Source organism: Pantherophis guttatus, chromosome 3 (genome assembly GCF_059756535.1).
Source record: "Pantherophis guttatus breed Tessera chromosome 3, ASM5975653v1, whole genome shotgun sequence".
NCBI lineage: Eukaryota > Metazoa > Chordata > Lepidosauria > Squamata > Colubridae > Pantherophis > Pantherophis guttatus.
In genome coordinates this window covers 965,610-1,106,846 of record NC_142065.1, presented here as the reverse complement: position 1 = coordinate 1,106,846, position 141,237 = coordinate 965,610, and the positions used below count along the sequence as shown (strand labels likewise).

At 47.3% G+C, this 141,237-nt stretch overlaps 6 protein-coding genes, 1 long non-coding RNA gene and 2 pseudogenes across 7 annotated transcripts in view; 3 read left to right on the top strand and 6 right to left on the bottom strand.

Moving 5' to 3' along the window:
- Positions 1 to 4,187: 4,187 nt before the first annotated feature.
- LOC148114457 (uncharacterized) lies at positions 4,188 to 4,787 on the top strand (annotated as a pseudogene).
- A 6,670-nt stretch (positions 4,788 to 11,457) lies between these two features.
- Positions 11,458 to 30,507, top strand: LOC148114456 (uncharacterized). The gene is made up of 3 exons (XR_015732938.1): positions 11,458 to 11,612; positions 17,873 to 17,996; positions 30,395 to 30,507. It is a non-coding gene; the product is annotated as an uncharacterized LOC148114456 (long non-coding RNA).
- On the bottom strand, positions 15,636 to 18,704 carry LOC132712160 (kunitz/BPTI-like toxin). Its single transcript, XM_060692717.2, has 4 exons — positions 18,584 to 18,704; positions 17,929 to 18,090; positions 16,573 to 16,716; positions 15,636 to 15,789 (listed from the first exon to the last, which is right to left on the bottom strand). Exons 1-4 carry the CDS (start codon positions 18,666 to 18,668, stop codon positions 15,740 to 15,742), a joined length of 441 nt encoding a protein of 146 aa, XP_060548700.2. The 5' UTR covers positions 18,669 to 18,704; the 3' UTR covers positions 15,636 to 15,739.
- A 10,579-nt stretch (positions 30,508 to 41,086) lies between the features above and the next one.
- Positions 41,087 to 43,085, bottom strand: LOC132712164 (kunitz-type serine protease inhibitor bitisilin-2 pseudogene; annotated as a pseudogene).
- Positions 43,086 to 76,491: 33,406 nt separating this feature from the next.
- Positions 76,492 to 81,528, bottom strand: LOC117669620 (kunitz/BPTI-like toxin). The gene is made up of 4 exons (XM_034424191.2): positions 81,444 to 81,528; positions 80,591 to 80,752; positions 77,526 to 77,663; positions 76,492 to 76,624 (listed from the first exon to the last, which is right to left on the bottom strand). Exons 1-3 carry the CDS (start codon positions 81,526 to 81,528, stop codon positions 77,527 to 77,529), a joined length of 384 nt encoding a protein of 127 aa, XP_034280082.2. The 3' UTR covers positions 76,492 to 76,624; position 77,526.
- Positions 81,529 to 89,029: 7,501 nt separating this feature from the next.
- Positions 89,030 to 92,431, bottom strand: LOC117669619 (kunitz/BPTI-like toxin). The gene is made up of 4 exons (XM_034424188.2): positions 92,196 to 92,431; positions 91,148 to 91,309; positions 90,142 to 90,282; positions 89,030 to 89,185 (listed from the first exon to the last, which is right to left on the bottom strand). The coding sequence occupies exons 1-3, from the start codon at positions 92,278 to 92,280 to the stop codon at positions 90,143 to 90,145; spliced, it is 387 nt and encodes a 128-aa protein (XP_034280079.2). The 5' UTR covers positions 92,281 to 92,431; the 3' UTR covers positions 89,030 to 89,185; position 90,142.
- A 5,705-nt stretch (positions 92,432 to 98,136) lies between these two features.
- LOC117669616 (matrix metalloproteinase-9-like) lies at positions 98,137 to 117,237 on the bottom strand. Its single transcript, XM_087888859.1, has 9 exons — positions 116,876 to 117,237; positions 114,004 to 114,311; positions 104,697 to 104,870; positions 103,815 to 103,988; positions 102,935 to 103,108; positions 100,665 to 100,838; positions 99,643 to 99,909; positions 98,785 to 99,051; positions 98,137 to 98,533 (listed from the first exon to the last, which is right to left on the bottom strand). Exons 1-9 carry the CDS (start codon positions 117,235 to 117,237, stop codon positions 98,484 to 98,486), a joined length of 1,950 nt encoding a protein of 649 aa, XP_087744985.1. The 3' UTR covers positions 98,137 to 98,483.
- Positions 117,238 to 124,787: 7,550 nt separating this feature from the next.
- LOC117669618 (kunitz-type serine protease inhibitor bitisilin-1) lies at positions 124,788 to 134,872 on the bottom strand. The gene is made up of 4 exons (XM_034424187.3): positions 132,986 to 134,872; positions 129,994 to 130,155; positions 127,127 to 127,267; positions 124,788 to 124,944 (listed from the first exon to the last, which is right to left on the bottom strand). Exons 1-3 carry the CDS (start codon positions 133,068 to 133,070, stop codon positions 127,128 to 127,130), a joined length of 387 nt encoding a protein of 128 aa, XP_034280078.2. The 5' UTR covers positions 133,071 to 134,872; the 3' UTR covers positions 124,788 to 124,944; position 127,127.
- Positions 134,873 to 139,247: 4,375 nt separating this feature from the next.
- LOC132712515 (waprin-Phi3) overlaps positions 139,248 to 141,237 on the top strand; it is a 5,230-nt gene continuing 3,240 nt past the window's right edge. The window contains exon 1 of the mRNA XM_060694222.2: positions 139,248 to 139,402. Coding sequence (XP_060550205.2) covers positions 139,306 to 139,402 — 97 coding nt within the window. The 5' untranslated portion in view covers positions 139,248 to 139,305. The remainder of the gene's footprint in view (positions 139,403 to 141,237) is intronic.

The window sequence follows — 141,237 nt, the reverse complement described above, 5'->3', positions numbered from 1 at the left end:
GCAGAGGTCAAAGCAGATACCCACCACCACACTTCACCAAGACCTGAGACCTGTTTTGAATGGTCTTTCCAATGCTGGCCAGGTGGGGAGCAGGTGTCAGGGGGTGCTGTACCAGAGGGCAAGTGCTTTCGTGAGGTGTGCTAGATGCCACTGCTTTATCAACGGGAGCCAGAGAGAATCAACTCTGTCGATGACCACAGGATGAACAGAAACTAGAGGCAGAACTTGACTCAAATAATCTGCCATGTAGGGCTTCAAAGGTGACAAGTGGCATCCAGAAGCCCATGTTAGTGAGTGTAACATGAAATCTGGATGTTATGTAGGTGTGGCATGGTCTGTACAGCACTGCTTGGGCTACCACATTCTAACCAGTTGCAGATTCGGAATGGCCTCCAAAAGCAGCTCCATGTAGAACACTTGCAGTAGTCCATCCATGAGTTGGCTTGTCTTGAATGATAGTTACAATGCATCCTATTCTCCAGACCAGGAAAGGATGCAATGGCTTACAAGATGAATCTGTGTGAAAACCCAGCTGGTCACAGCTGCCACCTACTCTTCAAGCAAGAGCTGCACCTCCAGGTGGATCCTCAGATTGAGGATTTAGGGGCTGCCCCAAAGAAGAGGGGGTCCACCTATTCTCCAAAGCACTTGAAGGCAGGACAAGAAGCAATGGATGGAAACTAATCAAAGAGAGAAGCAACCTGGGATTAAGAAGAGATTTCCTAACAGTGAGGACAATTCATCAGTGGAACAGCTTGCCACCAGAAGTTGTGGGTGCTCCAACTCTGGAGGCTTTTAAGAAGAGAATGAACAACTATTTGTCCGGAATGGTATAGGGTAGAGGTCTTCAAACTTGGCAGCTTTAAGACTTGTAGACTTCAACTCCCAGAATTCTCCAGCCAGCTATGCTGGAATTCTGGGAGCTGAAGTCCACAAATCTTAAAGTTGCCAAGTTTGAAGACCTCTGGTCTAGGGTCTCCTGCTTGAGCAGGCAGTTGGATTAGAAGAGCTCCAAGGTCCCTTCCTGTTGTTCTGTTATTATTCTGTTATTCTGATTATGCACCAGTCCCAAAGGGAATATGGAAAATGGAAGTCTTTTCAGGATGAAATATGAAAGAGCCCCAGCCCCAAGGGCCCAGTCACGGCCACTCAGTCCTGCTAGGGTTGGATTTGAGCTGGTTCCATCTCATTGAAACCTTCTCAACCTCCAGGCATTGGGACAAGAGTTGACCGCATTGCTTGGCTGGTCAAGGGTCATGATGTATAGCTGAGCATCCCTCTGCATACTGATGATACTTGATCCTGAACCAATAGATGACCTGACCCAGGAGCCACATGCAGGTGATAAATAGAAGGGGTGAGAGCTTCAAGCCCTGAGGCATCCCAAAGATTTCAAGGTTGACCTCTCTCCTCCTATCAATACTGACTGGAACCAGTCATGGAGAAAGGAGGATGACCATCAAATCCTGTTCCTTCCACTCCCTCATCCAGATCAATATAATGATAGGTGTCATGGAGAACCATCAAGAGATCAAGAAGAACCAGGATGGCTTCACTGTCCCTATCCCAGCCCCCCACAGGCCACAGTGGGACTATTGCATTCAGAGAAGCTCAGAGAAAAAGAGACAGCACTGAGAAGAAAAGTTAACAATTGTTGGGTTTCAGTTTTATTAAAAAGAAGATCCAGATCGGAAAGACAAAGATTTTTATAATCGGTCAGTCAGAATAGAGCTGGAAGTCACCATGGAGGTCTTCTACTCCAACCCCCTGCACAAGCAGGAGATCTTATACCATTCAAGACAAGTGACTGTCCAGTCTCTTCTTAAAATCCTCCAGTGATGGAGCACACACAACTTCTAGAAGAAATTCATTCCACTGATTAATTGTCCTCACTGTTAGGAAGTTTCTCCTTAATTCCAGGTTGCTTCTCTCCTTCATGAGTTTCCATCTGTTGCTTCTTCTCCTGCCTTCAGGTGCTTTGGAGAACAGGTGGACCCCTTCTTCATCAGGGCACCCCTCAAATACTGGAAGACTTCTATCCTGTCCCCCCTAGTCCTTCTTTTCTCTAGCCCGGCCAAACCCAAATCCTGCAACTGTTCTTCATGTGTTTTAGTCCCCAGGCCTTTAATCCTCTTAGTTGCTCTTCTCTGCAACTTTTTCTGAAGTCTCAACATCTTTTTTGTAATGTGGTGATCAAAACTGGATGCAGGATTCCAGGTGAGGCCTTACTAAGGCTTTATAAAGCTGTACTGCTAATAGCGCTAATACTAATTATCAATTGGTTAATTAGTACTAATATTAAAAGTGGGGAGCTGTGAGGTGAGGAATCTGGAGAGTTGGATTGTCTGGCCAGTTTTGGGGGAAAGCTAGACAGGTCCATATCGTTTCCATGGATCATTTCTGTGGTCAAGTAAAACTCCCGAGTGGCAGCAGAGCCAGGAAAGTCACAATTGAAGGATGTTTGGAATCCATATTGAAGTTTCCTGGGTGGGTGATTGTTCAGCCGCTGCTTGAACCCCCAGTGAAAGGAAGCCCACTGTACAGTAGTGGCCAAAATTGTGCAAACCTTTTGGGAAAAGTGTATTTCCTAAAACTAGCTAATAGTAATAACACCACTTTTTTTTGGAGTGGTACCATAAAGTTATATATCAATGGAAAGATAATTTAGTCAAGAATGTAATGCAATAACTTTTATGAAGGATTTACTATTAGAATAGCAGTTACAGTATAAAGAAGGAAAGTGAAACACAGAAAAAACAAGATGTACAAAAATGATCCCCATGTCAGTTAATCCTAAATTGGGTAACCTTTAGCATGAATGACGGCCTTACAACGTCTTCCTATGGAGTGAACCAAGTCTTTGAGTTCTGCAGCTGTTCTAATGGGAAACCAAGATTGAAGGATGGCTTCTGTTAACTGGGTTTTATGGCTGGGTCACTTCTGACTAACAAGTTTCTTTAGTCGACTCCATAGATTTTCCATTGGGTGAAGGTCTGGGCTATTCCCAGGCCATTCCAGCAGTGGAATAGGATGATCTTGAAACTCCCAAAAAAGAAAGTGATGTTATTGGCCATCAAACCTCAAAAATACACTTTTCCCAAAAGGTTTCCACAATTTTAGCCACTCCTGTATCTCTGACTTCCCTGTCCAATTCTTCTAGCAATGAGGATTTTTTCCTCTCAGTCCACTGATTCTGTAACTTACACCCTTTTTTCTCTCTGGAATGAGAGAGAACAGGTCTTCATAGATTCTAGAGGTTTGAGGAAGGAAGAAAGACAACTCTGGGGAATTTTAGCTGAGATCAATCATAATCTTTAAAGCTATCTGAACTCTGACAGGAAACCTGCAAAAGAAAAGAAAATTACCACTGTGTGGAAAGCAGAACAAGTGTCAAAGAAACTGAGAAAAACCAGAGCAGTAACCGAAGGGTCAGGTAAGAATGGAAGGTTTAAACTTCTGGAGGAGAATTTGCAACAAGGTGGTTAGATGCTTGAGCTCTAAATCAAATGAAACAGAATAACAGAATTGGAAGGGACCTTCTAAAAAAGCCAACACAGTTCTGGGCTGCATAAACAGAGAGATAGAATCAAGATCACATGAAGTGTTAATATCGCTTTATAAGGCCTTGGAAAGGCCACACTTGGAATATTGAACTCCATTTTGGTCGCCACGATGTAAAAAAGATGTTGAGACTCTAGAAAGAGTGCAGAGAAGAGCAACAAAGATGATTAGGGGACTGGAGGCTAAAACATAGGAAGAACGGTGGTAGAATAGAATAGAATAACAGAGTTGGAAGGGACCTTGGAGGTCTTCTAGTCCAACCCCCTGCCCAGGCAGGAAACCCTACACCACTTCAGACAAATGGCTGTACAACATCTTCTTAAAAATTTCCAGTGTTGGGGCATTCACAACTTCTGCAGGCAAGTTGTTCCCCTGGTTAATTGTTCTCACTGTCAGGAAATTTCTCCTTAATTCTAAATTGCTTCTCTCCTTGATTAGTTTCCACCCATTGCTTCTTCTCCTGCCCTCAGGTGCTTTGGAGAATAGCTTGACTCCCTCTTCTTTGGGGCAGCCCCTGAGATATTGTAAGACTGCTACCATGTCTCCCCTCGTCCTTCTCTTCATTAAACTAGACATACCCAGTTCCTGCAACCGTTCTTCATATGTTTTAGCCTCCAGTCCCCTAATCATCTTTGTTGCTCTTCTCTGCACTCTTTCCAGAGTCTCCACATCCTTTTTACATCGTGGCGACCAAAACTGGATGCAGGATTCCAAGTGTGGCCTTACCAAGGCCTTATAAAGTGGTACTAACACTTCACGTGATCTTGATTCTATCCCTCTGTTGATGCAGCCCAGAACTTTGTTAGCTTTTTTGGCATCTGCAGCACACTGCTGGCTCATAACTAAATGGTTGTCCACTAGGACTCCAAGATCCCTCTCACATACTACTATTGAGTAAGGTGCCACCTATCCTGTACCTGTGCGTTTTGTTTTTCTTCCCTAAATGTAGAATTTTGCTTTTTTCACCCTTGAATTTCATTTTGTTAGATAGCGCCCAATGTTCAAGTCTGTCCAGATCCTTCTGTATCTTGAGCCTATCTTCCGGAGCGTTGGCTATTCCTGCCAGCTTGGTGTCATCTGAAAATTTGATGAGTTCCCCATCTATCCCCTCGTCCAAGTCATTGATGAAGATGTTGAAGAGCACTGGGCCTAAAACAGAGCCCTGGGGTACTCCACTGCATACTTCCCTCTATGGAGATGCAGTTCTATTGAGGACTATATGTTGAATGTGGTTGGTCAACCAATTACGAATCCATCTGGTGGTAATGCTGTCTAACCCACATTTTTCTACTTTATCTAGTAGTAGCTTATGGTCTACTTTATCAAATGCTTTACTGAAGTCCAAGTAAATTATATCGACAGCATTCCTCTGGTCTACTAGTTTTGTCACTTTGTCAAAGAATGCAATAAGATTAGTCTGGCATGATCTGTTTTTGACAAACCCATGTTGGCTTTTGGTTATTACTTGGTTTGCTTCTAGGTGTTCGGTGATTCATTGTTTGATTATCTTCTTAGAAACAGCCTTCCGGGTAGCAGACCAATATGGCGATTCTTTATTGAATGCCAAGGACGAAGGGGCGATGTCCGGCATTTTCGAGGGTGTTGGGGGGACAGCTGACCATCTTACAACCCCCGCCCAGCAAGCTGAAGCATAGCCGGCTCGATTGAGCCGTAGATGGAGCCGGAAGAACACCCGGCCGCCGTGGAGATAGTTAGGGATGGCGTGGCGGGCGGTAAACGGCGGCGAACGTTGAAACCGAGGCCCAGCTGACTATCATAATTCAAACGGCTGCGGGGCTGGAGCGGTTGAAGCAATGGTCAGCGATGTTGCTGTGGCGGTGGCGGTGCAGGCAGCGCCGGTGGCGGTCCCTGGGCTGCTGTAAACTTGATTTACAGCGTACTGGGCGCTGCGGGCGGCGACACAGGGCGGCAGCCATGGATACGGAGGCGGAGCCGACTAAAATGACACTTGCAACTACGATGTTGACAGCAACAGCAGCAGCAACACCGGGAGGCTAGGCTATGAGGATGCCCTCTCTAGACAATGGAGAGGGCTTTGCTGCAAGCAGTTACCCCCCCTCGATGTAATGGGGAGGGGGCCTGGACATTCACTTGATCACCTGAATTCAACTTAATCACCTGAATGGCCCTATCTGAAAGAGCATGGTAGTGGTGGGGGCTGAGAACTGAAGACATTTTTTGATCTTCCCCTGTCTGCTTCTTCCCCCCCCCCTTACTAGACCTAGGCCTAGTTTGGCCATTCAGCGAAAAAAAAAACAAAAAAACAACAACAAACAAACAAACAAACTTGCAGCTGTTTCGATCAACTTATAGCCTTTTTAAAATATCTTTTCCTCCTTGACTATCCTAATTATCCTGATTATTTGATTTCATCTCTTCCACCTGGATGCTCCACTTTTGCTTTTTTCGACCTTATCTTCGGATTTTTGCTGGTATCAGAAAGGGAGGAAGCATAGACATCGAGAGTCTTGAACAATTTATTTGTAATATTTATACAAGTGGATGGGACGGACCATCTTCTCCTTTGTTTCTGTAACTCTGGACTGGTCGCCGTGAGAGGGCGGTCATTGTGACTCTCATCCCCCTTTTTATGACTAACTTATTTTAATCACAAGACTTTCCCATCATTGTAAGAGGGAGATGGTATTCCGATGTTCTATTATATTAGCTTCCTTGTACAATTATCTACTTTACCCTTTTTGTCTTAACCATCTGTTTTAAACCATCTTTAACACCTTAAGAAGAAAATGGCCTTTCATCGCCTCCAATTCTATCTCACCTCCGATGTATTCAATAACAGAACTCCTAGCACTGCGAGATTCCCCCCTCTCACAAGTTTGGCCCTCCCAGTTATCTAGGGCCGCCCTCAAGGACGGGTTTTGGAACCCCGAGAGGTGGTATGCTAAGAACCGGAAGCTTTGGGGTTTTTTAGATAGTTTTTCAAATTCTATTTTAAGGGGATCTGGGAGGAGGGTGGTTTCCAATGTAAATAATGAGGCTGGGGAGCCTCCCGAAGGGAGGTGGGTTGTATGGGTTCAGGGATTAACCCGCGAGGGACGGGGTCTAGTCCATCTGAAGAGCACGGCGGAGGAGATGCAGAATCTGGGGCCAAGGAGAGGGTTAGAACTTGTGCTGTTGATAGACATTACATCAGTACTGTAGGTGGGAGGGGCAGATATGGCAGGAGTAGAGGGCCACATCAAGTTGCGGGAGTGCGCGTTCGCTGTCTTCAAGCGGTGGCACGCTCCGGCCCCCAATGCTCTTCTCATTCCCCAGGTGGCACAGACCCTCAGGCCCTGGGCCTTCGGCTGATGCTATGCAATGCCAGGTCCATGGTAAATAAAGCCCCCCTCATTTGTGATCTTGTTCAGGAGGGGGGAGCGGACCTGGTGGGTATTACGGAGACCTGGTTGGGCCAGGAGGGGGGAGTCCCTCTCATAGAGATGTGCCCACCCGGTTTCCGGGCATTTCATCAGCCAAGGTCACAGGGAAGGGGCGGGGGGGTGGCAGTTATCATTAAAGAGGGTCTTAGTCCGAGGGAGGCCACTGTTCCTCAGACGGCCGGATGTGAATCCCTCCTTGTGAAGTGGGGTCATGGGGTGCAGATGGGCCTGCTGGTTACGTACCTGGCTCCCTGCCACGTGGCAGCGGCCTTGCCTGAACTACTCAACGTTATAGCCGCGGTGGCGATTGATACCCCTAGACTTATGGTCATGGGGGACTTCAACCTGCCATCCGTCGGTGAGGCGTCTGAGGTGGCTCAGGAGTTCATGGCTTCCATGACGGCCATGGACCTGACCCAGTTAGTTCATGGCCCTACTCACACGGGGGGAAACACGCTGGACCTGGTTTTTGTCTCTGGTCAGTGGCTGAGTGGTCTCGAGATAGGGGATATAGCGATCGAGCCCTTGTCATGGTCAGATCACTCCCTCCTTCGCTTTGACCTTCGAACCGCCACACCCCGCTGCAGGGAGGCGGAACCGATGAGGTGGTTCCGCCCCAGGAGCCTGATGGACCCGGATAGGTTCCAGACGGAGCTTGGGCCATTTCCTGAGGCTCTGGCACACGGCTCGACTGAAGACCTAGTGGCTGCCTGGGATAGGGCGGCCGCTGGAGCTTTGGACCGGGTCGTGCCTTTGCGGCCTCTGACCCGGCGTCGATCTCACCTGGCTCCCTGGTTCACCGAGGAGCTGAGGGAGATGAAACGCTGGAAAAGACGCCTGGAGAGCAGTTGGAGGGCCAGCCGTTCTGAATCTGACCGAACACTGGTAAGGTCTCATATTAAGACCTACCTGGTGGCAATAAAAGCGGCAAAATGTAACTATTTTTCCGCTCTTATTGCGTCATCAGATAATCACCCGGCCGCCCTGTTTAGGGTGACCCACTCCCTGCTCCACCAGGAAGCGCGGAAGGACCCCTTGGAGGGTAGAGCCGAGGACTTTGTACAATATTTGTATGACAAAATCGCTCAGATTCGGGAAAATTTGGACTCTGACTGGGTAGATTTGGGAGGGAGGATGGAGGCAAGTCTTGAGAATATTATCTGGGAAGAGTTTGATTCTGTGACTCTGGAAAACATGGACAAGATACTGGGCAGACTAAGCGTGGCCACATGTTTATTGGACCCGTGTCCCTCCTGGCTGGTGCTGGCCTCTCGGGAGGTTACACGAGGCTGACTCCAGGGGATTATAAATGCTTCCTTGAGAGAGGGTGTCTTCCCTGCTGCCTTGAAGGAGGCGGTGGTGAGGCCTCTCCTCAAGAAGCCTTCTCTGGACCCAGCAGTGTTGGCTAATTACCGTCCAGTCTCCAACCTTCGCTTCATTGCGAAGGTTGTTGAGTGTGTGGTAGCGCGACAGCTTCCTCAGTACTTGGATGAATCGGCTTATCTAGATCCGTTCCAGTCGGGCTTCAGGCCTGGATACAGCACGGAAACGGCATTGGTCACATTGGTAGATGATCTCTGGAGGGCCCGGGACAGGGGTTGCTCCTCTATCCTGGTCCTATTAGACCTCTCAGCAGCTTTTGATACCATCGACCATGGTATCATGCTGCACCGGTTGGAAGAGTTAGGGGTGGGAGGCACCGTGTTGCGGTGGTTCTCCTCCTTTCTATCTGATCGGTCGCAGTCTGTGTTGACAGGGGGGCAGAGGTCGACCCCGAGGCCCCTTGTATGTGGGGTGCCACAGGGGTCGGTTCTCTCACCCCTTCTGTTCAACATTTATGTGAAGCCGCTGGGTGAGATCATCCGTGGTTTTGGGGTGAAGTATCATCAGTATGCTGATGATACTCAGCTATACATCTCCACCCCGGACCACCCCAATGATGCCCTTAAAGTGATGTCCCAGTGCCTGGAGGCTGTACGGATCTGGATGGGGAGGAACAAACTCAGGCTCAACCCATCCAAGACCGAGTGGCTGTGGTTTCCGACGTCCCGATATAGTCAATTGGTGCCATCACTGACTATTGGGGATGAGTCATTGCCCCCCACGGAGAGGGTTCGCAACTTAGGCGTCCTCTTGGACTCACGGCTGTCTTTAGAAGAACACTTGACGGCTGTGGCCGGGAGGTCTTTTTATCAGGTTCGCCTGATTCGCCAGTTGCGTCCCTTTCTGGATCGGGACTCGTTAAAAACGGTCACTCATGCCCTCGTTACTTCACGCCTGGACTACTGTAATGCTCTCTACATGGGGCTCCCCTTGAGGAGCACCCGGAGGCTCCAGCTGGTCCAGAATGCGGCCGCGCGGGTAGTTATGGGAGCAGCATGGCGCTCCCATGTGGCTCCCCTCCTGCGCGAGCTGCACTGGCTCCCTGTGGTCTTCCGGGTGCGCTTCAAGGTCTTAGTTACCACCTTTAGAGCGCTCCATGGCTTAGGACCGGGGTACTTACGAGACCGCCTTCTGCCACCAATAGCCTCTCACCGCCCAGTACGCTCCCATAGAGAGGGGCTTCTCAGGGTGCCGTCAGCCAAACAATGTCGACTGGCGGCCCCCAGGGGGAGAGCATTTTCTGTGAGGGCACCCACCATCTGGAACGAGCTCCCCCCAGAGATACAGAAGATTCCGGATCTGCGCACTTTCCGCCGTGCCCTCAAAACATTCCTGTTTCAGCAGGCCGGCCTGGCCTAACTTTCCCTTTATATTGCTTTTTGATTTTATTTTAAACTGGGATGTCTTGAATTATCTAGGACCAGAATGTTTAGTATATTTTAATTGGTTTTTTATTATTAACGTTTGTATTACATGTATTTTTATCGTTCGCTGTTCACCGCCCTAAGTCCCTTAGGAATAGGGCGGTATATAAATTTAATAAATAATAATAATAATAATAATAATCTTTTCCAGAATCTTCCCTGGTATTAAGGCCAGGCTGATAAGTCTGTGGTTTCCTGGATCTATTTTTTTTTCCTTTTTTGAAGATGGGAACTACATCAGCTCTTTTCCATCCCTTTGGCAGTTCCCCTGTGATCCAGGATCTTTGAAAGATATAGTTCAGTGGTCCTGAGATCTTGTCTGCCAGTTCCTTCAGAACCTTGGGGTGTGATCCATCCGGTCCTGGTGATTTGAACTCGTTTAGTGTAGACAGGTGTTTACTTACTATTTTCTTCCCTATTTTAACTTGTGTTCCTAATCTGTTTTTTGTGGTGCTGTTTTTGATAGGTTGGACTGTTTTTTCCTTTTGTGTAAAGACAGATGCAAAAAAGCGAGTTAAGTAATTCTGCTTTCTCCCTGTTGCTTGTCACTTTCTTGCCACTTTCTCCCAGCAATGGGCCAATTGTTTCCTTGTCTTTTTTCTTGTTTTTAATATGTTGGAAGAAGCTTTTTTTGTTATTTTTTACTTTAGTCGCAAGCCTTTTTTCATTGTGAGCCTTAGCTTTCCTCACTTTGCAATGTGAGGAATGATGAAAATTATCTTGAATGCATTTGGGTCAATATTAAAGGGGGGGAAAATGACATTGCCATAGGTCTATACTATAGGCCACCCAACCAAACAGAGGAAGTAGAAGAACTTTTTGCTAGTCAGCTAACTAAGGTATGTAGGAAGCACATCACAATAGTAATGGGGGATTTTAACTACCCTGACATCAACTGGGAGACAAACTCTGCACCAGGTGGAAGATCCAACAGGTTCCTAACAAACCTAGCAGACAACTTTGTTTCCCAAAAAGTAGATTAGGGAACAAGGGGATCAGCCATATTGGACTTAATTCTCACTAACAGAGATGAAATGATAAAAGGTGTTGAAGCTACAAGAACCTTGGGGACAAGTGATCACGCAATATTGGAATTCAACATTATGCAAACACAAGTAGTAGAACAAAGTCAAACTAGAGTCTTGGACTTTAAGAGAGCTAATTTCAATAAACTTAGAGAGAACTTGAGAAGGATTCCATGGATGAGAATCCTCAAGGGGAAAACAACTCAAGAAGCTTGGGAAATTTTGAAAAGTGAGATTATAAAAGCCCAGTCTAGCACAATACCAATGAAGAATAATAGATCTCAAAAGAAACCAGCATGGCTGCATAAAGAACTCTCTAACAAATTGAAAGACAAAAGGACAAGTATAAAAAGTGGAAAGAGGGGCAAATAACTAAGGCAGAATATCAGCAAATAGCCTGAGCCTGTAAAAATGAAGTGTTGACATGTATTGGCTGGATCAAGGACGATGGACAATGCGAAGATCATGTAATTAACCGTTTATTAACAACAGCTGGGCTAACTGCCACAGCTATAACTGAAACTGCTTGGAACTCTGCCTGACAGCTCTTATAAAGCCAGCTGTCAGGTGGCTTAACCAATCACGAACAGATGTTACTTTAACCAATCAACGAACAGAATGTTACTTCCTACTTTAGCAGACTTAATACATTTAAAAAAAACAACACATTGCAAAGTGAGGCTCACAATGAACAAAGGCTCGCGACTAAAGATTCTTTGGTTGGGTCATGAAATGTCTGCAAGGAAAGGACCCAGTTCAGAGAGCATCAGGGCCCCCACAATGCACTACGAATATTCTCTTCTATTGGTAACTTGGTAAGTATAGAAAATTGTAAAAACACGAGTTTTAGAGAAGCATTATCTTTATTTATTTTTTTTATTTATTTTTTTTATTTATTTGTCAAGCATATATAAGATAAGAGGTAAAAGTATAAACATAATTATAAATACATGAAAAGAGTAAGTAAAAAGGAATATTAGGACAGGGACGGAAGGCACGCTGGTGCTCTTATGCACAAACCCCTTACAGACCTCTTAGGAATGGGGTGAAGTTTACAGTAGACAGTCTAAGGTGAAAGTTTTGGGGGTTTGGGGATGAGACCACAGAGTCAGGGAGTGCATTCCAGGCATTGACCACTCTGTTACGGAAGTCGTATTTTCTGCAATCAAGTTTGGAGCGGTTTACCTTGAGTTTGTATCTATTATATTATTATTATTATTATTATTATTATTATTATTATTATTATTATTATTATTATTATTATTATTATTATTATTATTATTATTGTTGTTGTTGTTGTTGTTGTTGTTATTGTTATTGTTGTTGTTGTTGTTGTTGTTGTTGTTATTAATAATATTTATTATCTTTATTACATCTCCCTGAAAATGGTCTTTTTGACATTCCTTTTCTATACGAATGAAACAGGATCTGTTGGAAATAACCTGCAGGTCATTTCTGTAAGTTCGAATTGTTGCCTCTTGGGCGAGTTTACTTGATATCATCAACTTGGCTCCGTCCCCACAACTGACCTGCAACTGAGCATCCCCACCACACCAACCGCAATCTTGTAAAATCCCAGCAATTATTATTTGGATGCTGTTTTTAATGTTTGGTATCGATGAGGCTTATTGATATGCAATAGACTTCTTAGACTTCTCCTGCATTCTCAGATCTTGCCTAATCCAAATCCACCTTTCACTGCAGTTGCAGCTCTCTCTGTGTTGTGAAATTTAGAAGTTTCCGTTGGTTCTTCTGACTGCCAGTTGGCAATGCCAATCAGCCCAGAGAGCCCCTCCCTCGCTGCCCATCTATTAAGCAACCCTGGTTGAGGAGGAACAAAGTCAGATAAATAAACAAGGAACAAGCAATACTGCAGACAGGGAGCAGAAGCTGCCATGTGCCAAACTTTCCTATTCATGGACCAATCTGACTGCAACTGATGACATTACCGAGAATGGCAGTGAAACGTGAGCAATATGCAAACCAGGTTCCACCAGGAGTTATCGAGGGTGGGGCCACAAGGGTTTCTCCTGGGTCCTCTGCTCTTCGATGAAGCTCTGAATCTTTGGATGAAGAGGGGGAGGAAATGCAAATGGATTGCATGGGATGGGGAATCCTCTGGAAGAAAGGCAGAAAATCCACAATTACCTCATCACAAGAAATAATGGGTGGAAGATCGTTAGAGATCCAACTTAGAACTAAGGAGTTATTTCCTGACATTTAGAAGAATTAATCAGTGGAATGAGTTGCCTCCAGAAGTTGTGGGTGCTCCATCACTGAAGGTTTTAAAGAAAAGATTGGACAACCATTTGTCCTGAATGGTATAGGGCCGTGATGGCAAACATATGGCATGTGTGCCACAGGTGGCACACGGAGCCATATCGGTGGGCACACGAGATTGCCCTAGCTCAGCTCCAGTGCACGCATCTGATTTTTGAGCCTTCCGGGCCCACCGGAAGTCAGCAAGCAGGCCGTTTCCCGCCTCTGGAGGACCTCCAGGGTGGGGGTGGGGGTGGGGAAGGCTGTTTTCACCCTCCCCAGGCTCCAAGAAACAGATTTACTGGGCCCACTGTATATGCCAAAAGTGGAGGGTTTGTGGAGGGGTACATTGAATTATGGTTATGGGCAGACATGCACACGACCCCCCGCACTCCCTCTGCTTTTGGCACGTGACGGCAAAAAGGTTAGCCATCACTGGTATAGGGTATCCTGCTTGAGAAGGGAGTTGGACCAGAAAAGTTTGACCTAGCAGTGAGAACAATTGACCAGTGGAACAGCTTGCCACCAGGAGTTGGGGTGTTTCCTCACTGATGGCTTTCAAGAAGAATCTGGACAGCTACTTCTGAAATGGTACATGGTCTCCTGTTGAAGCAGGGGGTTGGACTACAAGACCTCCAAGGTCCCTTCCAGCTCTATTCTGATTGATTGTTAGAAAACGTCCTGTTTTCTCACTCTTTTTTTCATTGAAAAGTTTTATAAGAAATACAAGCAATTTTCTCCCCCCCCGCCCTTTCCCCCTCCCCTCCTTGCCCCCCACCCCGCCTCCCTGTTTTCTCACTCTTGCTAGCTGTAAAGAGAACAACCCATGGGACAGAAGTTGCCTTCGGAAGTTGTGGGAGCTCCATCCCTGGAAGCTTTCAAGAAGAGGCTGGGCTGCCCTCTGTCAGAAATGGTGCAGGGTCTCCTGCTTGGGCGGGGGGCTGGAATAGATGACCTGGAAGGTCCCTTCCAACTCTGTTACTCTGTTAAAAAAAGTCTCTTTGTCGCAACTGTAAACACAGCTGCAACAGCCCTTTAAGGAGGATCCGTGTAACCAGAGCCTTGAACGAGGCGGTTTGTTCAGGGTGTTGCACGAGGATTTGTGTAAAGAGGAACACTCGGAGCAGAGCAAGGATGGCCTCAAATCAGGAGTGACCCGTTGCCTTGGCCAAGTGGGGAAGGGCTTGCTGGGAGAGACCATGGGGTGGGGGGTGGGGGGGAAGGGAATTTCCTGACAAACACCTGAGCACAAACACCTGGGCAGGTGGTGCCACCTGCTGGAAGAATGAAGGCCCTACATGGGTTTCCATTTGGGACTCAAAATAAGTAAAGATAAGATTTATATCACCAGGATTTTATAGATTTATTATATCTCCATCTTCAGGTACTGGAATAGCTCTTCTCTTCACAACAGCCCCATGGGGGAGGCTGGGCTGAGAAAAAAGGCTTATCTGCGGTCAGTCCAGATGGCTGGCCAGGTTTCATCCCAACGGTTGGCCTCACAATTACACCTGGCTTTGTTCACACAACACCCTTCCTTCCTTCCTTCCTTCCTTCCTTCCTTCCTTCCTTCCTTCCTTCCTTCCTTCCTTCCTTCCTTCCTTCCTTCCCTCCCTCCCTCCCTCCCTCCCTCCCTCCTTCCTTCCTTCCTTCCTTCCTTCCTTCCTCTCTCCCTCCCCCCCTCCATTCATTCCTTCTGTACTACTCCTACCTTCCTTCCTTCCTTCCTTCCTTCCCTCCCTCCCTCCCTCCCTCCCTCCCTCCTTCCTTCCTTCCTTCCCTCCTCTCTCCCTCCCCCCCTCCATTCATTCCTTCTGTACTACTCCTACCTTCCCTCTTGTACTCTTCCCTCCCTCCCTCTCCATGTTCAGGAGACGAAGTTACTGGTGACTTAGGAACATATAACATATGTTTGAAACAGACAAATATCTGCATGCATGAGTAGCCTTCATATATCTAAAATTCTGCTTTCTTTTCCTGTTTTTCCCACCTGCAGCTTCTCTTTTATTTCTGCTCTGCTTAACAAAGGACAGAAAATCTGTCTGCTTTGCCTCATTGTCTCTCATTGTCTACACTATCCATGTGGAGCCATCAGGGCTCAAGTCTCCTTGAGCATCCCAGGCCTTCTCTGGAGTAAACCCAGAGGTGAATTTCAGCAGGTTCTGACCAGTTCTGCAGAACTGGTAGCAGAAATTTTGAGTAGTTCAGAGAACCGGTAAATGCTATCTCTGGCTGGCCCCGACCCCATCTATTCTCTCCTCCTGAGTCCCAGCTGATCAGGAGGAAATGGGGATTTTGCAGTAACCTTCCCCTGCCACGCCCACCAAGCCACACCCACAGAACCGGTAGTAAAAATTTTTTGAATCCCACCACTGAGTAAACCCTTTGTAGGGACTGAGTGTCAGGGATTTCAGCCTCTGAGACGTGCTTCCCTGGGCATTCTCTCTGGAAAGCCACATTGGGGAAGGATGTGCTGCCTCTCAGCCCCTCTTCCTCTGACAAGTGGGGTGGGGGACACAGGTCAACGCAGGGAGGGGAAACCCCCAAAGGAGCCAAAGAAGACACCTGAGACCAAGAGGGCAGCTGGAACCAAACTTTTATTGCAGAGAAGAAGGAATGAGCCCAGGGTGGGTTTTGCGGGGAGGGTCTCCAGGTGGTCCAGGACAGAAGAAGGCTCTTTGGGTCAAGTTCGAACAGTAGTTCCAATTCTGGTGGGTCTCCTTGTTGGTGATGCTGTAAAAACAAACATTCAGATGTGAGGTTTCTGCCCGTGATTGTATCCAGCGCTTCACCATATCTAATCTTACGACCATGGAGGGCCAAAGCTGAAATCAGGAGGAATGTCCTGACTGGGAGAGCGAGGAATCCTGGAGTTATGGGGCTCCATCACTGACGGTTTCAGGCAGAATAAAGACTAACAAAGTTGGACCGGGAACTTGGAGGCCTTCCAGGCCAACTCCTTGCTCAAGCAGGAGACCTTGTTCCATTCTGGAAAAAGGGTTGGCCCATCTCTTCTTAAAAGCCTCCAGTGATGGAGCACCTACAACTCCAGGAGCAAAGACATTCCATTGGAAAGTTTCTCCTTAGTTCTAGGTTGCTTTTTTTCTTTGTTCAGTTTCCATCTTCTCCAACTCAGTGCCCAGCAGGTGTGTGTGTGTGTGTGTGTGTGTGTGTGTGTGTGTGTGTGACCAATGGTGATTCAGGAGGAGAAGAGAAGAGGAGGAGGAGGAGAAGTCAGGAGACAGTGGGAGGACGACATAGAGGGTGAGAATCATCCCTTCCACTGATGTGTGTGGATATCTATCAGGAAGAAGACCCCACCCCACCAAGTTCTGCTTTGGCATCATGGCACCTTCCTCTTTCTTACGTCAGCTCCACCTTTGATGGACACGAGGAGAGCCGGAAAGACCCCAGAGAGACCTGCCTGTGCCCAGACCATGTGTAGGCCTAGGAGACCCCACACAGCCGTTCCTTTGGTCTAAGCGAAGTACACAAGGGACAACATATGGGACCTACCATGCGTCTCATAGAGAATATCCTTGCACTCAGTCAGGCAACCGTAACGGCAACACTTCTGATTCCCAGGACAATTCCAGTCATTTTGACACTTCGCAAGACAAGGACGTTTTTGAGGGCCCTGGGGACACACCCCAGGTTTTTCTGCAAAAAAGAAGATCAAAATATTTATATATAAATAAAAGACTTGACTTATAAAAAAAATAAGAAGATCCCAAGGCTTAGAACAGTGTTTCTCAACCTTGGAAGCTTGAAGATGGGTGGACTTTAACTCCCAGAATCCCCCAGCCAGCAGCGCTGGCTGGGGGATTCTGGGAGTTGAAGTCCTCCCATCTTCAAGCTACCAAGGTTAAGAAACACTGGCTTAGAGAATGCTCTGGAACTGGAATCCCAGATCAAGAATGATCCCATCTCTAGATCATTTAGAACCCAAAACATCTCCATACATCTAGGAGATGTCAACTGGAGCTGGATCCCACCTCCCCATCTCTTTTCCCATGAAGCAGAGCAGTTTCCCTCTGGGATCAATGTCTCAGGACCCTGGGGGGAGGGACGCTATAAATCTCCCCCCCACCAAGTTGGGATCCTGTATGGGGTCATGTACATTGCACAACCCCGGTTTCCATCAAAGAGGAAGGAGGAATTTCAGGGAATGGGAGGCAGAGACTTTCTGTGCTGGTTCTGCAGACCCTCACAGCCCCCTCCTCAAATACAGAAGGGGAGTAAGATAGGACCCTCCCCCAAGCAGAGGCTGGACAACCAGAGAAGTCTTCTTTCCTTGGACCTCCTGGAAATTGCCTGAAGTTCTTAGGCTAAATGGGGAAATTGAAGTTTTTAGCTGGCTGTCTCACCATATTGATCTAGGCTCATTCAGAATTGGGTTCTTGGTGGGCATGGAGTTGGGTGGTTGGAGCCATCAGGCCAACATCTGCATAAGCAGGGACAAGCACCAGGGATCACACAGTCTTTCTTTCTTTCTTTCTTTCTTTCTTTCTTTCTTTCTTTCTTTCTTTCTTTCTTTCTTTCTTTCTTTCTTTCTTTCTTCCTTCCTTCCTTCCTTCCTTCCTTCCTTCCTTCCTTCCTTCCTTCTTTCCTCTTCTCTGCAAACCCCACTCTCTTCTAGCACTGATGTCATTCCCTAGTTGGGTAATGAAACATCTGCAAGAAAACCACCAAGCTAAGAGAGCACCAAGGACCCCACAGGTCAACCAGAGTATCAAAAATTCCCTTCTATTGAGTCAATCATAGCCTGTTGTGAGAACCATAATATTACATTAAGCCATCCTATGCTTAATTTTAGGAGACAGCAGATCTTTTTCAATGAAGAGTTCAGTCCGGAACGCCTTCCCTACTCACCAACACAGGTGGAGTGGCATTGCTCTCTGGTCTCAAAATTGTTGGCATTTCCGTGGCATCCACCGTAGGTAAACCCTTGGCATTTTTTTGAAGTTGAGTTGTAGTAGAAGCGAGGTATTTTGGCTCTACATGGCCCAGGATCAGCAGGAAGATAACAAAAGCCTGTGAAATATGGAGGGGGGGGGAATGTTATTTGATTAGCTAGCTCAAAAGTCCTTACATCCATTCCCCAACCTGGCACCCTCCTAACATGCTCAGACTGAAGCAGTCGAGAGCCATCTGGGATCTTTTAATTTGATTATTGGGTTGCCTACTCAGAACGTCAATGGAGATTCTCAATCATCCAGATCATGGTTGTTCTGAAGGTGCTTTGCAACTGGACTTTCTTTCTTTATTTCTTGAAAATATTTCACTTCTCATCCAAGAACTGAAGAAGTGAAGACGCTTCTTCGATGAGAAGTGAAACATCTTTAAGAAAAACAAAGTCCAGATGCCTCTTGAAAAGCACCTTTGTAACAGCCAATTACCATCTTAAGAACCTCCCCAGAAGAAGCCCCACCAAGCTAGAGGGCCTTGGTTTCCATTTCCTGGGGGAGAACTCTGACCACTTAAGCCCCTCCCTGCAAAAGGTCTCAAGATCTTTCTGAAAACTCACTTGGACGGTCCTGGCCGGAGACGGGGGTCAGTTCTGCCCAGAGGGTGAGAAGTCCCAGCAGGAGAAGAAGACTTCCAGAAGACATGATGAAGCCGTCTGCCCCACACTTGGGCTGCTGGCTCTATTTATTCTCCCAACTGGGGATGTCACACCTACAGATCCAAGAATCAGGATGACTTAATGAGTGAGAATCCAAATTCTTTCCTCTTTCACAAGATGATCAAACAAGAAGTGGAGAATCTGAGAATCCGGGAATCTGGATAGGTGGCCACTTTGGGGGAGGCTAGGCAGGGCTCTGTTGTCATGCTCCCTGTTATTACATCTTCCTGAATGTGATCATTTTGACATTCCTTTTCTATGCAAATAAAATGGGATCCATTGGAAAGGGGCCCTGGAAATTAATCAATCAGAATAGAGCTGGAAGGGTCCTTGGAGGCCTTCTAGTCTAACCTCCTGCTCAAGCAGGAGACGTTGTACCATTTCAGACAAGTGGCTGTCCAGTCTCTTCATAAAAACCTCCAGTGATGAAGCACCCAAAAGATCTGAAGGAAAGCTGTTCCACTGGTTAATTGTTCTCACTTGGAAGTTTCTCCTTACTTTCTAGCTTACTAAGAAGTACATTGTGGTCTACTTTGTCGAATGCCTTACTGAAGTCTAAGTATACTATGTCCACAGCATTTCACTGATCTACTAATTTAGTCACTTTATCAAAGAATGAAATAAGATTGGTTTAGCTTGATCTGTTTTTAACAAATCCATGCTGGTGTCTAGTTTTAACAATATTTGTTTCTAGATGTCCACATATCTATTTTTTGATTATCTTTTCCAGTATCTTCCCTTCCCAGGTATTGATGTTAGCCTGATTGGTTTGTAGTTTGCTGGGTGTAGTTTTTTTTTTCCCCTTTCCTTTTTCCGCATCAGCTCTTTTCCAATCCTCAGGTAGTTTCCCTGTGCTCCAAGATTTTTTAAAGAAATGATACAATGATTCTGAGATAACATCTGCCAGCTGCTTCAGAACTCTGGAATGTAATCTGTCAGGTCCTGGTAATTTATATTCATCAAGGTCTGACAGGTGTTCTCTTACTATTTTCTTGCTTAGTTTAATTTTTATTTCTAGTCTGTCTTTTACAGTTATGTTTTTGGTAGGTTGAGCTATAGTTTCATTTTGCATGCGGACTGATGCACAGAACGAGTTAAGCTGCTCTGCTTTCTGTCTACTGCCTGTTACTTCCTTGCCATCCTTTCTCTTTAGTGGACTGACTTATCTTGACTTTTTTCTGCTTAGTTATATGTTTTTATTATCTTTGCTTTTTGTTGAAAGTCTTCGTCCATTCTGTGACTTTGCTTTCCTGACTTTGTCTTTGCAAATTTGGGCTACCTGCTGATATCCTGCTTTAGTTATGTGTCCTTCGTTCCATTTTGTGTACTTGTTCCTTTTCTCTTTCAGTTTATTAGAGAGATCTTGCAGCCATGCTGGTTTCTTCTTGGGTTTCTTGGGTTTCTTTTTCAGTGGTATTGTGTTGGACTGGGTTTTTATGATAATGATAATATTTTTCAGTGTTTCCCACACTTCTTGAGTTGTTTTCCCCTATAGGATTTTCATCCATGGAATATTTCCTAGGTTTTCTCTGAGGTGTTTTTTTTTAAAAAATCAGCTCTTTCAAAGTTTAAGATACTGACTAGATTATGTTCTATTGCTTGTGTTTGTCTTGAATTCCAATACGACGTGGTCATTCTCGCTGAAGTTCCAGCAACTTCAACTCCCTCTATCACTTCTTCTCTATTGGTAATAATTAGGTCTAGTATAGCTTTTCCTCTAGTTCACTCCCCTGCCTTTTGGGTGACGAAGTTGTCAGCTAGGTTGGTTAGGAATCTGTTTTATCTCCCAGTTGCTATCAGGGCAATTAAAGTACCATTGCTACTCTGGTATGTTTCCTACATACAATTGTTAATTAATTAGAATGGAATGGAATGGAACAGAACGGAACGGAAAGTTGGAAGGGACCTCGGAGGGCTTCTAGTCCAACCCCCTGCTCAAACAGGAGATCCTATACCATTTCAGACAAGTGACTGTCCAGTCTCTTCTTAAAAACCTCCAGTGATGGAGCACCCATGATTTCTGGAGGCAAGCAGTTCCACTGGTTAATTGTTCTAATTGTCAGGAAGTTTCTCCTTAATTTCAAGTTGCTTCTCTCCTTGATTAGTTTCCAACCATTGTTTCTTGTCCTGCCTTCAGGTGCTTTGGAGAATAATTTGACCCCCCTCTTCTTTGTGGCAGCCTCTCAAATACTGAAATACTGCTATCATGTCACCCCTAATTGGTAGTAAAGAGATTAGTAAAGAGGCCTATAGTATATGCCTACAGCAATGTCATTCCTTTTTTCCTTTTATATTTTCCTTTTATATTGATCATTTTCCTAAAATCAAATTATTCCCTCTTTGCCAGGGTTAGGGTTAGGGTTAATCTGGTCTCCATCCCCACATTTGAACTGCAAAAGAGCAGCCCTACCTCACCTATTGCAATTTTGTAAAACCCAAGCAATTATTATTTGACTATTGTTTTTAATGTTTGGAATCGATGAGGCTTAATGCTATGCCACAACTTTTAGGAAATTCTGAATTCTCAGACCTTGCTTAACCCAGATCATGTTCCATCTCTCAGTGCGGTTGAAGTCCGCTCTGTCTTGTGAAATTTAGGAATTTCTTTTGGGTCTTTTGCCTGCCCTGATCAGCCCAGAGGGGCCCTCCTTAACCGCCCATCTGTTAACCAACCCCTTTAAGGAGGAACAGGGACAAATAAAGGAACAAGGAACAAGCAGTGCCCCAAGTAGGTAGGAGAAGCTGCTGTGTGCCAACCCTTCCTATTCATGGGCCAATCTTACTGCACTGTTGACATCACTAAGAATGGTAGTGAAACGTGATCAATATGCAAACCAGGTTCTCAGAGCCCCAAGGATCCACCAGGAGTTATCAAGGGTGGGGCCATGAGGGTTCCTCCTGGGTCCTCTGCTCTTCAATGAAGCTCTGAATCTTTGGATGGAGACGGGGAGGAAATGCAAATGGATTGCATGGGATGGAACAAAGAAATAAAATCCAAAATTTCTTCATTACAAGAAGCAACGGATGGAAACTAATCAAGGAGAAAAGCAGCCTAGAACTAAGGAGAAATTTCCTGGCAGTGAGGACAATTAACTAGTGGAACAACTTGCCTCCAGAAGTTGTGGGTTGTCCATTACCAGAGGCTTTTAAGGAAAGACTGAAAAACTGTTTGTCTGTAGTGGTATAGAGAGTCCTGCTTGAGCAAGGGGTTGGATTAGAAGACCTCCAAGGTCCCTTCCAACTCTGTTATTCTGTTATTCCTTTGCCTGGACATTCTGAATTCTTGCAACCCTTCATCATAAGAGAGGAATCGCTGAGCTTCCAGCAGTAACGTGTAGCCCTTTTCCTCTTTAATGGGGTTTCCAGGTTGTGCAAGTGGGACACCATGGCCATCTTCTCCACTCCAGAGACTTTCTGGATGCTGTTTCTGTGAAGGTTCAGATTCCTCCATAAAACCCCAAACTTCAAAGGACAATTTGAGCCAAGTGAGAGTTAAGGTGATTCCATGGGAAGAAGGCCTGAAGGGCCAAGAAGGGAATTCTTGAAATGGGAATTAAAGATCATTGAGTCTCAGACAATTTTGTCCAGGACTTTGTCCAACTTTCCAGAAGGTTATCCGAAGGTTAGGAAAGGGTTGGAGAAGGACAACAAAGAGGATAGGATAGGATAGGATAGAATAATATAGGAATTATAGGATAGGATAGGACGGGATGGGGCGGGGCAGAATAGAAAGGAACAGAATAGAATAGGAATTAGGATAGGATAGGATAGGATGGAACAGAAGAGAGAATATAATATAATATAATATAATATAATATAATATAATATAATATAATATAATATAATATAATATAATATAATATAATATAATATAATATAATATAATATAATATAATATAATATAATATAATATAATATAATATAATATAATAATACAATATAATACAATACAATACAATACAATACAATACAATACAATACAATACAAGAGAGAAGACAGGACAGAATAGAATAGTTTATTTGGCCAACTGTGAATAGACACCCAAGGAATTTATCTCTGGTGCAGTGTACATGCAAATCCACAGATTAGTAATGAATGATCATAATAACGGTACCAATACGAGGGAGGAATAAAGAAGATAAGAAGGATGATGATAATGCTACAGCCATACAACATGGATGAATATACTTAGACCTCAGGCAGCGCTGTGAGAATTTGGTGTTCAGCACAAGGGGAAAAAACTATCCCTGCATCTAATCGTTTGGCATCGAATGTTCTGTAGCGCCATCCCCTGGGGAGGAGTTCAGGCAGTTCATGCCCAGGGTGTGTGGGGTCTGTAGATACTTCCTCAGCCCCACTTCTTGACCCATGGAATATACAGGTCCTCCGCAGAAGGCTGGTTGCCACCGTTCTTTCTGCAGCCCCAACTATCGGTTGAAATCTGTACCTGCCTTGTGTGGTTGCTGTACCTGGCCAGACAGGAGAGATGATTCTGCTGTAGAACTGGATCAGTGGCTCTCTGGGCAGAGTCTGAGCTCCCTAAGTTGGTGGAGGAAGAGCATTCCTTCTTTTTTTTCTTTAATTTCTTTTGTTAATTTATCCATCTCAGCACATTCTAAAATTTTATCTATCAATTCTTCCTCTGAAAAATTTAAGAAATTAAAGAAAAAGAAGAGACAGATTATTATAGAATATGGAATAAATGGTATAAATGGCTTAAGGAGAGAAATAAAGAATAATAACCACCAGGGGGGGAAATTAGAACTATAAAATATATACATAAACAATTGTATGGAGCAGAATAAAAATGTAGAGAAACGGACAAAAACAAACAGTATAAATAAAGAAGAAAAATTTATATAATAAGAATATAGAATTGAATAAAATTATGGATATAATTAAAATATGTAGATAATAATTGTAGAGAAATGTATAAAGTTAAGCTTGTTAAAGCTAAAAAACATATTGTAATCAATGGTGGGGGGGGGAAGGACAATGGGGAAAAAGAAAGAAAGAAAGAAATGAAGACATATGGGAGGAAAGATAAAATACCAGAAAGAAGATCACAAAGAAACAATGTTTAAAAGAGATAAGATGTGTATATGTTGTATGCAGTGGTGGGATTCAAGTAATTTAACAACCGGTTCTCTGCCCTAATGATTTCTTCCAACAACCAGTTCACCAAACTGCTCAGAAAGTTAACAACCGGTTCTCCCAAAGTGGTGCAAACTGGCTGAATCCCACCACTGGTTGTATATTATGTGAATGTCATATATATGTTATAATAAAATTACAATTTTTAAAAAAAAAAAATAGAATAATAACTTAGAATAACTTTATTGTCACTCTGAATGCACACTAATTGGCATCCATTAAAATGAAATTTCATTGCATACAGCTCTCAAAGGGTCACCACCTCCAATATACGCTACATAACCATGACAGAATAAATAAAGAAATAAATAAAAACAAAAGTATGCATATACCCATATATATTCTATGACACAGAGAAATAACACAGTCTACTTTGAATGTACTGTATACACGCACATGGCAAGAAAAATGAATCTTGAGAGTTTGCCAGACGGATGGTCTAGGGAACGAAGCTGTCACAGAATCTGAACGTCCTGCTAGAAATACTTTGAAACCTCCTCCCAGAGGGGGACAACAAAAATAGAGACCGTGAAGTGGGTGTGTGGGTCTTTAACAATGCTTTCATCTCTAAGCACATAGCACTTATAAGCAGTATCCTGAATAATAGGAAGCAAGCTTCCTATAATCTTCTCCGCCGTCCTCACCACTCTCTGTAGGGACTTTCTATCTGAGGCACTTAGCCACCAAACCAAACAGGGATGCAGTTTGTTAAAATGCTCTCAATCGTGCCTCTGTAAAAAGTGGCCAGAATAGAAGGAGAAAGATATGCAATCCTCATCCGATGCAGGAAACACAGGCACTGGTTTGCACACTTCACTAAGGATGACTTGTGGAGAATAGAATGGCTTCTCCTAAAATCTACTCTCATCTCTACAGTTTTTAGCATGTTTAGCTCTAGATGGTCCCAGCTGCACCAGAGGGCCACTTGATCTACGTCTTGTCTGTATTTGGACTCATCAGCATCTTAAATGAGACCAATGACTGTTGTATCATCTGCAAACTTCGGTACTTTAACGGAGGGATCCTTTGAGAGGCAGTCATTGGTGTAGAGAGGGAAGAGTACAGCACACCTGTGTTTACCAAACAGGTATTTGATGTGATTGCACCGGCTGTTTCCTGTCTGTTAGAAAGCTTATGATCCACTTACAAGTGTGGTCGGGCACAGCTAGCTGAGTCAGCTGAGTGAGAAGAATCTCTGGAATGATGGTATCTCTGAATGCCAAGCAGAAGTCTACAGAAAGGACCCTTGCCTTGGAGATTCCAGATGTTGCAAGGTGTAGTTCAGTGCCCTATTGACCGCATCATCTGCCGATCTATTTGTGCGGTAGACAAACTGCAAGAGGTCTAACCGTGAATCTGTGATGACTTTCAGGTGGGCCAACACTAACCTCCCAAAGGTTTTCACAACTGTGGATGTCAGAGCAACCGGTCTGCGGTTATTCAGCTCCTTGGTGGAAGGTTTCTTGGGCACCGGGGTGATAATAGAGCGTTTGAAGCAAGAAGGGACCTAACACACCACCAGTGATAGGCTCTCCTGCTTTAGCAGGGGGTTGGACTAGAAGACCTCCAGGGTCCCTTCCAACTCTATTCTGAAATCTATATTTATGAAAGATGCAGGCGAAGATGGGGGGCCAGCAGATCAGCACAGGCTTCTCAAGGAAGAAGGAGTTACTCCATCCGGGTCTGCTGCTTTTCCGATCTTTTGTCTATGAAATAAATCTTGCACATGGAGCCATCACAAAGTAGAAGAGTCTCCATTTCTATCCCAGACTTAACTCTGGAGGAAGCCCTTCATCGGGATTGAGTCTCTGGATATTGGTCAGGGATTTCAGCCTCCGAGAGGTGCTTTCCCTGCGCATTCTCTCTGGAAAGTCACATTGGGGAAGGATGCACTGCCTCTCAGCCCCTCTTCCTCTGTCAAGTGGGGTGGGGGACACGGGTCAACGCAGGGAGGGGAAACCCCCAAAGGGGCCAAAGAAGACACCTGAGACCAAGAGGGCAGCTGGAACCAAAGCTTTATTGCAGAAGAGAAGGAATGAGCCCAGGGTGGGGTTTAGGGGGAGGGTCTCCAGGGTGGTGCAGGACAGAAGAAGGATCTTTGGGTCAAGTTGGAACACTCAATCCAATTCAGGAGAGTCTCCTCGTTGGGGGTGCTGTAAAAACAAACATTCAGATATGAGGTTTCTATCCAGAACAGCCTCCAGTGCTTCTCCCTGCCTCATCTTACAACCAGGGAGACCCAAACCTGAAATTGGGAGGAATGTTCTGATGGGGAAAGAGCCAGAAAGCAATGGGTCTGCTTCCTCCTTGGAGTTATGGGGCTCCAACACTGGAGGTTTCAAGCAGAATACAGACTAACAAAATTGGAAGAAACCTCAGAGATCTGCTAGTCCAGTCTTGATGAACTCTTTTGGCATTGAGTGCCGAAATGGGAGCATGCACGCACGGCTGAAACTGGAAAAGCAGCCCCCGGTGCGGTTTCTGACACACACATGTGCACCAGCCACCTGGTCTTCCAGTTTCTTGTGCACATGCACGCGTGAAGACCAGCTGGCCGGCACGCTGGAACCCAGAAGAGCAACGGGCAACGGCTCGCGTGCCCGGAGAGATGGCTCTATGTGCCACACGGTTCTAGTCCAATCTCCTGCTCAAGCACGAGGCCCTACACCAGTGATGGCTAGCCTTTTCCTGAGCGAGTGCCTAAAGCGTGTATGCATGCGTGTGAATGCACGTGTGTGCACCCAAACCATGATGCTTCATTAACCCATCCTATGCTTAATTTTAAGGGACAGAAGTTCTTTTCCAATAAAGAGGCCAGTCCGGAACGCCTTCCCTACTTACCAACACAGGTGAAGTGGCATTTATCTCTGGTCTCAAACCTGTTGGCATTTCCCCCACAACCACCATAAATAAATTCATGGCATTTGTTTGAAGACGGGTTGTAGTAGAAGCGAAGCCTTCTGGCTCTACATGGTCCTTTCTCAGGACGAAGATAACAGAACTCTGTGGCAAATGGAAAAGGGGAGGGAGGGGGGATGTTAGTTGATTAGACAGAACAAAAGTCTTTAGGGCTCTTCCCCAACTTGGTGCCCTCTTAGCATGCTCAGATTGCAAGCAGTCGAGAGAAATCTGGGATCCTTTAAGTTGGTTTCCTGCCCTGGGGATTGGATCAGATGGATGACTGGATTGTTCCCGTTGCTTAAAATCCTGATTCAGCTGCTGCATTGAATTGAGATAGGTCAGCCCCCACCTAAAATTGCATCTCTCTTTCTTGGGGCCTCCTCCCATTTCTCTCTCCTACTCAGCTGACACCCAACCACCATCTCCAGAACCTCCCCAGAAGAAGCCTCACCAAGCCAGAGGTTCTACACTGGGGTCTTTGGGGGGGGGAACTCTGGTCACTTCAGCCCCTCCCTGCAAAGGGTCTCAAGATCTTTCTAAAAGCTCTACCTGGCCGGTTCTGGCCGGAGACAGGGGTCAGCTCTGCCCAGAGGCTGAGGAGTCCCAGCAGGAGAAGAAGACCTCCAGAAGACATGATGAAACCATCTGCCCCACCCTTGGGCTTCTGGCTCTATTTATTCTCCCATCTGGAAATTTCACATCCAGGAAGCAGTTGTAATGCAGAGACAATTTGAATTCGTTTCTCTTTCATAAGTTGATTGAACAAGAGGTGACAACATTCAGAGTCGCATTGAGTGGCCAGTGTGGGGAAAGCTAAACAGGTCCCTGTTGCTCTGTTCCAGTCCCTCCCTCACACACGAGGCCCTCCAAGACAGAAGTCTTATTCTCCAGGTTCCCACTCCCACCAAATGTGAAGTTCTCTTCAGTCTGGTACTCTTCGGTCTAGGTCCAGGGTCGCAAAGTCCAAGAATGAAGGCAAAAGTCCACAAATCCACACACACAAAGTCTGAAATCCAGGCACACTCCAAAGTCCATGCAGCATAACCAAATCAAGCTATGAGTCTTCCTCCTCCTCCTCCTCTTTCTCCTCCCCCTCCTCCTCCCAAGGTTCCGACCGATGCCCTAATAAAAGCAAGCCCCTTAGCAAGAAAAATCCAGTTGTTTATTAGGAGCGCCATATCGGCACGGACCAAGCAAAGCCAACTCTGACTTCACCCAGTTCACGCCTTGCCTCTGACCCTGTTGCCCTCTCGCCCCACGGTGTGTCACCAGTCACATTCCCCAATGACCGTTCCCCAATGAAGCAATTTTGTGGGTCGTAGAAGTCACTCCCTTCTGCCATTGTGGGTCTCTGTGGAGATGGCCTTGCCTTCGGGTGGCTAGGATGTGTTTTGTTTTGACTGTGAATTCCTCGGTGCAGCTGGGAGGTACGATTTCCCATCCCCCTGCCTATGGCAACTCGGGAGCAGGTCAGGAAAGCTTTGCGAGTTGACAACCTCCTCCCTTCTAGCACTGATGTTGTTCCCCAGATGGGTAATGAAACATCTGCAAGAAAACAACCAAGCTCAGAGAACAAGAAAATGGAATGGCAGAAAAAATGATTAGATATACAAGGACGTGTAGAATGTGTATGTTTTATGCATATGTTATTATAGTTGTCCACAAAATATCTCCTTTGCAAGCCTTCTGTTCATAATTAACCAATAGCTTCCACAATGGGAAGGAATTAATTTCTCAGCAAATCGAAAAACATCCATTTCCACCCTCCACCCATCAATTTCCACAGCAGAGATGAAAAGAAACCCCTCTTACAGAGTCCACTGAATGCCCTTCAGGCAACAGGAGACCGAAGGACCCTCGGGACCATGTGAGGGGCACACGACTCTCTCAGGATGGCCCTTCTGATCCCTTTTGCCATGGTACATTTTGTGATGCCAACATGCAAACAGGCTTTGTAACCCAGGACACTGTTGTGTAAGCCAGGATCCAGGAAAGACAAGCAGCCCCAGGGCTCACCAGTTCAAACACAAGAGTCCTCCCTTGGTACAGATGATAGGTGTTACCTCAACTGTTGGCCCTTCCTGACATGGGCAAAGCCAACGGTTCATTGCCTTGAGAAAGAGATCTCGACATCCTTCCATTTCCTCTTGTTCCTGCAAGGGCTCTTCTCACTTCCTCAAAGCAGGACTTAAAGGTCCATCTGCCTGGCATTCCTGCTGTTTGGGCACCATGAAGCTGTGCAGGGCCACCTCTTTCTGGCTCTCCTCACCTTCCCCAGATCCCCACTCCCATGACGTTACTTGTTAGGATTCAGAAAACAGCTGCAAGAAGACCACCAAGTTCAGAGAGCACAGGGGATCCTACAGGCCTCCTCCTCCTCCTCCTCCTCAAACCTGACTACCTTCCAACACTGATGATTCTAGCCAGTTGTGTAATGAAATGTGTGCAGGAAAACCACCAGGCTCAGAGAGCAACTAGTACCCAGCACATGAACACTGAGCTACCAATTTAGCTCAATTTAGCAGGATACCCATCGACCATGGTATCTTGCTACGACAGCTCAAGGGGTTGGGAGTGGGAGGCACCGTTTTATGGTGGTTCTCCTCCTATCTCTCGGGCCGTACGCAAGCGGTGTTGGCAGGGGGGCAGAGGTCGGCTATGAGGCCCCTCACCTGTGGGGTGCCCCAGGGGTCGGTCCTCTCGCCTCTCCTGTTCAACATCCATATGAAGCCGCTTGGGAAGATCATCCGTGGTTTTGGGGTGCGGTATCATCAGTACGCTGATGATACCCAGCTTTTTATATCCACCCCAAACCAGCCCAGTGATGCCCTCGACGTGATGTCACGTTGCCTGGAAGCGGTACGGACCTGGATGGGGAGGAACAGGCTTCGACTCAACCCCGCCAAGACCGAATGGCTGTGGGTACCGGCATCTTGTTCCGATCGAGATATTCCATCGTTGACCATCGGGGGTGAGGTGTTACCCCCTGTGGATAGGACCCGCAACTTGGGTGTCCTCCTGGATTCACGGTTGTCTCTGGAAGACCATGTGACGACCGTGACCAGTTGGGCATTTGCCCAGGTTCGCCTTGTGCGATAGTTGCGCCCTTACTTGGACCAAGATGCCCTACGCACCGTTACTCATGCGCTGGTCACCTACCATCTTGAGTACTTCGGGTGAGGTTCAAGGTGCTGGTTATCACCTATAAAGCCCTTCATGGCCTAGGCCCGGGATATCTGTCAGACTCCCTGCAGCCAGCGACAATCCCCAATCGCCCGGTGCGTTCCCACAGACAGGGCCTCCTCAGGTGCCGTCAGCCAGACAGTGCCGGCTGGCGACCCCCAGGGGGAGAGTTTTCTCTGTGGGCGCACCCACCCTCTGGAACCAACTTCCTTTGGAGCTCTGGATGGCCCCTGACCTTCGCTCGTTTCGCCGCGAGTTGAAGACCTGGCTGTTCCATAGCCTGGACTGATGGGGGGTTTTTAATGAATTTTTAAACTGTTTTAAATTGGATTTTAATTTTATATCGTTTTAATAAGGAACTTTGCATTTTACTGTTGTGAGCCGCCCTGAGTCCTCGGAGATAGGGCGACATATAAATTGCATTAAATAAATAAAATAAATAAATAAATAAATTTTCTCTTCCCTCTTTGCAGGATTTACCTGAGAGCCAGGGCCAAGCCAGCCTCCCTCCCCACATCTGGACTGCAACTGAGCATCCCCACCACACCAGTTGCAATCCTGCAAAATCCCAGCAGTTGTTATTTGAATGCTGTTCTTAATGTTTGGTATCGATGAGGCTTATTGCTATGCAATAGACTTCTTAGACTTCTCCTGCATTCTCAGATCTTGCCTAATCCAAATCCACCTTTCACTGCAGTTGCAGCTCTCTCTGCCTTGTGAAATTTAGAAGTTTCCGTTGGTTCTTCTGACTGCCAGCAGAGAACCCTAATCAGCCCAGAGAGCCCCTCCCTCACCACCCATCTATTACCCAACCCTGGTTGAGGAGGAACAAGGACAGATAAATAAACAAGGAACAAGCAATACTGCAAACAGGGAGCAGAAGCTGCCATGAATAGTGTGGAAATTGGGATCGTAGAAACACCCAGGAGCATAGAAGAGTCCAAAGGCAGATGCATGAATAAATGTGATAAATGTATTTATTCATATAACAAAACATTAACTATATACAAAGGCTGTCTTAATATCCATTAATATCCATTAGGATAGGGGGCACACAGTGTGTGTGACTACCCCTATCAAAGATCATGTCTCATGGAGGACAAACGTAAAAGAGAGCTTGGTGGAAAGGTTAGAGGGGGTTTTATACTCAGTGTAAGCCCCTCCTCTCCACATAGGGGTGGGGGCACTTTCTGCCTCCACTAGTGTCTGTATGATATATGTGCCAATGGCTTCCAAATACTTGACAGTTCCCCTCCTTGCGAGCCAATGGCATGCAAACATACAAATGCAATGCACAACAGATTTTACCCTGTGAGACATAACTTTTTACACAGATCTTTGTGCCTATCTGCTGGTAGAGGTTTTGTGAAAATATCAGCTGTTTGATATTTGGTCTGACAATGTGATAAAGATATAAACCCCATCTCTACTAGTTGCCTAACATTTTGATAGCGGATATCAATATGTCTGGACCTTTTTCCCACCGCATAGGCTTTGGCAATGCCTATGGCCCCGGTGTTGTCTTCTATAATTTGGATGGGCAAAGTCAGTGGTGTCCAGATGCTAGAAATTAAGGCATCAAACCATATCAGATCGTTCCCTGCCTCTGATAAGCATGCATATTCGGCCTCAGCGGTGGAGCACGAAACAAATTTCTGTTGCCCCACATGCCAATGGATGGGTGCCTCATTTAATAGTACCAAGAAGCCCGAAGTACTCCTACGTGTCTTGGTATCTCCGGCCCAGTCCGCATCCGCGAAGCATTTTAATTGGGCCTTGTCTCTATTCTCAGGTTCCAAGCGAAGCACGTAATCTGCTGTGGTCTTGAGATACCTTAATAGCTTTTTAATGGCCAACCAGTGGAACTGGGTAGGATGTTCCACTTGTCTAGATAGCAGATTTACGGCCAGGGCAATATCTGGATGGCTCCAGTTACTTATATATAGTAATGAGCCGATCACTGACCTAAATAGAGTATTATTTTGGAACTCTGGGCTATCCTTGTGTGCCAATCCATAATAGTCGGTCTGCATTGGGATAGCCGTTGGCTTGCTATCTTCCATTTTACATTTCACCAAGAGTTCCTCTATCTTTTCCTTTTGGGAGAGAGCAAAACCTTTTGGTGTAGTGATGATTTGTACGCCTAGGTACTTGTCCACATATCCTAAAGACTTTAGAGTGAACTTTTTTTGTAGGGTCCTGGCAAATATAATACTTCCCCCCTTGTCAGGCCCTATATATAAAAGGTCATCGACATACACTAGGACTTTCTCCAGCCCCCCTTTGGTATCCCTTGTGAAGGTTCATTTATCAGCTGGAGATGGATGGAAACCCAGTGATTTGAGAGTTTTAGTCAGGCATTTGTACCACAGTCTGCCTGATTGTTTGAGGCCGTACAAACTTTTCTTCAGAAGCCAGGTGTGGCCTTCCTGCCGTTGAAATCCGGGGGCACCTCTGACGTAAATTTCTTGTTTTAGATGTGCGTGTAAATAAGCAGTTTGCACATCAAATTGAAAAATGTGTTCCCCATGTGCTGCTGCGGTGACCAAAGCAGCCCTCACACTTTCCGCTCTCACGGTGGGGGAGTATGTTTCATCAAAGTCCTGCAAGTAGCGCTGTGCGTAGCCTTGTGCTACCAGCCGGGCCTTATAGAGGACTTGGTTGTTGGGCATTGGCTTGACCTTGTAGACCCAACGGGTGCCAATTGCTTTCCTCTTTTTGGGGACTTCCATGGGGATGAAGACTTTCAATTTTTTGAGACTGTCCATTTCCCGCTCCATTGCCACCCTCCACCTGCGCTGTTCTTCCTCGGGAAGCTGAAGGACATCTGAGTACGTTTTAGGGGCCATGGTAACGCTGTTGACCGAGGCAACACAGCCAATGTCCAACCTTTTGGGTGGCACCCCTTTATTGGAGCGTTTTGACCATCTGGGAAATTGCCACTCACCATCATCATTGTCATCCGAAGCATCGGTGTCAGAATTGGAGCTGCCGGAGGTATCTTTCCAATCAAAACGGGGCGGGCCTCTGTCCTAGGCGCTGCGAAGATATGGTCGTTTAGGTGAGGCAGGAGGTGTGAAGTCACCCAAGGATTCCTTGTCTGAATCGTCAGAGTCAGGTAGGGATTCATCACCATCCGGATCTTCGCTGGTCAGTTGTTTGGAGTTTGTTGGTTCATCCTCTTCAGGTGGTGCTGCTTGTTCAGTGTCGCTTCTAATAGAGGAATAACCGGGTTCATTGGAATAAATTTTTGACCAATTTGACCCCTCCTCAAAGGAAGCTGATCTAGAGACAATGACAAGGTTATTTTTGTCTACAAACCTAGAGGCCTTGCTGCCGGTTGCATAACCTATAAATCTGAGCCTCCTTGATGCTTTGCCCCCCTTTCTTCTGAGGTGCTTGGGAATATGGACCCAGGCATAGGAACCAAAAATTCTCAGGTGTGAGAGGCTAGGTTTCCTTCCATGGACCAGGAAGTATGGGGTTTGGTTAATGGCACTACTCCACGTCCTGTTGACTAGATATTTAGCCATTTTGACCGCTTCTGCCCAAAAAACTTGGCTCATGTCAGCATCTGCAAGTAGGCAGTTCATGACATTCTGCAGTACGCCATTTCTCCTTTCTACAATGCCATTCTCAGACGGAGTTCGAGGGGATGATTTAAAATGGAGGATACCGCTCTCCTTCATCCACTTTTCAAAAGTCTTGGATGTAAACTCAGTCCCCCTATCGCTCTGCACCTGAGCGATGCACACCTTGTGTTGCGTTTGGATCTGGTTGTAAAGATATTTGAAGTTGGTAAAGACTTCAGTTTTGTCCTTTAAAATAAATACGAGAGTAATCATCTACTACCGTTAAAAAATAACGCCCCCTACCAAGGGAGGGTCTAAAAGGACCAACCAAATCCATGTGTACTAGCTGATAAGGGTACCTTGCACGACGGGAAGAGACCTTAGGTATAGCAGCAGTTTTAGATTTTGCTGCCTTACAGATGGCACATTCCAAATAGGTATTACAATTCTTTATCTTAAGCCCATCAGAAAAATCTTGCATTTTCTTAATAACCGGGAAGCTGGCATGGCCGAGCCTGCGGTGTAATATATGAGCACAATCCAAATGTAAAGGTTTACCCATGCATACTTTGTCAACCTTATGTATCTTACCATTACAAGCCTTGGTCTGTTCAGTAATGAGAGTAGGCACTGGATTAATGGTCACCTTAGAGTTCCTCAGGGTTGGCTGAGGAGTTGTGACCTTAATGGGCTCAGCCTTAATGGCTTTGGATGTCCTAGGAGCTGGTTTAAAAGCTTCATTGGTTTTAGGTCCAGGGTCCTTGAGTTTGGACAACCTGGGGGCTGGCATAGAAGCTTTCTGCTCTATCTGGGCGTTAGCTCCCTGAGTCCTCTTGTTAGGTTTCTTGTGCCTTTTGACCTGTGCTTTTGGGGAAAAATAAGGCAAATTGTTGATTTTTACAATATCGCCAACAACACCCCCATTTTCGAAAACATAACCTCCACCCTTCTCAAAAACCAGTTTTACATTTTTATCCTCAGTCAATTTTAAGATGCTTAAAAGGTTGTTCTTGATTGAGGGAACATACAGTGCCCCTGTGACATCTCCTATACCAGGCACATTGATCACGCCTTCCCCAGTTACCTCTGCCTTGTCCCCAGTGGCAACTTTTACTGAGGACTTGAGTGGGTGTAAAACCTGAAATCGTTGCTTCGTGTTGGCTATATGCGTTGATGCACCTGAATCAAGAAGCCACAGCCCCTCAGCATCCTTTACCTGGGAGGTGTGGTTGTCACTAGTGACACTACAGAATTGGTATCCTTTATGACCACCTCCCCCTCTTCCACGGCCTCTTTTATTTTTATTGTGCTTAAGTCCAGCCGTGTTGGCCCTAGAGTGAGGGCACTCCCTTTTAAAGTGACCTTGTATGCCACAGTCAAAGCAGGTGGGAAGGGTATTAATCCTTTCATTTGTGTCCTGGCGCCTCCTCTGAGGCCTAGGCCTGTGATATGCCTCCTTCATTTCTTGTTGTTCCTCATCTCTGCGCCTTAAATCTTCCTCAATAAAGCGGCCAGAAAAGTATTCTATATTTCTTTGTTCCCTAGAAACCCCTTCTAGAGAAATAATAAAGGGACTCCAGGATTTGTCTAGGGAGTTCAACATCACACTAATTAAAGTGGATTCAGAAACAGGCTCCCCCCTCTGTATAAGCTCATCCCTCATGGCTTTAAGCGTTGCCAAATGTTCCCCCATTTTGACACCAGGTTTGAGTTTATAGTTGTGGAAAATTCTTGACAATCTGCTGGTGGCAGCCATATTGTCACTATGGAACAAATTATATAGGGCAGTCCAAACTTCCTGAGCTGTGAGGCCGTCTGAAAGACTGGCATACAGAGCTGTGTCTATAGAACTTAACAGGGTTGTGTAAGCTCTTTTATGCAGGAACTCAATTTCAGGGCTCCAAGGTAAAGGCGGTGGTCTTTTGATCATGTCCAGAGTATTTTCTCTTAAGAGAATTATCTGAATCTCTTTACACCATTTTTTAAAATTCTGACCACTTAAATGTAATTTTTCAAAATTATTTGGCAAAGTTACAAAATTATTGCCATTAAACTGCATGGGGAGTTGTTCAAATGGCTGAAAAGAGCCTGTTGTGAATGGCATTGGGATCCCTAAGCCTGGGATCGATTGCTTAGGTCTGGCTCCTTTTTGTAGTCCTTCTGTAGTTTGAAGCAACTGGGCACGTGCAGGAAATGGAGCATGCTCCAAAGCCTTTTCTTGTTGGAGCTCCGATCTCCCTCTCTGAGCTCTGAAGTCAGGTCTGGCTGGAGCCTCAGCATAGGCCCGGACATCAGCGATGTGGCGGGGAAGCCTTGGAGGAGTGGGAAGAAAGCCTGGAGATCTTTCTGGAGACTGGAGGCCCATCAGATGAGGTCCATGGGCTGGGTAGGCCTGGAAATGTCTCTGTATCTCCTCTTCTCCATCAGAGGAGCAGGATTGCAGCTCCGGATCATCCCAGCAGGGCCGGAAAGGTGCGGAGGCCTCAGCCGGGGCCTCCCTGGAGCATTCAGTGAATGGTGAGCGCCTCTGCAGTGGAAAGTGGGAGGCTGCAGGTCCATCTGGGTTCCTCCGGGGGTGGGAGGTTGGATTTGGGGCCCTCCTTGAGTGGGCAGCTGGGTCTGGGGCCTCGGGGGGGCCAGTGGGTGGTTGCTCCATAAGTTGCAGGGCAGCGACCAGGGCCTCTATGGCCTCTTTGATGTTTGCCGTGGCAGGCGGGGCCTGGCAAGGGGCTTGTGGGTTCGGAGTGGTCCTCTGGGCCGCTGGAAGGCTGAACTGACTGGCTGGCGTTGTAGGCCTGGGCTGTGGGGCTGGGGATGGCCTGGCTCGTGGTGCTGGCAAAGTGCCCAGGGGAGCAGCCATCTTGGGGGAAGTGGCCTCCGGAAGTGGCCTGGTGGCCATTTTGTTTGGCGGGAAACTGGGTGGGGGGGCAGTCTCTCTGGCGGCAGGCGCCATCTTGGAGAGATCAGGCAGGGGAGTCCTTACCGGGATGGCAGGCATCTCTGGTGCTGCCTCCTCAGGCCTCTCTCTGGCTGCTGCCCTTGTCTTCAGGAGGGAGGCCAGCGCTGCTCGGCACTCCTCTTCTGACATCTCAGCCACTTGCCTGTCCAGGCTTTCATCTGGTCCTTCTGCCCCCTCTTCGTCAGTGCTGAAGAAGCCTTCTCCAACATTGCCTGGCTCGGCCCCTGGGATCTCTTGCTGCATCTGGGTGGCCTCTGGCTGCCAGGGTGTAGCTGGATGGAAACCCCCTTCAATGTTTTCCATCGTTGATTCAGACTGGGGCTGCTGTGAAGTTCTCCTCCGTTGAAGGCCTCTGGTCACAACAGGGGAGCTTCTCTCACAGGTTATTTTGGAGGGCATCTCGCCTTTTCAGCAGCTCCTGGAGTGGAGTTCTGCTACCATTCCCTCTGCTACCATTCTGTGGAAATTGGGATCGTAGAAACACCCAGGAGCATAGAAGAGTCCAAAGGCAGATGCATGAATAAATGTGATAAATGTATTTATTCATATAACAAAACATTAACTATATACAAAGGCTGTCTTAATATCCATTAATATCCATTAGGATAGGGGGCACACAGCGTGTGTGACCACCCCTATCAAAGATCATGTCTCATGGAGAACAAACGTAAAAGAGAGCTTGGTGGAAAGGTTAGAGGGGGTTTTATACTCAGTGTAAGCCCCTCCTCTCCACATAGGGGTGGGGGCACTTTCTGCCTCCACTAGTGTCTGTATGATACATGTGCCAATGGCTTGCAAATACTTGACAAATAGGAAACCTTCCTATTCATGGACAGCCATTTATCCGGAATGGTAGAGGCCAGGGTCTGCTGCTTGAGTAGGGGGTTGGACTAGAAGACCTGAAAGGTCCCTTTCCACTCTGATATTCTATGTGTCCAGGTTCCGATGGACAGACAGACGCACTCAACCAAGGCAAGCACGATCGAGACAATCCAATCTCTCTATGCAAAACTTTATTGAGTGCATCATTTTGGCATGTTTGAAGGCAAAACCAGATCTAGATCTTTCCTGTGCTAATCCCTCTAGTTAAAGTTCAAATTCTACCATCCACCAATTAGCTGAGGTCACATTGTCCAATGCCGTCTCTGGATATTGTTATGGGAAAGTCTTTGGGGCTTCTGCAAATACCTGCCTAAGTGTCCTTGGTTCTCATACTGACATCTTGATGTCTGGGCCATGTTCTGTCTCCCTTTCCCTCCCCTCACAGTTCGTTGGCAAGCTGAGATGTGATAATTTTATTTATTTATTTTAGGAAATTTCTATTGCCACCTATTCACACATGGGGGCTCACAGGAATATAAAAACCTCATGTATAAAGCAAACTAATAAAAGAGAAAAATTGTGCAATAAATTAATAAAATATAATAACCCCATCCCCACCTTTTCTCAGGCAGAGGTGAGAAGCCTCCAACTCTCACTCTCTGGAAGGGCTCTTCACCACAGCCACAAGAGTCCTTTAAGGAGGATCCGTGTGAATAGAATAACAGAGTTGGAAGGGACCTTGGAGGTCTTCTAGTCCAACCCCCTGCTTAGGCAGGAAACCCTATACCATTTCAAACAAATGGTGATCCAACATGTTCTTAAAAAGTTCCAGTGTTGGAGCATTCACGACTTCTGGAGGCAAGTTGTTCCACTGATTAATTATTCTAACTGTCGGGAAATTTCTGCTCAGTTCCAAGTTGCTTCTCTCCTTGATTAGTTTCCACCCATTGCTTCTTGTCCTGCCTTCAGGGGCTTTGGAAATTTGGCTCTTCTTTGTGGCAACTCTTGAGATATTGGAAGACTGCTATCATGTCTCCCCTAGTCCTTCTCTTCACTAGACTAGCCATGCCCAGTTCCTGCAACCGTCCTTCATAAGTTTTAGCCTCCAGTCCCCAAATCCTCTTTGTTGCTCTTCTCTGCGCTCTTTCCAGAGTCTCCACATCTTTTTTACATTTTGGCGACCAAAACTGGGTGCCGGATTCCAAGTGTGGCCTTACCAAGGCCTTGTAACCACAGGCTTGAACAAGGTGGTTCACACCGGTGTTCGGTGTGTTACACGAGGATTTGTGTAAAGAGGAACATTCAGAGCAAGCAGTGAAGCCCTCAAATCAGGAGTGACCTTTGCCTTGGCCAAGCAGGGAAGGACTTGCTGAGAGAGACCTGGGGGGAGGGAGAATTTCCTGACAATCTGAGCACAAACACCTGGGCAGGTGATGCTACCTGCTGGCCATTTTATGACCACAGTGGCAGAAAGTCTGCAAAAGTTGATGGAGTTAGCTGAGATGGCTAAACTGACAGCTATGATTAAAGAAAAAAAAATGATTACTTTTGTTTCTACTTGGAAACTGCTGGTGGACTTTGTGCTTGAGGGGGAAAAAAATGAAACTTTGATTTGGGCTTTACCAATTAAAGAATTTTCTTGTTACAGAAATGGCTAGTTCAGACTAGAAATAAAAATAAAGATAAGCAAGAAAATGGCAAGAGAACACCTGTCTGATCTTGATGAATATAAGTCACCAGGACCTGATGGATTACATCCCAGAGTTCTGAAGGAGCTGACAGATTATATCTCAGAACTATTGTACCTCCTGGAGCATCGGGGAATTATCAGAGGATAAAAAAAAAAACAGACCCAGGAAATTACAGACCAATCAACCCAACATCAATACTTGGGGAGATAGCGGAAAAAAATAATCAAAAAACAGATCTGTGAACATCTAGAAATAAGTAAGGTTACAACTAGAAGCTAGCACGGGTTTGTTAAAAGCCAAACCAATCTTATTTCATTCTTTGACAAAGTGTCTAAATTAGTAGACCAGAAAACTGCTGTGGACATGGTATACTTAGACTTCAGCAAGGCATTCAACAAAGTAGACCACAACCTACTTCTTGGTAAGCTAGAAAAAAAGTGGGATAGACAACATCACCATGTACGTCTACATGGAGGGAAGTAAGCAGTGGGGTACCACAAGGTTCCGTCTTAGACCCAGGACGCTTCAATTATCTCCATAAATGATTTAGATGAGAGGATAGAAGGGGAACTCATCAAATTTGCAGGTGACACTAAACTGGCAGGAATAGCCAACACCCCAGAAGACAAACTCAGGATCCAAAAAGATCTTGACAGATTTGAACAATGGGTCATATTCAACAAAATGATATTTAATGTGGCAAGATTTTTAAGCAAGATTTTACACCTGGGCAGGAAAAATCAAAGGTACAAGAACAGTTTAGGTGAAATGTGACTCAAAACCAGTAACTGTGAGAGGGACCTTGCAGTCCTAATGGATGATCATTTGAATATGAGCTAGTGGTGTGTAGCAGCAGCCAAAAGAGCTTATACAATCCTTGGTTATATAAACAGATGCATAGAATTAAAATCACTTGAAGTATTTGTACTGCTTTATAAAACCTTACTAGGGTCACACCTGGAATTTGCATCTAGTTTTGGTCACCACATTGCAAAAAGATGTCGAGACTTTGGAAAAAGTGCCAAGAAGAGCAACTAAGATGATTTATAGGCCTGGAGACTAAAACATATGAAGGGCAGCGGCAGTATTTGGGTTTGGCCAGTCTAGAGAAAACAAGGACTAGGGGGAACATGATAGCAGTCTTCCAGTATTTGAGAGGCTGCCCCAAAGAAGAGGGGGTCAAAGCACCAGAAGGCAGGACAAGAAGCAACGGCTGGGAACTGATCAAAGAGAGAAGCAACCTGGAATTAAGGAGGAATTTCCTAACAGTGAGGACAATTAACCAGTGGAACAGCTTGCCACCAGAAGTTGTGGGTGCTGCATCCCTGGAGGTTTTCAGGAAGAGGCTGGACAGCCATTTGTCTGAAATGGTAGAGGGTCCTGCTTGAGTAGGAGTAGGAGCTGGACCTCTAAGGTCCCTTCCAGCTTTATTCTGATTAGCTGAGAGATCCCAGACCAACTGTTGGCCTCACCATTAATGCCTGGCTTTGTTCACACAAAACCCTTGACCTGCTTCTAATCCCTTCCCTTCCCTCCCTCTCCATGAGATGAAGTTACTGGTGACTTAGGAACAGGTGGCAGGCAAAGGAGATTTTGCGTGGACAGCTATAATATATGTTTAAAACTGACAAATATCTACATACATGAGAATCCTTCCTATATCTAATATTTTTCCTACCATTCTGTTTTATTTTCCTGGGTTTTTTCCGCTTCTCTTCCCCCCCACTTCTCCTTAATTAAAAAAAGGCTTAAAAAGTTCTCTGATTTGCCTCGTTGTCTCCAGCCAGACCATCCATGTGGAACCATCAGCGAGTAGCAGAGTCTCTGGGTCCATCCCAGACTTACTCTGGAGTAAACCCTTTGTAGGGACTGAGTTTCAGGGATTTTGTGCTCCGAGAGCTTCTTCCCCTTTGCATCACCTCTGGAAAGTCATCTTGCCTCTCATCTCCTCTTTCTCTGACAAAGTGGGGAGAAAACCCCCCAAAGAGGCCCAAGGAGACACCTGAGACAGATAAGGATGCCGGGACCAATTCTTTATTGCAGAGGAGAAGGAATGAGCCCGGGGTGGGGTTTGGGGGGAGGGTCTCCAGGGTGGTGCAGGACAGAAGAAGGGTCTTTGGGTCAAATTTGAACAGTAGTTCCAATTCTGGTGGGTCTCCTCGTTATTGATGCTGTAAAAACAAATGTTCAGATATGAGCTTTCTGTCCAGAACGGCCTCCAGTGCCTCATCTTACACCCAGGGAGACCCAAAGCTGAAATCAGGAGGAACGTTTTGATTAGAAGAGAGCAAGGACTCGGGACTCAGGAGGGGATGGACACTCTAAATGCCCCTCCTCTCTTGGCTGGGATCAGCGGTGGACATGCACAACCACGGTTTCCATCAAAGAGGAAGGAAGAATTTCAGGGAATGGGAGGCAGAGACTTTCTGTGCTGGTTCTGCAGACTCCCACAGCCCCCTCCTCAAATACAGAAGGGGGTAAGATAGGACCCTCCCCCAAGCAGAGGCTGGACAACCAGAGAGGTCTTCTTTCCTTGGACCTCCTGGAAGTTGCCTGAAGTTCTTAGGCTAAATGGGGAGCTTGAAGATCTGAGTGGCTCCCTCAGAATTGAGTCCTTGGTGGTTCATAGACTGGGCAGGATAGAGCCATCATGCCAACATCCACATAAGGACAAAAAAACCAGCAGAAAATAATTCCCTACTCAAGAAAAACACATTCCCACCAAGTATGAGCCTTGGTGGCGCAGCAGACTAAAGCACTGTTAAGTAACACCAGCTGCCTGCAATTGCTGCGAGTTCAAATCTCACCAGGCTCGAGGTTGACTCAGCCTTCCATCCTTCCGAGGTAGGTAATATGAGGACCCGGTTTGTGGGGGCAATAAGCTGACTTTGTATAAAAAAGAACACCGCTTGGGGGGGCCCGAAAGCCCTACTAAGCAGGTATATACAAAAGTATGACGGCTATTGCTTAAAAACCATTGTAAGCCGCCCTGAGTCTCCGGAGAAGGGCGGCATATAAATCGAACCAATAAATAAATAAGACTTGCAGGGCAAGCTGAAGTATCAAAACAGGGAACAAACCCTACACTAAGCTGCACTGATGATGTTCTCTAGTTGGGTCATGAAACGTCTGCAAGAAAATAACTACACTCAGAGAGCACCAGGGACTGCACTCTCCTTCTTCTCCTTCTCCTTCTCCTTCTCCTTCCCCCCTCCTCCTCCAAGCTCAGATAGCACCAAAATTCTACAGTTCAACCTGAGTGATAAAGATTCACTTCTATGGAATCGATCATAATCTGTTGTGAGAACTACACTGTTACATTAAGCTACCCTATGCTTAATTTTAAGAGACAACAATCCTTTTTCAATGCAGAAGTCAATCTGCAACTCCTTCCCTACTTACCAACACAGGTGTACTGGCATTGATCTTTGGTCTCAAACCTGTTGGCATTGCCCCAACAACCACCATAAGTAAAAACTTTACATTCGTTTGAAGCTGAGTCATAGTAGTAGACTTGAAAGTTGGCGTAGCATGGTCCGGGGTCGGGAGGAAGATAATAATATTCTGTGACAAATGGAAAGGCGAGGGGGGGGATGTTATTTGATTAGCTAGCACAAAAGTCTGTAAGGTATTTCCCGAACCTGGTGCCCTCTTCGCATGCTCAGATTGCAAACAGTTGAGAACCATCTAAGATGTTTCCATTTGGTTTCCTGCCCTGGGGGTTGGATCAGATGGATGACTGGATTGTTCCCATTGCTTAAAATCCTGATTCAGCTGCTGATTGAATTGAGATAGGTCGGCCCCCACCTAAAATTGCATCTCTCTTTCTTGGGGCCCCCTCCCATTTCTGTCTCCTACTCAGCTGACACCCAACCACCATCTCCAGAACCTCCCCAGAAGAAGCCCCACCAAGCCAGAGGTTCTAGACGGGGGTCTTTGGGGGGGGAAAACTCTGGTCACTTCAGCCCCTCCCTGCAAAGGGTCTCAAGATCTTTCTGAAAGCTCTACCTGGCCGGTTCTGGCTGGAGACAGGGATCAGCTCTGCCCAGAGGGTGAGGAGTCCCAGCAGGAGAAGAAGACCTCCAGAAGACATGATGAAACCATCTGCCCCACCCTTGGGCTTCTGGCTCTATTTATTCTCCCATCTGGAAATTTCACATCCAGGAAGCAGTTGTAATGCAGAGACAATTTGAATTCGTTTCTCTTTCATAAGTTGATTGAACAAGAGGTGACAACATTCAGAGTCGCATTGAGTGGCCAGTTTGGGGAAAGCTAAACAGGTCCCTGTTGCTCTGTTCCAGTCCCTCCCTCACACACGAGGCCCTCCAAGACAGAAGTCTTATTCTCCAGGTTCCCACTCCCACCAAATGTGAAGTTCTCTTCAGTCTGGTACTCTTCGGTCTAGGTCCGGGGTCGCAAAGTCCAAGAATGAAGGCAAAAGTCCACAAATCCACACACACAAAGTCTGAAATCCAGGCACACTCCAAAGTCCATGCAGCATAACCAAATCAAGCTATGAGTCTTCCTCCTCCTCCTCCTCTTTCTCCTCCCCCTCCTCCTCCCAAGGTTCCGACCGATGCCCTAATAAAAGCAGGAGCCCCAAGCCTTTTAGCAAGAAAAATCCAGTTGTTTATTAGGAACGCCATATCGGCACAGACCAAGCAAAGCCAACTCTGACTTCACCCAGTTCGCGCCTTGCCTCTGACCCTGTTGCCCCCTCGCCCCACGGTGTGTCATCAGTCACATTCCCCAATGACCGTTCCCCAATGAAGCAATTTTGTGGGTCATAGAAGTCACTCCCTTCTGCCATTGTGGGTCTCTGTGGAGATGGCCTTGCCTTCGGGTGGCTAGGATGTGTTTTGTTTTGACTGTGGTGTGAATTCCTCTGTACAGCTGGGAGGTACGATTTCCCATCCCCCTGCCTATGGCAACTCGGGAGCAGGTCAGGAAAGCTTTGCAAGTTGACAACCTCCTCCCTTCTAGCACTGATGTTGTTCCCCAGATGGGTAATGAAACATCTGCAAGAAAACAACCAAGCTCAGAGAACAAGAAAATGGAATGGCAGAAAAAATGATTAGATATACAAGGACGTGTAGAATGTGTATGTTTTATGCATGTGTTATTATAGTTGTCCACAAAATATCTCCTTTGCAAGCCTTCTGTTCATAATTAACCAATAGCTTCCACAATGGGAAGGAATTAATTTCTCAGCAGATCGAAAAGCATCCATTTCCACCCTCCACCCATCAATTTCCACAGCATGAAAAGAAACCGCTCTTCCAGGCTGCAGGAGACCGAAGGACCCTCGGGACCATGTGAGGGGCACACGACTCTCTCAGGACGGCCCTTCCGATCCCTTTTGCCATGGTACACTTTGTGATGCCAACATGCAAACAGGCTTTGTAACCCAGGACACTGTTGTGTAAGCCAGGATCCAGGAAAGACAAGCAGCCCCAGGGCTCACCAGCTCAAGCACAAGAGTCCTCCCTTGGTACAGATGATAGGTGTTACCTCAACTGTTGGTCCTTCCTGACATGGGCAAAGCCAACGGTTCATTGCCTTGAGAAAGAGATCTCGACATCCTTCCATTTCCTCTTGTTCCTGCAAGGGATCTTCTCACTTCCTCAAAGCAGGACTTAAAGGTCCATCTGCCTGGCATTCCTGCTGTTTGGGCACCATGAAGCTGTGCAGGGCCACCTCCTTCTGGTTCTCCTCACCTTCCCCAGAACCCCACTCCCATGACGTTACTTGTTAGGATTCAGAAAACAGCTGCAAGAAGACCACCAAGCTGCAAGGGATCCTATAGGCCTCCTCCTCCTCCTCAAACCTGACTACCTTCCAACACTGATGATTCTAGCCAGTTGTGTAATGAAATGTGTGCAGGAAAACCACCAGGCTCAGAGAGCAACTAGTACCCAGCACATGAACACTGAGCTACCAATTTAGCTCAATTTAGCAAGATACCCATCGACCATGGTATGTTGCTGCGACAGCTCAAGGGGTTGGCAGTGGGAGGCACTGTTTTACGGTGGTTCTCCTCCTATCTCTCGGGCCGTACACAAGCGGTGTTGGCAGGGGGGCAGAGGTCGGCTATGAGGCCCCTCACCTGTGGGGTGCCCCAGGGGTCGGTCCTCTCGCCTCTCCTGTTCAACATCCATATGAAGCTGCTTGGAAAGTTCATCCGTGGTTTTGGGGTGCGGTATCATCAGTACGCTGATGATACCCAGCTTTTTATATCCACCCCAAACCAGCCCAGTGATGCCCTCGACGTGATGTCACGTTGCCTGGAAGCGGTACGGACCTGGATGGGGAGGAACAGGCTTCGACTCAACCCCGCCAAGACCGAGTGGCTGTGGGTACCGGCATCTTGTTCCGATCGAGATATTCCATCGTTGACCATCGGGGGTGAGGTGTTACCCCCTGTGGATAGGTCCCGCAACTTGGGTGTCCTCCTGGATTCACGGTTGTCTCTGGAAGACCATGTGACGACCGTGACCAGTTGGGCATTTGCCCAGGTTCGCCTTGTGCGACAGTTGTGCCCTTACTTGGACCAAGATGCCCTATGCACCGTTACTCATGCGCTGGTCACCTACCATCTTGAGTACTTCGGGTGAGGTTCAAGGTGCTGGTTATCACATATAAAGCCCTTCATGGCCTAGGCCCGGGATATCTGTCAGACTCCCTGCAGCCAGCGACAATCCCCAATCGCCCGGTGCGTTCCCACAGACAGGGCCTCCTCAGGTGCCGTCAGCCAGACAGTGCCGGCTGGCGACCCCCAGGGGGAGAGTTTTCTCTGTGGGCGCACCCACCCTCTGGAACCAACTTCCTTTGGAGCTCTGGATGGCCCCGGACCTTCGCTCGTTCCGCCGTGATTTGAAGACCTGGCTGTTCCGTAGCCTGGACTGATGGGGGTTTTTTAATGAATTTTTAAACTGTTTTAAATTGGATTTTAATTTTATATCATTTTAATAAGGAACTTTGCATTTTACTGTTGTGAGCCGCCCTGAGTCCTCGGAGATAGGGCGACATATAAATTGCATTAAATAAATAAAATAAATAAATAAATAAATAAATTTTCTCTTCCCTCTTTGCAGGATTTACCTGAGAGCCAGGGCCAAGCCAGCCTCCCTCCCCACATCTGACCTGCAACTGAGCATCCCCACCACACCAACCGCAATCTTGTAAAATCCCAGCAATTATTATTTGGATGCTGTTCTTAATGTTTGGTATCGATGAGGCTTATTGATATGCAATAGACTTCTTAGACTCCTCCTGCATTCTCAGACCTTGCCTAATCCAAATCCACCTTTCACTGCAGTTGCAGCTCTCTCTGTGTTGTGAAATTTAGAAGTTTCCGTTGGTTCTTCTGACTGCCAGTTGGCAATGCCAATCAGCCCAGAGAGCCCCTCCCTCACTGCCCATCTATTAAGCAACCCTGGTTGAGGAGGAACAAGGACAGATAAATAAACAAGGAACAAGCAATACTGCAAACAGGGAGCAGAAGCTGCCTTGTGCCAAACCTTCCTATTCATGGGCAGCCATTTGTCCAGAATGGTAGAGGCCAGGGTCTGCTGCTTGAGTAGGGGATTGGACTAGAAGACCTCAAAGGTCCCTTCCCACTCTGATGTTCTATGTGTCCAGGTTCCGACGGACGGACGCACTCAATCAAGGCAAGCATGATCGAGACGATCCAATCTCTCTATGCAAAACTTTATTGAGTGCATCATTTTGGCATGTTTGAAGGCAAAACCAGATCTAGATCTTTCCCGTGCTAATCCCTCTAGTTAAAGTTCAAATTCTACCACCCACCAATTAGCTGAGGTCACATTGTCCAATGCCGTCTCTGGATATTGTTATGGGAAAGTCTTTGGGGCTTCTGCAAATACCTGCCTAAGTGTCCTTGGTTCTCATACTGACATCTTGATGTCTGGGCCATGTTCTGTCTCCCTTTCCCTCCCCTCACAGTTCGTTGGCAAGCTGAGATGTGATAATTTTGTTTATTTATTTTAGGAAATTTCTATTGCCACCTATTCACACATGGCGGCTCACAGGAATATAAAAACCTCATGTACAAAGCAAACTAATAAAAGAGAAAAACTGTGCAATAAATTAATAAAATATAATAACCCCATCCCCACCTTTTCTCAGGCAGAGGTGAGAAGCCACCAACTCTCACTCTCTGGAAGGGCTCTTCACCACAGCCACAAGAGTCCTTTAAGGAGGATCCGTGTGAATAGAATAACAGAGTTGGAAGGGACCTTGGAGGTCTTCTAGTCCAACCCCCTGCTTAGGCAGGAAACCCTATACCATTTCAAACAAATGGTGATCCAACATGTTCTTAAAAAGTTCCAGTGTTGGAGCATTCACGACTTCTGGAGGCAAGTTGTTCCACTGATTAATTATTCTAACTGTCGGGAAATTTCTGCTCAGTTCCAAGTTGCTTCTCTCCTTGATTAGTTTCCACCCATTGCTTCTTGTCCTGCCTTCAGGGGCTTTGGAAATTTGGCTCTTCTTTGGGGCAGCCCCTGAGATATTGGAAGACTGCTATCATGTCACCCCTAGTCCTTCTCTTCACTAGACTAGCCATGCCCAGTTCCTGCAACCGTCCTTCATAGGTTTTAGCCTCCAGTCCCCAAATCCTCTTTGTTGCTCTTCTCTGCACTCTTTCCAGAGTCTCTGCATCTTTTTTACATCGTGGTGACCAAAACTGGATGCCGGATTCCAAGTGTTGTAACCACAGGCTTGAACAAGGTGGTTTGTTGCACGAGGATTTGTGTAAAGAGGAACACTCAGAGCAAGCAGTGAAGCCTTCAGATCTGGAGTGACCTTTGCCTTTGCCAAGCAGGGAAGGACTTGCTGAGAGAGACCTGGGGGGGGGGGCAGAATTTCCTGACAATCTGAGCACAAACACCTGGGCAGGTGATGCTACCTGCTGGCCATTTTATGACCACAGTGGCAGAAAGTCTGCAAAAGTTGATGGAGTTAGCTGAGATGGCTAAACTGACAGCTATGATTAAAGAAAAAAAAATGATTACTTTTGTTTCTACTTGGAAACCGCTGGTGGACTTTGTGCTTGAGGGGGAAAAAATGAAACTTTGATTTGGGCTTTACCAATTAAATAATTTTCTTGTTACAGAAATGGCTAGTTCAGACTAGAAATAAAAATAAAGATAAGCAAGAAAATGGCAAGAGAACACCTGTCTGATTGTCACCAGGACCTGATGGATTACATCCCAGAGTTCTGAAGGAGCTGGCAGATGTCATCTCAGAACTATTGTACCTCCTGGAGCATCGGGGAATTATCAGAGGATTGGAAAAGAGCTGATGTGGAAAAATGAAAAAAAAAAACAGACCCAGGAAATTACAGACCAATCAACCCAACATCAATTCTTGGGGAGATAGTGGAAAAAAATAATCAAAAAACAGATCTGTGAACATCCAGAAATAAATAAGGTTACAACTAGAAGCTAGCACGGGTTTGTTAAAAGCCAAACCATTCTTATTTCATTCTTTGACAAAGTGTCTAAATTAGTAGACCAGAAAACTGCTGTGGACATAGTATACTTAGACTTCAGCAAGGCATTCAACAAAGTTGACCATAACCTTGTTGTTGAGAGTGTGGTCGCGCAACAGCTCCCCCAGCACCTGGATGAAACGACGTATCTAGATCCGTTCCAGTAGGGCTTCAGGCCCGGGTACAGCACGGAAACGGCATTGGTCGCGTTGGTAGATGATCTCTGGAGGGCTCGGGACAGGGGATGCTCCTCTGTCCTGGTCCTGTTAGATCTCTCAGCAGCTTTTGATACCATCAACCATGGTATCATGCTGCACCGGCTGGAAGAGTTAGGGGTGGGAGGCACTGTGTTGCGGTGGTTCTCCTCCTTTCTCTCTGACCGGTCGCAGTCTGTGTTGACAGGGGGGCAGAGGTCAACCCCGAGGCCCCTCATATGCGGGGTACCGCAAGGGTCGGTCCTCTCGCCCCTCCTGTTCAACATTTATGTGAAGCCGCTGGGCGAGATCATCCATGGTTTCGGGGTGAAGTACCATCAGTATGCTGACAACACCCAGCTGTACATCTCCACCCGGGACCACCCCAACGATGCCCTTGAAGTGATGTCCCAGTGCCTGGAGGCCGTACGGATCTGGATGGGGAGAAACGGGCTCAGGCTCAACCCATCCAAGACCGAGTGGTTGTGGTTTCCGACGTCCCGATATAGTCAGCTGGCGCCATCGCTGGCTATTGGGGGCGAATCATTGGCCCCCACGGAAAGGGCTCATAACTTGAGCGTCCTCCTGGATTCACGGCTGTCTTTTGAAGAGCATTTGACGGCCGTGACCGGGAGGATTTTTCATCAGGTTCGCCTGATTCGCCCCTTTCTAGATCGGGACTCGTTACGCACAGTCACTCATGCCCTCGTCACCTCCCGCCTGGACTATTGCAACACTCTCTACATGGGGCTCTAGAATTAAAATCACTTGAAGTATTTGTACTGCTTTATAAAACCTTACTAGGGTCACACCTGGAATTTGCATCTAGTTTTGGTCACCACATTGCAAAAAAGATGTTGAGACTTTGGAAAAAGTGCCAAGAAGAGCAACTAAGATGATTTATAGGCCTGGAGACTAAAACATATGAAGGGCAGCGGCAGTATTTGGGTTTGGCCAGTCTAGAGAAAACAAGGACTAGGGGGAACATGATAGCAGTCTTCCAGTCTTTGAGAGGCTGCCCCAAAGAAGAGGGGGTCAAAGCACCAGAAGGCAGGACAAGAAGCAACGGCTGGGAACTGATCAAAGAGAGAAGCAACCTGGAATTAAGGAGGAATTTCCTAACAGTGAGGACAATTAACCAGTGGAACAGCTTGCCACCAGAACCACATTTGTTTTCCTGCACTGATTGGACCGGATGGCTGAATGACAGTTCCCTGTTGCTTAAAATCCTGATTCTGAGGGGACTTTGGTTCTTTCTGAGCTTGGTAGTTGTTTGAAGATTTGAACTTTCATTAACCAAAGTAAGGAACATCCCCATGAACTCTGATGATGCTACCTAATTTGGGTCATGAAACATCTACAAGAAAACCACCAAGCTCAGAGAGCACCAAAGACCCCCTCATTTCAACCCTGAGCTATAAATATTCTCCTTTAATTATCCCGATTATGCTGCTGCATTGAGTTAAAGATAGGTCAGCCTTTCCCCTAAAATTGCATCTCTCTTTCTTGGGGCCTCCTCCCGTTTCTGACTGCTACTCAGCTGAGACCCAACCACCTTCTCCAGTACCTCCCCAGAAGAAGCCCCACCAAGCCAGAGCTTCTAGACTGGGGTCTTTGGTTTCCCTTTCCTGGGGGAGGACTCTGACTACTTCAGCCCATCTCTGCAAAAGGTTTCAAGATCTTTCTGAAAGCTCACTTGGACGGTCCTGGCCGGAGACAGGGGTCAGTTCCGCCCAGAGGCTGAGGAGTCCCAGCAGGAGAAGAAGACCTCCAGAAGACATGATGAAGCCGTCTGCCCCACACTCGGGTTGCTGGCTCTATTTATTCTCCCAGCTGGGATTTTCACATCCAGGAAGCAGGTTGATGTAATGGAGAGACAATTTGAATTCTTCTGTCTTTCACAACATAGTTGAACACCCCTAACCCATTCTACAATCTTGATTTCTTTAAATGTTTAAGTCACTTGACCTCCAAACCCCTGGGGTTTGTGGAGGAGGAGGAAAAGGGGAAGGAGGAAGGAGAGGAGAAAGAGGAGGAGGTGGAAGATTGTGGGGTCCTTGGTGCTCTCTGAGCTTGGTTGTTTTCTTGCAGATGTTTCATTACCCAGCTAGGGAATATCATCAGTTCTAGAAGAGAAGGGGGTTGGAGGAGGAGGAGGAGGAGGAGGAGGAGGAGAAGGAGAAGGAGAAGGAGAAGGAGAAGGAGAAGGAGAAGGAGAAGGAGAAGAAGCAGCTATGACCATCAGTGCTAGAAGGGAGTGGGATTTGTGGAGGAGAAGGAGGAGGATGAAAACTACTTTCGTGCTCTTGGTGCTGTCTGAGCTTAGTTGGTTTTTTGCAGCCATTTTATGATCCAGCTAGTGGGGTTTGAGGAGGGGGAGGAGGCGGTGGAAAAGAGCCTTGGTAGTACAGGGGTTTAAGGCACCCTGTTATTAAGCTTATTAAGACCAGCTGCCTGCAATTACTGCAGGGTTCGAATCTCGCCAAGGCTCAAGGTTGACTCAGCCTTCCATCCTTTCTAAGGTAGGTGAGGACCCAGTTTGTGGGGGCAATAAGCTGACTTTGTATAAATATACAAAAGGATGAAGGTTATTGCTTAGCGCATTGTAAGCCGCCCTGAGTCTTCGGAGAAGGGCGGCATATAAATCAAATAAAAAAAAAAAAGAAGAAGACTTTGGGATCCTTGGTGCTCTCTGAGCTTGGTTGGTTTTCCTGCAGGTAATTCATGACCCAAACTAGGCCAGTACTAGTAAGGACTGGGGTTTGCTCTCAGTTTATGTTCTACTGGCTTGCCCTATCAGGGTGGGGGTGGTTTTCCCTGACATACACAAATATTCGACACATGCAAAAACTGTACAATCCATGTTTCAACCCAACCGACTGCATTAACCACAGGGAAAAGCCAACGAAATCTCCATTCCTCTTTTAGCAGAGGTCAAAACAGATACCCACCACCACACTTCACCAAGACCTGAGACCTGTCTTGAGTGGTCTTTCCAATGCTGGCCAGGTGGGGTGCAGGTGTCAGGGGGTGCTGTACCAGAGGGCAAGTGCTTTCGTGAGGTGTGCTAGATGCCATTGCTTTATCAACGGGAGCCAGAGAGAATCAACTCTGTCGATGACCACAGGATGATCAGAAACTAGAGGCAGACCTTGACTCAAATAATCTGCCATGTAGGGCTTCAAAGGTGACAAGTGGCATCCAGAAGCCCATGTTAGTGAGTGTAACATGAAATCTGGATGTTATGTAGGTGTGGCATGGTCTGTACAGCACTGCTTGGGCTACCACATTCTAACCAGTTGCAGATTCGGAATGGCCTCCAAAAGCAGCTCCATGTAGAACACTTGCAGTAGTCCATCCATGAGTTGGCTTGTCTTGAATGATAGTTACAATGCATCCTATTCTCCAGACCAGGAAAGGATGCAATGGCTTACAAGATGAATCTGTGTGAAAACCCAGCTGGTCACAGCTGCCACCTGCTCTTCAAGCAAGAGCTGCACCTCCAGGTGGATCCTCAGATTGAGGATTTAGGGGCTGCCCCAAAGAAGAGGGGGTCCACCTATTCTCCAAAGCACTTGAAGGCTGGACAAGAAGCAATGGATGGAAACTAATCAAGGAGAGAAGCAACCTGGAATTAAGGAGAAATTTCCTAACAGTGAGGACAATTCATCAGCGGAACAGCTTGCCATCAGAAGTTGTGGGTGCTCCAACTCTGGAGGCTTTTAAGAAGAGATTGAACAACTATTTTGTTATGTCCTTATAAGGACATCCGCCCTGATTGGCTGCCAGCCATCGGGCGGGAGATTTGAATCCCTGTCAAGGGGCGGTGCGTCTGCCGGGAGCGAATATAAGGAGAGCTCCGGCAGCGCGCCAGCAGTCTTGACTCGTTACTTTGTAATGAATAAAAGTTGCTTTATGTATCGAGCTGGTCCAGTCTTCTTTTCCCTGCGCCGGATCTAACACTGGCGACGAAGGACTAGAGAGAAGAACCTTCACAAGACTCTTGGCACGATCGCCCACCGAACAAAATCACCACACCACAGCGATCTTCCAGAATGGCCACCCCGCAAGCCCCGATGACCGCGCTGAACCCGTTCGACCCATCCCGGGAGAAGTGGAGGTCATACATGGTCCGATTCCGGCAGTTCCTGCGAGGCAATGGATACCAGAACCTCGATGAGGAGAGAAAAAGAGCCCTCTTCCTGGCTCATTGCGGATCGGACGTTCTGGAGATGGCGATTGACCTCGTGGCACCCAGGGACATCGAGGAGATGTCCTGGAACGACCTGCAGGAAGTCCTACAGGAGCACTATGCACCTACAGGCACCCCCATCGCAAACAGGTTCACCTTCCAGCAAAGAAACCAGCGGGAAGGTGAATCCATCAAGGAATTCGTGGCAGCGCTTCGCCAAATCGCTGCCAACTGCGAGTTCGACAATGTGGACAATGCCATCCGGGACCGCATTGTGTTTGGAATGCGAGATGTGGGGCTGCAGAAGAAGTTCCTCAGCCGGAAGAAGATTCCGCTCAAAGATGTCCTCGACGAGGCAACGGCGGCTGAAACGTCTGAGCAAGCAGCCGCCGCGATGGTAAAAGCAAGGGGGATCCATAAGATCCACAAGTCGGGCCCGACCTCATCAGACGAGGCAACTACTCAATCCGAGTCTGATGAGGAAATGGCCGTCCACAAGGTGTCCCGCCCTCCCAGGCGGGAAAACCCACAGCATGGCGACCGGGGAGAGCGATGCGGCAGCTGCAGAGGCGACCACCCCAGGGCAAACTGCAGATGGAGGGACGCGACCTGCCGCCGATGCCTGAAGAGGGGCCACATCGCAGAGGCCTGCAGAGCCACAGATCCAGCCCCGGAACCACCCAGACCACGATTCAGGGAAAATCGCAAAGATAACCAGAGGACATCCAAACGGTCCTCAAACCAGTCCCGGCGCGGGGAGGAGGAATATCCCCGCAACAGGACGGTGCACCAGACCACCACCATTGCTCACACAAGCGACGAGGGAACCACCAAGTTCCACGTGACGCTGCTAGCAGAGGGGTCTCCGTGCAAGATGGAGGTAGACTCCGGATCCGCCTACTCCATCATGGACTGGCAGCACCTACAGCAGCTGAACCCGGCATACAAAAGGACCCAGCTGAAAACCCCGAAGGCGAGACTTGTGGACTTCAACGGGAACCCCATTGAAATCCTAGGCAGAGCCACAATCCGGGTGAAGTACAACGACTTCAACGGAAAGCTACCCATCACCATTGTGCAGCACAGCCGACCGAACCTGTTGGGTGTGGAGTGGTTCAAGCCGCTGGGACTTTCACTTCAGGGCATCCACGAAATCCGCAGGGACGAACTCGACTCCATCATCGAAGAGTTCAAAGAAGTCTTCGATGGTAAACTGGGGAAATTTGTGGGGAGGCCAATCTCCTTTAATCTGGACAAGGGAATCACCCCAATCAGGCTCAAGCCCCGCCGAGTTCCATTTGCCCTGCGGCCTAAAGTAGATGAGCAGCTGGATAAGCTGATCGCCCAGGGCGTCCTGGAACCGATCGATCATGCCTCATGGGAGACCCCCATTGTGACCCCACTGAAGCATGATGGGTCCGTGCGCATCTGTGCTGACTACCGTTGTACCATCAACAAGGCGTTGGCACAGAGCGCATACCCAGTCCCAGTGGTGCAACATCTGCTGCATTCCCTGGGATCTGGATCAATTTTCGCGAAACTGGACCTGGCCCAGGCTTACCAGCAACTGCCAGTGGATGACAAAACGGCGGAGGCTCAAACAATTGTCACGCACAGAGGGGCATTTAAATGCAACCGCCTCCAATTTGGAGTCAGCGCTGCCCCTGGCATCTTCCAATCCATGATGGAACGCCTTCTCCAAGGCGTTCCAGGGGTGGTGCCTTACTTCGATGATGTGCTCATCTCCGGTGACTCAAGAACCCAACTCCTTGAAAGGCTCAGGCTTGTCCTGCAGCGGTTCAAGGCCAAGGGTTTGAGGGTCAGGCGGGACAAGTGCATCATAGGAGTACAGGAAGTAGAGTTCCTGGGCTTCCTCATTGATAGCACAGGCATCCACCCCACCAAAGCAAAAGTGGAAGCAATCCATGAAGCTCCAAGCCCAAAAAACAAAACGGAGCTTCAGGCTTTCCTTGGGTTGCTCAACTTTTACGCCATTTTTTTAAAACAGAAAGCCACAGTTGCTGAGCCACTCCACCGCCTGCTGGGAAAATCGGCTTCCTGGAAGTGGGGCCAGGAAGAGGAAGCGGCATTCCGGGCCATCAAAGGACTATTGACGTCCAAAAGCGTACTCATTCAGTACAGCGAGACGCTTCCCATCAGACTGACCTGCGACGCGTCGCCTTACGGGGTGGGGGCAGTCCTCAGCCACGAACTGCCCAATGGCTCGGAAGCCCCAATCGCGTACTTCTCAAAGACCATGTCCGGCGCAGAGCGGAACTATAGCCAGCTGGACAAAGAAGCCCTGGCCATCGTGGCTGGAGTGAAGCGCTTCCACGAATACCTCTACGGAAGAAGCTTCACCATAGTCACAGACCACAAGCCTCTCCTGGGACTCCTCGCAGGCGACCAACCAACCCCGACCTTCATGTCCCCGAGAATGACGAGATGGGCAATCTTCCTAGCGGGCTACTCCTATAGGCTCGTGCACCAGCCAGGCACAGCCATAGGAAACGCCGACGCCCTCAGCAGATGCCCGTCGAAGAAGCCGGTCGAAGACCCAGCCCCCACACTCCACCTACTGCACATTGATGACGACGCCAGCTGCCCGGTGTCATCCGCAGATGTGGCCGTCCACACCCAAAAGGACCCCACACTCCGCACAGTGAAATCCTGGATCCTCAGAGGGTGGCCGTCGGGAAAGCCAGAGGAAAGATTCAGCCCGTTCGCCAGGAAACAGGAGGAGCTGTCCACCATGAAGGGCTGTCTGCTATGGGGAGACAGGGTGCTGATTCCAAGCACTCTGCAACGGCGAACGTTGGAGACCTTGCACAAGGGGCACCCGGGCATCGTCCGCATGAAGGCACTGGCACGGAGTTATGTCTGGTGGCCCTCCATGGACAAAGACATTGAACAATGGGTCTCCAGATGTGACCCGTGCCAAGAAGTTCGCCCAGCGCCGCCGCAATCCGAGGTCGCGAAGTGGGAGACCCCCGGCAACCCCTGGTCGAGGGTCCACATCGACTTCGCGGGTCCGATGCAGGGGCGACACCTCCTCATCGTGGTAGATGCCTTCTCCAAATGGCTCGAGGTGGTGCCCATGGCATCTACCACAACGGACGCGACGATCCGAGCCCTGCGCCGTCTCTTCGCCACTCATGGTCTACCGGATGTGCTGGTCTCAGACAACAGCCCCCAGCTCACATCCTTGGCCATGGAATCCTTCCTGGCGGGACTGGGCATCCGCCACGCCCTGTCCGCCCCTTACAGGCCGGCCGGAAACGGACAAGCGGAACGCATGGTCCGACTGACCAAAGAGGCCCTCACCAAGATGGGCCCGGGGGACTGGCAAGAGCGCATAGACAATTTCCTCCTCACCCAGCACATCACGCCACACGCCACCACCCACAAGAGCCCGGCCGAACTGTTGATGGGCAGAAGGTTGAGGTCACCCTTGGACCGGCTGCACCCCCAATACAGCCCGGAAGTGACCGCAACCGCCAGCCGCCCGCTTCGCGCCTTCAGCAACGGAGATTCAATTTTCGCGCTGAACTTCAGCGGCTCTCCTAAGTGGCTGAAGGGGAAGATTGCCAGCACAACCGGCCCCAAATCATACATCGTCGAGTTGGAAGATGGACAGTTCGCGAGACGTCACATCGACCAACTCCGAAAAAGGTGGGGGGGAGCGCATGAAAACCAGCCTGACGAGGGAGGCCTACAACACCCCGATGAGGTAGACCTCCAACACCCCAGCGAGGTAGGCCTACCACACCCAGACCCGGTAGGCCTACAACAACCCGGCGAGGTAGGCCTACCACACCCCGACGAGGTAGGCCTACCACACCCCTGCGAGGCAGAGCAGCACCACCCCGTCAAGGTCGGCCCAGCCCACTACCAGATGCTGTCACGCCGGCAGCCCAGCGAGGTAGACCGGGGCCAACCGCACGGAGGATGGCAACAACAACCCAGCCAGGTGGGCACCGGGCACAGCAAGGCCAGGGACCACCAACCCAGCCCGCAGGTAGACCGGGACCTGCCCAGAGGAGGAGCAACGCACCCCACCAGTGACAGCAGCCCATGCCAGCCCGGCAGGGGAGACTGCAGTTCAAGGCGAGTAGACCGGGACCCAGCCAAGACGGGCAACCCACGACCCACGGGCGAGGGTGGCACACTACTCACCGACGTGGGGGACCCCCGCCCATCACAAGAGACAGCCAAGAAACGACACCCCGACCAGGATGGCCCCAGGCACCAACCAACGGTAGACCAGGGACTAGGGGGAAGGGGAAGTCGACAACAACCCGGCCAGGGAGACCTGCACCACCCCGGCAGGGGAGACCTCCGCCGCCCCGCGGAGGTAGCACCGCAACAACACCCCGACCAGGTCGACCACCGCCAGCCAGACAAGGTAGACCGACGCCAGCCCAACCGAGGGGACCAACGCCACCCCTGCGAGGTCGGACGGCACAACAACAACAACGAGAGCCAGCACCACCCGAACCGAGCGGAACCGCCACCCGAGCGGCAGCAAGCCGGACCGAGACCGAACCACAGCGCCCGGGAGACCAGGGAAGAGCAAGAAATGGACTTACCGAGACTCAGACGCTCTTCCCGGGTCGGAACCGAGCAGCCGAGGCGAGGAGAGAGATCCACAGGACAGGAGGAAGACCACCAGGACCAGCGATCCAAGGTCTGCGGTCCGGCCGGAGGCGCTGGGGGTGGCCCCGCTCACTCGACAGCCGAACCGAGCCCGGTTCCGGAGAGGGAACCAGGAGACGAAAGAGCCCCGTCCTTCCAGGCCGGAGACGGAGGAGAAGTGAGACTGCGCAGGTCAGCTAGGGTGCCGAGGCGTCCGGCGTACCTGCGCGACTACGTAACGTTTGTGAATGAGATTGACATTTCGGACTAAGGGGGGAGGAGTGTTATGTCCTTATAAGGACATCCGCCCTGATTGGCTGCCAGCCATCGGGCGGGAGATTTGAATCCCTGTCAAGGGGCGGTGCGTCTGCCGGGAGCGAATATAAGGAGAGCTCCGGCAGCGCGCCAGCAGTCTTGACTCGTTACTTTGTAATGAATAAAAGTTGCTTTATGTATCGAGCTGGTCCAGTCTTCTTTTCCCTGCGCCGGATCTAACATATTTGTCCGGAATGGTCTAGGGCAGAGGTCTTCAAACTTGGCAGCTTTAAGACTTGTAGACTTCAATTCCCAGAATTCTCCAGCCAGCTATGCTGGAATTCTGGGAGCTGAAGTCCACAAGTCTTAAAGTTGCCAAGTTTGAAGACCTCTGGTCTAGGGTCTCCTGCTTGAGCAGGCAGCTGGATTAGAAGAGCTCCAAGGTCCCTTCCTGTTGTTCTGTATTATTCTGTTATTCTGATTATGCACCAGTCCCAAAGGGAATATGGAAAATGGAAGTCTTTTCAGGATGAAATATGAAAGAGCCCCAGCCCCAGGGGCCCAGTCACAGCCACTCAATCCTGCTAGGGTTGGATTTGAGCTGGTTCCATCTCATTGAAACCTTCTCAACCTCCAGGCATTGGGACAAGAGTTGACCGCATTGCTTGGCTGGTCAAGGGTCATGATGTATAGCTGAGCATCCCTCTGCATACTGATGATACTTGATCCTGAACCAATAGATGACCTGACCCAGGAGCCACATGCAGGTGATAAATAGAAGGGGTGAGAGCTTCAAGCCCTGAGGCATCCCAAAGATTTCAAGGTTGACCTCTCTCCTCCTATCAATACTGACTGGAACCAGTCATGGAGAAAGGAGGATGACCATCAAATCCTGTTCCTTCCACTCCCTCATCCAGATCAATATAATGATAGGTGTCATGGAGAACCATCAAGAGATCAAGAAGAACCAGGATGGTTTCACTGTCCCTATCCCAGCCCCACCACAGGCCACAGTGGGACTATTGCATTCAGAGAAGCTCAGAGAAAAAGAGACAGCACTGAGAAGAAAAGTTAACAATTGTTGGGTTTCAGGTTTATTAAAAAGAAGATCCAGATCGGAAAGACAAAGATTTTTATAACCGGTCAGTCAGAATAGAGCTGGAAGTCACCATGGAGGTCTTCTACTCCAACCCCCTGCACAAGCAGGAGATCTTATACCATTCAAGACAAGTGACTGTCCAGTCTCTTCTTAAAATCCTCCAGTGATGGAGCACACACAACTTCTAGAAGAAATTCATTCCACTGATTAATTGTCCTCACTGTTAGGAAGTTTCTCCTTAATTCCAGGTTGCTTCTCTCCTTCATGAGTTTCCATCTGTTGCTTCTTCTCCTGCCTTCAGGTGCTTTGGAGAACAGGTGGACCCCTTCTTCATCAGGGCACCCCTCAAATACTGGAACACTGCTATCCTGTCCCCCCTAGTCCTTCTTTTCTCTAGCCCGGCCAAACCCAAATCCTGCAACTGTTCTTCATGTGTTTTAGTCCCCAGGCCTTTAATCCTCTTAGTTGCTCTTCTCTGCAACTTTTTCTGAAGTCTCAACATCTTTTTTGTAATGTGGTGATCAAAACTGGATGCAGGATTCCAGGTGAGGCCTTACTAAGGCTTTATAAAGCTGTACTGCTAATAGTGCTAATACTAATTATCAATTGGTTAATTAGTACTAATATTAAAAGTGGGGAGCTGTGAGGTGAGGAATCTGGAGAGTTGGATTGTCTGGCCAGTTTTGGGGGAAAGCTAGACAGGTCCATATCGTTTCCATGGATCATTTCTGTGGTCAAGTAAAACTCCCGAGTGGCAGCAGAGCCAGGAAAGTCACAATTGAAGGATGTTTGGATTCAAGCAGGAATCCATATTGAAGTTTCCTGGGTGGGTGATTGTTCAGCCGCTGCTTGAGCCCCCAGTGAAAGGAAGCCCACTGTACAGTAGTGGCCAAAATTGTGCAAACCTTTTGGGAAAAGTGTATTTTCTAAAACTAGCTAATAGTAATAACACCACTTTTTTTTGGAGTAGTACCATAAAGTTATATATCAATGGAAAGATAATTTAGTCAAGAATGTAATGCAATAACTTTTATGAAGGATTTACTATTAGAATAGCAGTTACAGTATAAAGAAGGAAAGTGAAACACAGAAAAAACAAGATGTACAAAAATGATCCCCATGTCAGTTAATCCTAAATTGGGTAACCTTTAGCATGAATGACGGCCTTACAACGTCTTCCCATGGAGTGAATCAAGTCTTTGAGTTCTGCAGCTGTTCTAATGGGAAACCAAGATTGAAGGATGGCTTCTATTAACTGGGTTTTATGGCTGGGTCACTTCTGACTAACAAGTTTCTTTAGTCGACTCCATAGATTTTCCATTGGGTGAAGGTCTGGGCTATTCCCAGGCCATTCCAGCAGTGGAATAGGATTATCTTGAAACTCCCAAAAAAGAAAGTGATGTTATTGGCCATCAAACCTCAAAAATACACTTTTCCCAAAAGGTTTCCACAATTTTAGCCACTCCTGTATCTCTGACTTCCCTGTCCAATTCTTCTAGCAATGAGGATTTTTTCCTCTCAGTCCACTGATTCTGTAACTCTCACCACTTTTTCTCTCTGGAATGAGAGAGAACAGGTCTTCATAGATTCTAGAGGTTTGAGGAAGTAAGAAAGACAACTCTGGGGAATTTTAGCTGAGATCAATCATAATCTTTAAAGCTATCTGAACTCTGACAGGAAACCTGCAAAAGAAAAGAAAATTACCACTGTGTGGAAAGCAGAACAAGTGTCAAAGAAACTGAGAAAAACCAGAGCAGTAACTGAAGGGTCAGGTAAGAATGGAAGGTTTAAACTTCTGGAGGAGAATTTGCAACAAGGTGGTTAGATGCTTGAGCTCTAAATCTGACAGCTGTTGCCAGGGGGACCTTTTGTCAGGTTCGCCTGATTCACCAGTTGCGGCCCTTTCTTGATCGGGATTCCCTATGCACGGTCACTCACGCCCTTGTCACCTCTTGCCTGGACTACTGCAACGCTCTCTACATGGGGCTCCCCTTGAGGAGCACCCGGAGGCTCCAACTGGTCCAGAATGCGGCCGCGTAGGTAATCACAGGAGCTGCCTGGCGCTCCCGCATAACACCGCTCCTGCGCGAGCTGCACTGGCTCCCAGTGGTCTTCCGGATGTGCTTCAAGGTGTTGGTTACCACCTTTAAAGCGCTCCATGGCATAGGACCTAGTTAACTTCGAGACCGCCTTCTGCCACCAACGACCTCCCATCGACCCGTGCGCTCCCACAGAGAGGGCCTCCTCAGGGTGCCATCAGCCAAGCAATGCAGGCTGGTGACCCCCAGAGGGAGGGCCTTCTCTGTGGGGGCTCCCACCCTCTGGAATCAGCTGCCCCCAGAGATAAGGAGAATCCAAGACCTCCGTGCCTTCCGCCGTGCCCTCAAAACTTTCCTTTTCCAACAAGCCGGGCTGGCCTAACAAATCCTTTAAATGATTTGAAATTTGTCTGTCTTTTTAAATTTTGGCCCAAATTGAGATATTTCCTTTTAATCTGTTCTTAATGTATTTATTATGTGTTTTTATTTGGCTGTACACTGCCCTGAATCCCTAGGGAGAAGGGCGGTATATAAATTTGAAGTAAAATTGAAGTAAAATAAAAAAAATAATAAAAAAAATAAAAAAAATAAATCAAATGAAAAAGAATAACAGAATTGGAAGGGACCTTCTAAAAAAGCCAACACAGTTCTGGGCTGCATAAACAGAGAGATAGAATCAAGATCACGTGAAGTGTTAATACCGCTTTATAAGGCCTTGGAAAGGCCACACTTGGAATATTGAACTCCATTTTGGTCGCCACGATGTAAAAAAGATGTTGAGACTCTAGAAAGAGTGCAGAGAAGAGCAACAAAGATGAAACCAAGAACTAAAATGTGCTAACAAATTATTACATTTCATGTTCTCCCTAGGTCCTTAACTCCTTATAACTCAGAAAAAACAAACATAAACTACTTAATATTATTTCATTCATAAGCTATATGAATCTTCTTATTCGGATACTTCTTCTGTATGTAATCAATCCATTTTGTCCATTCCGATATATATCTCTCATTTGAATGGTCTTTAAGGTATGATGAAATTTTTGCCATTTCCGCCAAATGCACAACTTTTAATGTCCATTCCTCAATAGTAGGTGGATCTTCCTTCTTCCACCAGTAACCTGGCAGCCGTTATTAAGTTCAAAACCAGCTTAGTCTCTATTACAGTACAATCCGTAACTATTCCCAACAGAAAAAACTGTGGTGTAAATTTAATTTTTTTCTTCAAAATATTTTGAATAATCCACCATATTTTTATCCAAAAAGCCTTAATCTTTTTGCATGTCCACCATATATGGAAATACGTAGCATCTTCACACTCACATCGCCAACACTTGGGTTGTAAATTCGGATACATACAAGCCAGTTTTTTTGGGTCTAAATGCCATCTATAAAACATTTTGTAAAAATTCTCCCTTAAATTTTGTGCTTGTGTAAATCTTACATTTCTAACCCATATCTTTTCCCATGTTTCCATCATTATTGGTTCACCTACATTTTGTGCCCATTTTATCATACAATCCTTGACTAACTCTGTTTCTGAATCTATTTCCAGTAATGCATTGTACAACCTTTTTATGTGCATTTGACCTTCATCTCTTATTTGCTTTATCAAATTCTCATCCTGCTGCAAAATACCAATTTTTTGATCTTCTCTCCATCTGGCCAGCAGCTGTCCATATTGAAACCAAGTGTTAATAATCCCTTCTTCTTTTAGTTGTTCCATGGATTTTAACTGTAGTCTGACTCCTTCCTTATAAAGGAGTTCCTTATATGTAGTCTTATCTTGCTTTTGCTCTAAATTTATGTTCTCTATCGCGTGTCTGGGTACTGTCCATATTGGTAACCTATCATTTAGTTTATATTTATACTTTTTCCAGACACGCAATAGAGCATTTCTTAATATATGACTTTTAAAAGTCTTATCTACTTTCTTATCATACACTAAGTAAGCATGCCAGCCATAAACCAAACCATATCCTTCAATATTCAATATTTTCTTCCGTTAAGTTTATCCAATCTGTGATTGCTGAGAGGGCAGCAGCTTCATAGTACAATCTTAAATTGGGCATCTTAAGACCACCTCTTTCTCTAGTATCTTGCAATATCTTTTGTTTGACTCGTGGTTTCTTCCCTGCCCACACAAATTTGTTTATGCCCTTCTGCCATTCCTTCAAGTTCTCATCTTTTTTAAGTATAGGTATCATTTGAAAAAGAAATAGAAATTTTGGTAAAATATTCATTTTTACAGCAGCTATCCTTCCCAGCAAAGACAGTTGTAGTTTTTTCCAGTTGTCCAATTCTTTCTGTATTTTATGCCATAATGGTTCATAGTTGTACTGATATAATTTCGTATTTGCAGTCATAATATAAACCCCCAAATATTTAACCTTCTTAACTACTTCAAATCCTGTTAACCTTTCTATCTCTTCTTTTTGGCTCCTAACCATATTTTTAGCTATTATTTTTGTTTTAGCTGCATTTATTTTAAAGCCAGATACTTGTCCATATAAGCAGGTTATATCCATCAAGGCTGTAATCGATTGTACCGGTTGGGTTAAGGTAACAACCAGGTCATCCGCAAATGCTCGTACCTTGTATTCATGCTGTCTAATTTTAATTCCCTTAATTGTATTCATCTCGCGTATCTTGTTTAATAAAATTTCCAGCGTCAAAATAAACAATAACGGGGACAAAGGACAGCCTTGCCTTGTTCCTTTTTCTATGTTAAAAGCATCTGTTAAACCACCATTAACTATTATTTGCGCTGTTTGTTTTTGATATATTGCCTTAATAGATTGTACAAATTGTTCTCCAAATTGCATCCTTTCTATTAGTTTTAGTAAAAATTGCCAATTCAATCTATCAAAGGCTTTCTCAGCATCCAAGAACACAAGCACTGCGGGGACCTGGTTGTTCCTTCCCAAATACTCTAATAGGTTAACAATTTGTCTTACATTACTCTTCATTTGTCTACCATTTATAAAACCAGTTTGATCATGGTGAATCATTTGCTGCATGACTGTCATTAATCTATTTGCCAAAATTTTAGCAAATATCTTATAGTCTGTATTTAATAATGAAATTGGCCTATAATTTTTAGGATCTGTATCGTCATGCCCTTCTTTTGGGATCAACGAGATAAATGCCGTCTTCCAAGTTGGAGGTACCTTTCCTCCCTGTTGTATATTATTAAATAATTCTTTCAACGGTTCTATCATTTCCTCCTGTAGGGTTTTATAGTAAATAGCCGTCAAACCGTCCATCCCAGGAGCTTTACCCACTTTCAACTGCTTAATTGCTAACGCAATTTCCTCAGACTTTATCGATTGATTTAAACTATCCCTCTGCTCATTTGAAATTGTATAAATATTCTCTTTCTGCAAAAATCTCTCTATATCTATATCTTTAATTTTATCACCAGTATACAGCCTCGAATAAAACTCTAAAAAAGATTTTTTAATCAATTGTTGCTCATAAACCTCTTTACCCTTATATTTTATTCTCTCTATTGTCCTTGATTTTTGCTTTTTCCTTAACAAATATGCTAACCACCTGCCTGGTTTATTGGCATTGTAAAAAGTATTATGTTTTACATATCTTAAATTAGTTGCCACTTGATCTGCTATTAACATATTAAATTGACCTTTCAATAAATTGATTGCCTCTTTAATTTTCTTATCCGTTGGATTAGCTACTAAAGCCTGTTCCTGTTTACTAATCTCATCTTCTAATTCTTTTCTTTTTGTCCCCTGTTTCTTTCTATATTTATTATTCAAATATATCAAAATTCCTCGCATATATGCCTTACTTGCATCCCATACCATTTCCATCGATGTGCCCTTTTGCATATTCATAACAAAAAATTCTTTCATAAATTTTTTACACTCTTTTACATTTTCTTCATACCTAAACAAATTATCATTTAACCTCCAGGACCTCCTAGGCCCTTTCTCATACTCCAATTCCAGCCAAACTGGACTATGGTCTGTCAATGTTCTTGAGCAAATCTTCGTATTTTTCACCCTAGATAAAAGATCGTTAGTAATTAGTATAAAATCAATCCTTGAAAAGGATTGATGTCTATCTGAAAAAAAAGTAAAATCTTTTTCTTCCGGGTTTCTTTCACGCCAGATATCTCTCAACTCCCAGTCGTCCATCATTTCCCAAAACGCTTTGGGCAATTTTGCTCTTGTTAACACATTTTGTTGAGGTCCCTTCTTGTCTTTTTTAACGTCCAAAACACCGTTCCAGTCGCCTAACAGGATACAATGCCCACTGTGTCAGTTTTGAGTGTAGTAAATTATAAAAGTTTTCTTGTTGTTGATTCGGGGCATAAACTCCGATTACAAGTATTTTTTCTCCTTTTACTAAAAGTTCTATCACTAAAAATCTTCCTTGATCGTCTGCTTCAATTAATTTAGCAACTAAGTCTCTTTTCAAATATATAACTATACCATTTTTCTTTTCTGATGCTGCTGCTACGTAAGATGTACCAAGTCTTGCATTAATCAAATATTTTTGATCTTGTATTCTTATATGAGTCTCTTGTAAGCAAATTACTTCATTCTTAAATTGCTTAAGATAGTGAAATATTTTTCTTCTTTTCTGTGGAGAATTCAAGCCATTAACGTTCCAGGTCAAAAATCTAGTTCCCATCTCTGGGCCTTTGGAGCCTCTGAAGCAAGTCCTGATGCTCTGATCTCATTTGAGTTTTAGGTCTTGTGCCCCCCACTGCTCCTGTTTTAGTAGTATCTTGAATCATTTCTTGAGTTGCCATCTGGGATTGTTGCTGTCTTAATTCTTCCTTGAGTCTAGCTGTCACCGATCTGGTCTGTCTTTGGTCCTTTGGTAACTGCGAGAAATCAATCAGCGCCAACTCTTGAGTAGTCATTTGGATTTGTAATGTTTCTTCTTGATCAGCCAAAGCTCCCCCCTGAACTACTGTCAAGAGCTCTTCTGTCTCAGCTTCCATTACTTCTTTCTTTCTTTTGCCTTCTGGTGATTTAGTTGGTTTGGGTGTGCCAGCCTTTAATACATTAGTATAAAAATCTCTTGCTTTCCAAATTGTATTAAGCCGATATCTCTCTCCTGAGTAAGTCACCACTAGTCCAGTTGGTGCCTCCCATCTGTACTGTATCTGACGTTTTCTCAGCTCATCCACCAGAAAGGCATACTCCCTTCTAGCTCTCAAGATCTTAGGGGGGATTTCTTTCATTGTCATTACTTCCTGGCCTCCCACCCGAAGCTTGTTTTTAAAAGTAGCCTGTAAAATTTCGTTACGTACTCTCCTTGTAGTAAAATATATCACAATGTCTCTTGGTAGATGTTTCTGTCTAGCAATCCAGGAATTAACGCAGTACAGCTTGTCCATCTGCCAGCCCAGATCATTTTTTGACTCCCCCACCAGCGGTGCCAATGCCTCAGACATCATTTCTCTCAAATTCTCTTGTTTATTCTCCTTCACCCCTCTGAATCTTAAAGCAAATTCCATGTCCCTGTATTGTATCATTATTACGTCGTCTTCAGCCCTTTGAATTCTGTTTTGAGCTTCTCCCATTTTACTATCCAAAATTTCAGAAGATTGTTTAATTTCCTCAACTCTATCATCCACCATCTCAATATTGCCTGCCAGACACTTAAATGCCATTAATATATCATCCCTAATCCCCTGATTGCGAATTGCAATCTCATCTGACACAGCCTGTATCTTTTCATTAGTTTCCTTAATTTTTTATTAGTTTCCTTAATTTTTTCATCAATCACATCAACAATTTTATTTTGGGTGATTTGGAGAGCTTGTTGCAACATTTCCAACGTTAAAGTCTGTGGATCCGCTGGAGGAGCAGAAACTTGTAATCTAGGAATATGAGCTGGGGAGCTACCAGCACTCCCAGTTCCTTTAGTAGGAACAGTTTTTACAGACTTTGAGGCCATTTCCAGTTTGAAATTAGTCTTTATATTTAATCAGAGTCAAAAAGAAGAGTTCCTCAAAAGATTTCCCAATATTAATTAACATTTAAAATCCTCCTTCTGTCAGCACAAAAGCTTTTTTTTTTTTTCCCAAGCGAAGGGCTGCCAGCAAAACGAAACTTTTCCTGTAACTTTCCGTTTCCCCCGCCCTTTCAAGCTTCAATCGCCATATTGTTGCAAAGTACTAAGTGATTACTTCCGAAGGAGGCTCTAGGCATTGGAGTTAGGTAAAAAATACTTGCAGTCTGATTTCTCCTTGCTCGTTCCGCCTGCTGTTAGTTCAAGATGTTAATTCCCTCATTTCCATTCAGCAAGATTGGTCGCGGCTTCTAATTCCGCTAATTAGCGGAGACGTCCCTGGTCTGGAGCGGCTTGACAGGCTTTTAGGGAACGCGCGCCCTTCACGCCCCAGGAGTTTTCCTAGGGCGTTCGGGGGGGTTCTACCTCCACCTGCCTGCTCTTCTCTCTCCCCTTTGCCCGGGGAGAGAATTTCAAGCCTCCAGACAGCGTTTGTCAGCTGCTCTGGGGCTTTAACGGAGCCAGGGAGCGAACGCTCTCAAAAGAACGTCTTTCGAGGCTCGCGGAGCCAAGCGGAAGCCATCATTGATGAAGATGTTGAAGAGCACTGGGCCTAAAACAGAGCCCTGGGGTACTCCACTGCATCCTTCCCTCCATGGAGATGCAGTTCTATTGAGGACTATACGTTGAATGTGTTTGGTCTGCCAGTTACGAATCCATCTGGTGGTGATGCTGTCTAACCCACATTTTTCTACTTTATCTAGTAGTAGCTTATGGTCTACTTTATCAAATGCTTTACTGAAGTCCAAGTAAATTATATCGACAGCATTCCTCTGGTCTACTAGTTTTGTCACTTTGTCAAAGAATGCAATAAGATTAGTCTGGCATGATCTGTTTTTGACAAACCCATGTTGGCTTTTGGTTATTACTTGGTTTGCTTCTAGGTGTTCGGTGATTCATTGTTTGATTATCTTTTCCAGAATCTTCCCTGGTATTGAGGTCAGGCTGATAGGTCTGTGGTTTCCTGGATCTTTTTTTTTTCCTTTTTTGAAGATGGGAATCACATCAGCTCTTTTCCAGTCCTCTGGCAGTTCCCCTGTGATCCAGGATCTTTGAAAGATTTGGTTCAGTGGTTCTGAGATCTCGTCTGCCAGTTCCTTCAGAACCTTGGGGTGTGATCCATCTGGTCCTGGTGATTTGAACTCGTTTAGTATAGTCAGATGTTTACTTACCATTTTCTTCCCTATTTTAACTTGTGTTCCTAATCTGTTTTTTGTGGTGCTGTTTTTGATAGGTTGGACTGTTTTTTCCTTTTGTGTAAAGACAGATGCAAAAAAATGACTTAAGTAGTTCTGCTTTCTCCCTGTTGCTTGTCACTTTCTTGCCACTTTCTCCCAGCAATGGGCCAATTGTTTCCTTGTCTTTTTTTCTTGTTTTTAATATGTTGGAAGAAGCTTTTTTTGTTATGTTTTACTTTAGTCGCAAGCCTTTTTTCATTGTGAGCCTTAGCTTTCCTCACTTTGCAATGTGAGGAATGATGAAAATTATCTTGAATGCATTTGGGTCAATATTAAAGGGGGGGGGGAGAAATGACATTGCCATAGGTCTATACTATAGGCCACCCAACCAAACAGAGGAAGTAGATGAACTTTTTGCTAGTCAGCTAACTAAGGTATGTAGGAAGCACATGACAATAGTAATGGGGGATTTTAACTACCCTGACATCAACTGGGAGACAAACTTTGCACCAGGTGGAAGATCCAACAGGTTCCTAACAAACCTAGCAGACAACTTTGTTTCCCAAAAAGTAGAGAAGGGAACAAGGGGATCAGCCATATTGGACTTAATTCTCACTAACAGAGATGAAATGATAGAAGGTGTTGAAGCTACAGGAACCTTGGGGGCAAGTGATCACGCAATATTGGAATTCAACATTATGCAAACACAAGTAGTAGAACAAAGTCAAACTAGAGTCTTGGACTTTAAGAGAGCTAATTTCAATAAACTTAGAGAGAACTTGAGAAGGATTCCATGGATGAGAATCCTCAAGGGGAAAACAACTCAAGAAGCTTGGGAAATTTTGAAAAGTGAGATTATAAAAGCCCAGTCTAGCACAATACCAATGAAGAAGAAAAATAATAGATCTCAAAAGAAACCAGCATGGCTGCATAAAGAACTCTCTAACAAATTGAAAGACAAAAGGACAAGTATAAAAAGTGGAAAGAGGGGCAAATAACTAAGGCAGAATATCAGCAAATAGCCTGAGCCTGTAAAAATGAAGTGTTGACATGTATTGGCTGGATCAAGGACGATGGACAATGCGAAGATCATGTAATTAACCGTTTATTAACAACAGCTGGGCTAACTGCCACAGCTATAACTTAACCTCCCACTGGCCAATACGCTCCCACAGAGAGGGTCTCCTCAGGGTGCCGTCGGTCAGGCAATGTCGACTGGCGACCCCCCGGGGAAGAGCCTTCTCTGTGGGGGCACCCGCCCTCTGGAATGAGCTACCCCCAGGGATATGACTGATCCCAGACCTCCGAACCTTTCGCTGGGCTCTGAAAACATTTTTATTTCGGCAAGCCGGACTGGCTTAGAATTTTTATTGGTGAATTTTATGGGTAAGGGGTTTTAAATTGGGGAAAGCCATTGGATTTAATTTTGTTTTAAATGCATTTTTAATGTTTGTATTGGATGTTTCTTAATCTTGGCTGTTCACCACCCCGAGTCCTTCGGGAGAGGGGGCAGTATAAAAATTTAATAAATAAATAAATAAATAAAATAAAATAACTGAAACTGCTTGGAACTCTGCCTGACAGCTCTTATAAAGCCAGCTGTCAGGCGGCTTAACCAATCAACGAACAGAACCTTATTTTAACCAATCAACGAACAGAATGTTACTTCCTACTTCAGCAGACTTAATACATTGCACCCCTTTCCACCTGGATGGTGCATGTGTAGTCCTGGAGGTATGCCGGTCGGCGCCGGCTTCTGATCGAACGTCTTAACCCTGCCTCACTCACAGACTCTTGCGAGAAATTACTTTCCCCAGCAGTTCTAATAACTACAGGTACGTTACTGCTTTCGACCTGTGTTTCAATTTCTCCCTCTGGGTTTGTATTGTCCGAAGTAATCTGTCAGCTCAAAATCTGCTGCTCAGTGTCTGGTAGCTTCTCAGCTTCTGGTATGCCCCTTAACCCCTGGCTGAAACTTTCTCCTGCCTGGTTCTCTCTTTCTGTTATATCGTGTTCAGTACCCCATCTGACCCGTAGCTGGTCTTGGTGACATCTCCAAACCTTGCCTTGTCCCATATCCACCTATGAGCATGGACCTGTAATATCCACCACCTTACCTGGTAGCCATAACGGCTGACCCCCATAATACCTGGCGTATACTTTATCACCACACCAAAAGGTTTAGATGTCCTACTTGAATTCAAAGGCTTGGCAGGGGCGTAACAGGGGTGTAACCTATCCAAAATTGTACGCAGCCGGCGACCCACCAGTAATTCTGCCAGACTCCGATTGGTAACCTGACAAGGGGTGGTGTGTTGCACTAACATATACTCTGCTATACGGTCATGCCATTTCCCTGGTCCCATGCGGCCTAATGCCTCCTTTGCGGATCTCACAGCCCTTTCTGCAAGGCCATTACTGGCCAGGTGGTAAGGAGAGATAAGGGCATGCCTGATACCTAATTGGGCAAGGAACAACTCAAATGTGGTAGACGTTAATTGGGGCCCATTATCTGACACCAATAGGTCGGGCAACCCGTGGGTTGAGAATAGTGTATGAAGGGCCTTTATGATGGCCTCTGAGGATGTTGAGTGCATAAGTATCAGTTCAATCCATTTAGAGTACGCATCAACCACCAATAAAAAAATTTGACCATAAAATGGCCCCGCAAAGTCTATATGAAGGCGGGACCACAGGCCAGTGGGGTCTTCCCATTCCCTGGGCTTACCCTTAGGGGGCATTGGCCGAGACTCTTGACAAGGGCGGCAAGTGGCCACCCAGTCGGTGATACATTGATCAAGAGTAGGCCACCAGACATAGGCTCTAGCTAGAGCCTTCATTCGGACTATTCCTGGATGTCCGGAATGCAATGATTTTAACACAGAATCCCGTAAAGATTTTGGAATCACCACCCTGTGTCTCCACAATAAACAACCCCCCATGGTAGATAATTCCGTTTTACGGATAGTGTACAGTTTCGACTTCATGTCCACGGGCCCTTGTGGCCACTCCCTTAGCACCCAGTCCATGACTGTGGAGATCTCTGAATCGCGGGATGAAACTCGAGCGATGTCAGCCACCGTCAAAACGAAAGATGAGTCTTCAATCATCAGGATTGATGAGGCGGGAGCTGGGTCAGAGAGCAACGTTGGCATGGGGCACCGGCTGAGGGCGTCAGCATGGGCCAGATTCTTTTTTTTTTTTTTTTATTGCAAAAGTTTTACAATTACATTTTCACCCCTTTTCCCCCCCCACCCCCCCCAAACTTCCCAACCTCCCTAACCCTCCCTAACCCTCCCCTCCCCCCAGACTTCCCTATAATATACTCATACTCATAAAGAACCCTAATATAACACTTATATATAAACTTGAACCCCTCCCTCCCCTGTATAATTTTTCTCTTTATCTCATTACATTAAAAAATTTCTAGTACATTATTTTCAAATAAAAGCTATTTGATACTTTCTAGTTTGATATTTGTTCTGAACATATTCTATCCACCTTTTCCATTCCCACTCATAAGTCTCTTGTGAACAGTCTTTTAAATATGCTGAAATCTTCGCCATCTCTGCAAAACTGGCCATCTTCAAAGTCCATTCCTCAATAGTGGGCAAAGCTTCATTCTTCCAATATTTACCTATCAACAATCTTGCTGCTGTTATCATATACAATATTAATTTTGTTTCACCCCGTGTAAAACCCTTAACTATACCCAATAAAAACAGTTGTGGAGAAAATTGAATTTTTTTCTTCAAAACATTCTGCATGACCCACCAAATTTTTATCCAAAAAGCCTTAAGTTTCCTACAGGTCCACCAAACATGATAATACGTAGCATCCAAACATTCACATCTCCAACATTTTGGCTGAACATTAGGGTACATACATGACAACTTTTTGGGATCTAAATGCCATCTATAAAACATTTTGTAGAAATTTTCCCTTAGGTTCTGCGACTGTGTAAATTTAACATTCTGAACCCAAATTTTTTCCCATGTTTCCAGCATCACTGGTTCTTCAAAATTCTGTGCCCACTTAATCATACAGTCTTTAACTAATTCAGTTTCTGAATCTCTTTCTAACAAAACATTATAAAGCCTTTTGATATGCATTGGACCTTTCTCTCTTATTTGTCTAACCAATTCTTCCTCATGCAACATAATACCAGTTTTTTGGTCCTCTTTCCATCTCAGTTGTAATTGATTATATTGTAACCAAGTTAAATTAATCCCTTCATCCAACAGTGTCTGCGATGTCTTCAGCTGCCATCTGCCCGCATCTGTAAAAAGAACCTCTTTATATAAAAACCCCCCGAGTGACATTATATTTGTATTCCACAAAGTATGACCAAGATCCAGCCATAGCGGTATTTTATAATCCCATTTGAGTCGGTGCTTCTTCCAAACTCTCATCAAAGAATCTCTAAGTATATGACTTTTAAATACTTTATCTACTTTGTCGTCGTAAAATAAGTAAGCATGCCATCCAAATTCAAGATCAAAACTTTCTGCATTCAATATTCCAGTCTTTTTCCTTCCAAACCAATCACTTGTTAAAGTTAAAGCTACTGCATCATAATATAGCTGTAGGTTTGGAAGTTTAAGACCTCCTCTTTCTGGAACATCTTGCATAATTTTCAATTTCACTCTCGGCTTCTTCTCGTTCCAGACAAACTTATTCACTCCAGATTGCCAAACTTTCAATTGTTTATCGCTTTTAAGCACCGGAATCATTTGAAACAAAAAAAGAAATCTTGGCAAAATGTTCATCTTAACTGCTGCTATTCTTCCAAGTAGAGACAGCTGCAGTTTTTTCCAAGTCTCCATGTCTTTCTGCACCTCTCGCCACAACACCTCATAGTTATTTTGAAACAATTTCATGTTTGATTCTGCAACTTGAACTCCTAGATATTTTACCTTAGGTACAGTCTCAAAACCTGCCCTCCTTTCTAGCTCATGTTTACGATCTTGTGTCATGTTTTTAGCTATCATTTTAGTCTTTTTTGAATTCAGTCTAAAACCTGAAACTTTACCATAGTCTTGTATAATGTCCTTCATCAAGATTATTGATTCCATTGGTTGTGATAGGGTAACAACCAGATCATCTGCAAATGCCTTTATTCTGTAATCCTCTTGCCTAATCATTATACCTTTCAAGATATTAGAGTCTCGTATTGTATTTAGCAAGACTTCTAATGTTAGAATAAATAAAAGTGGGGACAACGGACATCCCTGTCTTGTTCCTTTTTCAATTTTAAACTCTGTTGTCAAACTTCCATTAATAATGATCTGTGCCTTTTGCTCTTGGTAAATTGCTGAAATTGCCTGTATAAATTGATCCCCAAAATCCATCTTTTTTAAAGTCTTTAGTAGAAAATTCCAATCCACTCTATCAAAGGCCTTCTCTGCATCCAAAAAGACCAGCACTGCAGGAATCTGTTTATTCTTCTCAAGATATTCCAATAAATCTATTACTTGCCTTACATTATCCTTCATGTGTCTGCCCTCGATAAATCCCGCTTGATCGTCATGAATCACCTTTTGGATTACTGGCATCAACCTGTTGGCTAATACTTTCGCATAGATTTTATAATCTGTATTCAAAAGAGATATTGGTCTATAGTTCTCTGGTTTTTTAGGACCGACTTGTTCTTTTGGTATCAAAGATATATAAGCAGTTGTCCATGATGGGGGTATTTTACCCCCTTGTTGAATATTGCAAAATAAATCTCTGAGTTGTCCCACCATTTCAGCTTGCAAAGTTTTATAATACACTGCGGTCAAACCATCCGTGCCAGGAGCTTTGGCTGTTTTTAACTGTTTAATTGCTACTATTATCTCCTCCTCTGTTATAGGATAATTCATTCTTTCCTTTTGTTGATCAGTAATTTTTGTAACTCTTTTATCGTTTAAATATTTTTCTATAAGTCCATTCTGTACCTCCTCTTTGGCATATAGTTTGGTATAATAATCCACAAAAGCTTCTTTAATTAATTTTTGTTGAAAAATTTCTTTCCCTCCAATATCAATACTATCAATAGTCCGTATGCTTTGTTTATTCCTCAATGTGTAAGCCAACCATCTGCCCGGTTTATTAGCGTTACAAAATCCCTGGAGGCTTTCAAGAAGAGACTGGACTGCCCTCTGTCAGAAATGGTGTAGAGTCTCCTGCTTGGGTAGGGGATTGGACTACATAACCTACAAGGTCCCTTCCAATTTTGTTAATCTGTAAAACTGTAAATTAGAAAAAGAGTGTCTCTTCGCCTGCAATGGATCTTCTCGGTTCCTCAAAGCAGGACTGAAATGTCCTTTTATTCAACCCAGCCTTGCACTTCCGCTGTTCAGACACCATAAAGGTTGCACATAGCCTTCTCCTCCTTCTGGATCTTCTCACCTTCCCCAGGTTCCCACTCACACCAAATGTGAAGTTCTGTTGTGTCCAGTACTGTTCCATCTAGGCAGAGAGTCACAAGTCTAAGAGTGGAGGCACAAGTCCACAAATCTACACACACAAAGTCTGAAATCCAGGCACAGTCCAAAGTCCACACATGGTAACCAAGCCAAGCTATGAGTCCAGAATCCAATGAGCAACTCTGTTGTGGCCTACCAGTGACCAGCAGAGCTGGTGGCAGCCTCGGACAGTGAGGAGGTTGAGGAGGAACATGGGCCAGTCCTGGAGTCTGGGGAAGGCTCTGATGTGGGCTCTGTGTCGGAGGCAGAGAGGGGGCCAGGGCCATCCGACAGTTATCAGCTACCTTCAAAGTCGGAGATCAGTGGGACAGGAGAACAGCTGGAGCCTGTTTCCTATGTGTGCATGCGCAGAGCTGTCAGGAGAAGAGAACAATTAAGGAACAGGGGTCGACTCGGGAGTAAAGACAGAAGTGGGCGCTGAATGGCCACTCCCATAGGAAATAAATGGGAGCAAAAGGGGAGTGGTGTTTCAGGAGACAATTAGTTCATTTATTAGTGTGAAGATTTGCGTATCTGAGTTTGTGCCTCACAGAGACTCCTTGCCAATTATCAAAGGTCTGATATGGTCTGTTGTTGCAATTAAACCTAGAAAGGCTTATTGTCAGGACGTTGCTGGATATGAATGTGAGGAATTCACATTAGCCAAATAAAAAGGGCATTTTTTCAGGAGAAGGAGTCTGTTTCGTGATTCTGTTAAGCCTAGGTCAGAACAAGGTCCAAGGTCCAAATACACGGTCAGACGAAGCAAAGGTCCAGACTCAAGTCATGAAGTAGGGGTACACACACAACAGGGAAGATGGGCAGTCGTTTCTAAAATAATATTGCTCTTCCTCCTCTTCCTCCTCCTCCTCTCTTCAACCGCCCCTCCCTTCTAGCATTGATGATGTTACCTTCACGAAAAGGTTTTAAAGATCGCTGGGTTTCAAATGATTCTGCCTGTGACTCAGGGCACCAGTTTTCCAGAAGGTTACCTAAAGGTTAGAATAGATTTGGCAAAGGACAACTGTTGTGTCCTAATATGGGCATCCTCCGGTGGATGGCTAATCCACCGGTGGGAAGTTTAAATGGATGTCATTGGCCGGCTAGCTTGCCGGAGCTGTATAGAAGGCTCGGCAGCTCAGCCAGCAGTTCCGTATGAGCTGAATTAAAGTGCTGAATGGACCTCTGCTGAGTCACGTCTTTTTTTCCCTGTGCTGATCCAGCAACAAGAAAGGGGATATAGAATTTCCTGGATGTGGATTATGGGGACAGGCCGAAGAGCCTGGAGGGGTCATTCTGGAGAGAAGAAAGCCAAGACTTTTAATGAGCATTTGGGTACATTGGAAAGGGCCCAAGGGAAAATGGTCAGAAGCAATTCTGCTGCAGAGGCTTTGGGTTCTCCTTGCTGAGGAATTGAAGTTCCTGGTGACTTACAAACAGGTGGCAGGCAAAGGAGATTTTGCACGGACAACTATAATGACATATGTGTAAAATAGACACGTATCTACATCCATAAGAACCCCTTGTGCATCTAATGTTTTTTCCTGCTGTTTTCCTGTTTTTCTTCTTTTTTTTCTGTACTGCTTCATTAAGTAAAGGCAGAAAACTTTCTCTGATTTGCCTCATTGTCTCCAGCCAGACCATCCCTGTGGAGCCATCTCAGAGTCTCTGCATCCACCCCAGACTTAACTCTGGAGTAATCCCGTCGTAGGGACTGAGTTTCAGGGATTTCTGGCTCCGAGAGAGGCTTCCCCTGCGCATTCTCTCTGGGAAGCCACATTGTGGAAGGATGTGCTGCCTCTCAGCCCCTCTTCCTCTGACATGGGGTGGGGAGAGACACGGGTCTAGGTGGGGAGGGGAAACCCCCAAAGGGGCCAAAGAAGACACCTGAGACCAAGAGGGCAGCTGGATCCCAAAGCTTTATTGCAGAACAAAAAGAATAAATCCAGGATGTAGTTTGGGGAGGAGGGTCCCCAGGATGATCCAGGACAGAAGAAGGCTCTTTGGGTCAAGCTGAAACACTAGATCCAATTTCGGATCCTCGCTGGTGAGACTGTAAAAACAAACATTCAGATATGAGGTTTCTGTCCAGAACAGCCTCCAGTGCTTCTCCCTGCCTCATCTTACAACCAGGGAGACCCAAATCTGAAATCAGGAAGAATGGCCTGATTGGGAGAGAAGGGAAGCAATGGGGCAGCCTCCCCCCTGGAGTTATGGGGCTCCATCACTGTGGGTTCCTGCACTGGAAGGAGGGTGGACTAGAAGACCTCCAGGGTCCTTTCCCCATCCCCTCTATCCAGGACACCTCAAGGCCAGTGCTTGGAGCACGGGGAAGGTCATGTTCACTTGAGCTTCCTAACTTGGAGAGGGAGCATTTCTTAAAGCCAGAAGTGTGAGATTGTGACCCAAACGCCTGGTGAAGCTCTGGACCTTCCTGTCCCCTGAGCTTGGACCAGTTCTGGTCTGCCCAGAGGATGAGCTGGTCCAAAGTGGGCAAAGGTGTTTTGTCCTCGCTTCTGTTTCTCCTGGAAGTCCTCATTGCCTGGGACCTTCTGGCTTCCTGACCAGGCAGGAAGGAGAAACATCTCCTCCAACACAGTGTCCCGCAGCAGCAGCTGAACTGGGCGGCCACCGTTCTCCCAATGGAAGTTCAAGAGGAGGAGAAGTCAAGAGAGAGTGGGAGGGGGATGTGGAGGGCCAGCCTGAGGGCTTCCACAGAGGGGGGGGTATCTATCAGGAAGAAGGGCCCCACCACACCGTGCAAAGGTTAATGTTTGTGCTCGCTGCATGAAGCTTCCACCACCTTCCTTTTTTCACCTTAGCTGTACTTTTGATGGACAAGGGAGCCTGCAGGCGCACAGCCCGGGAAATCTGAAGGTGCCCAGGCCAAGTCTTGCCCTCGGAGACCCCACACAGACGTTCCTTTGGTCTAAGCAAACTTGTATCGTTGTTACCTTAGCTAACATCCATGCAGTCGGTAACGCAACCGTAAGTGCAACACTTCTGCTTCCCATCACATTCCCAGTCACTTCGACATCTCACAGGACAAATAGTGATTACTGGAGGAGCCTTGCCACACACCCCAGGTTTTTCTGCAAAAGAGAAGATCCCAAGGCTGAGAGATTCCCCTGGAATTGGCACCCCAGATCAAGCAAGATCCCATCTCTGGGCCTTTCAGAACCCAAAACATCTCCATACATCCAAAGGAGACAGGGGCAGGTGGAGCGTCTCCCACTCTCTGCGTCCTCACAAGGTGCAGCCATTTCCTTCTGAGGTCAACCTCTTAGCATAAGGTGACCAGACGTCCCGCTTTTGGCGGGACAGTCCCGCTTTTGAGCAATTTGTCCCACGTCCCGCGGCGTTTTAAAAAAGTCCCGAATTTTCATTCTGCCTCCTGAGTCCCGGCTGCCTCCTGAGTCCCAGCTGATGGCTAGAGGGAAAAAACCTGTTTAAACTCTTGCCTCGGGGCTTCAAAGGGCCGCCCTACGTTGATTAGCTCGGCTTCCCCCTCTCAGCTGATTTGCGCAGGGCTCTGCTCTTGCTAAATTGCTCAGCAGTTTTTTTTTTCTCTTTGTGCAAACCAAGCTCAAAACGAAACTGAAAGTAAAACAGGCTGTTGGCTTTGCTGTTTGCTTGCAACGTTGGAAAATTAGGCAGTAGATTTATTTTCCTTTTCCTCACCAAAAAAGGTAGGTGCAAACAATGGGAAATTATTTAGGGCAAAAGAGGAGAGTTCAAGATTTTAAAACACAAAAGAAAAAAAAGCTCTTTTTAACTAGGGAATTGTAATAATTGAGATACTATTAATTGTATACTGTGTTGAAAGCAGAAATGGTTAAGTTGTGGTTTGGAGGAATATATGGGGGAAATTATTTGGTTTATTATTATAGGTAAGTATAATTAATTGATTTGTAAGAAATTGGATTGCATGGAAATAATTGGAATATTCATGTTCATATTGATTAATATACAAAAAAGATAGTTATATAACTAATTGATTTATATTAAAATGTTGAATTTGTATTAAACAACTGTATTACATAATTACATAATTAATCAATGTGAGGATGGATATAAAAATAGATGACAATGGGAAGGGGTATAATATAGAATAGAAGGGAAAAATTGAATTTGATTAAGATTAGAGATGAGGATGAAGGGTAATATTGTTTTTTTAAAAAAATAGATGAGGAATAAATATGGCAAAAAGGAAATATAGAAATTGTAAATTTAGTTGAAATGACTAAACACTGTTTAAATTTGTGAACCGGCCAAATATTCTGTTCAAAGAAAATACATTGTATGTTTGTATGTGTGTTTCTAATTATTGCTATTTATTCATATTTGTTCTCTTTTATTCTTTAAAGTTTAACAATTCATTCTTTATCTTAATATCTTTATATTTGTTTGGGGTTGGCTTTCTTCCCTTTCATCTTTTTTAGTGTACAGCAATCTTTCTCCTCAAACCTACCACCTCTCTTTTCTTTCCTTCTTACTTTCTCTTCCCCCCACCCTCTTCTTCTCCTCCCTATTTCCTCTTCCTTTCTCCTTCTCCTCCTCTCTTCCTCCCTCTCTTACCGTCACTCCTACTCTAATTTCCCTTCCCTTCCTTCATCCCTCTCTATTACTGTATCCTTTTATGCATATGGACTACTCAGAGGGCTGAAAAAGTTATTTTTGACTGGTCCTCGCACTTTTGACCAGTCCTCGAACTTACGACTGTCCTCACATTTTACGTTTTTGCCCTATCTTGTCACCATGGTGAAGAGAAGCAGTTGTGAAATGAGTGACATGGTTGTTAAGAATGCTGCACGGGCATAAATGTGAGGATGGTCATAAGTGTGAGGACCAGTCAAAAGTGCGAGGACCTGTCAGAAATGACTTTCCAGCCCTCTGAGTAGTCCCTATACACATAGCCATGGCCACCCGGTCACATGACCAGCTAGCCACGCCCACAAAATAAGCCACGCCCACAATGTCCCTCTTTACCAATGTTAAAATCTGGTCACCTTATCTTAGCATCCCAGGCTGGACTTCATAACTGGGGTCTTCTCTCTTGACTCTGGATGCTAGGCGTACAAATGGGCACCCCCCGTTTCCATGAATGAAGAACATGGTTCTCCTTTAGCTCTGCTGGGGGTCCATCTCAGTCTGCCTTCCCCACCAGGAAGGGATTCCAGGGTATGGGAGTAGAGCCTTTCTCCGCTGGCTCTGCCCACTCCTGAAGCCCCCTCTCCCAAAACAGAGGGGGGGAAAGACAGAGGTCTCCCTCTGGACATCCAGAGAGGTCCTCTTTCCTTGGGCCTCCTGGAAGTTATCCTGAAGTTGTTCAGCTCAATGCAGAGGAGGGTCAGGGAGGGAGGTTGAAGCTCTGAGCTGGGCCACTCAGCACACACACCTGGACCCAGGTAGAGATGGGCCTTTGATGGCTCCAGAAGAGGGCAGGGTGTCCTTAGGCTAAATGCTGATTAGTGTCTAATGTGGTTATGCCAACAACCATATAAGCAGGGACAAACAACCACACAGAAAACAATTCCCCAATCAAGGAACTGTCAAAAAGAAAACAACCCTCTGACCAAGACTTGCAAGGAAAGCTGCAGTATATAAACAGGGAGCAAACCTCCCCACACAGTGGCACTGAAGATGTCCCTAGTCAGACATTGAAAAATCTGCAAGGAAACAACCAAGATCTCCTCCTCTCCCGTCTAGCACTGATGATGTTCTCTAGTTGGGTAATAAAATGTCTGCAAGGAAACAACCAAGCTCAGAGAGAACCAAGGACCCTACAGTCCTCCTCCTCCTCCTCCTCCTCCTCCTCCTCCTCCTCCTCCTCCTCCTCCTCCTCCTCCCTGAAAACTCCACTCCCTTCTATCACTGGTGATGTTACCTACTTGGGTCATGAACCATCTGCAAGAAAACAACCAAGCTTAGGAAGCACCAGTGACCCCACAGTTCAACCTTGAGCTACATGAATCCTCTTTTATTGGAAGAGTCAGTCTGCAGCTCCTCCCCTACTTACCAACACAGGTGTAGTGACATTTATCTTTGGTCTTAAAATTATTCTCATTCCCATGGCATCCACCGTAATTAAACTCCTCGCATTGTTTGGAATCCGAGTTGTAGTAGAAGCGAGTTATTCTTGCTCTACATGGTCCGGGGTCAGCAGGAAGATCACAATACTCTGTGACAATGGAGGGGAAGGTGTTATTTGATTAGCTAGCACAAATGTCTTCAACACACTTCCTCAACCTGGTGCCCTCCTAGCATGTTAAAATAGGATAGATTAACAGAGTTTGAACAAACCTTGGAGATCATCTAGTCCAACCCACCACCCAAGCAGCAAACCCTACACCATCCCCAGCAAATGGCAGTCCAGTCTCTTCTTGAAAGAGTCCAGTGATGAAGCTCACACAACTTCTGGAGGCAACTTCTGTTCCATGGGTTGATTGCTCTCACTGTCAGGAAGTTTCTCCTTATTTCCAGGTTGAATCTCTTCTTGGTCAGATTTCAATGTTCAGATTGCAAACAGTCGAGAGACATCTGGGATGTTTTAATCTCATTTCCTGCTCTGGGGGTTGGATCAGATGGCTGACTGGATTGTTCCTGTTGCTTAAAATCCTGATTCTGCTGCTGCATTGAGTAAAGATAGGTCGGTCCCCACCTAAAATTGCATCTCTCTTTCTTGGGGGCCCTTCCCATTTCTGTCTCCTACTCAGCTGACACCCAACCACCATCTCCAGAACCTCCCCAGAAGAAGCCCCACCAAGCCAGAGGTTCTAGACTGGGGTCTTTGGTTTCCCTTTCCTGGGGGGGAACTCTGGTCACTTCAGCCCCTCCCTGCAAAAGGTCTCAAGATCTTTTTGAAAGCTCACTTGGACGGTCCTGGCCGGAGACGGGGGTCAGCTCTGCCCACAGGCTGAGGAGTCCCAGCAGGAGAAGAAGACTTCCAGAAGACATGATGAATCCGTCTGCCCCACCCTTGGGCTTCTGGCTCTATTTATTCTGCCCATTTCTCACCTCCAGATCCTGGATGAAGGATGACGTAATGCACTGAGAATCCAAATTCTTTCCTCTTTCACAAGATGGTTGAACAGGTCCCTGTTGATGTCCAGGGGTCAATTCTGTGGTTAAGCAAAGCTCACCTTTCCAGAGTTGCAGCAGAGCCGGGGAAAGTCCCGTGTTAATGAGTTGGGGGTGTCCCTGATCTGTGGGAATGTGTAAGTTGCTCACTTGCTGTGATGACACAACTTCCTTATCAGGGCTGCCCTCAAGCTGGGTGTGAGACGTGAGGACACTTCTCCTCTTTTGTTAAGGTACGACTGCAGAGAAACTTTGCCTCAGGACAGGGGCAAAGAATCCAGAATGACAGAGTGAGAAGGGACCTTGGAGGTCTTCTAGTCCAGCCCCTACAGTGAGACCTTATACCATTCCAGACAAATGGCTGTCCAGTCTCTTCTTAAAAGCCTCCAGTGATGGAGCACCCACAATTTCTGGAGGCAAGGCGATCCACAGTGAATTGTCCTCCCTGTTAGGGGTTCCAGGTTGCTCCTCTCATTAATTAGTTTCCATCCATTGTTTCTTGTCCTGCCTTCAGGTGCTTTGGAGAATAGGTCAGACCCCCCCCTCCTCTTTGTGGCAGCCCCTCAAATATTGGAACGCTGCCGTCATGTCACCCCCCTAACCCTTCTCTTCATTGGACTAAACAACATACCCAGTTCCAGCAACTGTTCTTTACATGACATAGTAAACGTGGGGTTTTCTTTGTGTGATATTTCAATTCTCAGGGAGCACCAAGGATTCTCCTCCTGCCCCTCCTCCTTGCCACAAACCCCCCTCCCTTCTAGTACAGATTATGTTCCTTAGATGGGTAATGAAATGTCTATAAGAACTCAGAGAGCACCATGAATGCCGCAGTCCTTCTCCTCCTCTTCCTCTTCCCCTTCCCCTTCCCCTTCCTCCGCCTCCCAGGAAGGAAGCAGATCAGCCCCTGAAACCCCTGCTTCAGAGGCCTTTTGTTCAGCCTCTCAAATGGAGGTTTCAGAGGCTTTTTCCAGCCTCTGAAACCTCCATTTCAGAGGCTGGGCAGGGCTACATTCGGTGTATAAGACGCACCCAAATTTTCACCCTCTTATTTTCACCGTCTTATATCCAAATATGGGAAGGAGCATACTGCTTCCTTTTTCCTTTATTTAATCTTCCCTGGTACAAGCTGACAAAGCAAGGAGAACCTGTAGCTTAGAGGTTAATACATCTGCCTAATATGCAAGCAAGGCCAGGTTCGAATCCCAGAAGGGTCTGGCTAGCTGATGAGAACTAAATAGCTTGAAATAGATCTATACTAGTCCCCCTTTATTGCTTTGTCAGTAAATATAAATTTAACACAAAATAGTTTGTCATGAAAGGGACTGCCTGAGGGCTGATGGATTGGGGCTGAAAGGCGTAAAGGAAGCAATATGCTCCTTCCCATATTTGGGTAGACCAGGTTGCTTCGGTAGAAAACCCATACACACACACACACACACACACACACACACACACATTTTCTCCAGTATTCTTAAAACAATCTTAGCTAGCAGGAAGTATGCCATTTACTTACTGTGCTTTAATGCGTCTGGTTGAAAGTTCATATTAGTTGCAAATGTATCTCCTGTGTCAGAAAGGACCATCTCAACACAGAACAAGACCAGCAAGCCAACCCAGAGCCTCTTGAGGACTAGATCCATAGTGACTGAGCGCTCCTTCTAAGCAACAGGTTGACAGGAAGTCAGAAACGAATCCTTGGCTATATAAAATTGGAATAAGAACACCAATATTTAGATTCAGTGGATCAGAGCTGATGGGAAGAGGGGAAGGGGAGCCATTTCCCTCAGCCTCAAACTAGAGGTTATCTCAAATAAATAATCATGTTACTTCTCACTTTTTGGAAGAGAGGGAAGGAAGAGGTCTGATTTTGTTCTATTCTAATCATTTCCTTTTACGGCAGCGCCTCAAAGGCTCAAAATGGCTGACACTGAGCTGCTCTTACATAACATAAATGGTAGCCATAATTCCCCTTATAGAGCCCTTGGAAGCAGCCCATGACTCAGAGATTGGCATTTCAATCTTCTGTCTGCATAGAGCATCTAATTCTCTAGAAGAAGGACAGAGTCAATTATTTTGTAGCCCCCTCAACTCAAGCGATAGAGCCCAGAAGTAACTGGTGGCTGTCCAGTCTCTGTAGAAGAGACAACTGGAGGAAACTGATTGAACAAGCCCCCTTTTCAAGCAATGAGAACCTCAATTTTCAATTCTGCAGAAGATGTGGGTAGCTCCTTCTAAGCCTGCTGGAACACTTCATAGTTGCACCTCCGACTCTGGAGCAAAAGATTCAGAAATGGCTGGATGGGAGACTCAACCCCAATCTTACATATCCATCAACTTTCTCAGAAGGGGCCTCTTCCACCATCTGGGCTACCTTTGGACCATCACACAGTTGACTTACATGGATGGATGGATGGATGGATGGATGGATGGATGGATGGATGGAGACTCCTTGGTGTGCTCAAACCTTTGCCCACTAATCTTCTCTTGGGCTGCCAGTTATATAGTTGCCCATGAATGAAAGAACCAATTCAGGGCATGGAGATGTTCCAAGGTAAATCTTTTCATTGACATCTTGAAACTTAGAGACAATCTTCAGTGCCAGATTCATGTGATTCTTCCAGGTGACTTGCCAAATCAACATCTTCACCTGGAACAGATTGGTGGTCCACCAAGCCTCAGAATGAGAAAGCAAAGAGGAAGGGGAGAGCTGGTCCATTCAAATGACTTATCTGGTTTTGGCTTAGTGTGTTGTGTGACACATTATCAGGTACTCCAAGAATCTAAGGATGAGCTCCAAATTGTACATGTGATCTGCCTACTTACCAAGGAAGTATTGTCTCTCTCTTGAGGGTTAGGACCAGCTAGAGGTCACCCCTTGTAAGAGGAACTTCCTTGATCTGCAGCTCTGAAGGACAACCAACTGAAGTCCAATCCTACTGCTGAAGGCTATGTTCAGCCATGTCTTCTTGTAGAGCAATTTTGCTGTGACTCACATTGGTATCCAATACAAGCCATGATGAAAACACAGACAAAATGAATGACAGAATGCATGTGACAACATCATGTTTCATTTGATGCCACTCCTCTCCTTCCCTTCCCTGTGTCTTCTTGCAGACCACACAAGCTCAGAATCCTGGCTTGTTTCTGGTAAGCTGGATTCTAGAGTTTTAATGGATCACTTGGGAACTCTGCTCCTCTCATGGTATGCATTTCCTGAGGTCCTTATGTTTCTTTGAAAGCTACAAAGTCTGCCTGATCCTGTGAATCTTGAAGATTGAATTGAATCTTCAGTTTTGACCCTTCAACCAACCCCTTCTCCATCTTTGAACTCATGGTACATTTTCCCAGGACCAAAACAAGAATACTCAAGGCTTTCTCTTAGCAATTTAATACCTGACAACCAGCTTAAATTCAATTTTGGAGGATTTACACTTTTCATCCCATCAGGAGGCAGGATTTTAGCATTAGCAGAGTTTTAGGAACCCTCAAGAGGCAAACCGAGGATGTTTTAGTGGCTGGTAATACAATCCGCCCTGAGTCTCCGGAGAGGGGCAGCATATAAATTTAATAAATGAATGAATGAATGAATGAATGAATGAATGAATGAATGAATAAAATCCCCTTCACTGACATCCTCTTTGAAAGGATAATGGGGCTGGTGGCCCAGTTGTCGGTCCCCTAATGCAGCCAAATCAGGTACAATATGAATATGAAATACATCTGAACTAGACTGTGTTGTTTCTCCATGTCATATAATATATGTGGGCATAGATTATTATTTTGATGCACTATCCCAACCCCTTATCCCTTTGCTGTGGCGATACCTTTGCTTTAGGGAGAGACCGGCTGGGTGGCTCTGCTCTAGTGGGGGAGGGGTGTGTGTGAACTGGCAGGAACTGGTGTGCAAATGGCCGTGAAGTGGAATTCCCTCCCAGCTGAGTGTGCAAGAAACCCAAAAGGAGGAAGACATCCATGACGGCTGTGTGAAAAAGAGAAAGGGGGGGTGGCCCCGATGCCCACGTTCTTTTCATCACTGCCCCTTTAGGTGGAAATTGATGAATGGAGAGAGGAAGTAAATGCTTTTCCTCTGCTGAGAGATTCATCATTCTAAATGGAGGAAATGAAATTATTGGTGACTTATGAACAGGCGGCATGCAAAGATTCTGCATGGACAGCTATAATAACATACAGACACTTACTCTATCTACATGCATAAGAAGCCCTCGTATACCTAACATTTTTCCTGCCATTCTGTATTCTTTTTCTGATTTTTTTCCTGCTGCTCCTCTCTCTCTCTCTCTCTCTCTCTCTCTCTCTCTCTCTCTCTCTCTCTCTCTCTCTCTCTCTCTCTCTCTCTCTCTCTGTTCTGCTTCATTAAATAAAGGCAGAAAATTTTCTCTGATCTCCCCCATTGTCTCCAGCAAGACCACCCGTGTGGAGCCATCACAGAGTAACAGAGTCTCCGCGTCTACCCCATATTTACTCTGGAGTAAGCCCTTTGTGGGGACTGAGTTTCAGGGATTTCTGGCTCTAAGAGAGGCTTCCCCCATGCACTCTCTCTGGAAAGCCACATTGGGGAACGATGTGCTGCCCATCAGCTCCTCTTCTTCTAACATGGGGGGGAGAGACAGGTCAAGGGGAAGGAAACCCCCAAAGGGGCCAAAGAAGACACCTGAGATGAAGAGGTGAACAAGGACCCAATGATTTATTGCAGAAAAGAAGGAATGAGCCCAGGGTGGGGTTTGGGAGGAGCCCAGCCATCAGTCCCCTAAGCTAATATGAGTTTATTAGCATGACAACTGAAACCGTGGACATGCTAATAGAAAGTAATAGAATAACAGAGTTGGAAGGGACCTTGGAGGTCTTCTAGTCCAACCCCTTACCCAAGCAAGAGACCCTGTCCCATTCTAGGCAAATTGCTGCCAATCTCTGTTTAAAAACCTCCACTGATGAAGCCCCCACAACTTCTGGTGGCAAGCTGTTCCACTGGTTAATTGTTCTCACTGCGAGGGAATTTCTCCTTAGTTCTAGGTTGCTTCTCTCCTTAAAAGCAATGCAGTTGTGTTGCATTCACAGTGTACACTTATTTACGGTTCTAATTTCCGATTGACCTCAGGCAAGCAGGACAGAGGTAGCCAAAGACTGGATGTAGCTTGCCGCTGCTCGCCCCCCCCCCATCCCACCCCAAGCAATGAGCGGTGCTCGCTTTCACACAGTGGAAAGCGGGAAGCCACACTCCACTGATACAAATTTCACTTTGTTTTATCTTTTAAAAAATCCATTTTTAAAAAATTATTTTTTTGTTGCACCACCCCAACCCCTTATCCCTTTGCTGCGCAGATCTCTTTGCTTTAAGGAGCTGACCAGAAAGATGGCTTTTTTTTTTTAATTTGATTTATATGCCGCCCTTCTCCGAAGACTCAGGGCGGCTTACAATGCGCTAAGCAATAGCCTTCATCCTTTTGTGTATTTATACAAAGTCAGCTTATTGCCCCCACAATCTGGGTCCTCAATTTACCTACCTTAGAAAGGATGGAAGGCTGAGTCAACCTTGAGCCTGGTGAGATACGAACCCTGCAGTAATTGCAGGCAGCTGGTCTTAATAACCAGCTTAATAACAGGGTGCCTTAAACCCCTGTACTACCAAGGCTCTTACTGGCTCTGGTGGCTCTGCTCCAGTGGGGGGGGGGTGTTGAACTGGTGGGAGCTGGTGTGCAAATGGGCGTGAAGTGGAATTTTCTCCCAGCCGAGTGTGCAAGAAACCCCAAAGGAGAAGGACGTCCACTGTGGCTGGGTGAAGAAGAGAAAGGGGGGATGGCCGGGCGGTGGGAGACAGATGGAGGAGGAGGCGTGGGAATCTGCTTTGCAGAGACCCTCGGCTGCTCTATTCCAGGAGGGGGCGCTGCAGTCGTTAGTTGGGCTCTGGGAAAGGGTTGAAGGTTCCCCAGTGACTGAGTTCTTTTCGTCCCTGCACTTTTAAGTGGAAACTGATGAATGGAGAGAGGAAGTGGATGCTTTTCTCTCTGCTAAGAGATTCATCACTCCATTTTGAGGTAATGAAATTATTGGTGACTTGTGAACAGGTAGTAGACAAAGGAGATTTTGCTCAGACAACTATAATGATATATGTTTAAAACAGACACTTACTCTAAGGTAAAGGGAAAGGTTCCCCTCACACATATGTGCTAGTCGTTCCTGTCTCTAGGGGGCGATGCTCATCTCCGTTTCAAAGCCGAAGAGCCAGCGCTGTCCAAAGACGTCTCCGTGGTCATGTGGCCGGCAGGACTCAATGCCAAAGGCACACAGAATGCTGTTACCTTCCCACCAAAGGTGGACCCTATTTTTTCTACTTTCATTTTTTACCTGCTTTCGGACAGCTAGGTTGGCAGAAGCTGGGACAAGGAACGGGAGCTCAACCCCGTTACATGGCACTAGGGATTCGAACCGCTGAACTGCTGACCTTTCGATCGACAAACTCAGCATCTTAGCCACTGAGCCACCACATCCCTTACTTACTCTATCTACATGCATAAGAAGCCCTCATATACCTAATATTTTTCCTCCCATTCTGTTTTCTTTTCTTAATTTTTCCCTTCTGCTTCTCTTTTTTTTCCTCTTCTGCTTCATTAAACACATGCAGAAAACTGTCTCTGATTTGCCCATTGTCTCCAGCCAGACTTACTCTGGGTCCATCCCAGACTTGCTCTGGAGTAAACCCTTCATGGGGACTGAGTGTCAGATATTTCTAGCTTTGAGAAGAGCCAGAATGTATACATCCGAACTAGGCTGTGTTGTTTCTCCATGTCATATAATATATGTGGGTATATGCATAATTTTGTATTTATTTATTTAGTCATGTTTATGTAGTGCATATTGGAGGGGGTGACCTTTGAGAGCTGAATGCAACGAAACTTAATTTTAATGTTTAGTATACATTCCGTAAAGCCCTGAAGACGTTTTTATTCCATCAAGCCGGCCTAGCATAAATGGTTTTTAAATTGGGATTTTAAATTTTATGGATTTGGGGGTTTTAAATTGGGAAGCTAGTGATTTAATTCTTTTTAATTATCTTAATTTTTGTATTTGTATGTTTTTTAATTTTGGCTGTTCACCGCCCTGAGTCCCTTCTGGGAGAAGGGCGGTATACAAATTAAATTAATAAATAAAAAAAATAAAATAAAAATTCAAAGTGACAATAAAGTTACTCTAAGTCTAAGAGAGGTGCTTCTCCTGTGCATTCTCTCTGGGAAGCCACATTGGAGAAGGATGTGCTGCCTCTCAGTCCCTCTTCCTCTGACATGGGGGGGGGAGACACAGGTCAACGCAGGGAGGGGAAACCCCCAAAGGAGCCAAAGAAGACACCTGAGACCAAAAGGGCAGCTGGAAACAAAGCTTTATTGCAGAGAAGAAGGAATGAACCCAGGGTGGGTTTTGGGGGGAGGGTCTCCAGGGTGGTCCGGGACAGAAGAAGGGTCTTTGGCTCAAGTTCGAACAGGAGTTCCAATTCTGGTGGGTCTCCTCGTTGGGGGTGCTGTGAAAACAAACATTCAGATATGAGGGTTCTGCCCAGAGCGTCCTCCAGTGATAATCTTACAACTAGGAAGACCCAAACCTGAAATCAGAAGGAATGTCCTGATTGGCAGAGAAGGGAAGCAATGGGGCAGCCTCCCCCTTGGAGTTATGGGGCTCCATCCCTGAGGGTTTCAAGCAAAGGAGGGACATCCATCTGCCCAGGATGCTCTGAGGATTTCTGCACTGGATGGAAGATGGACTAGATGACCTCCAGCATCTTTCCCCAATCCTCTGTTTCCAGGAGACCTCAAGACTGCCACTGCTTGGAGCACAGACAAGGGCATGTTCACGGGAGCTTTCTAACTCGGACAGAGAACATTTCTCACAATCAGAAATGTGAGCTTGTGAGCCTACAGCCTCCTCCCCCCTCCGGTGAAGCTATGGACCTTCCTGTCAGCTGAGCATGAATTAATTGTGGTCTGCTCAGGGGATGAGCATGGATGGGACTGCATGTGCCCAGACCGAGTCTTGGTTTAGGAGGTCCCACACAGCAATCCCTTTGGTCTAAGCCAACTATACAAGTGACAGCACAATGAAATACACTTCTGCCGTTGGAACCATTGTTGCTTTTCAACTTGCCAAAGAACTAAGGGGGGAAGGAAGGGTGGCATGGAATGCAGGCTCCAGACTTCAAGCCGAAGAGCCTGAGAGCCAAGGACACATCTGCAGGTGTCTTCCAAGCCTAGAGACTTTTTCTCATATCAAAATAATGACACTCAATTGGAGAATGTGACCTGCACTAATAGGGGGAGGGGGAATTCTATACTCTAAGTACGTGGCTTTCTGCAGGAAATAATCAGAGCTGGTTTTGCCTTCTTCAGTACCAAAATGAGGTACTCATTAAAGTTTGCCTCCCAACCTTTGGAGAGCCTCGAAAGTATTCGCTTCGGTTGGGTTCGTTAGTCAGAATGTTACCTTAGACCGGGTCCATGCAGTCAATCTTGCAAGCATAATTGCAGCACTTCTGCTTCCCGAGGCATTTCCAGTCATTTTCACAGTTCACAAGACAAATAGTGCTTGTGTCTGGAGGGGCCTTGCGACACACACCAGGTTTTTCTGCAAAAGATCCCAAGGCCAAGTGTCAGGCTTAGTAGGCAAACCAGATAGGAAACTGATTCTGCTTTATTGTCAAGCTACATTAACAGAATCTTGCAGTTCTGAAAGCTCTCTCCTATACAGCCTTAGAAACTATAGAGGATCTCTTCTCTTCCCTCCCCTCTCCTCTCCTCTCCTCTCCTCTCTTCTCCCCTCCCCTCTTCTTTTCCTCCTCCCCTCTCCTCTCTCTTCTCTTTTCTCTCCTCTCCTCTCCCCTCCCCTCCCCTCTCCTCTCCTCTCCCCTCCTCTCTTCTCTTTTCTCTCCTCTCCTTGCCCCTCTCCTCTCCTCTCCTCTCTTCCAACTCTGTTATTCTGTTAAAGCACAGCCATGGACAGGGACTGAGGTTCAAGCCAACATTCAGATAACAGGGACAAACAAACAAAATAGAAAATAATATCCTCATTATGGAACTACCAAGGAGAAAAACCACACCCACACTGGCAGGGGAAGCTACTGCATATAAACAGGGAGCAAACCACACGCTCAGTTGCACTGTTGGTGTTATACCCAGTTGGGTAATAAAACTTTTGCAAGAAAACAACCAGTCTCAGAGAACACCAAGGATCCCACACTCCTCCTCCTCCTCCTCCCTTCCTTCTAGCGGTGATGATGTTCCCTAGTTGCATCATGAAACATTTGCAAGAAAACTACCAAGCTCAGAGAGCACCAGAAATTCCACAGTTCAGAGCAACAAAGATTCCCTTCTACTGAATCAATCATAGCCAGTTGTGAGAACCAGGATGTTACATTAAATCACCCTATGCTTAATTTTTGGGGACAGCAGTTCTTTTTCAGAGGCCAGTCCGGAACTCCTTCCCTACTTACCAACACAGGTGTAGTGGCATTCATCTCTGGTCTCAAAATTGTTGGCATTGCCCTGGCACCCACCATAGGTAAACTCTTGGCATTTATTTGAAGCTGAGTTGTAGTAGAAGCGAGGCATTTTGGCTTTACATGGTCCGGTCTCAGAAGGAAGATAACAAAACTCTGACAAATAGAGGGGAAGGTATTATTTTACTATTTCATTCAGGTACCACAAATGTCTTCAACATATTTCCCCAACCTGGGGCCCTCCTAGCATGCTCAGATTGCAAGCAGTTGAGAGTCATCTGGGATGTTTTAATTTGGTTTCCTGCTCTGGGGAGTGGAACCGGTGGCTGAATGGAGAGTTCCTGTTGCTTGAAATTCTCTCTTTTTCCCCTGTATGATATTTAGTTTATTCAAAGAAAATTAAAATACAAAGCACCAAAATATTTTTTAAAAAGAGAAAAGAATAAAAAAACAAAGAAGAATTTAAAAAGAAAAAGTGTGTTAAAAAGGGGAGAGGGAGACCAAGAGCCTTGGTGGTGCAGCGGACTAAAGTGCTGTTAAGTAGCACTTAGCTGCCAGCTGCCTGCAATTACTGCAAGTTCAGATCTCACCAGGCTTAAGATTGACTCAGCCTTCCATCCTTCCGAGGTAGGTAAAATGAGGACCCGGATTGTGGCGGCAATAAGATGATTTTGTATAAAAAAGAACACCGATTGGGGGGGCCAAAAAAGCCCTACTAAGCAGGTATATACAAAAGTATGAAGGCTATTGCTTAACACCTTGTAAGCCGCCCTGAGTCTCCGGAGAAGGGCAGCATATAAATCAAACAAACAAACAAACAAACAAACAAACATACAGATAGTATTCTTCCCAGTTGAATGAGGTTTAATAGAATATAGTAGCGTTAGTTTTTATCTCCTGTTCAGCTGACACCCAACTACCATCTCAAGAACTTCCCCAGAAGCCCCACCAAGCCAGAGGTTCTAGACTGAGGGCTTTGGTTTTCCAGTCCTGGAAAAGAACTCTGCTCTCTCATCACTTCAGCCCATTTCTGAAAACTCACTTGGACGGTCCTGGCCGGAGACGGGGGTCAGCTCTGCCCAGAGGGTGAGGAGTCCCAGCAGGAGAAGAAGACCTCCAGAAGACATGGTGAAGCCGTCCGCCCAACACTTGGGCTGCGTGCACTAAATAGTCTTCTTGCGACTGGGAATTTCACATCCAGGAAGCAGGATAACGTAATGCAGTGAGAATACAAATTCCTCCTCTTTCGCAAGATGGTCAAACAAGAGGTGGGGGATCTGAGAGTTGGATTGGCTGAGCAGTTTGGAGGAGGCTAGGCAGGTGCCTGTTGATGTCAATGGGTCATTTCTGTGGTCAAGCAAAACTCGCCTTTCCAGAGTTGCAGCAGAGCTGGGAAAGTCCCCTGTTAAGGAGTTAGGGGGTCCCTGGTAGAAAGTGGAATATGGGGGCTGCTCGGCTGAGGGGATGACGTAACTTCCTTGTCAGGGCTGCCCTGGGGCTGTGATGGGAAAGATGAGGAGATTTCTCCTCTTTGGTTTGGGACTGCAGAGAGATTTCAGGCACAGAAGCACAGAAGGTCTGGTATTATAGGCAGAATATAATAATATAATGTAATGTAATGTAATGTAATGTTAATATAATATAGCATAGCATAGCATAGCATAGCAAAGCATAGCATAGCAAAGCATAGCATAGCATAGCATAGCATAGCATAGCATAGCATAGCATAGCATAGCATAGCATAGCATAGCACAGCACATAACATAACATAACATAACATAACATAACATAACATAACATAACATAACATAACATAACATAACATAACATAACATAAGTAGTTGGCTTGAACTCTACGCATATGGATATGGTCACTTACACTTGACGTTCCTAGGTCACGGATGATGTAAACATAGATTTAGAAGAAGAGAAGCAACCTATAACTAAAGAAAAATTTCCTGACAGTTACAACAATTAACCAGTGGAACAGCTTGTTTTCAGAAGTTATGGGTGCTCCAACAATGGAGATTTTCAAGAGGAGACTGGACACCCATTTGCCTGAAATGGTATAGGGTCTCCACCTTTGGGCAGGAGGTTGGACTAGAAGACCTCCAAGGGCCCTTCCAAATTTTTTATTCTACGCTTCTCAATCGCCTAATTGAGAGGACACCTAAATGAAGTCTTGTGGACTTCAGCTCCCAGATTTCCCCAGACCTGCATAGCTATCTATGGAGAGGTTTGGAGACCCCTGACCTAAATGGTTGGGAGTTGGAGCAGTTCTACCTAAGTGGGTGGTCCAGTCAGGCGTGACAACCCCTTCATGATAGATCACCTCCAGGCTTGGTCCTTTCTGTCTTCTGTTTAATAAGCTACATGAAGCTGGTGAAGGAGATCAACCATCAGCCTATGACAGGGTAGCATGCAAACCACAGAGTATGCTCTCTTCAGACTCGGCATGAACCACACAACCCACAGAATGAGGAAACTCAAGCTTACCAGGGCAGATTCCTCAAGATGTGCTGCAAAGCCCAGTTTACTCAACCTCTGGGCAAACATTTCATGTTTATGGCCTCTTCTTGCACAGAACGTGTGAGTAAACTACTATGCAGATGTTGCACCACCTGACTCTTGACTCCTCAGGAATCAGCCCCATCATGAGATGTTTGAAATGAAGATGTTGAGAAGGGAGCATTTGTGACCTTTCCAGCCGGAGTCTTAGATTCGTGTTCTCTTAGCTGGGCTCCTCCTTCAGGGGACTGGAAAACACCCCAATTCATTAACCCCCTAAAGGTAAGTAACACAACCTGAGGCTGCCACAAAGAAGAGGGGTTCAATTTATTTTCCAAAGCACCAGAAGGCAGGACAAGAAGCAATGGGTGGAAACTAAACAAGGAGAGAAGCAACCTGGAATTGAGGAGAAACTTCAAAAAAGGGAGGACAATTAACCAGTGGGAATGGCTTCCCTCCAGAAGTTGTGGGGGCTCCACCACTGGAGGTCTTCTAGAAGAGACTGGACAGCCACTTGTCTGAAATGGTGTAGGGTCTCCTGCTTGAGCATGGGGCTAGACTAGAAGACCTCCAAACAGGGGTGAAATGCTACCGGTTCACACTGGTTTGGACAAACCAGTAGTGGTGGCGTAGCGTGGTTTGGTGAACTGGTAGCAGAAGTAACCTGTTTTTGACCCGCTGTCCATGCACATGCACAGGCTTTGTGCATGCACATAGGGTCCAACATTGCATGTGACATGTGCACGAGTGCGAGCGCAGCAAGCAAGCGTGTGCTGAGCATGAACTTCTGAATTGGTAGGGAAGGTAAGTAGATTTCACCCCTGCCTCCAAAGTGCCTTCCAGCTCTCTTCTGATTCTGGTATCCCCATACATCTGCTCAAGCCAGGATTCTGAACCTCATTAAGGAAGTCTACCTCATCCTAGTTTGACTCATATGGTATCCCATCACGTATGTTTTGGCTAGGAAAACTCCCAGTGATTTAGAGGAAACTGGACAGCCTTTTTGCTTGAAGGTCATAATTGGTGGGATTCCAGAGGCCATTTGTTGCTTGAACATGTCATGCAGGGGGATTCACAATTATGTTTGGAAGAGTTAGTATTAAAAAGAGCCTTGGTGGCACAGTGGTTAGAGTGCAGTATTGCAGGCTACCCCTGCTGACTGCCAGCTGCTTCCAATTTGGCAGTTTGAATCTCACCAGGCTCAAGGTCGATTCAGCCTTCAGTCTTTCTGAGGTAGGTAAAATGAGGACCCAGATTGTTGAGGATGATCAGATGATGGAATGTATGTCCAGATGAGGCCCTGGGGATCAGAGGAAGGGTCACATGTGGAGTTAGGACCCAGTGTGGATGGAATGGACATCAGAGTGAGGAATATGAATATGAAAACTCATTGGAGGAGTGGCAGAGAAGGAGAGGAAGGCAAATGTTACCCTTCTCTTCAGAAATGGGCAAAGGAAGCCTCAGCCACTTTGACATCAGTTCTGGGCAAAGCTCAAAGACACGAATCAGCTGGCTGTCAGCTTTGGAAGCCATATTAGGCCGGAAGCTTCGATGCTGCCACCTTCTCGTGTGTGGGAAAGTAGAAGGGGGGATTTAGGAGAGGGGAATTAGTAGACATAATAGCATTCCTTCTATCGGTCAAGGTCAGGATGATCCAGCATCTGGAGGAGGAGTGGTCAGGGGCTGGGTCGAGGTGAAACAGATGGTGATTGGAGCATGTGACCGACTGGGGAGGAGGGGTTGGTTTTGGGAGCTTTGAACTACTGAAGGAAAGCCCGGGATTTTCAGATTCGGGATTTCCCAGATGTCCCAGTTTGCCTATTTCTAGTAAAGAGAATTTTGGAAAATGCCTGCTTACGTGTCTTTACTGGGAGTCAGGGGTTTTCTGGAATGCTGACACTGGCATCTTGGGGGCCATTTTCTCCTCCCTCTCGTTCCAGAAGGCAGGCCGGGGAACAAGAGCTCTAGAGCTGGTACATGCAGATTTGGTGGGGCCAATGCAAGCCAGTTTGGGAGGAGCAAAGTATGCGCTGGTCATTGTAGATGACTACAGCAGGTTTGGGTTCTGCTATTTACTAAAGAGTAAAATCGAGGTGCTAGAGAAATTTAAACAATGGGTAAGCTTCATAGTAAGGAGATATAAATAACAGGTATGCCAGTTGCAAACTGACAGAAGTACAGAACTCATGTCAACAAGTTTTCAACAGTGGTTGGGACAATTAGGAATAAAACAGATGCACAAATCCATACACAGCAGTTGAGAATGGTGTTGTTGAGAGGATGAATGGAGTCTTACAAACCATGAAGGACTCATGGTTTTGGACTTTGGACTTTGATGCTGGAGGATTCTAGGCTGAGCAGGTCATATTGGGGTGAAGCCATGTTGACTGCTAATTATTTAATTAATAGGCTGTGGAATTCATCCATCAATGATACTCCATATGCAGTGCTATATGGAAGAAAGCAATCTCTGGCACATTTAAGGGTTTTTGGAATTTAAGGGCATGGATGCATATTCCGAAAGCAGTTAGAAGAAAGGGACAACCAAAGGATAGAAAGGTCAGGTTGATGGGCTGTGAGCCAGGTTCTAAAGCAGTGGTTCTCAACCATCCTAATGCCGCAACCCTTTAATACAGTTCCTCATGTTGTGGTGACCCCCAACCATAAAATTATTCCTAAGACCATTGAAAATATGTGTTTTCCAATGGTCTTAGGTGACCCCTGTGAAATGGTTGTTCGACCCCCAAAGGGGTCATGACCCAAAGGTTGAGAACCACTGTTCCAACAGCTATTGTTTTAGCGATGGAAGCAAAGAATAGTGATTTCAAGATCTGCAAGCTTTGCAGAGCAAAATTCTAGATCCGTTCCAGTCAGGTTTCAGGCCTGGGTACAGCACGGAAACGGCATTGGTCGCGTTGGTTGATGATCTTTGGAGGGCTTGGGACAGGGGTTGCTCCTCTGTCCTGGTCCTGTTAGATCTCTCAGTGGCTTTTGATACCATCGACCATGGTATCATGCTGCACCGGTTGGAAAAGTTGGGGGTGGAAGGCACCGTATTACGGTGGTTCTCCTCCTTTCTCTCTGACCAGTCGCAGTTTGTGTTGACAGGGGGGCAGAGGTCGACCCCGAGGCCCTTCATATGTGGGGTGCCGCAGGGGTCGGTTCTCTCGCCCCTTTTGTTCAACATTTATGTAAAGCCGCTGGGTGAGATCATCCATGGTTTCGGGGTGAAGTACCACCAGTAGGCTGATGACACCCAGCTGTACATCTACACCCTGGACCACCCCAACGATGCCCTTGAAGTGATGTCCCGGTGCCTGGAGGCCATACAGATCTGGATGGGGAGAAACAGGCTCAGGCTTAACCCATCCAAGACCCAGTGGCTGTCTTTAGAAGAGCACTTGACAGCCGTGACCGGGAGGATTTTTCATCAGGTTCGCCTGATCCGCCAGTTGCATCCCTTTCTAGATCGAGACTCTCTACACACAGTCACTCACGCCCTCGTCACCTCTCATCTGGACTATTGTAACGCTCTCTACATGGGGCTCCCCTTGAGGTGCACTTGGAGGCTCCAACTGGCGCAGAGTGCGGCCGCACGGGTGGTTATGGGAGCAACGTGGAGTTCCCATGTAACACCTCTCCTGCGCGAGCTGCACTGGCTCCCGGTGGTCTTCCGAGTGCACTTCAAGGTTCTGGTTATCACCTTTAAAGCGCTCCATGGCTTAGGACCTGGTTATCTACGGGACCGCCTGCTACCACCAATAGCCTCCCACCGGCCAGTACGCTCCCATAGAGAGGGGCTCCTCCGGGTGCCGTCGGCCAAACAATGTTGACTGGCAGCCCCTAGGGGGAGAGCCTTCTCTGTGAGGGCACCTACAATCTGGAACGAGCTCCCCCCGGAGATACGGAGGATCCCGGATCTGCGCACCTTCCGTCGCGCGCTTAAGACTTTCCTGTTCCATCTACCTGGCCTGGCCTAAATCTTCTCCCCTTTTTAAATGTAAATTTTTTAAATTTTTTAAATATAAATTTTAATTTGTTTTAAATTATGGGGTATTTTAAATTCAGCCAAATTATTTAATTCGTTTTTAATTCATTTTAAATTTTTTGTATTTATGTGTTTTATCTCGTGGCTGTTCACCACCCTGAGTCCTTCGGGAGAAGGGCGGTATAGAAATTTAATAAAATAAAATAAAAATAAATAAAATTGAAAAAGAATTGATGCAAATTTTTCGAATGATTCACTTAGTGATGGTGATCAACTTAGTGAGTGTAACTCGCTTAGTGATGGTAACTCACTTGGTGACGATGTCAGCATTCAGGTAGGAGAAGCTGAAAAAGCTGTTGGGTTGAAACACAGCAGCAGTCAATGGCACACAGGTCAGAGCGATGGAACAATAGGATTCCACCTGACAGGTATTCTGCCAGGAAAAGTGTGTAATGTATGGTATGAGCCAAGAAACTATAAAGCAGTATTGGCATTACCTAAATTTAAACAAGTAAAGTGGAAAGAAGCCATGGACAAAGAAATGAAATCCAGAGAGGTTCAAGAGGAAAAGTGGGGGCCGTATGGCAGCCAGTCAGAGATGGTGACAAAGTGCAGACTTCTGGTTGACGTCGAGGCAAGAACAGCTGGATTTCTGCTGAGCTCCATGAAATCTATCCAGCAACTGCTGTCGGGAGAACTTACGGCATCAAAGCCACCTTGGAGGGGTGGTGAAGAAAGGAGAGGCGCTTTGTCGACCTCATGGAATTCTCAATTTCCTCATTATGTCCGGAGAAAGCTTTCCTGAACAGCAGAAGTGAGGATGGCCATTTTTGGCTACTCACAAGCTGTGAAAACTGGGACCATAAGATTCCTGTTGGAGCGCTCTGTGGACAGAGCATTGAAACTGGGTGAGATAAATTCCAACTGTTATTTTAAAAACCTAATTCAGTGATGGCTAAACTTTAATTGCTCGGGTGCCAAAAGCGTGCGTGTCCACACCCAAAATGCAATGCCCCCCAGGCACTCCGTCCTTCTGTACATGAATGAGCGACAGTCCCCCCCCGCTCCAGGGGCCCCCCCTGCTCCAGCCCCCCCCAGCTTCCCAGGGGAGTAGTAAAAAGGGCTTCCCCCATACCTCGGTCAGGGCAAAAGCCCCACTTCCTGTCTGAATCGTAGTTGCTGGTGGTGGCGCACCAGAACTTCCCATCAGTGCGTCCCTCTCTGGTGCAGCTGCTGTACATCTGGCCCTGGAATGTGAAGGGGAAGGAGCAGGGCTGGCCCAGGGAGTTGACTCCAAACACGGTGGTGGCTGAAGGGTGGACGGAGAGGCCAGCCTTGGACCGCAGCTGTTTCACCGGCCGAGCAGAACCCCCTTGAGACTTGTAGGAGGCAGGTCCTAAAGCTGAATGGGAGACAGTTAGGGCTGGTCTGTGTGCTATGCAGCCACAAACCAGCAACACAGGCTGGACCAGGGTCCAGCTTTGAAACTCTTGCATAGGGCTCTCAATGCCTGCGACCCCTGGGACAACATCCTCCCCCACCCTGTCCTTCCTGCTTCTGATGAAAGCACCCATTCTCCTGGGTTGCCAGAGAGTCCTCCCAACACACTTGGGGGGGTGTGTGCATGTGTGCGCATGTGCAAAAGTAAAGGCCAATTTTTCTCTTGCCCAGTCATGTCCAACTCTGAGGCATGGTGCTCATCTGTTTCCTGGCCAAGGGAGCCAGCAGTGTCCAAAGTCTCTTCTGCGACCATGTGGTCAGCAAAAGTGTACATCAAAGGCACTTGGAAATGATACCTATTTATCTACTCATATTTGCTTGCTTTCAAATTGCTGGGTGGAACGGAGCTGGAGCAAGGAACAGGAACTCACCCTATCGTGCAGCACTCGGGCTGTCACCTGACCAACTGTTAACAACTGAGTTATCATGCCCTGTGGGTGGGTGTGCTGAGTCCTCCCCACCAGGAAGGCAGTGAAAGAGGCTTCCCCCATACCTTGGTCAGGGCAAAAGCCCCACTTCCAGTCTGCATTATAGTCTCTGGTGGTGGCGCACCAGAGCTTCCCATCGGCGCGTCCATCTGTGGTGCAGCTGCTGTACATCTGGCCCTGGAACTTGAAGGGGAAGAAGCAGGGCTTGCCCTGGGAGTTCCCTCCAATCACGGCCATGCCTGGACGGGATACGGAGGGGCCACCCTTGGGACGCAGCTTTTTCACCGGCTGAGCAGAACCCCCTGGAGCCTTGGAGGGGTCAGGTCCCGAAGCTGAATGGGAGACAGTCAGGGCTGGTCTGTGGGCTCTGCAGCTGCAAACCGGCAACAGAGGATGGACCAGGGTCCAGTTTTGAAAGTCTTGTGTAGGACCCTCAATCCCTGTGGCCCCTGGGTCATCATCCTCCCCTCACTGCCCTTCCCCCTTCTGATGAAAGCAACCATTCTCCTGGGCTGCCGGAGAGTCCTCCCAAGATACTTGATGTGCACGCGCACATGTGCACTTTTGCAAGATCACAACATCTTTTTTATAGTATGGTGACCAAAATTGGTTGCAGTATTCCAGGTGTGGCCTTACTAGGGTTTGATAAAGGGGGCACCAGTACTTCATGTGATCCTGATTCTATGCCTCTGTTTATCCAACCTTATAGAAAAGCCCCTCAGTCAGAACTGAAGAAGTTTGTGGGATGAGAAGCAAAAGGTCTTCAAGGAAGAAAAAGAGAAAGGCCAGTTGCCTTTTACAAAAGCATTTTTGGAGCAACCAGGACCTGGATGACTGAGAATCTCCATAGACATAAAGATCAAGGATTCCTTGTCCAGTCCTGTCTGACTCAAGGGCACAGGATGCCTCTCCGTTTCTTGGCTGGGAAGCCACCATTGTCCAAAAACATTCTCCATGGTCCTGTGGCCAGCATGGCTGTATGCCAAGCGAGTCTTCAATGGCTGAGCTATCGTGCCCTGTGGGTGGGTGTGCCGAGTCCCCTCCCCTCCAGTGTCCCGGGGGTCAGTGAAAGAGGCTTCCCCCTTACCTTGGTCAGGGCAAAAGCCCCACTTCCAGTCTGCATCATAGTCTCTGGTGGTGGCACACCAGAGCTTCCCATCGCTGCGTCCATCTGTGGTGCAGCTGCTGTACATCTGGCCCTGGAACTTGAAGGGGAAGGAGCAGGGCTTGCCCTGGGAGTTCCCTCCAATCACAGCCAGGCCTGGAGGGGGAAGGGAGAGGTCAGCCTTGGCCCCCAGCTGTTGCACCGGTTGAACAGAACCCTGTGGAACCTTGTGGGGCGTCAGGTCCCGAAGCTGAATGGGAGACAGTCAGGGCTGGTCTGTGGGTTTTGGAGCCGTAAACCAGCAACAGAGGATGGACCAGGGTCCAGTTTGAAAGTCTTGCCTCGGGCACTCAATCCCTGTGGCCCCTGGGTCATCCTCCTCCCCTCACTGCCCTTCCCCCTTCGGAGGAAAGCACCCATTCTCCTGGGCTACTGGAGGGTCTTCCCAACACATGTGGGGTGTACGTGTGTGTGGTGTGTTTGCAAAGTTAAATATAACCAACACAATTCACACTTTATATGTAAAAATAAACTAACATCAAAGCTTGTCCACCCCAAGGATAAAACACCCTGACCGCAATGGAGCAATGTGATATATGTAGCACAATGCAGTGAGACACGTGCAGGACTTTACATTGGAGAAACAAAACAACCACTGCCAAATGCATGGCACAACCTGGGAGAAAAAAACCATCAGAACAAGATTTAGCAATCCACCTGCATTTCACTCTTTTGAAGACAGCAAAATCCATTTTCTGATAGAGAGAACCACTCTATTGAAAAAGGGGTCAAAGACACCATCTACATTAAGATTGAACAACCCTTTCTCAGTGGGGTATGTGTGTGTGTGTGTTTGTGTGTGTGTGTTACAACACCACCCATCTTCTGTTTACAACGCAGTCCATACAGCAGTTCCAAGAAGGCTACACACCTATTTGCAGTCTTCAGGTGATGCTGAGGACACAGATAATCCTCCAAGTGGCCTCAATGACTCTCAAAGAGTGCCAATGAGCAATTGTCCACAAAGAATATAAATCCTTCCATTCCTCACCAGAGTAGGGTAGAGTAGGGGAGGGGAGGGAGGGGAGAGTAGGGGAGAGGAGAGGAGAGGAGAGGAGGGGGGAGGAGAGGAGAGGGGAGGGAAGGGGAGGGGAGAGGAGAGGAGAGGGGAGGGGAGGGGAGGGGAGGGGAGGGGAGGGGAGGGGAGAGGAGAGGAGAGGAGACAATAGAATAGAAAATAGAATAGTCATGTATGTCTTGAGTGACAACTCTGGCCTGACATCTCCCCTCCTCTATTTGTTTCTTGGCTGTCCACCGTCTTTTCGGGAGTCTTCACCAAAGCCCAAAGCTCAAAAGCTCACAAGAGACACTGTCCTCCTTGCTCGTAAAAGAGGTCGTGGGAAACCTGCCTGCCAGATCCTGATTTTGGTCCAGAAGCATCGTAACATCTGAAGATACCTTTTCCAGGCCTTCATGGCGGCTCTACCTAGGGCTGGTCTGCCTTGATTGTTGTGGTTCCTTGAGGGTCAGTGTGTGAGAAATTATGAGCTGGGATAGCCGTAACAACAAGTCAGCCAATGGGAACCGTTTGGTGTCCGAGAGCCATGGGTTCTGGTTCTGGCTTCTGCTGTATGGTATTGTATATAAAGAAGTTTCTTTTATAAATGAATCCTGCTGAATTATTTACTTGTCTGCTGGTTGGATTGCTGCAAACTCTAACATTGAGTGCTGATGGTTAATCAGAAAAGAGCTGAAGGGACCCCGGAGGTCTTCTAGTTCAACCACCTACTCCAGCAGGAGGCCCTAGACCATTTCAGAAAAGGGGCTGCCCAGTCTCTTCATAAAAACCTCCAGGGATGGAGGACCCACATCTTCCAGAGGCAAGCAGTTCCACTGGTTAATCTTCCTCACTGTAAGAAAGTTTCTCCTGAATTCCATTGATTAGTTTCCATCTTTTCCTTCTTACTTCCTGCCTTCTGATGCTTTGGAAAATAATTTGGACGCCTCTTCTTTGTAGTAGCCCCTTTCTTATCAGGTCACCCATAATTCTTCTTTTGTTTAGACTAGCCCTGCCCAAATCCTGCAGCCATTCTTCGTATGGTTTAGTCTCCAGGCCTTTGATCACCTTAGTTGCTCTTCTCTGAACTTTTGCAAGATCTCAACATCTTTTTTATAGTATGGTGACCAAAACTGGTTGCAGTCCCCTCCCCGCCAGTTTCCCAGGGGGTCAGTGAAAGGGGCTTCCCCCATACCTTGGTCAGGGCAAAAGCCCCACTTCCAGTCTGCATCGTAGTCTCTGGTGGTGGCACACCAGAGCTTCCCATCCCTGCGTCCATCTGTGGTGCAGCTGCTGTACATCTGGCCCTGGAACTTGAAGGGGAAGGAGCAGGGCTTGCCCTGGGAGTTCCCTCCAATCACAGCTGGGCCTGGAGGGGGGAGGGAGAGGTCAGCCTTGGCCCCCAGCTGTTGCACCAGTCGAGTAGGACCCTGTGGAACATTGGGGGGGCAGGTCCTGAAGCTGAACATGAGACAGTCAGGCCTGGTCTGTGAGCTATGCAGCCGTAAGCCAGGAACAGAGGATGGACCAGGGTCCAGTTTGAAAGTCTTGCCTAGGGCCCTCAATCCCTGTGGCCCCAGGGTCATCCTCCTCCCCTCACTGCCCTTCCCCCTTCGGAGGAAAGCACCCATTCTCCTGGGCTACCGGAGGGTCTTCCCAACACATGTGGGGTGTATGTGTGTTTTTGTGTATGTGCGCACATGTGCAAAAGAAAAGGCCAATTTTTCTCTTGACCAGTCATGTCCAACTCTGAGGCATGGTGCTCATCTGTTTCCTGACAAAGGGAGCCAGCATTGTCCAAAGACTTTCCTGTGGCCATGTGGTCAGCAAAAGTGTACGTCAAAGGCGCATAGAAACGGCACCTATTTATCTACACATATTTGCCTGCTTTCGAATTGCTGGGTGGAAAGGAGCTGGAGGAAGGAATGGGAGCTCACCCCATCGTGCAGCACTTGGGCAGTCAGCTGACCAATTCAGTGTTGGTAACAGCTGAGTTATCGTGCCCTGTGGGTGGATATGCTGAGTCCCCTCCCGCCAGTTTCCCAGGGGGTCAGTGGAAGGGGCTTCCCCCTTACCTTGGTCAGGGCAAAAGCCCCACTTCCAGTCTGCATCGTAGTCTCTGGTGGTGGCGCACCAGAGCTTCCCATCCCTGCGTCCATCTGTGGTGCAGCTGCTGTACATCTGGCCCTGGAACTTGAAGGGGAAGGAGCAGGGCTTGCCCTGGGAGTTCCCTCCAATCACGGCCAGGCCTGGAGGGGGAAGGGAGAGGTCAGCCTTGGCCCCCAGCTGTTGCACCGGTCGAGCAGGACCCCCTGGAACCTTGTGGGGCGTCAGGTCCCGAAGCTGAATGGGAGACAGTCAGGGCTGGTCTGTGGGTTTTGGAGCTGTAAACCAGGAACAGAAGATGGACCAGGGTCCAGTTTGAAAGTCTTGCCTAGGGCCCTCAATCCCTGTGGCCCCAGGGTCATCCTCCTCCCCTCACTGCCCTTCCCCCTTCGGAGGAAAGCACCCATTCTCCTGGGCTACCGGAGGGTCTTCCTAACACATGTGGGGTGTATGTGTGTTTTTGTGTATGTGCGCACATGTGCAAAAGAAAAGGCCAATTTTTCTCTTGACCAGTCATGTCCAACTCTGAGGCATGGTGCTCATCTGTTTCCTGACAAAGGGAGCCAGCATTGTCCAAAGACTTTCCTGTGGCCATGTGGTCAGCAAAAGTGTACGTCAAAGGCGCATAGAAACGGCACCTATTTATCTACACATATTTGCCTGCTTTCGAATTGCTGGGTGGAAAGGAGCTGGAGGAAGGAACGGGAGCTCACCCCATCGTGCAGCACTTGGGCTGTCAGCTGACCAATTCAGTGTTGGTAACAGCTGAGTTATCGTGCCCTGTGGGTGGATATGCTGAGTCCCCTCCCGCCAGTTTCCCAGGGGGTCAGTGGAAGGGGCTTCCCCCTTACCTTGGTCAGGGCAAAAGCCCCACTTCCAGTCTGCATCGTAGTCTCTGGTGGTAGCGCACCAGAGCTTCCCATCAGCGCGTCCGTCCGTGGTGCAGCTGCTGTACATCTGGCCCTGGAACTTGAAGGGGAAGGAGCAGGGCTTGCCCTGAGAATTCCCTCCAATCACGCCTGGGCCTGGAGGGGGGAGGGAGAGGTCAGCCTTGGCCCCCAGCTGCTGCACCGGTCGAGCAGGACCCCCTGGAACATTGGGGGGGGGGCAGGTCCTGAAGCTGAATGGGAGACAGTCAGGCCTGGTCTGTGAGCTATGCAGCTGTAAACCAGCAACAGAGGATGGACCAGGGTCTAGTATGAAAGTCTTGCCTAGGGCCCTCAATCCCTGTGGCCCCTGGGTCATCATCCTCCCCTCACTGCCCTTCCCCCTTCGGAGGAAAGCACCCATTCTCCTGGGCTGCCGGATGGTCTTCCCAAGACACTTGGTGTGTACGTGTACATGGTGTGTGTGCAAAGTTAAATATAACCAACACAATATATCTATTCGCACTTTATATGCAAAAATAAACTAACGCCGAAGCTTGTCCACCCCAAGGATATAACACCCTGACCGCAATGGAGCAATGTGATATATGTAGCACAATGCAGTGAGACACGTGCAGGACTTTACATTGGAGAAACAAAACAAAGAGTGCTAATGAGCATTTGTCCCCAAAGAATATAAATCCTTCCATTCCTCACAAGAGTAGAGTAGAGTAGGATAGGGGACAGGAGGGGAGGAGAGAAGAGAAGAGGAGAGGAGAGAAAACAGAATAGGAAATAGAATAGTCACGTATGTCTTGAGTGACAACTCTGGCCTGACGTCTCCCCTCCTCTATTTGTTTCTTGGCTGTCCAACCTTGTGGGGGGCAGGTCCCAAAGCTGAACGTGAGATAGTCAGGGCTGGACTGTGGGGTCTGCAGTGCAAACCGGCAACAGAGGATGGACCAGGGTCCAGTTTGAAAGTCTTGCCTAGGGCCCTCAACCTGTGGCCACTGGGTCATCATCCTCCCCTCACTGCCCTTCCCCCTTCTGATGTAAGCACCCATTCTCCTGCGCTGCCAGAGAGTCTTCCCAACACACTTGGGGTGTGTGTGTGTTTGTGTGCATGTGCGTGCATGTGCAAAAGAAAAGGCCAATTTTTCTCTTGCCCAGTCATGCCCAACTCTGAGGCATGGTGCTCATCTGTTTCCTGGCCAAGGGAGCCAGCGTTGTCCGAAGACTCTTCTGTGGCCATGTGGTCAGCAAAAGTGTGTGTCAAAGGCGCATGGAAATGGGGACTTCCGGTTGGCACCGCGGTGATCCAGTCGACAAAATGGCAGGGCTCTAATGAGTCCTACGGAATCCCTGACTGTCGAGCCGTCACCGACAGGTCTGTGGACCTACCGTGTCCTGGCAGGACAGGGGGAAAGAGAGGGATCCCTTGGACGGCCCAAGGAATGGGCAGGTTCCTCGGGGCCGGAGGAAGTCCTCTGCGCCAGCGGCGGGGGAGCAGCCGCCATGGCGACTGCCTTGAAGCCGGGGCCAACCGGAGAAGCAGGAGGAAGAAAGAGGAAAAAAGAGCGAGGAGTTTGGAAGCCAGGTAAGTGAGACCTAACCCAGGCAGGAACAGCACTTGAAATATGGATTTATACAAGTGAGCCCCTAGCCTTAAACAGCGGCTACGGACTATTGGGGCAAGAAGACTCAGTAAAGCAATTAACAGGAGGGAAAGACCCATTAAGGAGTTATTTTCATTACTGACCAATTTGGAATGACTGTTTGCTGTAAAGTTATAAAACTTTGAAACTTTTCTAAAATGGAATTGATTACTTTTGAAGAAAGAAAGAGGGAAGAGGCAATAAGCAGGAGTGGAGAGGAAAAGAAAAGACAAGTGGACAATTATACAATGGATAAAATGGAGGATTGCCGTGACGAAGTGAAAGTCTAAAATGTGGATTGCTTTTGGCTTGAAAGAGAAACAATGTATCTAGCTACTTAAATTGGATTATTTTGAAAACAACCAAGGAGGATTGCTCTGGGGATTTCTAATCTGCCTATTGGTGGTTTTATGGAGGAAAAGAAAGAAGAAATAAAATAGAACTATTAAAGTTGAACTAGCAGGCACAACAACAAAAGAAAAGGATGCGGCAATAAAGAAGAGACGATGATACCATATACGGAATAGATGCTACAAAGACCAAAACTTTACAGAGTTTTTAACTCTGATAACATTGAACTTGAAAAGGAACAGCTTTAGACAGATGGGAAAAAGAAGAAATAGAATATAGTTGGTTGTGAGACAAGAAAAATAAAATATTTTGATTAAACATGGAAATGTTTATAATGATTAAATGTTTGAATGACATTCGGGAGTTCATGGCTTCCATGACAGCTATGGACCTGACCCAGTTAATTCATGGCCCTACCCACACAGGGGGAAAGACGCTGGATCTGGTTTTTGTCTCTGGACAGTGGTCGAGGGATCTTGAGATAGGGGATATAGTTACCGAACCCTTGTCATGGTCTGATCACTCTCTCTTCGTCTCGACCTTTGAACCGCTGCACCCCGCCGCAGGGAGGCGGAGCTGGTAAGATGGTTCCGCCCCAGGCGCCTGATGGAACCTGACAGGTTCCAGATGGAGCTTGGGCCATTTCCTGAGGCTCTGGCACACGCCTCGACTGGAGACTTAGTGGCCACCTGGGATAGGGCGGCCGCTGGAGCTCTGGATCGGGTCGTGCCTTTGCGGCCTCTGACCCGGCGCCGATCTCAATTGGCTCCTTGGTTCACCAAGGAGCTGAGGGAGTTGAAGTGCCAGAAAAGACGCCTAGAGAGTAGTTGGAGGGCCAGTCTTTCTGAATCTGACCCCTGAGGACGTGGACAGGATTCTGGGCAGACTGAACACAACCACTTGTTTATTGGACCTGTGTCCTTCCTGGTTAGTGCTGGCTTCCCGGGAAGTGACACGAGGCTGGCTCCAGGGGATTATAAATGCTTCGTTGGGTGAGGGTGACTTTCCCGCCGCCTTGAAAGAGGCGGTGGTGAGGCCTCTCCTCAAGAAGCCTTCCCTGGACCCGGCAATGTTGGTAAACTACCGTCCGGTCTCCAACCTTTGCTTTGTGGTGAAGGTTGTTGAGAGTGTGGTTGCGCAACAGCTCACCCAGCACCTGGATGAAGCGCCATATCTGGATCCATTCCAGTCGGGCTTCAGGCCCGGGTACAGCACGGAAACGGCATTGGTCGCGTTGGTAGATGATCTCTGGAGGGCTCGGGACAAGGGTTGCTCCTCTGTCCTGGTCCTGTTAGATCTCTCAGCGGCTTTTGATACCATCGACCATGGTATCATGCTGCACCGGTTGGAAGAGTTAGGGGTGGGAGGCACTGTGTTGCAGTGGTTCTCCTCCTTTCTCTCTGACCGGTCGCAGTCTGTTTTGACAGGGGGGCAGAGGTCAACCCTGAGGCCCCTCATATGCCGGGTGCTGCAAGGGTTGGTCCTCTCGCCCCTCCTGTTCAACATTTATGTGAAGCCGCTGGGCGAGATCATCTGTGGTTTCGGGGTGAAGTACCACCAGTACACTGATGACACCCAGCTGTACATCTCCACCCCAGACCACCCCAACAATGCCCTTGAAGTGATGTCCCGGTGCCTGGAGGCCGTACGGATCTGGATGGGGAGGAATAGGCTCAGGCTCAACCCATCCAAGACCGAGTGGCTGTGGTTTCCGACGTCCCGATATAGTCAGTTGACGCCATCACTGACTATTGGGGGCGAATCATTGCCCCCCACAGAAAGGGCGCGCAACTTGGGCGTCCTCCTGGATTCATGGCTGTCTTTAGAAGAGCACTTGATGGCCGTGACCGGGAGGATTTTTCATCAGGTTCGCCTGATCCACCAGTTGCGCCCCTTTCTAGATCGGGACTCCTTATGCACGGTCACTCATGCCCTCGTCACCTCCTGCCTGGACTATTGTAACGGTCTCTACATGGGGCTCCCCTTGAGGAGCACCTGGAGGCTCCAACTGGCGCAGAGTGCGGCCACGTGGGTGGTAATGGGAGCGACATGGCGTTCCCATGTAACACCTCTCCTGTGCGAGCTGCACTGGCTCCCAGTGGTCTTCCGGGTGCGCTTCAAGGTTTTGGTTACCACCTTTAAAGCGCTCCATGGCATAGGACCCGGGTACCTTCGAGACCGTCTTCTGCCACCAATAGCCTCCCACCGACCAGTCCGTTCCCACAGAGAGGGTCTCCTCAGGGTGCCATCAGCCAAGTTATGTCGGCTGGCGACACCCAGGGGGAGGGCCTTCTCTGTGGGAGCCCCAGCCCTGTGGAATGAACTGCCCCCGGAAATACGTAAGATCTCCGACCTCCGGGTGTTCCGCTGCGCACTGAAGACCCTGTTGTTCCGCCAGGCAGGGCTGTCAATATAATAATTTTAAATTGGGGTATTTTAATTTTTAGGGTTTTAGTTGCGCGCCCTTTCTGTGGGGGGCAATGATTCGCCCCCAATAGTCAGTGATGGCGTCAACTGACTATATCGGGACGTCGGAAACCACAGCCACTCGGTCTTGGATGGGTTGAGCCTGAGCCTATTCCTCCCCATCCAGATCCGTACGGCCTCCAGGCACCGGGACATCACTTCAAGGGCATTGTTGGGGTGGTCTGGGGTGGAGATGTACAGCTGGGTGTCATCAGTGTACTGGTGGTACTTCACCCCGAAACCACAGATGATCTCGCCCAGGAGGGGCGTCACGCGGGCACAACGGGTTGCGCCCATAACCACCCGCGCGGCCGCATTCTGGACCAGCTGGAGCCTCCGAGTGCTCTTCAAGGGGAGCCCCATGTAGAGAGCATTACAATAGTCCAGCCGGGAGGTGACAAGGGCATGAGTGACCATGCGCAAGGCGTCCCGGTCCAGAAAGGGCTGCAACTGGCGAATCAGGCGAACCTGATAAAAGGCCCCCCTGGCCATGGCCGTCATATGCTCTTCTAAAGACAGCCGTGCGTCCAGGAGGACACCCAGATTGCGAGCCCTCTCTGTGGGGGGCAAAGATTCACCCCCAATAGTCAGCGATGGCACCTGCTGACTATATCGGGACGCCGGCAGCCACAGCCACTCGGTCTTGGATGGGTTGAGTCTGAGCCTGTTCCTCCCCATCCAGACCCGCACAGCCTCCAGGCAGCGAGACATCACATCAAGGGCATCGTTGGGGTGGTCTGGGGTGGAGATGTACAGCTGAGTATCATCAGCGTACAGGTGACACTTCACCCCAAAACCACGGATGATTTCACCCAGCGGCTTCACATAAATGTTGAACAGAAGAGGCGAGAGGACCGACCCTTGTGGCACTCCCCATGCGAGATGCCTCGAGGTCGACCTCTGCCCCCCTGCCAACACGAACTGTGAGCGGCTGGAGAGGAAGGAAGAGAACCACCGCAAAACGGTGCCCCCTACTCCTAACCCCCTCAACCGCTGCAGCATGATACCATGGTCGATGGTATCAAAAGCCGCTGAGAGATCTAATAGGACTAGGACAGAGGAGCAACCCCTGTCCCGGGCCCTCCAGAGATCATCCACCAACGCGACCAATGCCGTTTCTGTGCTGTGCCCCTGCCTGAAGCCCGACTGGTACGGGTCTAGATAGATAGCTTCATCCAGGTGCCTGGGCAGTTGTCGTGCCACCACACTCTCAACAACCTTCGCCACAAAACGAAGGTTGGAGACCGGACGGTAGTTAACTAATTCAGCCGGGTCCAGGGAAGGCTTCTTGAGGAGGGGCCTCACCACCGCCTCTTTCAAGGCGGCGGGAAAGGCACCCTCACTCAGAGAAGCAGTTATAATCCCCTGGAGCCAGCCTCGTGTAACCTCCCAGGAGGCCAGTACCAACCAGGAGGGACACGGGTCCAATAAACATGTGGCGGCACTAATCCTACCCAGAACCCTGTCCACATCCTCGGGAGCCACAGGATCAAACTCCTCCCAGATAATATTCTCAAGACCTACCCTCGTCTCCTCCCCCGGACTCACCCAGTCGGAGTCCAAGCCCTCCCGAATCCGAGCGACTTTATTGTGCAGGAATTGCACAAAATCCTCAGCTCGACCCTGCAAGGGATCCTCCCGCACTCCCCCCTGAAGAAGGGAGTGGGTCACCCTAAACAGGGCGGCTGGGCGGTTCTCTGCAGATGCGATAAGAGCGGAAAAATGGTTAGATTTTGCCGCTTTTATCGCCACTAGGTAGGTCTTGATATAAGACCTCACCTGTGTCCGGTCGGAATCAGAATGACTAATCCTCCAAATGCTCTCTAGGCGTCTTTTCCGACACTTCATCTCTCTCAGCTCCTCAGAGAACCAAGGAGCCAATTGAGATCGGCATCGGGTCAGAGGCCGCAAAGGCACGATACGATCCAAAGCTCCGGCGGCTGCACTCTCCCAGGTGGCCACCAGCTCTTCAGTCGAGTCGTGTGTCAGAGTTTCAGGAAACGGCCCAAGCTCCGTCAGGAACCTTTCTGGATCCATCAGGCACCTGGGACAGAACCATTTAGTCGGTTCCATCTCCCTGCGGCAGGGGGAAGCGGTAGGAAAGTCCAAGTGAAGGAGCGAATGATCTGTCCATGACAAGGGTTTAATGTCTAAGTCCCCTCTACCAAGATCATTCAACCACTGACCAGAGATGAAAATCAAGTCCAGAGTGTGTCCTCCTATGTGAGTGGGGCCTTGAACTAACTGGGTCAGGTCCATGGCCGTCATGGAAGCCATGAACTCCCGAGCCACCTCTGACGTCTCACCCGCGGATGGAAGGTTGAAATCCCCCATGACAATAAGTCTGGGGGTATCCACCGCCACCCCGGCGATGACGTCGAGTAGCTCGGGTAGGGTCGCTGCCACGTGGCAGGGAGCCAGGTACGCAGTCAGCAAACCCATCTGCACCCCACGGCCCCACTTCACACAGAGGGACTCACATCCGGCTATTTGAGGAACAGTGGTCTCCCTCAGACAAAGACTCTCCCTAATAATCACCGCCACTCCCCCACCCCTCCCCTGGGCCCTTGGCTGATGAAATGCATGGAAACCTGGTGGGCACATTTCAACGAGGGGGACCCCCCCCCCTCTTGGCCCAACCAGGTCTCCGTAATACCTGCCAGGTCCGCACCCCCCTCCAATATAAGATCACAGATGAGGGGGGCTTTATTGACAACCGACCTGGCATTACATAACATCAGCCGTGGACCCTGGGCCTGAGACTCTGCACAACCCAGGCCACGAGACGCACATTGGGGACTGGAGTGCGCAATTGCTCGTAAACAGCGTATGCGCACCCCCGGCACATGATATGGTCCCCTGCGCCCGTCATACCTGCCCCTCCCACTCATTATTTCAATTGCATTGCCCTTCTTGTTATCCCCCTGCTCCCCGGATAAATTTTCTTTCCTGACCCCTCTGCTGCAGCCCATCAACCTGTCACCCCGCTCAGTAGCTATCTGGACCCCCCCAGGTCCACTTTCACAACCCCCTCCCTTCTTCCCGGGTCCCCTTAAAATTTTCTTTAAAAATTTAAATAAAAAACCCCTCAACCCCCTCTTCACTGCATGCCATCTCTCGGGATTCCAAAATCCGTCATCAAGATAGGTCCTCGATAGCGTGGAGGGCCAGGCCTGCGAGAGGGGGGAGTCTCGCAGCGCAAGGAGTTCGGCGGCCGAGTGCATCAAGAACCGGGAAGGGTGAAGCATCCTCTGGCTGAGGTTCCATAGAATAGTCTAATCGTCCTAGGGCATGGAGAGGCAGCAACTCAAGACATGGAAAAAAACGGGCTCCACTGTCCTCTCACGACAGTGGAAGAAGTCTCGTGCCTTTTCAACAAAACTCAGAAGGTGCTCTCTCCAGGCCATCCTCTCACGATGGCTAGCCGATGGAGTTGGCTATGGAGAGATTCGATAGTCTATCCACTCTGGTAGGGAAACGGCAGTTGAACCGGACTCCCTCAGAATCCATATCAGAATTGTCCTTTCTCCACACCATCAAGGGCATAGGTGGAATAGAGCCAGTCTAGAAGGCAGAATAGTAAACCCAGGGAACAGATGACACATGGAAAGCAATGAAGGGAGATGGCTTGCAAGGCAGAAAGTAGCTGGGGTGGTGACCATGATAAGGCCTATACAGGCCAACAAAAAAGGGGGGAGGGGGGAATGGCCTGAGGCAGCCCAAGGCCAACCCTCGGCCGTCTTCCAACCTCTCCCACTCCCCAGGTCTTCCAGGTCTTCCAGCATTTTATACCCCCAATCTACAGCCCGTCTCCAATGGGGCCTCCGGATTCCTGCAGCAAAGTGGGACAGCAGAAATAGGCCACCCCCTAGCAGGTCTGGGGTTACTATGCTGGAGAACAGCTAAATCAAAATGCTGTGAACCAGCCAAATAAATAAAGATAGATTTAGGAGAATATACTGGTAATCAGCGAGAGGAGTGGAGGAGAATATGCTGGAAAACAGCTAATTCAGTTGTGAACCAGCAAGATAATAGATCTAGGAGTAATGGAGAATACACTGGAAAATGATCAAATAATTAAAATTAAGTAGGCTGGGAACTAGATAAAATTATGGATGGAAACATGGAATGAGTGATAATGTGAACTGATCTTGAAGTGTTTTTATGTAAAAAGAGAAGTGTATTTTATGATAAGATAAAGGAAATTGTAATTCAATAGAGGTTAAAATCTAGATTTGATGAATTGGGTCTTATGATTAAGGAATATATATGGAACAATGATTGATACAATGGAAAAAATTTAAGATGGTGTCTATTTGGAAATGAAAGATTGTATATAAAAAGGAGCTGTGTTTATTCGGGATTTAAGATTTATGGTGATACAATAGAATGCTAAATGTTTAGAATAAGATGTTAGAATGCATGATTAAAAAAAATGTTGATTTGATTTATTTTTTAAAGATGTAAATGGATGAAATTTGGAATCAAATTGGTTAAAGAAGTGTGAGCAATTGTACTTATTCAATACCGGACCAAACCTTTGCCCTTAAAAGATGTATTTTATGTTTAAATGTTTAAAAATAAATAAAAAAATATTTCAAAAAAAAAGGCGCATGGAAATGATACCTATTTATCTACTCATATTTGCTTGCTTTTGAATTGCTGGATGGAAAGGAGCTGGAGGAAGGAACGGGAGCTCACCCCATCATGCAGCACTCGGGCTACACTCAGTGTTGGTAACGGTTCAGTTATCATGCCCTGCGGGTGGGTGTGCTAAGTCCTCGCCACCAGGAGGGCAGAGGGACGGGCTTCCCCCATACCTTGGTCAGGGCAAAAGCCCCACTTCCAGTCTGCATCGTAGTCTCTGGTGGTGGCGCACCAGAGCTTCCCATCGGCGCGTCCATCTGTGGTGCAGCTGCTGTACATCTGGCCCTGGAACTTGAAGGGGAAGGAGCAGGGCTGGCCCTGGGAGTTCCCTCCAATCACAGCTGGGCCTGGACGGGATACGGAGGGGCCACCCTTGGGACGCAGCTTTTTCACCGGCCGAGCAGAACTCCCTGGAGCCTTGGAGGGGTCAGGTCCCGAAGCTGAACGGGAGACATCCAGGGCTGGTGTGTGGTCTCTGCAGCTACAAACCAACAACAGACGCTGGACCTGGGTACAGCTTTCAAAGTCTTGTGTAGGACCCTCAATCCCTGTGGCCCCTGGGTCATCATCCTCCCCTCACTGCCCTTCCCCCTTCTGAGGAAAGGGGGAACCCATTCTCCTGGGCTGCCGGAGTCCTCCCAACACACTTGGGGTGTGTCTGTGTCTGTGTCTGTGTCTGTGTCTGTGTCTGTGTCTGTGTCTGTGTCTGTGTCTGGAGGGGATAGGGAGAGGTCAGCCTTGACCCCCAGATGAGCAGGACCCCCCTGGAGCCTTGGGGGGGGGGCATGTCCCAAAGCTGAATGGGAGACAGTCAGGGCTGATCTGTGGGCTCTGCAGCTGCAGCCCCCCTTGGTAATGCCAGCTCTGAGGGTCCCTGAGCACCACACCCCCTCCTGAACACCACATGCCCCCGATCCCATGTACATCTATTCAGGCAGAAGCCGTATTTCTTGTCCTGGTCGAAGTTGGCAGTGGCCATGCACCAGCGGTAGCCATCTGTGCGCCCATCAGTGGTGCATCCCTGGTAAGATTTGCCCCCGAAGATAAAGGAGGAAACACATTTCTTCCCATTGCTCTTCCCTTCGTAAGTGAAGAGGACTAGCAAAGCAGGCAGGAGAAAGGAATTCCCCCAATAATTGCAGGGAACCAAGCTTCCCACATTGTCTTCCCTTGGGAGGCAGCTCAGTTCCCCTTGTTATTTATTAAATTTATATTTAATATAAATAACTGCAGCCATCTTGCCAGCAGTGAGTCTAAGTGGCTCACGACTAAACAAGGGTCAGGGGTCTCAGAAGCAAATTGCTTGAGGGGGGCACTTTGAGAAGCCCCCCCCACCTGCCCTGGTTAGATTCTCCCTGCTTGCTTCCACCCCCTCCAGCTTTTTGCTTCTCCCCCTGGGAGGGTCTACGCAGCTCAGCTCTCCAAAGCCAGGTGCCCCCTTCCAACTGCCTCCCATCTCCCCCCCCCACATGGTGGAGCAACCAGAGTTTCAATCCTGATCAATCCAATCACTGCAGGCTTTTAAGAAGAGATTAGACAGCCACTTGTCTGAAATGGGTATAGGTTCTCCTGGTTGAGCAGAGGGTTGGTCTAGAAGACCTTCACGATCCCTTCCAGCTCTGGTTCCTGTTCCCGTTCCATTCCATTCTATTCTATTTTCTCCTCTCCTCTCCTCTCCTCTCCTCTCCTCTCCCTACTCCCTATTGCATTCTATTTTATTTCCTATTCCATTCCCATTCTCTAGCAGCCAGCAAGGGGAGCCAATTCACCGATGCCCGTGCCCAGTGTCCAGAACTCATCATCCTCAAAATGGGCCTTGCTGGAATTCTTCTAAGCCTTCAGGCACAAGGGGGAGGAGGGGCAACCCCAGCTGCCCTCAACCCTCTCCTCCCCTCCAACTCACCTCCAAACTGGACGAGAATGTCCCCCTCCCCCTCCTGCTGGCGGTGGAAGGTGAGGAGCGGTGCGTTTCAACCAGGGGTGAGTTCTAAAATTTTTTACTACCGGTTCTGTGGGCGTGGCTTATTTTGTGGGTGTGGCTTGATGGTCATGTGACAATTCTTTAGGATTTTGCAGAGGTACTGGTCTACCAGGCTTTTAACTGCTTGCAGAGCTGTATCGGTCTACCCATTTATTTTTGCAGGCACCGGTCTACTCATTGGAGTAGAGGCACCAGTCTGGAGGTACCAGTCTACCACCACACTGCCTTTTAACAGTGATCAGCTGTAGGGCGGCCCTTTGAAGCCCCTGGGCAAGAGTTTAAACAGTTGTTTTCCTTCTAGCTGTTCAGCTGGGACTCAGGAGGCAGCAATAGATTGGGGGTGGGGCCAAATAAAAGGTAAGAATAACGCGGGGGTGGGGGCAGAACCGGTTCAGTGATGTCATATCGTCACCGCTACTGGCTCGGTGGAACTGGGTGAACCAGGAGGAACCCACCACTGGTTTCAGCAGGTTCTGGAGAACCGGTAGCTGAAATTTTGAGTAGTTCGGAGAACCGGCAAATACCACCTCTGACTGGCCCGACCCCCACCTATTCTCTGCTTCCTGAGTCCCAGCTGATTGGCTGGGTCTTCTTTTGTTACCCTGCACAGGAGAAGGGAGGAAAGCAGGTTAGTGGGGTGGGGAGGGAATGGGGATTTTGCAGTAACCTTTCCCCAGGAGTGGGGTGGGAATGGAGCTTTTGCAATATCCTTCCCTTGGAGTGGGGTAGGAATGGGGATTTTGCAGTAACCTTCCCCTGCCATACCCACCAAGCCACGCCCACAGAACTGTAGCTCTGGTGCTGTCCAGATCAGGGGAATAGTCGACCACCCTGCCAAAGAGCGGAGGCTCAGAGGCTGCCAATGTGCCAGGCAGCCTGAAGCACGCCCTGCCCCAGCCCCCTCCTCATGCGCGCGCGCAGACATCCCCGGGAAAGTGAAGATCTGCCTCAGGGGAGGGCAGCCTTCCCCAACCTGATGCCCCCCAGGAATCTTGGGGTCCCCTCCGCTTGCAGTCTTCCACGGGGGCCGTGGACCCGCCGACGGCGCCTGCCCGCTCGCTCACCGGTAGGTGAGGGCTGTGTGGTTCCACTTGGAGTAGTCCTGGAAGGTCTTTAAGAGAGCCACGTGCGAGAATTCGCAGCAGGGCGCCCGCATGGCCGTGAGGGTGGGGGCGTCCAGCTTCCCTGTTTCCGGCAAGCCCAGTTGCTTCTGCATCGCCTTGACGGGGGTCCTCAGCTTCACCTGCCCCCCGGGGTTGGTCGCCGTCAAGTACCCGCAAAGCTGGAGGTAGCGCTGCGGAGAGAGAGGAGCGGGCGCTAGCGGGGGGCTCTCGGCCGGGGAAGGGAGCCAAGCGGCGGCTGGGCGGACGGGGCCGGGGCTGGAGCTTGGTTGATCTCCTGTCTTGGCCTTGACCCCAACCCTCATCCCGTGAGCGGATCCCGCGGGGTCTCCAGTCAGGCACTGGCACCGAATGAAGAGCCGGCTGGGAGTCGCTGGCGGGGCTGGCTTCCCGCAACGGCGCCCGCACTCGCGCCATCTGACCTGGGTCGGGCGAGCGGAGCGCCAGTGGGGACTGGAGGCAACCGGGCGCCCCGGAGGGAGAGCCGCGCTCGGTCTCTATCTCGCTCTCGCGGAGTACGAAAGGCGGGGGGGGGCTCTGCCCAGCGGAGGACCCGCCAGAGTGCGCAGCTTGGAGACTCACGGCGGCCAGCTCCCGGTCCGTCATGCGGCTGACCGCGTCCCCGGGGAAGACTACGGGGCTCTTGCCCTTCCCTTTCCTGGGGCCGGCCCACGAGCAGGGCAGCGGCAGGAGCGGCAGGAGGAGGAGGAGGAGGGTCGGGGCTGGGACCCTCATGGCTGCTGAGGCGAGGTGGGCGAGGGTCTCGGATTCGTCTCTCCTTCTCCGCTCTCGGGTCCTGCGGGTAGCGCCAAACTCAGCCCAGCACAGCCGTCTGCAGCCCGACGGCCGGCGGGGCCCTTTATGGTCCGCGGGGAGAGGGAAGGGGGTGGAAGGCTGTATCAGCCACGGACCCTCCTCCCATCTCCCCCCCCCCCCCCATGGAAGAGGGGGAGAACCGGAGATGGTTTTTTGAGCCAGCTTCTCTCCACTTGATCCTTGGCCATCCTGGTCTAGTTAGAAGGTTGGGGGCTCCTCGGCCAGTGCGTCCCACAGCTGGAGAAATTTGGATTAATTTTTGTGGCTTTGTGTGTTGCTCTGTGGTTAGTTTAAGATCCAGTGTGTAGTGTGAACACAGAAAAACAGGTAGATTCACTATCCGTCTGTGGGAGGAGTGAGAATCCAGACGCAGTTAAGCTGGCAAAACAGGTGATGGGCTCCTGTATGAGGAGGGGGAGACACTCCAGCAAGTTCCCCCCATGTCTGTGCTGGCTCCTTGGGTGGATGGGACTGGCACAGCTTCTCTGTATGCCTGGCAAGGAGGAAAGAGAGCAGCCAGGTGGGCACCCAACAATGTGTGCAGGATCTGTGGCCAGTGGGTACATTTATTTTTTTATTGGTTCAATTTCTACAGATGGAGGCCACCGTAAAGGTGCTACCAGAACCCTTTCTCTTCCTCCTGGACTCCCTCCCCTCCATGAGGAGAGCGGGAACCACAGTGGCTGTCTCTCTCTGGATGAAGGGCTTGGCAACTGAGGCAGAAGTAACCAATCACTATTTGTCCTGTGACGTGTGAAAGCGACTGGAAATGTCCTGGGAGACAGAAGTCTTATGTTGCCTGACTGAGTGCTGGGTTCCTGCCTATGGCAGCTATGGCAGGCCGTGTACATTGTCCCGTGTGCAGTTTTTCTTAGACCAATGAGGCAATGAGGATTTCCAGAGGAGAAGCCATGACAGAACATCATGCCCACTCTTGGGCCAACTCATCCTTTGGGCAGACCTCAGCTGCTCTATGCTCAGGTGACAGGAAGGTCCATAGCTTCTTAATCTTAATCAGAATAGAGCTGGGAGGGACCTCAGACGTCTTCTAGTCCAACCCCCTGTTTCTAGCAGGAGACCCTATGCCAGTGTTTCTCAACCTTGGAAGCTTGAAGATGGGTGGACTTCAACTCCCAGAATCCCCCAGCCAGCAGAGCTGGCTGGGGGATTCTGGGAGTTGAAGTCCACCCATCTTCAAGCTACCAAGGTTGAGAAACCCTGCCCTATGCCATTCCAGACAAATGGTTGTCCAATCCCACCTTGAAGACCTCCCGTGTTGGAGCACCTTCTGGAGGCAACTTCTGTTTCACTGGTAAATTGTCTTCATTGTTAGGGAGTTTCTCCCTAATTACAGGTTGCTTCTCTCCTTGATCAGTTTCCATCCATTGTTTCTTGTCCTGCCTTCTGGTGCTTTGGAGAATAGCTTGACTCCCTCTTCTTTTTGGCAGCCCCACAAATACTGGAGCCTGCTATCATGTCACCCCTAGTCTTCCTCTTCTCTAGACCAGGGCTCTCAAACTCACGTCATCACTTCATCGTCACGTGATATATCAGGACTTTTTCCCCTTCACTAAATTGGGGGGGGGGCAGAACATGATGCTTCTGACCTGTGGGCCGTAATTTTGACACCCCTGTTCTAGACCAGCCAAACCCAATTCCTGCGACCCTTTTGCATTTCCTATTTTAAAACCTTGTCTTGAACCAAGTACAGAAATATCCATAAAAAACCCTTGGCCAACTCTACTGTTCCCCTCGAGATCACCCAGGGCCCCGTTTATGAGCAGATGCAGCCCACTAATTTTATTAAGCACACCACGGCAACTGAACACAACAGAATCTGTATAATTGCTGGGACTTAGACATGGCATGCCGTTTGTGTAGTCCACTGTCGTTTTTGCGATTTCGTGTACAAGAACGACTGTCTACGGGACCTCCTCAAGGGCAGCCACGTCACGAGGATACTTTTTTTCTGATGCCTGATAACGTCTGAGCAATGATGGACCCCTATTCTCCAAAGCGCCTGAAGGCAGGACGAGAAGCAACGGATGGAAACTGATCAGGGAGAGAAGCAACATGGAATTAAGGGGGGAAATCCTGACTGAGAACAATTAATCAGTGGAACAGTTGCCTCCAGACGTTGTAGGTGCTTCATCACTGGAAGTCTGTAGAGATTCTCCCTCTTCCAGGTCATGGTTGTCCCAAAGGAGCTTTTTCAGGAGGCAGCTGGACTTCCTTGTTTTTTCTTTGAATTTGGGATGAAGACCCAAATGAATGGTGTGAGAGCAGGAATGGATTTCCAGAGGAAAAACTTGCAGACTACAGGAACCCTTTGACCCTGAGGACACAGAGAAACCTCCAAGTGGACTCAAGGACTCTCTAGAAGGATGCAAATGACCAGCTGTCTGCAAGGAATATAAATCCTTCCATTCCTGTCAGAGCTGAAGAAGCTTCTTGGATGAGAAGCGAAACGTCTTCAAAGAAGAAAGTCCAGTTGCCTCCTGAACAAGCACCTTTGGGTGCTCCATCACTGGAGGGTTTTAAGAAGAGATTGGGCAGCCCTTTGTCTGCAATGGTCTAGGGCAGGAGTGGACTCAAGACTTGTGGACTTCAACTCCCAGAATTCTCCAGGCAGCATGGGTTTCTCGGGAATTCTGGGAGCTGAAGTCCATGAGCCTTAAAGTTCCAAAGTCAGACACCCCTGGTATAGGGTTGTCTGTTTGAGCAGGGGGTTCAATTAGAAGACCTCCAAGGTCCCAACCCTATTATTCTATGCGCTAACACCTGTATGCAAGTAGAGCTCATGGGAATCCCCCCGTGTTTGGCCCCTGAAGGTATCCCAGACGTTTGGAGTAGTCGGCCTCAGTATGCCTGTTATAGGTGCCATGTCAAAGTCCCAGCAATTGTACAAATTCCATTGTGTTCGAGCTCAGTTGCCGTGGTGTGCTCAATAAAATTAGTGGGCTGGATCTGCTCATAAACGGGGCCCTGGGTGATCTTGACGGGAACTCTACAGTTGACCAAACACAAAACTAAACTCTTCCGTCTTGCCTCGGAGAAGAGAATTCCACACCAACTGAATTTGGGTACTAGAATCAGGATCCTTCTGATGAGGAGAATGAACCTGAATCTGAAAATGGGCAGCAGCAAAGGTTGAGCCCCCCAGGGTGCGGGGGCAGGGACCTTATCTAGTGACCAGCCAGGCTGCAACTGGTAGTTGTGTTGTGGTCCAGGAGGAAGCAGTCCAGAACCCCACTACTCTTGTACCAGATCTTCCATCTTGTTCCCCACAGATCTGGGCATCTACCCACTGCAGCCTCTGATGCCTTCTTGGGAGATGAGACTGTCCACTGGACCCATAAATTGAGGGTGGAATGGGGAGAAACTGGGATATGTGTGAGGGTGGGAGAGTTTTAGAGATGTGAGGGATATCGGTATAAGTAAGCTGATTCCTTGGAACATCTCTGGATAAGACAGGAGATTGCCCACATACGCTTCAGACAGCTGCTCCTCATAAGGAGATAACAAGACAGATGTTTTCCATGGCTTTGGACACGGAGATGATGGGATTAGACATCTTGCTCACATTTGTGGCAGATACTTTTAAAGGACACTGAGTTTGCAAATGTCAATTTCTAATCATGTTTTAGAAATTTCTCATTAGCTACTTCTAAGTTATTAGAAATCTTTGGAATGACAAGTTTTCCTTCAAACCTGAGTGAAGGAACATTTTAATCATAAACTTAACAATGTAAAGAATCCAAAATAAAGAGCAAAAAGCTGTTTCCATCCATTGCAGGGGTGAAATGCTACCGGTTCGCACAGGTTCGGGCGAACGGGTAGCGGTGGCAGCGGGTGCTTCAGAGAACCGGTAGCGGCAGGAGCGCGACACTCCGCCCACCTGCCAGGATGTCTTTACTTCCTGGTTTTAACCAAGAAGTAACCTGTTTTTTACCCTCAGCACATGTGCAGAAGGTTTTGCGCATGCACAGTGGGTCCAAAAACACACGTGACATCCTCATTGTCAAGAAGTTTCTCCCTAATTCCATGTTGCTTCTCTCCCTGATCAGTTACCATCCATTGCTTCTCGTCCTGCCCTCAGGTGCTTTGGAAAATAGGGGTCCATCATTGCTTAGACGCTGAAAAAAAGTATCCTCGTGACGTGGCTGCCCTTGAGGATGTCCCGTAGACAGTCGTTCTTGTACACGAAATTGCAAAAACTGCAGTGGACTACACAAACAGCGTGCCACGTCTAAGTCCCAGCAATTGTACAAATTCTGTTGTGTTCAGTTGCCGTGGTGTGCTTAATAAAATTAGTGGGCTGCATCTGCTCATAAACGGGGCCCTGGGTGATCTTGAGGGGAAGAGTAGAGTTGGCCAAGGGTTTTTTATGTATATTTGTATATTTCATTATTTGGTTCAAGACAAGGTTAAAATAGGAAATACAAAAGGGTTGCAGGAATTGGGTTTGGCTGGTCTAGAGCAGAGGTGTCAAAATCACGGACCACGGGTCGGATGCATCATGTACTGACCACCCCCACCCCCAATTTAGTGAAGGGGGGAAAGTCCTGATATATCACGTGACGATGAAGTGAGGACGTGAGTTTGAGAGCCCTGGTCTAGAGAAGAGAAGGACTAGGGGAGACTGGGGACAGGTAGTGATTGTGCCTGGAGAGGGTGTGGGACATACCCGGGTTTTCCTGCAAAATAGACGATCCCAAGAGTGAGAAATTCTTCTAGAGTTGGACCCCCATTTTCTTTTCTTGTTGCTTCAATGCTGACAACTCCTTAAGGAATTCCAATGAAATTCCGGAGCCTTCGTCTCTTGAGATAGGAGACAAATCAAGGCTACCATGACTGGTTAGCAGTTGTCCCACTTAGTTGAAGGTCCACTCTGAAGAGCAACTCCAGAGTGGCCAACCATTCCCAGCTTTACAGCTGAACCCAAAGGATTCAAAAAGATGATTATGGGGCTGGAGGCTAAAATATATGAAGAACGGTTGCAGGAACTGGGCATGGCTAGTCTAGGGAAGAGAAGGACTAGGGGAGACAGGAGAGCAGTCTTCCAATATCTGAGGGGCTCCCATAGAGAGGAGGGGGGCAGGCTATTTTCCAAAGCACCCAAGGCCAGACAAGGAATAATGGATGGAAACTGACCAAGGAGAGATTCAACCTGGAAATAAGGAGGAACTTTCTGACAATAAGAGCAATCAATCCATGGAACAGGAGTTGCCTTCGGAGGTTGTGAGAGCTTCATCCCTGGAGGCTTTCAAGAAGAGATTAGACTGCCATCTGTCAGAAATGGTGTAGGGTCTCCTGCTTGGGCAGGGGGTTGGACTAGATGACCCACAAGGTCCCTCCCAACTCTGTTATTCTGATTCTGTCTACCCCGTAAGTCAATCCTCAATAGACTTAGAACTCAAGATAGCAGGTGTGTTGGCCTCCTCCATAAATGGGGAAAGTTCTCGTTGGAAGGTAGTTGTAGTGCTCCAAAGAAGACAGTGTGACATATTGTGGAGCAGCGCCCTCTGTGTGCATATCAGGGAAATGCCAAAGGGTCTCTCTTATATAACTCCATCATGTATTGATAATATAAATAGTCTACCTTTGAATTTGTAAAAAGGCTAAATAGTTTCATATTTGCTCATTGCGACGGTAATTGTGATGTGCTTTTTAACATTTTTGCCATATGCTTAAAAAAAAGAAAGGAAAATCCACTTTTTAAGCCTTTTTTCACCTTGTCTTGTAGTGAATTTATTAAAGATGGTTTGATTTTCAACTAGATATATGCTGAATTAGGTCTCAGGGGGGTGGCCAGAGCTGGGTGCCCCTGTCCTTGCCAGGATGGGACAACTTGCTGTGGCCAACTCACCACCGGACAATTCAAGAGGGGATAATTTAAGAGAAGGACAAGGGAATTGCAGCCAGTTTTGTCTTGCTTTAAATTTGAACCTTTCTCAAGTTAAAAGTTCTGAAGGCTGGGGTGAGTGTGGAGTCCCAGCAGCCTGTAGGCCCATCAGCATTGAATAGTCCTGTGGCAAGTTGTTCCACAGTGAGTTAGCTGGGGCGATTCAGCTCTGACTTTCCTCATGGGGGCTTAATTGCAGACCAATGCACAGTGTCAAGATTGAAAAACGCTTAAGCTTCTTGTGACCATTATTGCTTTCCAAGTTGCCAAAGAACTGGGGTGTGGGGGAGGGAAGGGTGAGATGGAATGTGGGGGCTACAAACTTCTACCATGAGAGCCAAGGACACTTCTGTAGATGCCGGCCAAGAAGTGAACTGCTATCAAAACAAAAGGCCGATTCCTAACTGGACCATGTGACCCGTTTCATGGGAGGAGGGGATGAAATTCATTTTTAACTATGCAGCGTTGCGTGGGAAAATTTAGAGTTGGTTTTGCTTTCTTCAGGGCTGAAATGATGTACTCAGTAAAGTTTTGCTTTTGGGATTTTAAAGTTCCTGAAAGTGTCTGTGTCAGAACTGGAACCATCTTTTACATTTGGGCCTTAAGGCCTGCCACATTTTCTACTGTAGGAAAATGGGAGGGGGGATTGTATAGAGTATGGGTGATATGTAGTCAAAATAACATTCTTTTCTCAGAGAGTCAAGGCCACTTTGCCCTGCAGCTGTGATGAGCTGACTGGGAGGCATTTCCAGTTTTGGATGGTGCCTGATTGGATCATGTGATGGACATGTGGGTGCTGGGCAGGGACTTAAACTTTCTTTTGGGTGGGGAAGACCTGGAAATGTTTAGATTTGGGTTTTCCCAGATGTGCCAATATGACATAAAATGGAGCTTTGAGGAAACTCAAGCCTCGGAGTCTTCTTTCGTTGGGGGTGTTACTTGGAACCCTGACAGTCTGCTTTTATTGGGTTCGTTAGTCAGAAGATCACACACAGAAGATTCCCGAATCCCCAGACCTCAGCCTTTGAGAGATCCCTTGTTTGATCAGCCCCTGATCCTCAGACATGGGGAGGACATGCATAAAGGGGAGGGGGAGAGCCTCCAAGGGACAGAAAAAAACACCATTCCGTGGGAAGCAGGGACCCAATGCCTTTATTTTGAGAAAAGAAGAATAAGTCCACCATGTATTTGAGGGGAAGGGTCCGCATGGCAGCTGCTGGGTCTTTGGTCCAAGTTGAGGCACCAGACACAATTTGGAAAAGTTGAATGGTGAATCTTGACTGACAGGAATCTGTAGAAAGAGAATCAGTTAGGGCAGTGATGGCTAACATTTTTGCCATCACGTGCCAAAAGCGGGGGGGAGCATGGGGGTGTCGCACGTGTGCGTGGCCACACCCATAATTCAATGCGCCCCACCCCATACGCATGCACACACGATCCCCCGGCGCTCCCCCCACTTTTGGCATATGATGGCCCGGTAGGCCTGTTTTTCACCTTCCCCAGGCTCCAGAGGCTTTCTTGGAGCCTGGGGAGGGTGAAAACAGCCTTCCCCATACCCCCGGAGGCCCTTCGGAGGCCAGAAATGACCTGTTTCCAAAATTCCAGTGGGCCCAGAAGGCCCGAAAATCAGCTGGCCGGCATGCACATGCGCACTGGAGCTAAACTAGGGCAACACTCACGTGCCCACAGATATGGCTCCATGGCACGCACCCGTGGCACGCATGCCATAGGTTTATTTTATTTATTTATTTTATTGAATTTATATACCGTCCTACTCCCGAAGGACTCAGGGCGGTGAACAGCCATAGAATAAAACATATAAATACAAAATTTAAAATAAAATAAAAGGAATTAAATAATTTGGCTGAACAAATTTAAAACCCCAATAATTTAAAAACAAATTTAAAATTTCCATTTAAAAAGGGGAAAGACTTAGGTCAGGCCAGCTTGATGAAATAGGAAAGTCTTGAGCGCGCGACGGAAGGTACGCAGATCCGGGATCCTCCGTATCTCCGTGGGGAGCTCGTTCCAGACAGTAGGTGCCCCCACAGAGAAGGCCCTCCCCCTGGGGGCCGCCAGTCGACATTGTTTGGCCAACGGCACCCGGAGGAGCCCCTCTCTGTGGGAGCGTACCGGTCGGTGGGAGGCTATTGGTGGCAGAAGGCGGTCTCGTAAGTACCCTGGAGGAGCCCCTTTCTATGGGAGCGTACTGGTCGGTGGGAGGCTATTGGTGGTAGCAGGCAGTCCCATAGATAACCAGGTCCTAAGCCATGGAGCGCTCTAAAGGTGATAACCAAAACCTTGAAGCGCACCCGGAAGACCACCGGGAGCCAGTGCAGCTCGCGCAGGAGAGGTGTTACATGGGAATTCCACGTCGCTCCCATAACCACCCGCGCGGCCGCACTCTGCACCAGTTGGATCCTCCGGGTGTTCCTCAAGGGGAGCCCCATGTAGAGAGTGTTACAATAGTCCAGACGGGAGGTGACGAGGGCATGAGTGACCGTGCGTAAAGGTTCGCCATCACGGAGTTAGGGTGTTGCTGCTCAGCGTTGTCTTCCACACTCTGCTTACCTCTTACAACCAGGCGGCCCTAAGCCTTGCCCTGCTTAATCTTATAACAACGGAGAATTCAAAAGGTTGTTGGACAATCAGTGACGGGTCTAGAGGACCTCTCTGAGAGCTGGAGTTTGTAGGTGGCTCACCTGACCAAACCATTGGTCTTTATGTCACCTAAGTGTCACCAGTCCACAGCCAAATGGCAGTGAAGCACTGCCAGGCCCCACATGCTGGGATTGTGTGAGGATTCCCACGGGTGGAGGGTCATCCTCCCAGGGGCCTGCGCTCCCAAAGATGTGACCATCGGTCAGCATCTGCTCTCCTTCAGAGCTTTCTGGACCTTTCACACACCCCTCCAGGCCTACCTCCTTCCTTCTGGCCTCCTAAGAGGTAGTGATGACGGTGATAGGGCTTCCCAAAGGCATCAGAGAATGAATCCAAGCCATGGGCCTTGAGCTTCCTGCAACCTTTGTGGCCTCAACATAGTCAACGAGAGGAATTTAGAACAAATATCAAATAAAAGGCAGGATCAGGGTCTTCCTTGCCACGAGAGGGAAAGGAGCAAAGAAGATCGGGTTCTCTGCAGTGAAAGAGGCCCCCCTCTCAATCTTCCTAAGCCAGAATCAGACCCTCTCCTGAGGCTCAGCTGATAGAGAACTTCACCCCCTCCATCCCCTCTGCCTGTCCTTCTAAGGTGGGATTGGGGGAGGCCTGTCCCACCTCAGAAGGACGGAGACCTTGAGGTTCTCAAGGCAAGACTGGGATGCTCTCCTTTCCTCATTATCATATTTGGGACTTGGCTCATCCAAGGGACAGATGCAAGGTGGCCTCAAGGATTCCAGAGAGATCCGCTTGGATCCAGTCCATTCTAGGATCTATGAATCCCTACAGAGAGGTATAAAACTCAGTGCTCTTACCTTAGACAGGATCCATGCAGTCAGTCTTGCAAGCATAAGGGCAACACTTCTGTTTCCCATCACACTCCCAGTCACTTCCACACAACACAGGACAAATCGTGATCTTGCCCGAAGGGGCCTTGGGACAAACCCCAGGTTTTTCTGCAAAACAGACAGTCCCAAGGCTGAGAAAATCCTCTGGAATTGGATTTTCCTCTGGAATTGGATCTCTGAATCTTTCAGCAGCCAAAACATCTCCGTGCATCCGGATGAGACAGGAACCTACCTCCCCCATCCCCTACTGCCCCACAAAACACAGCCATGGACAGCCATTTCCTTACTGTGGGGTCAACCTCTCAGGACCCTGGGCTGGACCCTAGAACTGAGCTCCTCTCTCTTGATTTGGGATCCTGAAGTGGAAATGTGCAATCCTGTTTCCTTCAAAGAGGAAAATAACAGAATATCACAGTCGGAAGGGACCTCGGAGGTCTTCTAGTCCAAGCAGGAGACCCTATAGTGTTCTGGAGAAATCGCTCCAGATTTGTCTGGAGGTTTTCAAGAAGAGTATTGAAAACCTCCAGGGTTGGAGTACCCACAACTTCTGGTGGCAAGCTGTTCCACTGGTTAATTGTTCTCACTATCACAACATTTCTCCTTAGTTCCAGGTTGCTTCTCTCCGTGATTAGTTGCCATCCATTGCTTCTTGTTCTGCTTTCAGGTCCTTTGGAAACTAGTTGGAGCCCCTCTTCTTTGTGGCAGCCCCTCAAATATTGGAAGATGCTATCCTGTCACTCCTGAGCCTTCTTTTCACTAGGCTAGCCATACCTAAATGAAGAACATATTAGAATAGAATCAAGCTAGAAGGGGACTTTGGAGGTCTTCTAGTCCAGCCCCCTGCTCAAGCAGGTGATACCATTTCAGATAAGTGACTGTCCAGCCTCTTCTTTAAAACCTCCAGGGATGCAGCACCTACAACTTCTGGAGGCAAGTTGTTCCATTGGTGAATTGTCTTCACTGTTAGGAAGTTTAATTCCAGGTTGCTTCTCTCCTTGATTAGTTTCCAAGCATTATTTCTTGCCTTGCCTTCTGGTGCTTTGGAGAATAATTTGACCCCTTCTTCTTTGTGGATTCACCTCTCTTTCCATTGTTCTTCAGGAAAGGGAGATAGCATCCTCTGCTGGTTTCACACACCCCAGAGTGCCCTCCCCACATCCAATGGGGCCAGGGTAGAAGAAGAAAACCATGGCTCTCTCCCCCAAGGAAACGGTGGCCTACCCAAGAACTGTCCACTCCTTGGAGCTTCTGGAATCTGCCCAGATTTCTGAGGGCAATGAGGAGTTAAGTGACAAGTAGGCAGATTCAGCTGACCCTCAGCCTAGGAGAAATCCAACATATTCTCCATTGTTAGAAAACCCATAGTCAAACCAGAAAAGAGTACAGGTGGTCCTGGACTTATAGCCATTCATTTAGTGACTGTTTCATATTACATCGGCAGTGAAAGAAGTTACTTATGGCTGTTTTTCACACTTACGACTGTTGCAACATCCCTGTGATCAAAATTCGGATGCTTGGCAACTGACTCGTATTTATATATTTTATTTTATTTATTTTATTTCCAATTTATATACCGCCCTTCTCCCTGAGGACTCAGGGCGGTGTACACCCGGAATTAAGAACATGAAATACAAATATTAAAAAACATTAAAATATATATAAATTTGGCCCAAAAATTAAAAATCACAAACCAATTTAAAACTTTTAAAAATTTCTTCTTAAACCAGCCCGGCTTGCTGGAAAAAGTGGGTTTTAAGGGCACGACGGAAGGCACCGAGGTCTTGGATTCTCCTTATCTCTGGGGGTAACTGATTCCAGAGGGTAGGTGCCCCCACAGAGAAGGCTCTCCGTGGTCTCAGTGTCCGGGGGTCATGGGATCCCCGTTTGCGACCTTCTGACAAGCAAATTCAATGGGGGAGGCCAGCTTCACTTAACTGTCTTACTCACTTAATTACTGCGGTGATTCACTTAACAATGGTGCCAAGAAAAGCTGTAAAACAGGGCAAAATTCACTTAACAACTGTCTCGAGCAACAGAAATTTTGAAATATTACATCTGGTTTTGGTTGCCACGATGTAAAATGGATGTTGAGACCCTGGAAAAAGTTGCAGAGAAGAGCAACTGAAGATGATTAAAGGCCTGGAGGCTAAAACATATGAGGAACGGTTGCAGGATTTGGGTTTGGCCAGTCTAGAGAAAAGAAGGAGGGGGAGGGGGAACATGATAGCCGTATTCCAATATCTGTGGGGCTGCCCCAAAGAAGAAGGGGTCCCCCTATTCTCCGAAGCAGCAGAAGGCAGGACAAGAAGCAATGGATGGAAACTCATCAAGGAGAGAAGCAACCTAGAACCCTCCCCCTCCAGAAATTGTGGGTGCTCCATCACTGGAGGTTTTGAAGAAAAAACTGGACAGCCACTTGTCTGAAATGCTGTATCAGCTGTGGTGATGCAGTGGTCAGAGTGCAATACTGCAGGCTACTTCTGCCGGCTGCCTGCAATTTGGCAGTTCAAATCTCACCAGGCTCAAGGTTGACTCAGTCTTCCATCCTTCTGAGTTGGGTAAAATGAGGATCCAAAGAGCTGGGGGCAAGAGGCTGTAAACCACTTAGAGAGGACTGTAAAAAGCACTGTGAAGCGATATATAAATCTAACTGCTATTGCTATATACGTTTTCCTGCTTGAGCAGGAGGTTGGACTAGAAGACCTCCAAGGTCCCTTCCAGCTCTCTTCTAAATTAAATTTTCTCTAATTGTGGGGCCAGAGGCTGCTCCCTTTTTGCCCACGCTGGTGGTCCTTGTCAGGCCAACCCATCCCCAAAGCCCCTTCCCCATTTACCTTTACAGAAGTGAAGGCATTCCTTGAAACTCTCAAAATTGTTGTCGTTTCCTTTACAGCCGTGATAATAGAATTTCTTACACTTCTTATAACTGTGATCGTAGTAAAAGCGAATCTCTTCCTTATCACACTGTCCATGGTCAAGAGGTTGGTGACATCTTTCTGTGGCGAAAAGGGGATTCGTTCGTTGGCTTGGAAGGAGATGCCAAAGGAGTATGGAGATCTCTACCATGCTTCTCCAACCTCAGGCCCAACGCTGGGCATCTAGTCTATGAACCTCTAGGATCCCTCACACCAAGGTTGTGGGTTCCTTGGCGATCTCTGAGGTTGGGTTTTTTTTTTCTTGAAGACTTTTTATTACCCAATTAGGGGACGTCATCAGGGCTACTGTGCCTTATCATGATAGAACTAACACCAGCATTGATGATGCTGAGTACCAAACTATCTGGAGAGGAAACTTCCTCCTTCCTCCTCGTTCCCTCCTCCTCCAGTGGGCCAACCCCACTCCCGTCTAAGCACTGATGATGTCACCTAGTTGGGTAATGAAAATCTGCAAGTTAACAACCAACTTTGGAGACCATCAAGGAGTCCATAGTCTTCTCCTTCGCCTTCACCTTCTCCTCCTCTTCCTCCTCTCCACAAATCCCTCTCCCTTCCAGCACTGATGATGTTACCTAGTTGGGTCATGAAACGTCTGCAAGAAAACCACCGAGTTCAGAGAGCACTAAAGGTCCTGTCATTTGCAAAGATTCTTTTCTGTTGAAACCTGAGATTCTCCTGGACAAACTGGGACAAATGAATACAGGACAAGTATCTCTCCTTGTATAATTCTTTCTCATTCAACAGACCGTGATCCTTGCTCCACATGGAGAACATGCAAGGCATTGCAAGGCATAAAAAAATGGGTGGGGAGGGCCTGGGGAGCCCATGTTAGTATTGGATGTTAGTTTTAGAAGCGTTAAACCCAAGAGGAGGACAGGAAATTTCCCCATCTTCAAAAACAAGAAGACTAATCAGTCTGACGTCAGTATTGAGAAAGATGTTAGAGAAGATTGCAAAGGAATCCATCCGTCGGTTCCTTAGAATCAATGCAGTAATTACCAAAACTGGCACCAAGTTGACAAAAAATGTTTTGGCTAACATTCTGCTGTTGTTGTTGTTAAACAGAGTAACCTGACATGCCTTCAGAGTTGTAGAAACGCACAAGAGGGCTCTTGGGAACAGCTCTCTCAAGAGATGGACGGGTTCCTGACAGGAGGGGTGTCCTTCAGATAACTTGAGTCATTCTTGCGTCAAAAGGAGACCCCGACACTCCAAATTGTTCACAGAAACAGGAGGCCACTGCAGGCCCCCAAGACTCAGGTGCTCCTTATATCTAATATCTGTTATTGTAAGGCAGGGGTGTCCAGTCTTGGCAAATTTAAGACTTGTGAACTTCAAGTCCCAGAATTTCCCAGCCAGGAATTCTGGGAGTTGAAGTCCATAAGTCTTAAACTTGCCAAGATTGAACATTCCGGCTGTAAAGTAATTTCTAAATTCTTTTGAAGGCTTCCATGGAAGACCTTAGGACAGAGGAACTAAGGTACCAAACTAAGTAACATCATCAGTGCTGGGAGGTAGTGGGGCTTGTGGAGAGGAAGAAGAGGAGGAATAGTGTGATGTATTTGGTGTACTTGGTGTTCCCTGAGCTCAGTTGTTTTCTGGCAGACATTTCATTACCCAATTAGGGAACATCATCAGTGTTAGAAGCAAGTGGGGGGGGGAGGAGGAGGAGGAGGAGGAGGAGGAGGAGGAGGAGGAGGAGGAGGAGGAGGAGGAGGACGGTGACAACAGCTGGGGTCCTTGGTGCTTTGTGAGCTTGGCTGTTTTTTTGCAGATATTTCACAACCCAACTAAGTAACATCATCAATGCTAGAAGGAAGAGAGTTTGTGGAGAGGAGGAGGACGAGGAGGACGAGAGCTGGGGCCCTTGGTGCTCTCTGAGCTTGGCTGTTTTCTTGCAGATGTTTCATGACCTAACTAAGTAACATCATCAATGTTAGAAGGAAGAGGGTTTGTGAGGAGGAGGAGGAGGAGGAGGAGGAGGAGGAGGAGGAGGAGGAGGAGGAGGAGGAGGAGGAGGAGGAGGAGGACGACAGCTGGGGCCCTTGGTGCTCTCTAAGCTTGGCTGTTTTCTTGCAGTGGTTTCACAGCCAACTAAGTAACATTATCAATGCTAGAAGGAAGAGGGTTTGTAGAGAGGAGGAGGAGGAGGGAAAGGACTGTGGGTGCTTGGTTGTTTTCTTGCAAACATTTCATTACCCAACTAAGTAATATCATAACCATAACCATTTTGCTAGGTAAAGAAACATCTGCAAGAAAACAAGCAAACTCAAAGAAGAACAAGGATCCCACAAACAGGTCTGCGTTAGACATTTGGAGGGAGATCTTAGAAATGGAGCAGATGTCTTTGGACAGCAGTGGACTTTCCTCCCTGAGGTAGTTTTTTGGCATTTTGAATTCCAGATCTCAAGCGTCCATTATTCCTTCCATCCTTAAAATTCTATTCATATCATATAACAAGATCCTTAAGAATGATAAACTTGTCTTAAGAAACTTAAGCAATCTGCAGAACATCTTGAGACAAGGACCAGAAGTTGAGAAAAGAGGAGCAGGCATTAGAGTAAAGTGGGAATGTAAATTTCACACAAAAGTTCCTATAAATGGCATTTATGAAGGTCAGCAGATAACCTTGATCTGGACAACATCTAGCTGAGGTTCTCTGTCCGACTCTGAACTGTAAACAATTCAAGGTGACCACTCTTTTCATGCTGTCTAAATAGACACCCATGTTCAGAAGTAGCCTGTCTTTGTCTCAGAAGGTCAAGCTCATAAAGCAGAAAATAGTATCTATCTCAAAGTAGAAAAACTGCTTCTAGAATAAACTTCAAACATCTGGGGACAGATGCTGAGGTTTGTCCTTTCATCGGAGGAAAGAAAAGGTGTCTCTTACCATGCATCTTCCATCCAGAGATAGGTGTCAACTCAATCCAGAGGCTGAGGAGCCCCACTAGCAGGAGAAGGCTAGCAGATGGCATCCTGACTCAGTCTGCTGGCCACCAGCAATCCCTCCCTTATAAGCCATGGTGGGGTGTGGGTGGAGTCTTTGGCAGCTTGAAGAAAAAGCGGGGAGGGAGGTTTTCTCTCCCTGGAAGGACAGAGCCAAAGCTCAGGTGGACCTTCCCCATTTTCTAAATGGGTGGAGCAGAGCAGGAAAGATTTTGGAATCTGGCGAAACCTGAGAGAGCAAAGTCTGAAGGGATAGGTCTCCTATGCTCAAAGCATGGTCAATCCTTAGAAAGCCCATCCTGGGAGCAATTCCCAGAAGAAAACAAGAAGTCCAGTTGCTCCATCAAGTTCCTCTCACCATTTGTGGTGGGCCCAAACACCACCCTGGCTGAGAACGTCTCTTCTCCTTCTTGTCCATGTGACATCTCTCTCTCTCTCTCTCTCTCTCTCTCTCTCTCTCTCTCTCTCTATCTATCTATCTATCATCTACCTACTTACCTACCTACCTACCTACCTACTTATTAAATGCCTCCCCCAACTGAAACCAAGTTGATCTGGCTTGCATGCAAAAATTAATCCATGCAAAATGATGTATCTCATGAAAACATAGAAGTGTAATAAAGGTCATAGGTAAGAGAACTGTGATCTTCGGTAGAAATATGGAGAAATTTTCTGACAGTGAGAACAACTAATCAGTGGAACAGAGCTTTTGTCTGAAAGGGTCTCCTGCTTGAGCAGAGGGTTGGACTAGAACAGGGGTGGGCAAATATGGCCCCTTTATGGCCTGTGGACTTCAACTCCCAGAATTCCTGTCTCAGGAATTCTGGGAGTTAAAGTCCACAGGTTGTAAAAGGGCCACATTTGCCCACCCCTGGACTAGAAGACCTCCAAGATTGAAAGAGGTCAGCCACCAGTTTAGGATGAGGCATCAACAACATAGTGCTGACAATAGCACTTAGCACTAGCACTTAGACTTATATACCGTTTCACAGTGCTTCCCAGCCCTCTCTAAGCAGTTTACCGAGTCAGCATATTTGCCCCCAACCATCTGGGTCCTCATTTTACCCACCTCGGAAGGCTGGAAGGCTGAGTCAACCTTGAGCCTGGTGAGATTCGAACTGCCAAATTGCAGTCAGCCAGCAGTCAGCAGAAGGAGCCTGCAGTACTGCACTCTAACCATTGCACCACCGCAGCTCATCTATCTCCAACCCTGAGGCCTGGTTCTAGACACTGTCAGGGTCTAGACAAAGAAAAATAAGCTCAGATTTAACCTAGTCGGAATAGAGTAGATGTTCATTCATCATATCAAACCAGGATAGCAGCAGGAGGAAAGAAAAAAAAAGATGGGGGCATCAGACAGGTATTCTTTGAAGTCTGGATTTCCCTTTCTAAGCTTCCACCTGTTGATTCTTGTCTTGTCTTGCCCTCAGGCATTACGGAGAATCAATCACCCTGTCTGCTCTTCCCTTCCCTTCATGTTTTGGAAGACTATTATTATGTCTTGGCTCAACTTTCTCTGCTGTAGGCTAAACATACCAAGTTACTTTCACTGCTCTTAGAGAGAAGCAACCTAGAACTAAAAAGAAACTTCCTGAAAGTGAGGACAATTAATCAGTGGAACAGAAATTGCCTTCAGAAGTTGTGGGTGGTCCATCACTGGAGGTTTGTCTGAAATGGTAGTGCGTCTCCTACTCAAGAAGGGGGTTGGACTAGAAGATCTCCAAGGTCCCTTGCTATGTTCTAAGCTTTAGCTGCAATCCCTTCACCATTCTTGTCACTCTTCTCTGCAGTCTTCCCAGCTCTATTGCATCCCTCTTGTATTATGATGACCAGAACTGGGTCCACCAGGGGTGGATCCACCAGTGAAGCCAAGAGGAAAATGTTCACCATGACGACGACGACGACGACGATGATGATGATGATGGTGATGATGATATCCATTCAGTTGCATCTGATTCTTGGTGACTCTGTGGGCCAGGTGGTCTCCACATCTTCCAATCTTGCCCTACTTCCTTGAGTCGTTCTCTGCTCTGGCCAGTGTCAGCTTTGATGGTGTCCAGCCACCATGTTCTTTGGTGACCTGGTTTCCTTTGACCACAAACTCTTCCCAACTTTATTGCTTTCTCCAGTGAATTCCCCCGCAAGATACGGCCAACATAAGTGAGATGCAGTTTCATGATTTTGCCTTCCAGTGACAGGTCTGGTGCGATGCGCTTCTGTGCTTGCTTGTTAGTTTACTGTCTAAGGAATATGCAGATGCCTTCTCTAGCACCACAACTGAAATCAGTTTTCTTCCTGTCTTGATTTTAAGGTCCAACTTTCCCAACCATGGATAGCTCTGGGCAACACAATAGAGATCTTCGCATTGTGACTACTGTTGATACATCACAAGATTGCATTGGCGTTGGCAATTGCTGCACGTTGTTGGCTCATACTTAATTAATGGTCTACCAAAACACTCAGATCCTTCTTACTAATACTACTGATGAGTCAGGTAATACCTATCTTGTAACATCTACTTTTTCATACTATTTATATGATTTATAACCATAGCCTCCCGTCTCACGCACGTAACTCTGGGTGGCTTACACAGTAAACCCAAAGTAGTGGAGAATCCTGGAGTTCTTGGAATTGAACCATGTTTTGTTAGGCCTGATGTTCAAGTTGGCCTTCTGAAGGGTTAGCAATCCCTTCTACTTTGGGTCATCTAGACATCAACATACAGGCAAACGAGACAGGGACTGGTTCTCAATAGGGTTGTGGAACATAGAATAAGTTTGGGAGGGACCTTGGATCTCTTCTAGTCCAGTAAATCTCAACCTCCCGTCCACAAATCCACTTTGGGTCATCAAAGGGGGTCTGTGAAAGTTTGAAGAAATGTTATGATTTAAATCTTGAGTTAAGTCTTGGGGGTCTGTGGCCACAAAAAGATACTCCTTGGTCAAATGACAATGGGAAACCTTTTCCCAGTTCTTCTCTCTCTCAGCCGTTAAAGAACAACTCTCTTTCTAATTTATCTATGGTAAATTCCACTGTCCGCCTAGAACCAGTATGTTCTTTCTTCTGCCCTCCCAAAGGAAATAGAGCTTTTATCTGTGGGCCGTCAGACTTCTGAATGCAACATCACACCACAATTAGGTTTAATATGATAGACTTGCAGGGCCAGCGCAAGGTACATCATGTTCATACTGGTGTAACATAATATAATGTTATATACAGTACATATATGTATATGGGAATATCTGTTAGTTACTTATTTGGGTTTAGGGATTTCTTTTTCTTTTATTTATTGAGTTATTGTGATATATTCTGTGATTTGGGGGGGAGGGGCTGCACCAAGGGAAGCTCATTTAATCTCATTGTACACATGTTGTGCATTGACAATAAAGGTTTGGTTTGATTTGGTTTGATTTGATTTGAAATGGACTATCCATTGTATGTGTTTTGGGTGGGCACAATCCCCAAAACATTTGCCAAAGCTAGACCACCCCCTCAGTTGCCTCTGTTTATTGGTCACACTTCCTGGGAGTCAACAGCATGACAACAACACACATTCCTTGCCTTTTTAATTTCTCAGCAAACAGGTGCATACCTCAAACAGGTACAAAATGCACCAGCCAGACAATAGTGAAAGAATGTGCTTATGGAATGGGTGCAACTAGTTAAAAGTTAATATCCAACTTGTTTTTTTCACCCAGGAATGTAGGATATGAACCTCAAGACCTCCTTCCACTAAGACCGTGATAGCGCACGGAGCCATATTGGTGGGCATGTGAGTGTTGCCTTAGCTCAGCTCCAGTGCGATACGCGCACACCAGCCAACTGATTTTCAGGCCTTCCGGTCCCACCAGAAGTCGGAAAACTGGCTGTTTCTGGCCTCCGGAAGGCCTCCAGGGGGATGGGGAAGGCTGTTTTTTCCCTCCCCAGGCTCCTAGAAAGCCTCTGGAGCCTGGGGAGGGGGAAAATTGGGCCTACTGGATCCACTGTGCCATCGCGTGCCAAAAGCAGGGGGAAGTGTGGGGGGGTCATGTGTGCATGCGTGGGAGGGTGGGGCGCATTGAATTATGGATGTGGGCACACATACCCGTGACCCTCCCCACTCCCCCCGCTTTTGGCACGCGGCGGCAAAAAGGTTAGCCATCACTGCACTAAGAGGTCGAAGGGAAAGTTGAACCCAAGAGGTGAGAGAAGACCGTGCCTCAGTCTTCCAAGAGAAGCAGCAGCAACAGCAGCCGCCAGGCTCTCCAGGCCCTCAGTAGGGAGACTTCCCAAGCTCTCCACACCTGCAACCAGTTGGAACGAACCCTTCACTTGCTTCTTTGGGACGGGTTCCCCTGAAATAACCTCAAAGAAACTTTGATATTTTAAACACTGAAACTTCAATCTTTCTGTGTTCCAAATGTACTTTGTTTCCAAAGGCAACTGGACTTAAACATGTCCTTGAAGAATTTTGCTTCTCATCCAAGAAGCTTCTTCAATTCTGACTGAATGGTGGAGAATGGAAGGATTTTGTATCTTTCTGGGTCTACTTTCTTGCAAATAAGGGCCTCATGTGGTGAATTGCAGGGCCTCTGTCAGGTCCAAAGAACCAGGAATCTTCAGAATAATGGAATAACAAAATTGGAAAGGACCTTGGAGGTCTTCCAGTCCAACACTCTGCTCTAGTAGGAGGTCATAGACCATTTCAGACAAATGGTTGTCCAATTTCTTCTTGAAAACCTCCAGTGTTGGAGCACCCACAATTTCTGGAGGCAAATCATTCCACTGATTAATTGCTTTGTCAGGAAATTCCTCCTTATTTCCTGGTTGCTTCTCTCCTTGATTAGTTTCCATCCGTCACTCCTAGTCCTGCCTTCAGGTGCTTTGGAGAATACGTGGACCCCCTCTGCTTTGTGGCAGCCCCTGAGATATTGGAACGCTGCTATTATGTCACTTAAATTTGTTGAATTTAAGCACAGAGATTTTATTATTATACCCTATGTGCAAGAATTTAGTCAACTAAGGATCAGCACTAAGTTGGTGCTAGATAAGGGTCAATGAAATTCAAGGGGTGCTGGACCTGGATCACTTGTGGGAATGCAATGATTCTAAACGGATCACGCATTTAACTCCACCTTCCAGCTCTGCCTGGTCTTCTCCTACAGCCCTCCTGTCTGTCTTAAAAGACTCTTATCCCTGAGAACACCAGAGCAGCTGAATCAACACTTCTCTTACGGTGGACAGCCTCACGTCTGCTTGCAAGACTCCACAAGCAGGTTTCCATCCATGGTTCCAAGGATCTGACCTTCATTTGGAAGACATGAATCTCCTCTGTGGCCTTAATAAGAAAGGAGTGGGAAGAAACAACTGCCCCCTTCAGGACAAAATATCTGAGGATGATCTTTGGCCCAGAAAGAATGTAGTTCTCCAGAGTTGGAGGCCTTCTGCCTGATCTCTATTCTCCAACCTATCCCTGCTTCATTCGGGGCACAACTCAACTGGTATTGAAGGCCAGCACCAAACACTTGTGATCCAGTAGTGTAGGAGCTTCAACCACTATTTCTTTAACAGATTAACAGAGTTGGAAGGGACCTTGTAGGTCATCTAGTCCAACCCCCTGCCCAAGCAGGAGACCCTACATCATTTCTGACAGACGGCAGTCCAATCTCTTCTTGAAAGCCTCCAGTGATGAAGCTCCCACAACTTCTGAAGGCAGCTTCTGTTCCAAGGGTTGATCATTCTCCCTGTCAGGAAATGTCTCCTTATTTCTAGGTTGAATCTCTCCTTGGTCAGTTTTCATCCATTGTTCCTTGTCTGGCCTTCAGGTGCCTTGGAAAATAGCTTAACCCCCTTCCTCCTCTCTGTGGCAGCTCCTCAAATATTGGAATCATGTCTCCCCTGGTCCTTCTTTTCACTAGACTAGCCATGCCCAGTTCCTGCAACCTTTCTTTATACATTCTTCATATGCAATAACTGTAAATTCCCTCCTCTGTCTTACATCTGCTTGGGGTGACATGCAAAGCATGGAAAACCCAGAGCAGTGCAAGTCATAGAACAAGGAAGGTCAAGAGATTGACCAAGGCCAGATTGACCAACAGCAAGTTCTATTCAGGCAAAGATCTCCTCTCCTGGATACGCCCCTTTCTTGCACACAACATGCAAGCAATCCATCATAGGATGTTGCATCACCTGACCCTCCCTGCAGAACAACCCCTGCCCAAGTGAGATTAGAAATACACAGTTGAGGCGAAGAATTCTTGCTGCAAGTTGGACTTGAGCTGCATCATGAAACCTTGGATTCTTCTACTCCTAGCTGGTCTCCTCATTCTTTCCACTCAACTGGCAACAGCAAAGACCACCAAACAACTTCGTCCTCCAAAAGGTAAGCACCACAGCCTGAGGGTGTCTTCCCACACCTCTCCTCAATCCAGGACTTTGCACCTCACTAAGAATACTTTTAGTTTGATTTACAATTGGTCCACCTGAAGCCAGGTTGTTCTTCTTCCTTTGCAGAAGGTAGGGTCTACCCATTGCATACACTCTGGGTAGGCAGAATCCCATTAATTAATTACATCCCATTAGAGCAATCAAGACAATTCTGGGACTTGAGACTAAAACATGAAGAACGGTTGCAAGAACTGGGCCTGGCTGGTCTAGTGAAGAGAAGGACCAGGGGAGTCATGATAGCATTTTCCAATATTTGAGGGGCTGCCACAGAGAGGAGGAAGGGGGTCAAGCTGTTTTCCAAAGCACCTGAAGGCCAGACAAGGAACAATGGATGGAAACTGAACAAGGAGAGATTCAACCTGGAAATAAGGAGAAATTTTCTGACAGTGAGAACAGTCAACCGATGGAACAGAAGTTGCCTTCAGAAGTCGTGGGAGCTTCATCACTGGAGGCTTTGAAGAAGAGGCTGGACTGCCATCTGTCAGAAATGGTGTAGGGTCTCCTGCTTGGGCGGGGGGTTGGACTAGATGACCTACAAGGTCCCTTCCAACTCTGTTAATCTGTTAAAGAAATAGTGGTTGAAGCTCCTACACTACTGGATCACAAGTGTTTGGTGCTGGCCTTCAATACCAGTTGAGTTGTGCCCCGAATGAAGCAGGGATAGGTTGGAGAATAGAGATCAGGCAGAAGGCCTCCAACTCTGGAGAACTACATTCTTTCTGGGCCAAAGATCATCCTCAGACTAGACTAGATGACCTACAAGGTCCCTTCCAACTCTGTTATTCTGTTAATTTCAGAGAGGGTGGGCTTCAAATGCCTCTGCTTAATGGCCACTTGGATGGAAATCATGAAACCTTTGGTTTTTTAAATAGCAAGCAGTTATCTGTATCAAGCAGGAACAGAGCACAATAGCTAGATGGCAGCAAAGGAAACTGATTAAGACATAGCTCAAAATACTTCCTAGAACGTGAAGTCCATATCTAGCGTACACTTCTCACCCAGGAGGTTGGACATGAAGTCAGAAACTTTGTCAAATGAAATATCTTTGAATATTAGTAGCTTAGGTTGGTAGTTGGGCTGTTGGTTTGAGCTCCGATCGTGGCAATTTGGTTGCAAACATTTCGTCACCATTTCGCCAAAGGCATCATCAGTGCGCTTTGAATTGTGGCTTGTCTGTCAGAATGCTGGCCTTAAATACCTTTTTATGTGATGCGAATTTTATGTGATATAAATTACTTACCATATTTTTTGGAGTATAAGACGCACCTTCCCCCCCCCCCCCAAAAAAGTGGGTGAAAATTTAGGTGTGTCTTATAGACCGAATATGGGCATCACGTTTTTGCCCTCCCAGGCTCCCAGAAGCACTCTGCAGTGTTCTGCATGGCACATTTTTGCCAAAAACGGGCCTGTTTTGGGGCTCCCAAGCCCTCCGCACGTCACGTTTCCAATTTTGGCAAAAACGGGCCATGTGGAGCATTGCAGAGTGCTTCTGGGTGCCGGGGATGGCAAAACACAACATGTAGAAGCCAAAAACTATTTTTTTTCTTGTTTTCCTCCTATAAATTTAGGTGTGTCTTATAGTCTGAAAAATACAGGGTACTTCAAAAGTATGGGAACAAACTAGCATACTAATGCTAGTTTGCATCACATAAGAAGGTATTTAAGGCCGGCATTCTGGCAGACAAACACAATTCAAAGATGTCTCCTTGAATGGTGCTTAAATGTTTGCAGCCAAATTGCCAAGCTGGGAGCTCAGACGAACAGCTCAAC

Coding starts and splice junctions, on each gene's coding strand:
- LOC132712160 (XM_060692717.2), bottom strand. CDS start 18,668: ATGTCTTCTGGAAGTCTTCTTCTCCTGCTGGGACTTCTCACCCTCTGG. Junction 16,717..17,928: donor ATGCCACTCCACCTGTGTTG/GTGAGTAGGGAA, acceptor TCTTTTTTGCAG/AAAAACCTGGGGTGTGTCCC. Junction 15,790..16,572: donor TATTCTCTATGAGACGCATG/GTAGGTCCCATA, acceptor TTGTTTTTACAG/CATCACCAACAAGGAGACCC.
- LOC117669620 (XM_034424191.2), bottom strand. CDS start 81,528: ATGTCTTCTGGAAGTCTTCTTCTCCTGCTGGGACTCCTCAGCCTGTGG. Junction 80,753..81,443: donor CTCCGGCCAGGACCGTCCAA/GTGAGCTTTCAA, acceptor CCATTGTCACAG/AGTATTGTGATCTTCCTGCT. Junction 77,664..80,590: donor ATGTCACTACACCTGTGTTG/GTAAGTAGGGGA, acceptor TCTCTTTTGCAG/AAAAACCTGGGGTGTGTGGC.
- LOC117669619 (XM_034424188.2), bottom strand. CDS start 92,280: ATGTCTTCTGGAGGTCTTCTTCTCCTGCTGGGACTCCTCACCCTCTGG. Junction 91,310..92,195: donor CTCCGGCCAGGACCGTCCAA/GTGAGTTTTCAG, acceptor TCTATTTGTCAG/AGTTTTGTTATCTTCCTTCT. Junction 90,283..91,147: donor ATGCCACTACACCTGTGTTG/GTAAGTAGGGAA, acceptor GATCTTTTGCAG/AAAAACCTGGTGTGTGTCGC.
- LOC117669616 (XM_087888859.1), bottom strand. CDS start 117,237: ATGAGGGTTGGGGTCAAGGCCAAGACAGGAGATCAACCAAGCTCCAGC. Junction 99,910..100,664: donor GGGCTTTTGCCCTGACCAAG/GTAAGGGGGAAG, acceptor TCTCCCATTCAG/CTTCGGGACCTGACCCCTCC. Junction 98,534..98,784: donor GGGCTTTTGCCCTGACCGAG/GTATGGGGGAAG, acceptor CTCTGTCCACAG/AGCGCTCCAACAGGAATCTT.
- LOC117669618 (XM_034424187.3), bottom strand. CDS start 133,070: ATGCCATCTGCTAGCCTTCTCCTGCTAGTGGGGCTCCTCAGCCTCTGG. Junction 130,156..132,985: donor CTCTGGATGGAAGATGCATG/GTAAGAGACACC, acceptor TTTTCGCCACAG/AAAGATGTCACCAACCTCTT. Junction 127,268..129,993: donor ATGCCTTCACTTCTGTAAAG/GTAAATGGGGAA, acceptor TCTGTTTTGCAG/AAAAACCTGGGGTTTGTCCC.